Below are 113,279 nucleotides of genomic sequence, written 5' to 3'. Positions count from 1 at the left end.
GCTCGACACAGTCCGCTGCAGCTCAGAGGTCCTGAGCTCAAACGATCCTCCAGCCTCAGCCTCCCGGGAGCTTGGATTACAGGCGCGCGCCACCGCACCCGGCGAGAGAGGTCTGCGTCATAGAGGGTTTGGGCTTTGACTGACGTGACGTCATCAGAGAGCACGCTCCGGTGGCATTTAGTGACGAAACAAACCTGCAGCTGCAGTGTGGACTCACAAGACATTTTACAGGACACACACCGGCTCTTGGCACAGGACATCCAGGCGGTCACCTAGAGCGCCACATGCTGGAGGGGCACCGCGAATTAAAAAATTAAAAAATTATGTCTTTCCCATCCTTTTAATAATTTATTTTAATGGACCAATGTGGTCTTTTCAGTGCCCAGCTCAAGCACCTCTGAGGGTTTGTTGCACCTCTCCATCACTTGTTGTGTTGCTCATGTGAATATTCATTTGTATTATTTGTGTGTAAACCAATAAAACAAAAACAAATGATAATGCATCAAATATGAAGATATTAATGTTTAACATCTACTCCAGACATGTTTGAACACATATTTTGTGTCTTATATGATCTTTTTTGTGCACTGGTTGTGTTGTGAAAGTTGCATACTTGACCATGATTGGTCAAAAATAAGTCACAATAAGCAAAACAATATTTGAGCGGATGGACACTTTAATAAACAGGTTGTCTTCCAAATGCCTCGCAGCCACAAGGTCAGGGGTCAAGTGGTCAAATATATTGATTAATCATTTATAAAGCCACAGGTTACAGCTCATCAACACTTTGTAAAGGTGACATATTAGAAAGTGGTAGCATCATGTTGTATCTGTTGCAGGTGACAGAGTGGTGGCTCTTTGAGAAGTGTCCAGTCCTCCAGCGGCTGAGGTCACCGTGATCGTACAGGTGAGTTGCTTTTATTATTGTACCTGTACAGTATGTAATGAGTTTGAACAATCACTGCACACATGTACCAGGAAGCTGTTTGGCCAGCATCAGCATTATTATCAGCAGCCGTAGAGCAGGTTGATCCTCATGATGTCCCAGTAGGACATGCCCTGCCTCTGGCCGATCTGCGCGTTGGCGTTGGGGATGGGGGTGATGGAGTCCCTGCCGTGCTGGATGGAGAAGGCTGTTCTTCCATAGTGCATGATGGAGGAGTAGTCGTAGGGGGTGTTCAGGTTGTTGGTGTTCTGCTTGTAGAAGTTGTAGGCCATGTTGGGGTCGATGTTCTCCCAGTTGATCCTGACGTAGTAGTCGCGGTCGCTCCTGGTCTGTTCGTGCTGGAAGCCCAGAGCGTGGTTGATCTCGTGCTGGATGATGCCGTGGTAGAGGCAGCCCTGCCTGTTGAGAGAGAGCACCTGTCTGCCTCCCGTTCTGCCCAGAGCGGAGAAACATCCGCCTCTGTTCTCCACGCTGATGTAGTCGTACTCGTTCTGACGGGGGACGAAGCGGATGCAGGTACTGCTGTGGAAGGCCTTCATGCCGTTGTCGATCTTCTGCCTCTCCCAGCCGCTGAACTCAGCGCTCATGGTGAAGGGGATCATCACCATGCCGTTGGAAGCTTTCCTCCACTGGCAGCTCTGGGACCAGCACGTCATGGCGTTTCTGGTTGTGGGAGCCAGCAGGTCTCCTTCCAGCAGGAACTCATCGGTGGCGTTGTTGGAGGTCAGAATCCTGGTGGTGATGTCCATGGTGTCTGGGACTTCTTCTTCTTGGCCTCCTTCCTCCTGGAGAGGATGTGCCTGACAGAGGCCGAGCAGGAGCAGCAGCAGCAGGCTGGCAGAGGGAGTCATCTTCAGGGTCGGTCTGGAGGCTGTGGAGCTTCTGTGGAGAGCTGCTGTGGAGAGACTCTGTGAAGCTTGATGTGTGACTCAGTTCGGTCCAGGCTCTTTATACTCTCCTCTACAGGTGTGTCTGCAGGAGGATTATGGGTTGGGGTCCTCACTGCTAGGCCTAAATAAACCTCTGAGGGGAGGACTCCACAGACAAACCTACTTTTTAAACATGGTTTGTTATCTCTGCTCATTAGATGGATGAACACAGCTTCTGTCAAGATAAACACATTACAAGGTCTTCAACCAACAAGACGTCACATCATCTCTGTCAAACTAACCTTAATTCAAACAGAATAATATATATCATTGTCTCTTTGAAAGCTCCTCTTGTAGTTGTTCCATGCCATTTATTTGTGTGTATAATTAAATAGTTGGGATGCAAACTAATACATGAACAGGTAAAAATGTTGTGAACAGATGCGAACACCATCTGAACACTTGCAGTAATATTTGCTTTTTTCCCCACTGATCCGTTACTGGACTGATGAAGTTACAAACTTAGGTTGGAATGTGTGGAATGAAAAAGGTGATCTCTCTGGTTGGACTGTGTTGATTTTGATCATTTGTTTATAAACTGTGCATAATAACACAACATTGTTATAGGAGTGCAATGCAGATCAGTGGCTTGCTTTTCAAACCTGCTGTCTACATTACCCATAATGCAACTTAGCCACTCAATGACATCACTGGAGGTCATTTATCAGATTACATGCAGCTTCCTCTGGAGCCACAAAATGTTTTATACTACTGTTTGCACATATGCAGTAGTACTCCCCAAAACCATTCAACACACTTTAAAGTGTAAAATTGGTGGAGTTACCCTTTAATAGAGTAGAGAGTAATGTAATATTTTTTCTATAGCTTGTTTTGTATCCAGCAGCTGGTTAGCTTAGCTTAGCATAAGGACTGGAATTAGTGGAAAACAGCTAACCTGGCTCTGTCTCAAGGTAGTTCTAGTCAGATAATACAAAATCCACATTTGTTTACAACAAAATACAACATTTCATGCAGTGTTGTATTCATGAACAGGACAGATGGGATTGTTTTGTTGAGGACAGGTTCAGGTCTCAGGGGGATCCCAGGAAGCTGGATTGTCAGCTCATCTGAGGAGGTGGCCAAATCTAGTTGAGCTGGGCCCCTTCAGCCTATTAAGTCCCCCTGTGATCAGCTGTGCTAGTCGAGGCAAAACTCTAGGGGCCACTGGCTCCACGGATGTGGAGAGACGTTAGGTTGGCAAGATGTAAAGAAGCTCGTCCCTGGGTACATCGTGGAGGAGATGTCACCTGTGTCCACAGTTAACTCAACCTCATTTTGACGTATTATAGAGAAAATACCCGCAAAGAGTAGCGACAAGCTGCGAACTTGAGAGAAAATATGCAGTGATGGCACCTAATTTGAAGGCCAGACTTACTGAGACTGACTTTGTTTTCATCACAGCTCACATCTGGACAGCTGACAACAAAAGCACCAGGCTGAGAGGCTGCAGTGTTTGCAGTTTATATAGTAATATAATGAGTAATGTAACTGATTACTTCTGGTACCAGGTAATAAGTAAAGTAATATTATCACTTTTTAATGGAGTAATAAGCAAAAAGTAACTTATTAACCTTAACTTAACCTGCCCAACACTGCTTAATTAATAGTTGATAGATTTTTAATGTTACTCTGTTACTGGTATGTGTTTCTCTTTAGAAGGTGTAGATGGGTACACCAGACAAAGGTAAGTTGATACTTAATGACAAATCTCCTGCAAGTCTTAATCTCACACACCAGTAATCCATTGATGTAATCTCCATCTGTTGTAATATCTGTCTTTACATACGCTGCATCAACCTGTCTGCAAGAGCCGACAGCGTTGAAGACTGAGAATCTACATCCAGGATTTCCATGATGACGGAGAAGATACGGAGCAGATGAGAAGGATGGAGGACGACAGGACCAGCTGGTGGTGGTCAGCTTTCTTTCAGTGGGCTGAGTAAGTGATCCCCTCACAGCGGCTGTAAAAGTCCCAGCAGTGACATAACGTGTTGATAAGCTACAGCTAACATCATTCATGTGCATTTTATTTAATAGGAACCTTGTTGAATATTATTCTATTAAACAAATTCAACAACAAAACTGTCAATAATGTAAAGATTGTATATTTGTGTCCAAATTGATTCATGAGCTGTGTTTCTGTTTCAGGGCATGACCACTCTGTGTTTATGGTGTTCCTGCAGCAGCTGAGAGACAACGTTTACCATCCAATCATAGCAGGAAGATCCAGCAGACCACTGGGCCACTCTCAGCCTCCTACTCTCAGCCAACACATCTTTGCATCAATGATCAGAAATGAAGACATTTGAGGAAGAAACAGACAGTTCAGGCTGAATAAAAAAAAGTGTAAAAGATTAAGATCAGTATGATAATGTTTGACATCTTAAATCAAATAAAGACAGACAAGTGTAACTTCAATCTGTGGGATTTTAAATCATTTGGTAAATGCACACTAAATATAATACTTTATATAATATACATATTTGTAAATACTTAAAATTGCTAACAGGCGCTACTTTATATACTTTTTTGCCTCCAACAGGTTTTCTTTTAGCGCTGTTTTGGGAAAAACAGGAACAGTTAAAGGGTAACTCCACCAATTTTCCACATTGGGCAGTACTACTGCATATACGAAAAAATAGTAGTATAAACATGCATAAAGCTTTTTGTGGCTCCGGAAGAAGCTGCAAACGGAGTGCAGGTTTTGATTGCAGCTGTCTGTCAGAATATGATGATGGAGGAGGTGGTTGCAGGCAGAGGGTGTAGCAGTCGCTCAGGACCTGACAGTGGCAGGAGGGATCCCTCTCCCAGGACGGACAGACATGCAACAGATGTGGCATGTACAGAACAGAACGATTAAATCAGTTTACACATTGCATTGACAGAATATCTGAAACAAATAAATAAATAAAAAAATTAAGGCCCGAACATTATTGGAAAAAGGCAACTAGTCATGATCTGCTAGATTAAACTTCTTTTACTGCAAAGCTTAGTGGACTCCCTTTGTTTACAGCAGTCTTTTGCTTGTTATCTTCTACTTACCTGCAGAGACTGGTCTAATTACATCACTGTCATTCAGCCTCACAGTCCTGACTGTAAAGTTTGCTGACCTGACTGCAGACCAACTTATCTTAACAATTCTGCAGTCACACTGTTCTGACTACCTGACAGGCATCTTCAGAGTGAAAACACAGTTGTTTATGTTGCTTGCTTCCCAGCTTTCTCTCGTATATATCAATATGTGTTTGAAACATCAGAATTAAATCATAAAGACAGCTGCAGATGTTTCTCTTCTCTTCACAGAACACAGTGCATGATGGGAAACACTCCACATTTCCCCTGATGGGAAGAAGTTTGATCTGAAGTTTTCTTTGTTTAAATGTAACTAGATGATTTTATTTGATGTATTAAATGATGACCATGTTAATAAAAACAGCTTCTCTCATATTAATGGATTTATTTACAGGTTGTTCACATTATAAACAGAACATCAGGTAAAGGCAGTGCATTGTAACAATGTTCATCAGAAGGCAAAGATTAAGATAAAATAAATAAAGACATCACTTCCTGTGTGTCCTGTAACATCATACAACACATGAGAACAAGTAAACTCTTAACGGTCTCATTAAGTTGTTGATCAAACTGTTTCCTCTGATCCTGCTGAGCCGTAACTTAACGTACATCCTCCACTGGACTCAGACTGACAGTGAATAAATAAACAACCAACAAACAACACAACTACCACTGCTGCTGTCAGCCCCAGTCCACAGTAGAGGCCGATCCTTCCTCGACTTGCTGTCTTCAGTCTCTCAGGTGTGTCTGTGTTCAGCCTCTCAGGTTCGGGCCGATCCCTCGCTGCTGTAAAGAGACCAAACAACAGAACAGCTGAAGTTGTGACATATTTCTCAGATACTGTGAGAATAAAGTGCTCAATACTTTTCTTCAGGTTCTTATTGATCCAAAAAAGCTGCTGAATTGAACCTGTTAATAAAGTTCTACTGACTTTTACTCAACCAACTTACCACAGACGTTGAGCCGACATTCACTGGAGTTCACACCATGGTTTGTCCTCACATAACACAGGTACCAGCCTGAGTCCTCAGTCCTGAGTCTGGACACATGAAGTCTAAGTCGTCCGTCTCTGAGAATGTCTTTGTCCCACTGGACTCGTCCTGCAAACTGTTGATCCCGAGACTCTGGGACCTCAACACCTTCACGTAGTTCAAACAGGACTGGGGCTGTGTGATCAGTTATCAGCTGACAGAAGATAAAAATGGAGTTGGGGGAAGTGTCAGTTGTGGTTGTGAACATCCATTCCAGTGTGATGTCGTGGTTCTCCTCTGCCTGATAGGAGGTCTGTGTCACATTCACTACAAATGTTGCTGTTGAGGAGACAGAGAGGGAAAGTGAGGAGCAGACACACTGACAACTTTAACATGGCAGCCTTTAAACTCCATCTACACGTTTCTGTGGACAGTTCAGTGACGTCTCAGAGCTGCAGAGGCTCATCAACATCAACTGTTTGCTCACATGTGGGCTACTTTAACTGAGTCATTGAATCACAGTGTGTTACGACCCCAGAGGTCATATATGTTGTCTCTCTGCCTAAATAACCCTGTTGAGTGTGTGTGTGTGTGTGTGTGTGTGAGAGAGTGTGTGTGAGATTGGTTGCAGGTGTGTGTGATTGTAGGTTGCCCAGGTGAGCTGATTGGTTCCTGCCTGGAAGCCAAGGGTTTAAGGTCCGGCTCCTCTCTCAACCAGACTACCAGCATGTTTGATTGTGGACAAACTATGTTTGTTAATAAAACCTTTAAAAATGCTTTGCTGCTGGTGGTGCTTGGGTGATGGGAAGAGGGGAGTCTCACTTTCATGTTGCGCCAGGGTTTCCCCTAGGCCCTGGTCGTAACACAGTGTAACAAAGTGAAACTGTAAACTAACCACAGACACAGTTGAGGCTGATGAGCAGCAGGATCCTGCAGATCATCTTCTCCCTGTGAGAGGAGACAGAGGTGAAGAGTCATGTGATCACAGGTCAGTCCTCACATGTACCACAACAAACATCTACAGTCTGTCTTCAGTCTTTATAATACTCCTTTGTCTTTATTATCCTGCTGAATGCACACAAAGACTTCCTGACTGGACACAGTCTTGATGCTAACGCTAAGCTGTTATATTGTACTTGTATGTTAACATCAGTAATGTTTGGAGACACAGCACTAAAATAATGCTTTATACAGTTTTTACCATTATAACATTAGAACAATTAACAAGAAGGCACAAGTATTTAAGAATCTGTTGCAGACAGCGTTTCACAAAGTGTTTTTCTGACGCAACAAGTCTTAAAACTGATCAAGTGCAACAAAAACTGAGAAATGATTATCTTCATAAGAAATGCATCCTTCTCCTGGATTATACTCATTCACCAACTTCATTATTACACATGAATATAACATTCAGATGTCAAAAGTAAGTTCAAACAAAGCACAGACACAAACACATCATAACACACAAAATAGTTCAATTCATAAACGATATGAGAGCAAACACAGCTTTACTACATCGATGAGAGCTGCCAGATAACTTTGAGCTGCAGCGAGGAGAAATATTAAACCAGCGACTATGACAACTCCACAGTTAATGACTCAGAGAACCGTTTTAACTTTGTTCCAATCGTGTGATGTCAATGTTGTAACACTGATACATTAGAAATACAAACAGTGAGCAAACAACTGCAGCTAAACACAAACAAGCTGATGTTTGTGTTAATGTAGATGAAGGTGGAGGTAAATATCAACACTGACTCTGCTAAGTTTCATCAATAAAATCTGGTCACACACAAGATTTATACAAGTGGAAATGATGTTTCTGGTAAAATGTCCCTCATACAGCTGACTGACCAATCTGACAACTAACAAGATTACTTACACAGAGAAGCTGCTGACATCTCCGCTGGTTTGAGATCAAGGTTGTAAAGACCGAACAGAGTAAAGTCATCTGTGTTACAGAGCGATTTCTCTGTCAGATATACTCGACTCCGACTCACGAAGCAAGTAAATCTGCCCTTTATTCGCGACTAGGAGAACAGCAATTGTTACCGCTCACATTTCCACTCATATTCTTAGTTAGTCAGTCAGTCACCCACCCACATAAATGTAACCTACAGTGTGCTTATCGAAAATGGTATTCTAATGAGTTGTGTATTTTCTTCGAAATGTATTTTCCCTAGTCCCGCCCACGTTCTGGTTCAAAGTTTCCTGCACAGCTTCAGAGTGAAACCACAGTTGTTAATGTTGTTTGCTTCCCAGCTTTCTCTCGTATATATCAATATGTGTTTGAAGCATCAGAATTAAATCATAAAGACAGCTGCAGATGTTTCTCTTCTCTCCACAGAACACAGTGCATGATGGGAAACACTGAACTTTTCCCCTGATGGAAAGAAGTTTGATCTGAAGTTGATCGTTTAAATGTAACTAGATGGTTTTATTTGACCTATTACATGATGAGCATGTTAATACTGACTCTACAGCAGCTGCAGTGTGTGAGCTGTGGGACGTTAACATCAGTAATGTTTGGAGACACAGCACTAAAATAATGCTTTATACAGTTTTTACCATTATAACATTAAAACAATTAACAAGAAGGCACAAGTATTTAAGAATCTGCTGCAGACAGCGTTTCACAAAGTGTTTGAAGTTTCTTCTGACGCAACAAGTCTTAAAACTGATCAAGTGCAACAAAAACTGAGAAATGATTATCTTCATAAGAAATGCATCCTTCTCCTGGATTAGACTCATTCACCAACTTCATTAGTACACATGTGTGGTGACTATTCAATAAAAAACAAACTTGTCACCTGATGGTGGTTTGGGATGGTTCTTAACTCGATTCCAGAGTGAATAAAAAAGAAAGGTTGCAAAGTTGATCTCTTTGGGTGAGGTTCCCGTTTATTTCAACAAAAAAGATAAGTTTGACAAAACAAAAGGTTTTCTATTTCTTCTCTGGCTGTCGTGTAAAAACTGTGTCTTTCCCACCACCACTCACCTCAAACTAATCAACTCTCCTGATCTTAAGCAGCTGGGGCCGCTGCTGAGGTGAAAGAAAGCAACTGAAACAATACTGCACCCTTGTGGAAAAGTAAATACCTACACAACATAAAAATGGCTCCTACACACCGGCCCCATGATTGTGTTGGTGTGCACTACAATTATATAAACATATTTCAAAAGGAGCCAAAAATCTTCTTCTTCTTTCAGAAGTCAATGTCCATAAATCAAATCTTCTTTCTTTCAGAAGTCAATCCATATTTCAGTCTTTAATAATAATCTTTATGTCTCCAATAGCATGCAGAGCTTGGTGACAGGCCTCTCCAGAAAGCCTGTCTTGGTCTTCAGCTGAACTGACCGGACAACGCCTCTCCTGTCTGGAAAGGTTTTGGTCACCTTACCCATTAGCCATGAACTTCTTCTTCTTGCAACTTCCATGATAACAACAACGTCGTCCACAGAAAAATTCCTTCGTGGCTTTGTCCACTTTTGTCTTTCTTGGAGCAGTGGAAGGTACTCCCTTACCCACCGCTTCCAAAATAAATCCGACAGGTACTGTACCTGTCTCCATCTTCGTTTGATGTATATATCACTATCAAAAAGTCCAGGAGGAAGAATGGGTTTGGCCCTCAACAGAAGAATGTGGTTGGGTGTAAGTGTTTCCAGGTCATTAGGGTCATCGGATAGTTTGGTTATTGGGCGATTGTTGAGAATGGCTTCAATTTCACAAAGAATAGTGCAAAAGCTCTCATCATCCATGGTTTGCTGTTTGACAATGGAATACAGCACCTTTCTTATGAGGCGAATGATCCGCTCCCATGTTCCACCGTAGTGAGATCCAGCAGGAGGGTTGAAGGTCCAAGCTATTCCTCTTTTTGCCAAAGCACTTTGAATTTTGTTGTGATCCAGGGCTTTAAGAGCTTCCCTTAGCTCTCTTTCAGCTCCAACAAAATTGGTGCCGTTGTCTGACCTGAGGTTGGAGACTTGCCCACGTCGACACATGAACTGTCGGATGGCATTTATGCATGAATCTGTTAGTGAGTGGGCTGCTTCAAGGTGTACTGCCCGACTGGTCATGCATGTGAAGATTACGCCATACCTTTTGACCATGCTACGACCTCTTTTGATGTCAATAGGGCCAAAATAATCCACGCCTGCATTAGTAAATGGTGGCAAGTCTGGCAGGAGTCTTTCAGCTGGAAGGTCAGACATTTTCTGTTCTCCAACTCTCCCTTGAAGACGACGACAGGTAACACAATCAGCAATGATTTTTCTGCGGGCTGAGTTTGCATTTGTTATCCAGTAGGTTTTTCGAAGTGTAGATATCATACGATTACGTCCAGCGTGACCCACTTGCTTGTGAATATGTTGTAAGATAAGTTTGGATGTGTGTTGATCTTTAGACAGAATTATTGGATGTTTTACGGTTTCAGGCATGGATGCTTTTCTCAGGCGGCCTCCTACTCTCAACAGCCCATCTTGGAGTATGGGATCCAACCTGTAGATGTCACTGTTGGTTGGCACAGATGATGCTCCCTTCTCCAAGAGAGAGATTTCCCTGTGAAATCTTTGCTGTTGGCAGAGGCGTGCAATTTCCAGTTCTGCATTATGTAAGTCATCCCGTGTCAATGGTTGAACATTTATCTTTGCTTTGTGTTGCCGATGGCCTTTATTGCATGTTTTACCTTTTTTCCTTAGCTGTTGAAGCAGGTCTTTAAACTTCAAAAACCAGGCGACTGAAGTTTTGAGTTTTTCCCAGTCTGAAAAATAGGTCAGAAGCTTGTTCATAGTATTGGATGCATCATCAACAACACAAGCATTAACCGTGAGGTCTTGTTTAACCTCGGGGTCATCCAAGCTGACGGCAGGTTTGTTTACCTCCTGTTTTGGCCAGGTCCTTTCCTCAGTCAGCAGAAATTCTGGTCCTTTGAGCCATCGCTCACATTTCAGAAAATCATCAGCTGAGGCCTCATCAGCGGGGTTCTGCTTAGAGCCTATGTACCTCCACTGGGCCACCTCTGTGGCTTCTCTTATGACAGCGACTCTGTTCGCTACAAATGTGTGGAATCTCATTGTTTCACTTGAAATGTAATTAAGCACAGTCGTGCTATCGGTCCAGAACACTGACTGGTCCAATTCCAGTTGAAGCTCCTTTGTAACCATCTTGTCCAGTCTGACAGCTAATACAGCAGCTGTGAGTTCAAGCCTTGGTATTGTGGTTTGTTTCATGGGAGTGACTCTGGACTTTCCAACCATGAAAGCAATGTTAACTTCATCAGAGATGCCTTTCAATCTCAGATAAGAAACAGCGCCGTATCCACACTCACTAGCATCTGAGAAGTGATGCAGCTGTGCATTGCTTACCTTTCCAAAGTTCTTCGGCTTGATGCACCGTTCCACCTTTAACAGTGACAATTTATGCAGATTTGCCAGCCACTGTGTCCACTTCTGAAGAAAGGTTTGTGGTATTGTGTCATCCCAACCAATTTTTCTTTTGCACAGCTCTTGTAGCATCAGCTTGGGAGGCAGTGTGAACGGTGACAAGAAACCAAGAGGGTCATAGATAGAATTAACCACTGACAAGATTCCACGGCGGGTACATGGACGACTTTCCAGTGCAATCTTGAACATGAACATGTCTGATTCCGCACACCAGTGCAATCCAAGAGCTCTTTCAACAGGTAAGTTGTCCTTATCCAAATTGAGCTCTTTGGTTGCTTTGGAACGATTTTCTTCAGGGATGCTTGCAATAACTGCTCGACTGTTGCTCATCCACTTTGAGAGCCGAAAGCCTCCTTTGGCACATGCAGCAGTGAGATCTTGTACCATTTGCAAAGCTTCCTCTTCTGAGGACACAGACTTTAGACAATCGTCCACCTAAAAGTTTTGCTTGATGGTCTGTAAACACTTCGTCGCTGTAGTGAGCCGTGTTGTCATCAGCAACTCTCTTTAATGCATAATTGGCGCAGCTCGGCGAAGATGTTGCCCCAAAAATATGCACCTTCATTCTGAAGTCCACCAAAGGTTGCGTCACATCTCCATTATTCCACCACAAAAACCGAAGAAAATGTTTCTGAGACACTTGGATTTGGTGAAACATAGCTTGAACGTCGGTCATGATGGCAACTGCTTCTTGCCTAAATCTCAGAAGAACGCCAAAAAGGGAATTTGTGAGATCAGGACCTTGTAACAGCTGGCTGTTCAAAGATGTGCCTTTGAAACTTGCTCCACAGTCGAATACAACTCTCAATGTTTTCTTTTTGGGATGATACACACCATGATGTGGTATGTACCAGATTTTACCTTCAGTTCCATTCAGTTGCTGTTGAGGCACCTGCTCCGCATAGCCATTTTTAATGACATCATTAAGGAAGTGCACATACTCCTGATGATACTCCTTGTTCATCTGAAACTTTCTTTTCAAACTCATGATACGTTGTTCAGCAATGCACCGATTGTTTGGCATTATGACATCATCAACTTTAAAGGGTAAGTCAACACAATAATGGTTGTTTTCAAGACGAATTGTTTTTTCCATAATGTGGAGAATCCTCATATCTTCTCTTGACATTAAAATGTCATCACATGACCTTTCATTAAAGTCCTGGTTGTACTGTGTGATTAACAACTGTTCCACTTTATCAATGGAGATCCTATTGACAGTGACAGTAGGGCAGCCATTCTTCCCTGTATCACTTCCACTTCCTCTAAGTGGGCCGTTCACCACCCACCCCAATAGGGTTCGAACAGCATAGGGTCCATCATTACAGCTGTTAATGATTTCCCACGGTTCCAAAAGCTTTGAGGCATTTGTGCCAATCAACAAATCCACTCCAACTTCAAGCTCGGGAACTTTAATCTTTTGCAGGTAAGGCCATTTTCTCAGATCCTTTTCTGTTACAATATTGTGTCTTGTAACCGGCATGGTTTGCCGAGTGTAAACCTCAGGTAGGTCTAGAAACCTGTTGTCATCATAACCAGCTACTTCCAGTCCAGTCAGAACATGTGTCTTTACAGTATGTGCTTGTCCCATAGTTCGCAGGAAGATGTGGGTTTGGATGCTGTCCATGAGGGACAACAGTGTTGTTTGACTGTTCAAATGTTCTGAATTTAGCTGGATTGTGAAGCATTGTGGGATGTCTGAAGTTACATACATCACATGTTAGATGTTTTTTGCAGCTCTTGCTGATATGACCTGGTTTTAGACAACCAAAACAAACACCACTTTGCCTTAAAAGATCAAGTTTCTCCCGATGCACTTTGTTCTTAAGATGTACACAATCTTCTATTGCGTGATCCTCTTTACATATGCAACATGAAGTAGTCTTGCTTTTTGATAGAGAAAAGGCATGGGAGAGCGGTGTTTCTGCAGACTTTATACCTGCTGAAGTGCTTACAGCTGCTGGATTTTTATTCCTGGGTGAAAATCTTGTGGGAGCTTTTCCTTTAAGTGTAGCAGTTTGTGTGTCTTGTAGGTTACCAAAGACAGGATCAGAGAGAATTTTGATCTGATGTTCCAGAAAGTTGACCAAATCAGAGAACAAAACTCTACTTCCACGTCTCTCCTGTAGGTCACAAACAGCTGCTCTCCACCTCTCTTAATTTGTAGGGCAGTTTCATCACAAGCTGTTTCAGGTTTGATGGTACATTCATTTCTGCCATATATTGTAGACTTTCCATCATGTTACAACATCCTCTCAAAAACAACATGTATGTTTGAAGAGAACCAACATCTTCAGATTTTATTGGTGGCCAACTTAAGGCTTTCTCCATGTAAACTGCTCCAATCTTCATTTCATTGCCAAAGTGTTCCTTTAACAAATACTTGGCTCTGTGATAGCCTTGATCATTTGACATGTGAAAGCAGCTTCTGATCAGTTCTCTAGGCTGCCCCCTAGTGTGCTGTTCTAGGTAGTACAAGCAGTCCTGGAGATTACTGACTTTTCTTTCAATCCCCTGTTCAAATGCCATGATAAAAGATCCGTACTGTAGAGGGTCGCCATCAAATATGGGTATTACTCGAGGTGGCAGAGATGCTGAGTGTTGTTGTTGAACCAGCTGAGCAGTGATTTCTGTTTGTCGCTGCATAATGTTGCCAATGTCCTGTATTTAATTTTCATTTGTGTTCATTTGTGGTGTGGTACAAACATTGCTTGAACTGTGACCTTGTAGTGAATTGAAGACAGTTGTATTGCCTCCTGGTGGTCTTTGTAGGGATTGCATTGGTTGTATTGAAGTGAGGTTTTCCCATGGTTGTGTTTGGGCAGATTTTCTTTCCTTTGGACGTGCATCATGCAAGTGTGAGAGTTGTTGTTGTAATGGTGGCTCTGTCTTTGGACTTTGTTTTGTAGCTTTATTGAAATATGAGTTCATTCCATCGGATGGTGTAGAGCCACTTCCCACCACACTGCTTTCTAGTATGGCTATTTTAGCTGTAGCAGCAGCTAGTTGGGTTTCTATTTCCAGTTGTTCCTTTTGTCTTTTCAATCGTTCCTGTTCTGCATGCAGTTTTTCCTCCTGAGCCTCCAGTGCATGTTTCTTCTCCAGAGCAGCCATGTGTTGGATTAGTGCTGCCTTTTCAGCCTTTGCTCGTAGGCATGCAGAACTTGTGGTGGAAGATTTAGACGAAGATTTAGACTTAGATGAGACCTGTGTTTTTCCAGGGGGGGAAACATTTGAAATACTATCATTGGGTTGAATTTCATCCTCCTGGTCATCATTTGGTTGAATCTCATCTTCCTGAATTACAGACTCTTTGTCACAATGTTTTTGAGCATCCTTCAACCATTTATACACATCACACATGAACTTTTCATTTGCTTTAAGTTTCTGTTCAAACCATGTTTGCTGCCTTTTATATTCTTCTTCAGGCAATGGGATTTCCATGAATGCATCATGAGTTTCAGCAGCAGCATCACACAGCTTATTAAACTCCTTTAAAAGGATTTCAACATTGCTCAAAGAATCAGTTGTTATTTTGACAGATAACAGATTATCGATCTGCAATTTGATTTTAGATGCTTGATTCAAGGTTAACTTCCGGTTCTTTTGTAGGTTTTTGATTAGAAATGAAACACCTTTTGCAGTTAATTTTCTCTCTCTTTTTGCAACATCACTTTTTGCAGCACGCTCCTCAAGTTTTGCAACATCACTTTTTGCAGCACGCTCCTCAAGAATAACATTTTCAACATCAGCATTTTCCTCCATTTCCACACTGTCAATATGTCAACATGTGACGTCAGCAGGACAATAGCAGTCATTCATAGGTGATGATTATTTTCCTCCATTTTCCAATTAACTTTCCATTTCCATTACTTTTTCCATTCATCAACATCCATGACGTCCAGTTCCAAAATCCAATGCATCAATACAGTCCAGTTCCATTAAATCACTCAAACAGGCTCAGTTTCTTCGTTCATGCAGTTTTATTGTCTGCTGTGTCCTTTACCTTTCTCATCTGGCTTTGTCTGATGAAGAGGGGGGGAGGGGTTGCAAGCTCCATGGCCTCCTCCTGATCCAAACAGCAGTCTCTTTCCAACAATGCTTTTTCCTCCATCCAGGGCAAAGCTCTTTACCTGTCCTCCATCCAGGGCAAACAGTTTTTACTTGTGTGGTGACTATTCAATAAAAAAACTAACTTGTCACCTGATGGTGGTTTGGGATGGTTCTTAACTCGATTCCAGAGTGAATAAAAAAGAAAGGTTGCAAAGTTGATCTCTTTGGGTGAGGTTCCCGTTTATTTCAACAAAAAAGATAAGTTTGACAAAACAAAAGGTTTTCTATTTCTTCTCTGGCTGTCGTGTAAAAACTGTGTCTTTCCCACCACCACTCACCTCAAACTAATCAACTCTCCTGATCTTAAGCAGCTGGGGCCGCTGCTGAGGTGAAAGAAAGCAACTGAAACAATACTGCACCCTTGTGGAAAAGTAAATACCTACACAACATAAAAATGGCTCCTACAACATGAATATAACATTCAGATGTTAAAATGTTAAAATGAGTTGAAAAAGTCCCTCAAGACTGAGGATGTTTAAAGAAAAATAACATTTATCAAATATTAAGAAAAAAGAGGGAATTTCACAGGACACACAGGAGTTTGACAGTAAAAATGTTTATTTTAGCATCGTATAAAACAGTCACATTTCATGTTTAAACACAAAGTTAGAAAGTGCTTCACAGAGTCAGAAGTGTTTTGCAGAAGATAAAATATTCAGTTCGGTTTGAGAGATCATTTAAAAACAATACGTACAAAGACAAATACAAACGTGAACAAAAGTTCAAATGTGAAATTTCAGACTTCGTGGTTTTATACCCACAAAATATAGATTTACACAAATGATTGCAGAAATAGGTGAATGATAAGTTTTAAACAGTGTTTAAAGTGTCAATGCTGGTGAACTGCTTGTTATTAATGTTTCAGTTAAGTTGAGTCATAATGCTGTGGATCCTTTTCACATCAATCTGCACTTTGACCTGACAGCTGCAGGACAACATGATGAGACCTGACGTTCACTGACTCCAGTTTCAAGGGGCTGTCTGTTGTCAGACACATTCACATATACAGTATTCATATGAATACATATTCACAGTATGATTACTGTATTAAATATGAAATATATACACACTGACCACTACAGTGTACTCAGAATAATATGCAATAAAGTCAATGTTAGCAGATGAAAGTGCTGGTATGGAGTAAAACTTGTTTCAGTGCAGTTTGAGAAACAAGTTACAGAAACTTGTTAGAAGTTTGAACATCACAGCAAACAAATCATTAAAAACATGTTTGGACCAAAGTTAGACTGATGTTTGTTCTGTTGTGATGTTTGATTATATATAATAAGTGTTAATAGTATTTAATTACTTCAACACTGACAGAAGACCCTGTTAGTTGAGTGTATGTGTGGTGTCAGTGATGGTGTGGCTGATGGTCACTGCTCCTCTCCTCCAGGTGGAGGCGCTGTAGGACAAACAAACAGCTGGTTTGTGGAGGTTTGTGATGGAAACAAGAAGCTAAATGAGCAGTGATGAAGCTGTTGTAACATATACAGACGTTGTTGTTGAGCGTGTGTGTGTGTTGAACAGTAGAAAGAGTGTATAAAGACTGGGTCCCGCTGTGTTTCTCAGGCTGCACTACAGCGTCTATTCACAGGCGCGATCCCACTACTGAGCGGCACGGGGGCTTTGACCTGCTCCGTCTCCGACCTGGGCCGGTGCACCCCTCCTTGGACGACCTGGTGGTCCCGGGCTCCCCCAGGAGCACCATATCGATACCGAACTTAGTGCGGACACCCGATCGACACAGTCCGCTGCAGCTCAGAGGTCCTGAGCTCAAACGATCCTCCAGCCTCAGCCTCCCGGGAGCTTGGATTACAGGCGCGCGCCACCGCACCCGGCGAGAGAGGTCTGCGTCATAGAGGGTTTGGGCTTTGACTGACGTGACGTCATCAGAGAGCACGCTCCGGTGGCATTTAGTGACGAAACAAACCTGCAGCTGCAGTGTGGACTCACAAGACATTTTACAGGACAGACACCGACAATCAGGGGGCACAGGACATCCAGGCGGTCACCTAGAGCGCCACATGCCGGTGGGGCGCTGTAAATTTAAAAAAATTATGTCTTTCCCATCCTTTTAATAATATTTTTTAATGGACTAATGTGGTCTTTGCAGTGGAGAGTGCCCAGCTCAAGCACCTCTGAGGGTTGCACCTCTCCATCACTTGTTGTGTTGCTCATGTGAATATTAATTTGTATTATTTGTGTGTAAACCAATAAAACAAAAAACAAACAAAAATGCATCAAATATGAAGATATTAATGTTTAACATCTACTCCAGACATGTTTGAACACATTTAAGATATTCTGCCTTGAATAATATTTTGTGTCTGATATGATTTTTTTTTTTGTGCACTGGTGGTTTTGTGCAAGTTGCATACTTGACCATAATTGGCCAAAAATAAGTCACAATAAGCAAAACAATATTTGAGCGGATGGACACTTTAATCAACAGGTTGTCTTCCAAATGCCTGGCAGCCACAAGGTCAGGGGTCAAGTCTTCAAATATATTGATTAATCATTTATAAAGCCACAGGTTACAACTCATCAACACTTTGTAAAGGTGACATATTAGAAAGTGGTAGCATCATGTTGTATCTGTTGCAGATGACAGAGTGGTGGCTCTTTGAGAAGTGTCCATTCCTCCAGCGGCTGAGGCCACCGTGATCGTACAGGTGAGTTGCTTTTATTATTGTACCTGTACAGTATGTAATGAGTTTGAACAATCACTGCACACATGTACCAGGAAGCTGTTTGGCCAGCATCAGCATTATTATCAGCAGCCGTAGAGCAGGTTGATCCTCATGATGTCCCAGTAGGACATGCCCTGCCTCTGGCCGATCTGCGCGTTGGCGTTGGGGATGGGGGTGATGGAGTCCCTGCCGTGCTGGATGGAGAAGGCTGTTCTTCCATAGTGCATGATGGAGGAGTAGTCGTAGGGGGTGTTCAGGTTGTTGGTGTTCTGCTTGTAGAAGTTGTAGGCCATGTTGGGGTCGATGTTCTCCCAGTTGATCCTGACGTAGTAGTCGCGGTCGCTCCTGGTCTGTTCGTGCTGGAAGCCCAGAGCGTGGTTGATCTCGTGCTGGATGATGCCGTGGTAGAGGCAGCCCTGCCTGTTGAGAGAGAGCACCTGTCTGCCTCCCGTTCTGCCCAGAGCGGAGAAACATCCGCCTCTGTTCTCCACGCTGATGTAGTCGTACTCGTTCTGACGGGGGACGAAGCGGATGCAGGTACTGCTGTGGAAGGCCTTCATGCCGTTGTCGATCTTCTGCCTCTCCCAGCCGCTGAACTCAGCGCTCATGGTGAAGGGGATCATCACCATGCCGTTGGAAGCTTTCCTCCACTGGCAGCTCTGGGACCAGCACGTCATGGCGTTTCTGGTTGTGGGAGCCAGCAGGTCTCCTTCCAGCAGGAACTCATCGGTGGCGTTGTTGGAGGTCAGAATCCTGGTGGTGATGTCCATGGTGTCTGGGACTTCTTCTTCTTCTTGGCCTCCCTCCTCCTGGAGAGGATGTGCCTGACAGAGGCCGAGCAGGAGCAGCAGCAGCAGGCTGGCAGAGGGAGTCATCTTCAGGGTCGGTCTGGAGGCTGTGGAGCTTCTGTGGAGAGCTGCTGTGGAGAGACTCTGTGAAGCTTGATGTGTGACTCAGTTCGGTCCAGGCTCTTTATACTCTCCTCTACAGGTGTGTCTGCAGGAGGATTATGGGTTGGGGTCCTCACTGCTAGGCCTAAATAAACCTCTGAGGGGAGGACTCCACAGACAAACCTACTTTTTAAACATGGTTTGTTATCTCTGGTCATTAGATGGATGAACACAGCTTCTGTCAAGATTAACACATTACAAGGTCTTCAACCAACAAGACGTCACATCATCTCTGTCAAACTAACCTTAATTCAAACAGAATAATATATATCATTGTCTCTTTGAACGCTCCTCTTGTAGTTGTTCCATGCCATTTATTTGTGTGTATAATTAAACAGTTGGGATGCAAACTAATACATGAACAGGTAAAAATGTTGTGAACAGATACGAACACCATTTTTATAGTAGTGCAATGCAGATCAGTGGTCCGCTTTTCAAACCTGCTGCCTACATTACCCACAATGCATCTTAGCCACTCAATGACATCAATGGAGATCATTTATCAGATTACATGCAGCTTCCTCTGGAGCCACAAAATGTTTCATACTACTGTTTTCACATAATGTAGTAGTACTCCCCAAAACCATTCAACACACTTTAAAGTGTACAACTGGATTGGTGGAGTTAGCCTTTAATAGAGTAGCCAGCAGCTGATAAGCTAAGCTTAGCATAAGGACTGGAATTAGTGGAAGACAGCTAACCTGGCTCTATCTCAAGGTAGTTGTAGTCAGATAATGCAAATCCACATTTGTTTACAACAAAATACAACATTTATTGCAGTGTTGTCCTCGTGAACAGGACAGATTGGATTGTTCTGTTGAGGAAAGGTTCAGGTCTCAGGGGGATCCCAGGAAGCTGGATTGTCAGCTCACCTGTAACAACATATTTGGCTGTGCTGACATGTTGACGATATGTTGGAGACGTCTATGTACTTTTTTTTTTTTTTTTTTTTTTTTACAAAAGTAAGCATGCTAACCAGCTAGCCCCAGTCCCAGTTTGGTGTTCACACTCACCTGAGGCAGCCAAATCTAGTTGACCTGGGCCCCTTCAGCCTATTAAGTCCCCCTGTGATCAGCTGTGCTAGTCAAGGCAAAACTCTAGGGCCACTGGCTCCATTACTAACTGAGCCGTGAGCTAATTAGCTAACTGTAGCAAAGAACAGTCCAGCTGACCAACACAGTCTGGATTTTAGAGCAGAACACGGATGTGGAGAGACGTTATGTGGACAAGATGTAAAGAAGCTCGTCCCTGGGTACATCGTGGAGGAGATGTCACCTGTGTCCACAGGTAACTCAACCTCATTTTGACTTATTATAGAGAAAATGCCCACGAAGAGTAACGACAAACTGCAAACTCAAGAGAAAATATGCGGTGATGGCATCTAACTTGAAGGCCAGACTTACTGAGACTGAATTTGTTTCCATCACAGCTCACATCTGGACAGCTGACAACAAAAGCACCAGGCTGAGAGGCTGCAGTGTTTACACTTCCTGAGTAACCTGCCCAACACTGCTTATTTAATAGTTGATAGATTTTTAATGTTACTCATACTGGTATGTGTTTCTCTTTAGAAGGTGTAGATGGGTACACCAGACAAAGGTAAGTTGATACTTAATGACAAATCTCCTGCAAGTCTTAATCTCACACACTAGTGATTCATTGATTGTTTATTTGACTCACTCTGTTGTAATATCTGTCTTTACATACGCTGCATCAACCTGTCTGCAAGAGCCGACGACGTGGTAGACTGAGAATCTACATCCAGGATTTCCATGATGACGGAGAAGATACGGAGCAGATGAGAAGGATGGAGGACGACAGGACCAGCTGGTGGTGGTCAGCTTTCTTTCAGTGGGCTGAGTAAGTGATCCCCTCACAGTGGCTGTAAAAGTCCCAGCAGTGACATAACGTGTTGATAAGCTACAGCTAACATCATTCATGTGCATTTTATTTAATAGGAACCTTGTTGAATATTATTCTATTAAACAAATTCAACAACAAAACTGTCAATAATGTAAAGATTGTATATTTGTGTCCAAATTGATTCATGAGCTGTGTTTCTGTTTCAGGGCATGACCACTCTGTGTTTATGGTGTTCCTGCAGCAGCTGAGAGACAACGTTTACCATCCAATCATAGCAGGAAGATCCAGCAGACCACTGGGCCACTCTCAGCCTCCTACTCTCAGCCAACACATCTTTGCATCAATGATCAGAAATGAAGACATTTGAGGAAGAAACAGACAGTTCAGGCTGAATAAAAAAAAGTGTAAAAGATTAAGATCAGTATGATAATGTTTGACATCTTAAATCAAATAAAGACAGACAAGTGTAACTTCAATCTGTGGGATTTTAAATCATTTGGTAAATGCACACTAAATATAATACTTTATATAATATACATATTTGTAAATACTTAAAATTGCTAACAGGTGCTACTTTATATACTTTTTTGCCTCCAACAGGTTTTCTTTTAGCGCTCAGTTTTGGGAAAAACAGGAACAGTTAAAGGGTTACTTCACCAATTTTCCACATTGGGCAGTACTACTGCATATACGAAAAAATAGTAGTATAAACATGCATAAAGCTTTTTGTGGCTCCGGAAGAAGCTGCAAACGGAGTGCAGGTTTTGATTGCAGCTGTCTGTCAGAATATGATGATGGAGGAGGTGGTTGCAGGCAGAGGGTGTAGCAGTCGCTCAGGACCTGACAGTGGCAGGAGGGATCCCTCTCCCAGGACGGACAGACATGCAACAGATGTGGCATGTACAGAACAGAACGACTAAATCACAGTTTACAAATTGCATTGACAGAATATCTGAAACAAATAAATAAAAAAAAAACTTTAAGGCCTGAACATTATTGGAAAAAGGTAACTAGTCATGATCTGCTAGATTAAACTTCTTTTACTGCAAAGCTTAGAGGACTCCCTTTGTTTACACCAGTCTTTTGCTTGTTATCTTATACTTACCTGCAGAGACTGGTCTAATTACATCACTGTGTCATTCAGCCTCACAGTCCTGACTGTAAAGTTTGCCTACCTGACTGCCGACCAACTTATCTTAACAATTCTGCAGTCACACTGTTCTGACTACCTGACAGGCAGCTTCAGAGTGAAAACACAGTTGTTTATGTTGTTTGCTTCCCAGCTTTCTCTCGTATATATCGATATGTGTTTGAAGCATCAGAATTAAATCATAAAGACAGCTGCAGATGTTTCTCTTCTCTCCACAGTACACAGTGCATGATGGGAAACACTCCACTTTTCCCCTAATGGAAAGAAGTTTGATCTGAACTTTTCTTTGTTTAAATGTAACTAGATGATTTTATTTGATGTATTAAATGATGACCATGTTAATAAAAACAGCTTCTCTCATATTAATGGATTTATTTACAGTTTGTTCACATTATAAACAGAACATCAGGTAAAGGCAGTGCATTGTAACAATGTTCATCAGAAGGCAAAGATTAAGATAAAATAAATAAAGACATCACTTCCTGTGTGTTCTGTAACATCATACAACACATGAGAACAAGTAAACTTGTACACTAATATGTGACAGAGTCTTATGACTCTTAACGGTCTCATTAAGTTGATGATCAAACTGTTTCCTCTGATCCTGCTGAGCTGTAACTTAACTTAAATCCTCCACTGGACTCCTCAGACTGACAGTGAATAAATAAACAACTAACAAACAACACAACTACCACTGCTGCTGTCAGCCCCAGTCCACAGTAGAGGCCGATCCTGCCTCGACTTGCTGTCTTCAGTCTCTCAGGTGTGTCTGTGTTCAGTCTCTCAGGTGTGTCTGTGTTCAGCCTCTCAGGTTCGGGCCGATCCCTCGCTGCTGTAAAGAGACCAAACAACAGAACAGCTGAAGTTGTGACATATTTCTCAGATACTGTGAGAATAAAGTGCTCAATACTTTTCTTCAGGTTCTTATTGATCCAAAAAAGCTGCTGAATTGAACCTGTTAATAAAGTTCTACTGACTTCTACTCAACCAACTTACCACAGACGTTGAGCCGACATTCACTGGAGTTCACACCATGGTTTGTCCTCACATAACACAGGTACCAGCCTGAGTCCTCAGTCCTGAGTCTGGACACATGAAGTCTAAGTCGTCCGTCTCTGAGATAGTCTTTGTCCCACTGGACTCGTCCTGCAAACTGTTGATCCCGAGACTCTGGGACCTCAACACCTTCACGTAGTTCAAACAGGACTGGGGCTGTGCGATCAGTTATCAGCTGACAGAAGATAAAAATGGAGTTGGGGGAAGTGCCAGTTGTGGTTGTGAACATCCATTCCAGTGTGATGTCGTGGTTCTCCTCTGCCTGATAGGAGGTCTGTGTCACATTCACTACAAATGCTCCTGTTGAGGAGACAGAGAGGGAAAGTGAGGAGCAGACACACCGACAACTTTAACATGGCAGCCTTTAAACTCCATCTACACGTTTCTGTGGACAGTTTAGTGACGTCTCAGAGCTGCAGAGGCTCATCAACATCAACTGTTTGCTCACATGTGGGCTACTTTAACTGATTCACTGAATCACAGTGTAATAAAGTGAAACTGTAAACTTACCACAGACACAGTCGAGGCTGATGAGCAGCAGGATCCTGTAGATCATCTTCTCCCTGTGAGAGGAGACAGAGGTGAAGAGTCATGTGATCACAGTTCAGTCCTCACATGTACCACAACAAACATACTTTTGTATCTTTACAATACTCCTTTGTCTTTATTATCCTGCTCATTACACACAAAGCCTTCCTGACACAGTCTCGATGTTAACGCTAAGCTGTTATATTGTACTTGTACGTTAACATCAGTAGTGTTTGGAGACACAGCACTAAAATAATGCTTTATACAGTTTTTACCATCATAATTAACAAGAAGGCACAAGTTTTTAAGCATCTGTTGCAGACAGCGTTTCACAAAGTGTTTTAAGTTTCTTCTGACGCAACAAGTCTTAAAACTGATCAAGTGCAACAAAAACTGAGAAATGATTATCTTCATAAGAAATGCATCCTTCTCCTGGATTAGACTCATTCACCAACTTCATTATTACACATGAATATAACATTCAGATGTCAAAAGTAAGTTCAAACAAAGCACCGACACAAACACATCATAACACACAAAATAGTTCAATTCAAAACGATCTGAAGAGCAAACACAGCTTTATTACATCGATGAGAGCTGCCAGATAACTTTGAGCTGCAGCGAGGAGAAATATTAAACCAGCGACTATGACAACTCCACAGTTAATGACTCCAAGAACCGTTTAACTTTGTTCCAATCGTGTAATGTCAATGTTGTAACACTGATACATTAGATATACAAACAGTGTCTCTATATTAAGTCATGAGAAAACAACTGCAGCTAAACACAAACAAGCTGATGTTTGTGTTAATGTAGATGAAGGTGGAGGTAAATATCAACACTGACTCTGTTTAGTTTCATCATTAAAATCCGGTCACACACAAGATTTATACAAGTGGAAATGATGTTTCTGGTAAAATGTCCCTCATACAGCTGACTGACCAATCTGACAACAAACAAGATTACTTACACTGACGAGCTGCTGAAATCTCCGCTGGTTTGAGAACTAGGTTGTAAAGACCGGACAGAGTAAAGTCATCTGTATTAAAGAGCGCTTTATCTGTCAGATATACTCTGCCCAAATCTGAATCACGAGCCAACCGGAGCACCCTTTTTCTCTAATTGCGAGTCACCCATACCAAACTGGCATAGTGGCTCAAGCGCAAGCTCAACCACAACTGTCCCGACTCCACCCCCAATCCGCCCACAAGCCGCACACTTGCTGCGTTTCCGAGCTCCCTTCTGATCGCTCACTACAGCGGTAATACCGATCTGACTATCAGACTGTGTTCTGGTTCAAAGTTTCCCACACAGCTTCAGAGTGAAACCACAGTTGTTAATGTTGTTTGCTTCCCAGCTTTCTCTCGTATATATCGATATGTGTTTGAAGCATCAGAATTAAATCATAAAGACAGCTGCAGATGTTTCTCTTCTCTCCACAGAACACAGTGCATGATGGGAAACACTCCACTTTTCCCCTGATGGAAAGAAGTTTGATCTGAAGTTTTCTTTGTTTAAATGTAACTAGATGGTTTTATTTGACCTATTACATGATGAGCATGTTAATACTGACTCTACAGCAGCTGCAGTGTGTGAGCTGTGGGACGTTAACATCAGTCATGTTTGGAGACACAGCACTAAAATAATGCTTTATACAGTTTTTACCATTATAACATCAGAACAATTAACAAGAAGGCACAAGTATTTAAGAATCTGCTGCAGACAGCGTTTCACAAAGTGTTTGAAGTTTCTTCTCACGCAACAAGTCTTAAAACTGAGAAATGATTATCTTCATAAGAAATGCATCCTTCTCCTGGATTAGACTCATTCACCAACTTCATTATTACAAATGAATATAACATTCAGATGTCAAATGTTAAAATGAGTTGAAAAAGTCCCTCAAGACTGAGGATGTTTAAAGAAAAATAACATTTATCAAATATTAAGAAAAAAGAGGGATTTTCACAAGACACAGGAGTTTGACAGTAAAAATGTTTATTTTAGCATCGTATAAAACAGTCACATTTCATGTTTGAACACAAAGTTAGAAAGTGCTTCACAGAGTCAGAAGTGTTTTGCAGAAGATAAAATTTTCAGTTCGGTTTGAGAGATCATTTAAAAACAATACATACAAAGACAAATACAAACGTGAACAAAAGTTCAAATGTGAAATTTCAGACTTTGTGGTTTTATACCCACAAAATATAGATTTACACAAATGATTGCAAAAACAGGTGAATGATAAGTTTTAAACAGTGTTTAATGTGTTAATGCTGGTGAACTGCTTGTTATCAATGTTTCAGTTAAGTTGAGTCATAATGCTGTGGATCCTTTTCACATCAATCTGCACTTTGACCTGACAGCTGCAGTACAACATGATGAGACCTGACGTTCACTGACTCCAGTTTCAAGGGGCTGTCTGCTGTCAGACACATTCACATATACAAGTATGATCACTGTATTAAATATGAAATATATACAAAGACTGACCACTACAGTGTACTTAGAATAATATGCAATAAAGTCAATGTTAGCAGATAAAAGTGCTGGTATGGAGTAAAGCTTGTTTCAGTGCAGTTTGAGAAACAAGTTACAGAAACTTGTTAGAAGTTTGAACATCACAGCAAACAAATCATTAAAAACATGTTTGGATCAAAGTTAGACTGATGTTTGTTCTGTTCTGATGTCTGATCATATATAATAAATGTTAATATATAAATATAAATATCAAGATATGAACTGTGTATCGCTACAGAGAGCTGGAGCCACGCCCCTTCAGGTTTGAAGAGAGACAAATCATTTTTTGATCCTGTTTGAATTGTGTCATGAATCACACATAAGATGTTTGTCAATGTAAAAGATATTTTTTCAGTCCATAAAATCTCAGTTTGTCATCAAACTAATGAAATATCAGACCGTGAAAATACGTCATTATGAAGACGACACAGCCAACAGTCTCGTTAGTGACGTTGTCTCGTCTTATATTAGACGATGAACTGTATTGATCTCTATCACGATCTCAGTGATGGCACATCTGTCCTGGTGTTGATCTGTGTGATTGACATGAGAGATAAGTAAGTTCAAACAAAGTGTAACACAAACACATCATAACACACAAAATAGTTCAATTCAAAACGATCTGAAGAGCAAACACACCTTTATTACATCGATGAGAGCTGCCAGATAATTTTGAGCTGCGGCGAGGAGAAATATTAGACCAGCGACTATGACAACTCCATAGTTAATGACTCCGAGAACCGTTTATCTTTGTTCCAATCGTGTGACGTCACTTCCTTCTTCGGCCCTCCTGGTGTGTGTTCTGCATCTGCATGAGGACAGAAAACCAGTGTTAGTATCTGATATCAGGAGCATCAACTCATCAGAGTCAAACCACCACATCAAAAACAAAGACCAGTAGTTGAAGGGAGGGCCTAATGCACACTGTTTGGTTGTGGGTGGGAGATGGGGAGACGGTTGTCTCACAGTTCTTATGTTGTTTGCTGTTTTTTTTAACCTGTATTTCTTTCGGAGAGTTTTTCTAAGTTTTGTTTTGGTGTTCTGCACAGACTTGAGTTTCGTATCAGCACGCAAACAATATTTTCTGGTTTTACCGCCCAAGATTTCATACGTCTTTTTGATGAGCCCACTTATACAATATCCCCATGTAGGACGCAGTCTTTATTTATAGTTAGGTAAAGCCATGAAAATGGCTAAAAGTATGAAGATAATTACGTGGAATGTGAATGGTTTGTCAAACCCTGTTAAAAGAAACAAGTGTTTATGTTACCTTAAATCTCAAATTGCAGATGTTGCATTTCTTCAGGAAGTACATTTGATAGATAAGGAGGCTGCTAAACTTAAAGAAATCGGGTTGGTCAGGTGTTTTACAGCTGTTTTTCTAGTCAGAAACGTGGGGTTGCAATATTCATCCGTAAGAAGCTAAACTTTGTATCGTTAAACCAGCACAAGGATGAAGAAGGGAGGTTCATATGTGTGAAGTTAATTTATGCAATATACATGCCCCAAATTTGGAAGATCCTAATTTCTTCTATAACATCAATAAACTTTTAGGTTTATACTGGGGGGAGATTTTAATCAGGTTCAGGATGGCATGCTAGACAGATCTATCTATAGCAAAAGATCTCCAACAGACCGACAGGCAATACAACAATTAGCAGAGGATCTTGGCCTAGTCAGCTGTCATTTAACTATAGTGATATATTGCTAAAGAAGTTTGTAAATTAAAATGATATATTAATGAGATTCATAACAAAAGGTGGAATATGCCCTCTTTAGGGCAAAGGCAAATTTCTATGAGAACAGGGATAAAGCTCATAAATTACTGGCTAGGCTCCTAAAACAACAGGATGTGGATCATATCATTCCAGGTACTCATTAAGGTGTGGGACATCAATCAGACACTCCAAAGGTTTTACTCCAATCTCTATTCTTCGGATACAGAGATAAATACAAGCTAAACAGAGGCATTCTTTTTTAATATTGAACTCCCTCAGCTTTCATCTGACCAGGTGCAGGAGATTGATGCACCGATCACTGAATCAGAGGTTAGGGCTGCCATTCAATCTATGAAAACAGGTAAATCCCCTGGACTTGACGGCTTCCTTATAGAATATTACAGAAATAACATAGATGTGCTAGCACCTGTCTTGACCAAGGTCTACAGTGAAGCAAGTACTTTGGGATGCCTCCCTGACACTTTTAATGATGCTCTCATTTCTTTGATCCTTAAGAAAGGTAAGGAGTCATTGGATCCTGGAAGCTTCAGACCGATTAGCTTAGTGAATGTGGACTGTAGATTGCTTACGAAAGTGTTGTCTATGAGGCTAGAGAAAATCCTATCAATGTTAATCAATTCAGATCAAGTGGGCTTTGTTAAAGGGAGGTCCTCTTCGGATAATCTTAGACGGCTACTTCATTTGACATGGCTAAGTCATAATAAACCAATATACCAATTGCTGCTTCTTGCTTGATGCTGAGGAGGCATTTGATAGGGTTGAGTGGAGCTTTTTATTCAGTGTTCTGGAAAGGTTTGGGTTTGGGAGGGGGTTTCTTGGTTGGATAAAGGTAATCTATGCAAAGCCTCAGGCATCCGTTGTTACAAATGGTCTGATTTCCCCCTTCTTTGGATTGTCTAGAGGCACAAAACAGGGGGATCCACTTTCCCTTCTTCTGTTTATATTATTTCTCGAACCACTAGCGATAACTATAAGAAAGGAAGCAAGAATTAAGTGAATACAGGCCAGTGGGAGAAAAAATGAACATTTTCTATATGCGGATGATATTCTCTGCCTGGTTTCTGATCCAGCATCCTCTACCAAAGCTCTTCTTGATACCATTGAAACATTTTCTCAGATTTCCGGCTATAAAATCAACAGGAATAAACCAGAGGTTATGTCAGTATCTATGTATGCCATTCAGCTATGGTTGGGGGTGGCCAATTTCAGTGGATTCCGTCTGGAATAACGTATTTAGGAGTCAAGTTATGTGCAGATATGGCAGATATAATACATATCAATATGGATCACCTTCTTAGGAAGATAAAGCACAATTTAGAGAAATGGAAGACACTCAATCTAACCCTTTGGGGCAAGATTAACACCATTAAAATGGTTGTTGCAGCACAATTTAACTACCTTTTAATGATGCTACCAATAACAATACCCAGAGACATTTTTAAACAATACAATCAAATTATAAAGAATTATTTATGGATATTTGGATATTTATGGTTATATGGAAAGAGACCGAGGATTAATCTCCATAAACTTCAGAAAGTAAAGGTGGGCTTTCCCTGCCCAATGTGGAGTTGTACAGTATGGCCTTTGAAATGGCTAAACTGGCAAAACACCGGACTAATGACAGTAATAACCACTCAGGATGGACAGGAATAGAACAAGAGCTTACCGCCCCCTTCAGTCCACTTGAGGTTATCACAAAATACTCTTTCTCTGAAAAAGCCTGAGAGAAAAGAAACTAACCCGATTTTACAACATTCAAAGAATGTCTGGACTAAACTTCACAAGTTATTAAAGATTTCACACTATAAGCAAGTTTACTCGTCACCTTAGAATAACCCTGCAGTTAAAGTAGGGAACAAAGTGCTGTTTTGGCTGGCGGGTGGTATAAGAAATACCTTATTAATGATAACGGATTCAAATCTTTTCAAGAACTCAGGACACAGTTTATCCTAAAAGATGGATCATATTTCTGGAGATATCTGCAAAGAAGAAGTAGTTTGGGGAGCTTAATTCAGCAGTTACCTGGGGATGATAATATGGTACAGTCCTACTTTAAATTACCTAAAAATAAACAGTCAGCCTCTACATTTTATAAGATAACTGCAAATCCAATGTATGGCAGTTGTGAGAATCTTAGGCTAATATGGCAGAGGGATTTGAATGTGAACATTGACGAGGACTCGTGGGCAGAGATCATGTTTCCACCTGCACTACAGCAGAGTTCAGCTTACCTGTGGTCTCCAGCACCCATCTCCTCATCATCTTGTTATAATTAGCAGCCAGATCACACCCATAGTTTCCAGAGTCTTCAGTCGTGACTCTGGACACATGAAGTCTTCCCATCTGATGGTGATGTTATCGTCCTCCTCTGCCTGATAGAAGGTCGCAGCCATTTTCACAGCAAACATCCCTGCAGACAAGGGACAGGGCAGCAGGAGACATCATTTGGAGTTACAGCAAACTTTACCTCATTTCAAACTGGAACACTTTTATCAAGGAACTGAGAGATCCTGGAGCCACATGAGTGTTCAGTGTGAACTAACGCAGCGATTTAGATTTTACTGTGTGTCTTCATCGTGTCCACCAGGAGTCCAGTAAGGGATAATGCCTGACGAGCTGTCCATTAACAGGAGGCCAGAACGGACACTTTGAAGGGCATTATCCTGCTTATACCATGGTCACTTGCCAAAGATAAAAATAAGATATTTTATTTATATTTCAGGCATTTTGGGATGACTGAATATTACATTTTTCATAAACAAAACCTCCTGGCAACACCTGAGGATCTGAATAATAGCTGGAACAATCAAACCATCCCGTGAGGTTCTTCTGCCATGGAATCGTTCACTGGAGCTTTTTGAGTAGTTTCATATGTGTCAGTTTATCAGGGGTTAATTGACACCCTGCAGCCAATCAGAATTGAGAATTCACCCAGACCATGGTATAAAAGCACTTAACATTAAACCAGCCAATAGAACTGCAAGAATTAGTTGACTAATCGATCAAGGAATATTATCGGTCAACTGTTAATGTGATTAATTGTGAGTTGCAGGACTACTGACCACAGACAGAGGAGGTCAGAACGACGAGCAGACTGATCAAGATCAGCTTCCTGTCAGAGAGGAGACAGTTTTATTAGAGGAGGAAGATTTGACTTCATCAAACAGGACAGGTTTCAATAATAAAGTAAAGTAAGTAAATAAAACTTATTAACTTATAATGTTTCAGCTCTCGAACTTTATCTCAGTCATAAGTTATCACGACTCTAATAATAATAATAATAATAATAATAATAATAATAATAATAATAACAATAGATCTGCTTGAAGAAAATAAATAATTTCAACTTACAAATAATGCTTCACGACAATAAATACAAAATGTGAATGTAATTAAAAAGGAGAATTAAAACAGATAAATAAATGAGTAAATAACATTTTTTTTAAATAAATAATGACTGTCTACATTTATTGTTAGTTATTTTGGTGTATTTGATGGGGTGTTAATTTATTTATTTATTTATTTTTTATTTTGGCAGTCTTGGTCCTCCATTAATAAACTCAATGTTGTCCTTATGTGCTCGTTGTTATACTGTTCATACTGTTAGCTGCTAGATTTAAAGCACCTGTTAACATTAGAGTACAGTGTCTTGCTTCATATAATCTCAGCGTACATTTATTGCAGTCAGTGGTATGAATGTTAAAATAAACCCCCACCAGTTTGTGTGTTTGTGTTACAGGTGTGTCGTCTGTCAGCTGCTCCCAGGAACCATGAACGCCTCCACAATCGCATGGACAAGAAGTTGAAGACACAGTTTTCCTGCTGAGCAACTTCCTGTCAACATCAGTCTGATTCTGACCTGAAAGGAACAGTTGTTTATTTTAATTTGGTCTTAAGTGTCATATTTATACATATTTCTGCAGGCACTTTAATCAACTTTCCATATGAACACTAAGAAAAACACAAGTGAATCATTGGTTTGTTTCATCTATTCAAACAGTGTTGATAATGTTGATGGTTTTCAGACTGAAGGAGGAAGTGACTGAGTGACAGCTGCACTGTGGACACTCAGTTCATGTTGTCAGCATTTGCATGAGTTTACAGTTACACACAATTCATACTTAATTACCTTTTAAGGCTTGTTATGACCATTTCAACAGAATTATTACACTGAAATAACAATTGTCAAATAAACAACATTTTCTACAGAGTACGAGTTATAATCTGAGCTTTGTGGGGGTCTCTAAAAGTAAACCTCACCCTAACAAACGTTGGGGCGGAGATACACAGGATAATAGACATATAAAAATGAAAGGATATAGTGAATATGTTGGTTTAGTAGTTAAAGGGAGACAGTCATCACGCTACAGACGCGCTTCCTTGTTGTATTGTTCTTGTCCCTGCTGAATGTGCGCAGTATGCTGTCAGTTATTAACTCTGAACTCTGAATATTAAATCCTGGAGGAGGTTTTTTCCCTCTTAAATCAAACTAGTTGAATAAAGAAGCGAATGTAATAACTTGATTCTGATTTGAATCAGTTTTCTGATCTGCGTCGACGGTGAGTCGATGTGCGTCAGTCCCGAAAAAACAAACAGTAGCTAGATGAAACACACAAACACAAAGTAAATCACACAACGTGTTTTTAGTTACTTACATGTTTGTTTGTTTGTTAGAGAGCGAGCTGTCCCACTCTGTGTCACCTGAAGTGTTTAATCCTGAGCTGGACGGAAGAACTGCTTCTCTTTACAGCAACATGTGCACGAGCTCCACTCGTGTTCACGAGGCAGCCGTGTTGTTTGTTTTGGTGAAAGTGAAAGTAAAGCTGGCTCAGCTGTACTGGCTGTTTACAGAGGTAATAACATGTATTTTTAAATTGCATCATATCACAGTGGTATCTACCCGTAGTGCCTACAGTTGTTCCACAGGTTTAATTGGCTTTGCCTCACGTGCAACTTGAAGTTTTTGTAGGTTTTGTAGCATTTTGACATTCTTTGAAATCCAAGTTGATCCTGCCATTAAATGTGTTGATAAGAGTGAATGCAAGATTTATGATATAACAATAAAAAAATACCTCACAGTCACCCCTGTGAATATGATACTAGCTTTTGGGTCATGTGATAATATCTAGATTGTTGCTACAGTAGAACATTTTTTGAGGCTGGAAATACAGCATGAATATTAATCATTCTAGCAGAAGAACCACTGGATGACTTCATAGCATTTCTATGTACCAACCTGATGACTTCTTGTAAAATGAGACACGTGACTGTTTTTATTGACCTACTTACAAACACTGTCTAATCACTTTTCACAGCAGACATTTTGACTGTGATGTATGAGTGTCCCAGTGAACCATGGTGGTGTGACTGACAGTGAGAAATTATTCATCCTATCAGTGAGATTCTTTGTTTAGCTCCAAAATTAGTCTAACAAATAAACTATAATACAACAGAGAATAATCTAGCAAATACATCAAATAAATACAAAGATATAAAATGGAGTAAGAATGAATGTTGGAACAAGCAACAATAAAGACCAGTCAGTAATGATATTCAATGTTGAGTGAAGGTTTCAGAAAAATGAAGCAGTTCAGAATAAATAAAGAGCTGATATTACACACACACACACACACACACACACACACCACCACTAACAACAACAACCTCACAGAAAGGTAGATGTTAGACAAAGACAATAAAAGTATGTGTTTTCTCCTCTCCATCAGCTCCTCCAAGTTCATGGAGTGACTGACAGAAGACCCTGTCAGTTGAGTGTATGTGTGGTGTCAGTGATGGTGTGACTGATGGTCACTGCTCCTCTCCTCCAGGTGGAGGCGCTGTAGGACAAACAAACAGCTGGTTTGTGGAGGTTTGTGATGGAAACAAGAAGCTAAATGAGCAGTGATGAAGCTGTTGTAACATATACAGACGTTGTTGTTGAGCGTTGAACAGTAGAAAGAGTGTATAAAGACTGGGTCCCGCTGTGTTACTCAGGCTGCACTACAGCGTCTATTCACAGGCGCGATCCCACTACTGAGCGGCACGGGGGCTTTGACCTGCTCCGTCTCCGACCTGGGCCGGTGCACCCCTCCTTGGGCGACCTGGTGGTCCCGGGCTCCCCCAGGAGCACCATATCGATACCGAACTTAGTGCGGACACCCGCTCGACACAGTCCGCTGCAGCTCAGAGGTCCTGAGCTCAAACGATCCTCCAGCCTCAGCCTCCCGGGAGCTTGGACTACAGGCGCGCGCCACCGCACCCGGCGAGAGAACTCTGCGTCATAGAGGATTTGGGCTTTGACTGACGTGACGTCATCAGGGAGCACGCTCAGGTGGCATTTAGTGACGAAACAAACCTGCAGCTGCAGTGTGGACTCACAAGACATTTTACAGGACAGACACAGTGACAATCAGGGGGCACAGGACATCCAGGCGGTCACCTAGAGCGCCACATGCTGGAGGGGCGCCGCAAATTAAAAAAATGATGTCTTTCCCATCCTTTTAATAATTTATTTTAATGGACCAATTTGGTCTTTTCAGTGCCCAGCTCAAGCACCTCTGAGGGTTTGTTGCACCTCTCCATCACTTGTTGTGTTGCTCATGTGAATATTCATTTGTATTATTTGTGTGTAAACCAATAAAACAGAAAACAAATGATAATGCATCAAATATGAAGATATTAATGTTTAACATCTACTCCAGACATGTTTGAACACATATAAGATATTCTGCCTTGAATAATATTTTGTGTCTGATATAATTTTTTTGTGTGAACTGGTTGTATTGTGCAAGTTGCATACTTGACCATGATTGGTCAAAAATAAGTCACAATAAGCAAAACAATATTTGAGCGGATGGACACTTTAATAAACAGGTTGTCTTCCAAATGCCTGGCAGCCACAAGGTCAGGGGTCAAGTGGTCAAATATATTGATTAATCATTCATAAAGCCACAGGTTACAACTCATCAACACTTTGTAAAGGTGACATATTAGAAAGTGGTAGCATCATGTTGTATCTGTTGCAGGTGACAGAGTGGTGGCTCTTTGAGAAGTGTCCATTCCTCCAGCGGCTGAGGTCACCGTGATCGTACAGGTGTGTTGCTTTTATTATTGTACCTGTACAGTATGTAATGAGTTTGAACAATCACTGCACACATGTACCAGGAAGCTGTTTGGCCAGCATCAGCATTATTATCAGCAGCCGTAGAGCAGGTTGATCCTCATGATGTCCCAGTAGGACATGCCCTGCCTCTGGCCGATCTGCGCGTTGGCGTTGGGGATGGGGGTGATGGAGTCCCTGCCGTGCTGGATGGAGAAGGCTGTTCTTCCATAGTGCATGATGGAGGAGTAGTCGTAGGGGGTGTTCAGGTTGTTGGTGTTCTGCTTGTAGAAGTTGTAGGCCATGTTGGGGTCGATGTTCTCCCAGTTGATCCTGACGTAGTAGTCGCGGTCGCTCCTGGTCTGTTCGTGCTGGAAGCCCAGAGCGTGGTTGATCTCGTGCTGGATGATGCCGTGGTAGAGGCAGCCCTGCCTGTTGAGAGAGAGCACCTGTCTGCCTCCCGTTCTGCCCAGAGCGGAGAAACATCCGCCTCTGTTCTCCACGCTGATGTAGTCGTACTCGTTCTGACGGGGGACGAAGCGGATGCAGGTACTGCTGTGGAAGGCCTTCATGCCGTTGTCGATCTTCTGCCTCTCCCAGCCGCTGAACTCAGCGCTCATGGTGAAGGGGATCATCACCATGCCGTTGGAAGCTTTCCTCCACTGGCAGCTCTGGGACCAGCACGTCATGGCGTTTCTGGTTGTGGGAGCCAGCAGGTCTCCTTCCAGCAGGAACTCATCGGTGGCGTTGTTGGAGGTCAGAATCCTGGTGGTGATGTCCATGGTGTCTGGGACTTCTTCTCCTTCTTCTTGGCCTCCTTCCTCCTGGAGAGGATGTGCCTGACAGAGGCCGAGCAGGAGCAGCAGCAGCAGGCTGGCAGAGGGAGTCATCTTCAGGGTCGGTCTGGAGGCTGTGGAGCTTCTGTGGAGAGCTGCTGTGGAGAGACTCTGTGAAGCTTGATGTGTGACTCAGTTCAGTCCAGGCTCTTTATACTCTCCTCTACAGGTGTGTCTGCAGGAGGATTATGGGTTGGGGTCCTCACTGCTAGGCCTAAATAAACCTCTGAGGGGAGGACTCCACAGACAAACCTACTTTTTAAACATGGTTTGTTATCACTGGTCAGTAGATGGATGAACACAGCTTCTGTCAAGATAAACACATTACAAGGTCTTCAACCAACAAGACGTCACATCATCTCTGTCAAACTAACCTTAATTCAAACAGAATAATATATATCATTGTCTCTTTGAAAGCTCTAGGTTGGACTGTGTTGATTTTGATCATTTGTTCATAAACTGTCCATAATGACACAACATTGTTATAGGAGTGCAACGCAGATCAGTGGTCTGCTTTTCAAACCTGCCCTCTACATTACCCACAATGCAACTTAGCCACTCGGCGACATCACTGGAGGTCATTTATCAGATTACGTGCAGCTTCCTCTGGAGCCACAAAATGTTTTATACTACTGTCGAAGCGTTATGCCACTTTTTGGAGAGTTCATGTGCTGATACACACCCGAGCACACACACACACACACACACGCGCACACACACACACACACACACACACACACACACACACACACACACACACACACACACACACATATGTATGTATATATATATAGCATATAGCAGGTCGAACAGGTGAATAGGTTAATCATTTGTAAGTGTTTTAACTGTTGTTCAAGTATATCAGAATAAATTATTAAGCATCAGTTTCACATTTGTAATTCACTGTCTTTGAGAGTATTTTACAGTTTACATCACATATTTTTGCACAGTTCTGTACTGGTGTATCATCTATAGTTTGCTTTGTGTCTCACACCTACACTAACTGATGTTGGTTAATTCCTGTGAAGTGAAACTGACAAATAATATCTCTGTGACGCGGCAGCAACATGTCCCAACAATGTCCTGCATGTGCACACATTGTTAGAATCATTCATGAAACACTATGACCTGGTTTTGAAATCATGAATCTATTTAATTGTTTGACATAGAACAAGATTTTAAGGACTCATTATTAACAGGGATGTGTTGATATGCTTTTGTTGAATTTTTTTTTCAAATGTACGGATGTGCAACCATTACAATTTAGATTTTATGCAAAATGACACATAAATAAACACATTTATCTCCTGTTAGTTCTAATTAGCTCAACTATTAAGGCGGATCACTTCAGTTAGTTATTTTTTGCTTGACTGTTTTTGGATTGATTTACTAAGGTCTTTGTCTTTATAGCTGGTTAACCACATCCTCATGTGTCTTTCACAGCTGCTTCTGCAGTTAAAGACACATAGTGATGAGTGTAACTGGAGAGACAGGAAGTTGAGTTGTTGAATTGTGTGATGAGATCTCTGCCTGTTTGATTGAAATTAAAAATACACTATATATATATTACATTACAGAAATGTATTTTTTAGCAGATATAGAGCCTAAATACAAAATGTCCTTCCACCCTCGAGCTCTTCCCTTGATGTTTTGAACTAATACAGTTAGATCCACTGCCTGTCGTTGATATTGTCGATATATTCATGGTGTAAGTATGACAGAGCCAGTGTTATGAAAAGGTACCTAAACGAAGGGAACAGATGCAAATACTAGAGGCTACTCTTCCTAGGTGCACACACACTATGGCCTACTTTGCGTGTGGTTGTCTTCATCTTTGTGTCGTCTTGTCTCTGTTACAGGTTGCTTCAGTCTCAAGGCCATTTTTCAAAAGCAGCAGAGCTTCTTTGATCAGGACCAATGGTGGTTTGTTCAAGGAAGTCACACCAAGCAGCATCTTGGCTTCTTTGTGAGTATCATTTAATGGCTTGAGTTTCTTTGTGTCCTTGCTCTGCTTAACTTTCTCTCTTCACCAAGCAGTCTGAGCTGACAGCACTTCACTCTTTGAATGTGCAGATTAACAACCTCAGCAGGGCAGGTTGCGATCAGGCCTTGTGTTTCCTGTCACACGGCTAAATACTCTCTTAAAGATTTTGATGCACAGGTTTGTAAATCCACTGAAGAAACCCTTTCAAGGGCTGGAGCACATCTCCACCATCGCAGATATTTGGTCTATTTACAACAAAAGCTGAAATGTGTTTATGAAACAGTCTTGTGATTCCTCTGATGATGATAAATAACCTGTAAAAGCAAACAAGACCACATATAAATACATTACCTCATCGTGATCCATCCTGCAATCTTTCACTCACTTCCAAATCATAACTTTCAGATTGATCAGCTTTTGAAAAGACGATGGATAGTGAAAATCTAGCGGGACATGGGGCCATATTTCAATCAATTCGATCAATCAGGCGGAAAAATTATAATTTGTCAGATTCCCTAAATTTAAGTCATTTCTTTCTACCTTGAGTGTGACGTCAGAGGAAAATGGCCGCCGTGGTAATATGGTCTGCTGACATGTGCACCGACCCATGACTCTATAACAACCCGGATACAGAACCTGCACTGACACCACCTTTCATGTGCATAATGTATCTTGGAGACATGTAGCACTCATTTCTGAGGACGTGCACCTCCGACCCTCCAAATGGACGCAAGCATTGCGAGGCAGCCATCACGTGTACGCAAACAGGTTGTTAAAAGCACGTACATCTGTGGCCTAAATGCTAAAATGCTCATGGTGATTCACTTCTAATATTTTTGTGACGTTAAGTCAGACTGTAGATTTATTTAAATATATCAGAATAAATCAGGTGACCAAAACACTTTTTTAATAAGGCCTCCATCAATTTCCTACAGTTTTGTACTGTTTGCTCACAGTATGTACCTACAATAGCTGATGTCGGCATGTTCCTGTGAAGTGAAACTGTCAAATACCATTTCTTCAAAAGTGAAACTAAAGAGACGGCCGGAAGCACTGGTGAAACAGAGGACGCAAGGCAAGGCAGGACCCATTCTGTATGTACAGATGTTCACATACCAAGAAACACAGTGACACACACTCACACACTCACACAAACACACACTTGTGAATTGTGCCATGGGGGAGGTGTCAACAATACTATATAAAGCATTATTGGGTGTCTCATCTCATCATTTTGTTTCATCACCTGTACAGCAGCTCTCCTTCCATACACCCAGCAGGTAAGATCACAAACTTTACTCACTATCAGATGGTTTATACTTTAGACCTTTAAATATTACAAGTGAAAAAGATGCAGATTCAGCTGCAGTTTATTATTTTTCATTTTGATTTAGAACAGCGATGGCAGCAGCAGCTTTGTCCAGAAGCAGAGGAGTGGCTGGTGTCAGACCCACCAAAGGCCTGGTCTCCATCTTCACTCTGCTGTGTCTGGTTTGCCTCTCAAGTTCACTGATTCATAAAGACCTGCTGGTAAATACACTGACGTTGAACCTCTCTGTGTCTAAAACATTGTCATATTTATTTGAAAGTCCTCAGCCATTGTGAGTCATCGCAAAAAACAAATTACTGTGGAAATGTTCTTATTTATTTGTTTTTATCTGAAGTTGTATGTGCTACATCAGCTGTTGACGAGCTGCTGTGATACTTATATGTTATCAAATGTAACTTCATGTTGATTCTCATTCTGGATTTGCAGGAAGAGCTCAAGGAAAAATTTCAGGAAGCACAAAAACAACTGGACATGTTGAAGGTGAGTCAGTAACAGAGTTCATGTTGCTCACATGAATTACATCAGAGTAACTTTGGAGTGTTGGAATACTATGTGACTTTATGTACGGCAGTGCATTAATGGTATGTTTTATTTTTTTTCCATTAGGCAATGTACGAGCCAGAAATGGCCACCACTAAAGATCTCATGGGGCAATCTCTGAGTCTCATGGAGACCCTGGAAGCATTCATGAAGACAGATGGAGAAGAATTTCCTGATGACTCTTCACATCTGGATGGATTTGTGCAGGGCGTCAAGGGCTTCGTAGAGAGAACCAAGAATAAAGTAGATAAGAAGGATGTGGAGATGAGAGCACAAATAGAGGACAACGAACAGAAACTGGAAAGACTTAAGAAATTAATCAAATTCCTTGAGGAGCAACAAGCTGAACCGTAAATCCCATGTCAGTCAGTGCTTCTACCTCTGATATTGCAGCTTTTGTATCTGTTAAGTTTCTCTTTTTTTTATCCTTCAGCTTCATTTGAATGTTTCTATGAACTGGCTTTGAAATCATGTTTGACATAAGGTAGAGTTAGAGATGGACACACTATTGGCAGGGATGTGAGTGATGTTGTACTACTTTTATTGAACACATTTACAAATATACTGATGTGCAACCATTACAGTTATGGAAATGGAAACAATGCTAATACAGGATTAAATAAAATAAACACATTTAACTCCTTTTATTTCTAGTTCAAAATATTAAGGTGGATTACTAAAGAGAATCATGTATTTGTTTTCTTTTGCTGCTTTACTTTTATGGTTTCCTGGAAGAACAGAAACCACAATACAAACTATAATGTTCTACATTTCTACCTATATTACTTAAAAAAAAAAAAAAATCAGGGCTATTGAAAACATATACTGTACAAATCTTGGGAAAAGATGCCTGCACTATTAATAAAGTGCAGGCATTCAGCATATGTGGGTAACCCAAACACATTTATCACGAGGGAACTGTTGCTGTCTTGCGCCTTCTTTCTTTGCAATTGTAAAATACGAAGCCCAGATTTATAACACAAATATTTTCTCTGTAGAAACAATGCCAGGCTGCTTAATTAGCTTCTCTGACTATCTTTACTCATGCTGCTAAATTCACAACATTTAACATTTAATTTACCAAATTAAATCTCAGGGCAGCCAATCAGCCTACAATTACTATTTAAAATATTTTGAAATGACATGTCACAAAAACACTTGTTTTAGAATAATTAACATGTGAAATCAACAACAATCTAACATGCTACTTCTCCCACTGAAATGCTGCTACTTATTGTTATACACTTCCAAATAATAGCTCCATACTGAACTAAACTGACTTTTAATTCAGATATAAAAGAATTACTGACACCCCTTTAGAATACATTGTTTCTAGACTGAGCGATGTTGTAACATTGGGGCGGGTTTCACAGATGAGACAGGAGAACTATCAGAGTAAAGACAGTTGACAGTGTCTCATAACATGCATCACATTCTTATCAACAATCAAAAAACAGTGAGTTGTGCTGTGGACAATTGTGTGCACACTAATTAACCACAATAACATTGAGAAGATTAAAAAGCATTAACATTAAAAGCTGTTTAATGTTTTGTTTTTTTATCTCTGCAAAGTTATCCTTATGGATATACTTCGTAAACTATCCACTAGTTCTAATTTTATCTGAATTTGTACACTTGTATATCTGTGACTTTTTTTTGGTCCATTTTTTCTCTTTCCCATCCTTTTAATGATATTTTTTAATGGACCAATGTGGTCTTTGCAGTGGAGAGTGTCCAGCTCAAGCACCTCTGAGGGTTTGTTGCACCTCTCCATCACTTGTTGTGTTGCTCATGTGAATATTAATTTGTATTATTTGTGTGTAAACCAATAAAACAAAAAAAATGATAACACATCAAATATGAAGATATTAATGTTTAACATCTACTCCAGACATGTTTGAACACATGTAAGATATTCTGCTTTGAATAATATTTTGTGTCTGATATGATTTTACCTTTATAAAAAATCTTAAAATGACATGTACTTCTTCTCCCTCATTAAAAACATATCCTAAATCAATGACTATGCAAATGTTAAGTGATGATAAGTTTAAATACTGGACACAAAATGCCTCTTGCTTCACTATACAGTCCATTCTCTCTCTCTCTCTCTCTCTCTCTCTCTCTCTCAGTGTGCGCTGGTGGTTTTGTGCACGTTACATACTTGACCATGATTGGCTTCCAACAGTTGTGATGTCATGCTTTTATAGGAGGTGAGCCCTTCAGCAGATGAATTCAAAAACGACCTTCTGGGGTCAAACTCAGCACGTACATCACTGCACAGTGAAGCTCAAACTTCAGTAATAAGTCACAATAAGCAAAACAATATTTGAGCGGATGGACACTTTAATAAACAGGTTGTCTTCCAAATGCCTGGCAGCCACAAGGTCAGGGGTCAAGTGGTCAAATATATTGATTAATCATTTATAAAGCCACAGGTTACAACTCATCAACACTTTGTAAAGGTGACATATTAGAAAGTGGTAGCATCATGTTGTATCTGTTGCAGGTGACAGAGTGGTGGCTCTTTGAGAAGTGTCCATTCCTCCAGCGGCTGAGGTCACCGTGATCGTACAGGTGTGTTGCTTTTATTATAGTACCTGTACAGTATGTAATGAGTTTGAACAATCACTGCACACATGTACCAGGAAGCTGTTTGGCCAGCATCAGCATTATCATCAGCAGCCGTAGAGCAGGTTGATCCTCATGATGTCCCAGTAGGACATGCCCTGCCTCTGGCCGATCTGCGCGTTGGCGTTGGGGATGGGGGTGATGGAGTCCCTGCCGTGCTGGATGGAGAAGGCTGTTCTTCCATAGTGCATGATGGAGGAGTAGTCGTAGGGGGTGTTCAGGTTGTTGGTGTTCTGCTTGTAGAAGTTGTAGGCCATGTTGGGGTCGATGTTCTCCCAGTTGATCCTGACGTAGTAGTCGCGGTCGCTCCTGGTCTGTTCGTGCTGGAAGCCCAGAGCGTGGTTGATCTCGTGCTGGATGATGCCGTGGTAGAGGCAGCCCTGCCTGTTGAGAGAGAGCACCTGTCTGCCTCCCGTTCTGCCCAGAGCGGAGAAACATCCGCCTCTGTTCTCCACGCTGATGTAGTCGTACTCGTTCTGACGGGGGACGAAGCGGATGCAGGTACTGCTGTGGAAGGCCTTCATGCCGTTGTCGATCTTCTGCCTCTCCCAGCCGCTGAACTCAGCGCTCATGGTGAAGGGGATCATCACCATGCCATTGGAAGCTTTCCTCCACTGGCAGCTCTGGGACCAGCACGTCATGGCGTTTCTGGTTGTGGGAGCCAGCAGGTCTCCTTCCAGCAGGAACTCATCAGTGGCGTTGTTGGAGGTCAGAATCCTGGTGGTGATGTCCATGGTGTCTGGGACTTCTTCTTCTTCTTGACCTCCTTCCTCCTGGAGAGGATGTGCCTGACAGAGGCCGAGCAGGAGCAGCAGCAGCAGGCTGGCAGAGGGAGTCATCTTCAGGGTCGGTCTGGAGGCTGTGGAGCTTCTGTGGAGAGCTGCTGTGGAGAGACTCTGTGAAGCTTGATGTGTGACTCAGTTCAGTCCAGGCTCTTTATACTCTCCTCTACAGGTGTGTCTGCAGGAGGATTATGGGTTGGGGTCCTCACTGCTAGGCCTAAATAAACCTCTGAGGGGAGGACTCCACAGACAAACCTACTTTTAAACATGGTTTGTTATCTCTGGTCATTAGATGGATGAACACAGCTTCTGTCAAGATAAACACATTACAAGGTCTTCAACCAACAAGACGTCACATCATCTCTGTCAAACTAACCTTAATTCAAACAGAATAATATATATCATTGTCTCTTTGAAAGCTCTAGGTTGGACTGTGTTGATTTTGATCATTTGTTCATAAACTGTCCATAATAACACAACATTGTTATAGGACATCTCCTCAGACTTAATGTCCAGAGAATTTTTAAACCTTTTACACTGCCTCGATTTTAAGCAGCACGTCACGCAGCCGACCCACAGCAGGGGACGCACCTTGGACCTGGTTATATCTTATGGTCTGTCCGTTGGTGCGCCCTCTGTTGTGGACCTGGCTGTGTCTGACCACTTTTGTGTGTTTTTTACAATCACCAGTTTTAATCAGCGGGAGGCCCCTGTGAGAACAGTGAGGAAACGCTACCTAACTTCTGAAGTGGCTGCAAATTTTATCCAGATCTTACAGAGCACTCCTGCCGAAATTCTACCAGCACCCTGCGATTTTATTACTGACAACTTTAACAATAAAATAAAGTCAACACTCGACTCAGTGGCTCCACTTCTTATCAAAACGATTAAAACAAGACCTACACCCCCGTGGAGAATTGAGGAAATTAAAAAACTCAAAAGGGAATGCAGGAGTGCTGAAAGGAGATGGAGAAAATCAAAGTTGACAGTTCACCATGACATACTACGTCAACACCTCAAAATTTACAATAACACAGTCAAACAGGCAAGAATCTCCCACTTCCAAAACCTAATCCATGACCATAAAAACAACCCCAAATTCTTATTCTCCACAATCGATCTTTTAACAAACAAAAATTTTAAAAAATCCTCCAAGACACCAGATAACGCCCTTTGCGAGGATTTTGCAGACCACTTCAGAAGAAAAATCAATGACATCAGATCAAGTCTTTTATCCCAACAGCTTTTAACACCTGGATCATTGCTTTTACCCGAGGAAACACTGGAGAGTTTTGCCCTGGTTGATGCGAGGACACTTGGTCGAGTTTTCACCCAGGTAAAACCCACAACCTGCCTTTTAGATCCCATTCCCACACCGTTTTTTAAAACACTCTATGGATTCTTTGAGGAACAGCTGCTGTATTTGGTGAATTGCTCTCTTCAGACGGGTGTCTTCCCCACCTCCTTTAAAACAGCGGTGGTGAAGCCCCTTCTGAAGAAGAGTGATTTAGACCCCAATGTTTTAAATAACTACCGGCCTGTATCCAACTTAACATTTTTAAGTAAAATTTTAGAAAAACTTGTTTTTAATCAAGTAAACGAATTTTTAAACTCAAAACATATTTTAGAGACTCACCAGTCTGGTTTTAGGATGAACCACAGTACAGAGACAGCACTCTTAAAGATTTTAAATGACATCAGGTATAATTTGGATAACAACAAACTCACCGTCTTGGTACTACTGGATCTAACCGCCGCCTTCGATACAGTAGACCATCACATTTTATTAAATAGACTGAGGAACCTGGTCGGCCTCTCTGGTACTGTTTTTAACTGGTTCACATCCTACCTCACTGATCGAAGTTTCTTTGTAAGTATGGATACATGTTCCTCAGGAACCCATAAGATAAAGTGTGGGGTTCCCCAAGGGTCAATTTTAGGTCCAACTCTTTTTAATCTTTACATGCTGCCCCTTGGGGACGTCATCAGGAGGCACGGCATCAGCTTCCATAGTTACGCTGATGATACGCAACTGTACATCGCCGTGTCGCCTGATGACACAGGGCCAATTGATGTCCTTTTTAACTGTATTTTAGACATTAAGTCATGGATGGCAGCAAACTTCCTACAGCTCAACCAGGACAAAACAGAGGTTTTAGTCATTGGTCCTGAAGGCCAGAGAGAGAAACTTTTACCAAAGTTACAGGATTTTAAACCCTCAAAATCAGTTAAAAATCTCGGCGTGATTTTTGACTCTGAGCTCACTTTTATTCCACACATCAAAAACATAACAAAGATAGGTTTTTACCATCTTAAGAATATAGCCAGAGTCCGCCCGTTTCTCTCTCAGGCCAGCACGGAGGTGCTGATGCATGCTTTTATCTCTTGTCGTTTAGATTATTGTAATGCCCTGCTCTCTGGTCTTCCCAAAAAGAGCATGCATAACTTACAATTATTACAAAACTCAGCTGCACGAGTGCTGACGAGGACCAGAGGGCGGGAGCATATTACACCTGTTTTAAAATCGCTGCATTGGCTCCCTGTGCGCTTCAGGATTGATTTTAAGGTTCTTCTACTAGTTTTTAAGTGTCTTAACGGTCTTGGTCCTTCTTATCTATCTGCATTACTTTTACCCTATCAACCCTCGCGGACCCTGAGGTCCTCTGGTGCCGGCCTTTTAACGATACCACAAGTTAGAACTAGAACACACGGGGAGGCGGCATTCAGTTATTATGGCCCCCGATTGTGGAACAGCCTCCCAGAGAACCTCAGGGCCGCAGAGAATGTTGATGTTTTTAAAAAGAGGCTCAAGACCCATCTTTTTAATCAGGCTTTTAACTAAACTCATTTAACTCTTTCTAAGTTCTTACATTTTTTATTATTATTTATTACTATCCTTATTTATTTATTATTATTTATTTATTTATTTATTTACATATTTATTTATTATTATTATTATTATTATTATTATATTTTTATTTTTAGCTTAGTTTATCCTGTTTTATTACTTTATTGTTTTACTTCAATGTTTTATTTCAATGTTTTAGTCGTTACTTATGGTCTATTTTATACATTCTATTGTTTTATTCCCTCAGTTTTAGCTCCTATACCTTTTATCTTATTTTACTGTTTTAGCCCCTCGATCTTCCAGTGTTTCCTCCTGGGGGCCTACCACACCGGGAGTTGCTTCTGGTCCACCGATGGGGGTGCTGTCCCGTGGATGGCCCTGGCCCGGGTGGCTAGAGAGCTCTACACCTTGGTGTGGAGCCTCCTGTCTGCCTGGGCTCGGGGGGTCTATGTGGTGGCGCCCCTGCAGTCATGGACCATGATTCCTCTCGGTGTGCATGGCCCCCAAAGGTAGCTTCTTCCTCACCTGTGATTTCGGTGCCCAGCCATGTCTCCTTAGCAACAGCTAGTGTATGTGTGTGGGTGTGTGTATGTTTGTGTGTGGGTGTGTATGTCTGTCCATATGTCTGTGTATGTGTGTGAGTGTGAGTGTGTATGTAAATGTGTATCTGTGTGTATGTTTGTGGGGGTGGGAGGTTTGTGGTCTTCATGGTGTTTTGTATTGTTTTGTTCTGTTTTGTTCTGTTTTGTTTTTAACCTCTGTGAGGCACTTTGTGTTACCGTACAGTATGAAAAGTGCCATATAAATAAAGTTGATTGATTGATTGATTGATAGGAGTGCAACGCAGATCAGTGGTCTGCTTTTCAAACCTGCCCTCTTCATTACCCACAATGCAACTTAGCCACTCAATGACATCACTGGAGGTCATTTATCAGATTACGTGCAGCTTCCTCTGGAGCCACAAAATGTTTTATACTACTGTTTTCACATATGCAGTAGTACTCCCCAAAACCATTCAACACACTTGAGATTGACTATGAGATTATTTTGAAAATTGTTAATATGGTTCATAGTTTACCTTGACAAAATGTGATATAGTGCTGCTGTTTCATATGCAAAAAACACAGTATTATTAAAATGAAAACAAGAAAAAACAACCATTCCTCCGCATCAATTTACTAACAGGACCATCCTGTTAGTGTGGTGTTATAATGAGTTTGTCCGTGTTAAACTCTTTATACCAGGAGGACAGGTCTTTAAGAGGGTCTGACCTCCCTAACCCTCTTTCAATGTCACATCCAAATACATATTTCCTGCTGTTCAAATAACAATGTCATGATGAGTATTCGTCACGTTTGAACCTCCTCTCCTCCAGGTGGAGGCGCTGTAGGACAAACAAACAGCTGGTTTGTGGAGGTTTGTGATGGAAACAAGAAGCTAAATGAGCAGTGATGAAGCTGTTGTAACATATACAGACGTTGTTGTTGAGCGTGTGTGTGTGTTGAACAGTAGAAAGAGTGTATAAAGACTGGGTCCCGCTGTGTTACTCAGGCTGCACTACAGCGTCTATTCACAGGCGCGATCCCACTACTGAGCGGCACGGGGGCTTTGACCTGCTCCGTCTCCGACCTGGGCCGGTGCACCCCTCCTTGGACGACCTGGTGGTCCCGGGCTCCCCCAGGAGCACCATATCGATACCGAACTTAGTGCGGACACCCGCTCGACACAGTCCGCTGCAGCTCAGAGGTCCTGAGCTCAAACGATCCTCCAGCCTCAGCCTCCCGGGAGCTTGGATTACAGGCGCGCGCCACCGCACCCGGCGAGAGAGCTGTGCGTCATAGAGGGTTTGGGCTTTGACTGACGTGACTGATCATAATATATCAGCACATGAACTCTCCAAAAAGTGGCATAAAAGTAATTTAATCACTTGAATATAAATGTAGTCCAAGTCTTAGTTTAATTGAAAACATTATAGAAACCGCTTCGACAGCACTACGAGAGTGCATGGAGATTTGAATGACCAACAGATGATATGAGCTGTCTAAAGATTAATGGAGAGGATTAGATAAGTTTACACTTCTTCCCACTCCTTTTCAAACATGTCATTAGAATTGCCTGTTTTCATAATGCCCTACTGTTTTGTTATTTTGTTTATTTATGAAGCATTTCATTGTTTGTTAACAGTTTAATTATTATTAAGTACAGTTTAATTCAATATAACTTTACCATTTAATCATGCTTATTATAAAGTGTAACCATGCATTCATTTTAAGTGGTCTCAGTGAGAAAACCCCAAACTCTCCAGAGATAGAGCCACCCTCAACATGACCTGTGGATAGTTCGAAGGAACAGTTTGACATTTTGGGAAACACTCTCACCTGCTTTTCTTGCCAAGAGTTAAATGAGAAGATTGATATCACTCTCACATCTGTACAGTAAATATCAAACCACATTCAGAGGCCAGTTAGCCTAGCTTAGCACAAAGACTGGATATAGGGGGAAACAGCTAGCCTGGATATGTAAAAAGAGAAAATCCTGCCTCCCAGCAGCTCTAAAGCTCATTTATTAACCTGTTTATGTATGTTTGGTTTCAGATTCAACAAACAAGACAAAATGTTTAAATCTGAGAACTTTGGAAGTGCTGGTAGGCCCATCATGTTACCTTGAGACAGAGCCAGGTTAGCTGGTTTCCACTAATTCCAGTCCTTATGCTAAGCTAAGCTAACCAGCTGCTGGCTATAGCTTCATTTTTAACATACTGGCTTTTGTCAAGAAAACCAATAAGCAAACTTCCCAAAATATTACATTTATCGCTACTCTGTTAAAGGGTAACTCCACCAATTTTACACTTTAAAGTGTGTTGAATGGTTTTGGGGAGTACTACTGCATATGTGAAAACAGTAGTATAAAACATTTTGTGGCTCCAAGGAAGCTGCATGTAATCTGATTAATGACCTCCAGTGATGTCATTGAGTGGCTAAGTTGCAATGTGGGTAATGTAGATGGCAGGTTTGAAAAGCAGACCACTGATCTGCGTTGCACTCCTATAACACTGTTGTGTCATTATGGACAGTTTATGAACAAATGATCAAAATCAACACAGTCCAACCTAGAGCTTTCAAAGAGACAATGATATATATTATTCTGTTTGAATTAAGGTTAGTTTGACAGAGATGATGTGACGTCTTGTTGGTTGAAGACCTTGTAATGTGTTTATCTTGACAGAAGCTGTGTTCATCCATCTAATGACAAGAGATAACAAACCATGTTTAAAAAGTAGGTTTGTCTGTGGAGTCCTCCCCTCAGAGGTTTATTTAGGCCTAGCAGTGAGGACCCCAACCCATAATCCTCCTGCAGACACACCTGTAGAGGAGAGTATAAAGAGCCTGGACTGAACTGAGTCACACATCAAGCTTCACAGAGTCTCTCCACAGCAGCTCTCCACAGAAGCTCCACAGCCTCCAGACCGACCCTGAAGATGACTCCCTCTGCCAGCCTGCTGCTGCTGCTCCTGCTCGGCCTCTGTCAGGCACATCCTCTCCAGGAGGAAGGAGGCCAAGAAGAAGAAGTCCCAGACACCATGGACATCACCACCAGGATTCTGACCTCCAACAATGCCACCGATGAGTTCCTGCTGGAAGGAGACCTGCTGGCTCCTACAACCAGAAACGCCATGACGTGCTGGTCTCAGAGCTGCCAGTGGAGGAAAGCTTCCAACGGCATGGTGATGATCCCCTTCACCATGAGCGCTGAGTTCAGCGGCTGGGAGAGGCAGAAGATCGACAACGGCATGAAGGCCTTCCACAGCAGTACCTGCATCCGCTTCGTCCCCCGTCAGAACGAGTACGACTACATCAGCGTGGAGAACAGAGGCGGATGTTTCTCCGCTCTGGGCAGAACGGGAGGCAGACAGGTGCTCTCTCTCAACAGGCAGGGCTGCCTCTACCACGGCATCATCCAGCACGAGATCAACCACGCTCTGGGCTTCCAGCACGAACAGACCAGGAGCGACCGCGACTACTACGTCAGGATCAACTGGGAGAACATCGACCCCAACATGGCCTACAACTTCTACAAGCAGAACACCAACAACCTGAACACCCCCTACGACTACTCCTCCATCATGCACTATGGAAGAACAGCCTTCTCCATCCAGCACGGCAGGGACTCCATCACCCCCATCCCCAACGCCAACGCGCAGATCGGCCAGAGGCAGGGCATGTCCTACTGGGACATCATGAGGATCAACCTGCTCTACGGCTGCTGATAATAATGCTGATGCTGGCCAAACAGCTTCCTGGTACATGTGTGCAGTGATTGTTCAAACTCATTACATACTGTACAGGTACAATAATAAAAGCAACACACCTGTACGATCACGGTGACCTCAGCCGCTGGAGGAATGGACACTTCTCAAAGAGCCACCACTCTGTCACCTGCAACAGATACAACATGATGCTACCACTTTCTAATATGTCACCTTTACAAAGTGTTGATGAGTTGTAACCTGTGGCTTTATGAATGATTAATCAATATATTTGACCACTTGACCCCTGACCTTGTGGCTGCCAGGCATTTGGAAGACAACCTGTTTATTAAAGTGTCCATCCGCTCAAATATTGTTTTGCTTATTGTGACTTATTACTGAAGTTTGAGCTTCACTGTGCAGTGATGTACGTGCTGAGTTTGACCCCAGAAAGTCGTTTTTGAATTCATCTGCTGAAGGGCTCACCTCCTATAAAAGCATGACATCACAACTGTTGGAAGCCAATCATGGTCAAGTATGTAACGTGCACAAAACCACCAGTGCACACTGAGAGAGAGAGAGAGACAGAGAGAGAGAGAGAGAGAGAGAGAGAGAGAGAGAGAGAATGGACTGTATAGTGAAGCAAGAGGCATTTAGTGTCCAGTATTTAAACTTTTCAAATGATAAACATTTGCATAGTCATTGATTTAGGATATTTTCTTAATGAGGGAGAAGAAGTACATGTCATTTTAAGAATTTTTATAAAGGTAAAATCATATCAGACAAAATATTATTTAAAGCAGAATATCTTACATGTGGTCAAACATGTCTGGAGTAGATGTTTAACATTAATATCTTCATATTTGATGCGATATCATTTGTTTTTGTTTTATTGGTTTACACACAAATAATACAAATTAATATTCACATGAGCAACACAACAAGTGATGGAGAGGTGCAACAAACCCTCAGAGGTGCTTGAGCTGGACACTGAAAAGACCACATTGGTCCATCAAAATAAATTATTAAAAGGATGGGAAAGACATAATTTTTTTTAATTTGCGGCGCCCCTCCAGCATGTGGCGCTCTAGGTGACCGCCTGGATGTCCTGTGCCCCCTGATTGTCACTGTGTCTGTCCTGTAAAATGTTTTGTGAGTCCACACTGCAGCTGCAGGTTTGTTTCGTCACTAAATGCCACCTGAGCGTGCTCCCTGATGAGTTTGGGGTTTGATTCCCTCACTGAGACCACTTAAAATGAATGCATGGTTACACTTTATAATAAGCATGATTAAATGGTAAAGTTATAGTGAATTAAACTGTGCTTAATAATAATTAAACTGTTAACAAACAATGAAATGCTTCATAAATAAACAAAATAACAAAACAGTAGGGCATTATGAAAACAGGCAATTCTAATGACATGTTTGAAAAGGAGTGGGAAGAAGTGTAAACTTATCTAATCCTCTCCATTAATCTTTAGACAGCTCATATCATCTGTTGGTCATTCAAATCTCCCTGCACTCTCGTAGTGCTGTCGAAGCGGTTTCTATAATGTTTTCAATTAAACTAAGACTTGGACTACATTTATATTCAAGTGATTAAATTACTTTTATGCCACTTTTTGGAGAGTTCATGTGCTGATATATTATGATCAGTCACGTCAGTCAAAGCCCAAACCCTCTATGACGCAGAGCTCTCTCGCCGGGTGCGGTGGCGCGCGCCTGTAATCCAAGCTCCCGGGAGGCTGAGGCTGGAGGATCGTTTGAGCTCAGGACCTCTGAGCTGCAGCGGACTGTGTCGAGCGGGTGTCCGCACTAAGTTCGGTATCGATATGGTGCTCCTGGGGGAGCCCGGGACCACCAGGTCGTCCAAGGAGGGGTGCACCGGCCCAGGTCGGAGACGGAGCAGGTCAAAGCCCCCGTGCCGCTCAGTAGTGGGATCGCGCCTGTGAATAGACGCTGTAGTGCAGCCTGAGTAACACAGCGGGACCCAGTCTTTATACACTCTTTCTACTGTTCAACACACACACACGCTCAACAACAACGTCTGTATATGTTACAACAGCTTCATCACTGCTCATTTAGCTTGTTGTTTCCATCACAAACCTCCACAAACCAGCTGTTTGTTTGTCCTACAGCGCCTCCACCTGGAGGAGAGGAGCAGTGACCATCAGTCACACCATCACTGACACCACACATACACTCAACTAACAGGGTCTTCTGTCAGTGTTATAGTGATTAATTAGTATGAATGCTTCTGTAATGTATTAATATTATTAGTGTGAAAGCTGCAGTAATTAGTAAATAATTCAAGTTTCTCTTTTTTTCCAATAATTGACTTTGTAAAAGAAGTAAAAAGCTTTAAGGCGGTCTGTAGACAATGTTCCATTCACATCCTATTTTACACATCGAGGACGTTCAAACATGTGACAAATACTCTTTTAATGTTTTTAATTAATGCTTGTGACAAAATATATGAAATTTTGGACTACATTTCGAGTAATTAAGTGTTTAACAGGTTGTTAACAAGTGTCCCGATATATCATGACAGTGCTACATGAACAACAGGAAACATGTATTTTGATGTGACATTGTCAGGGGGTCAGGGAGGTCAGACCCTCTTAAAGACCTTCCCTTCTGTTATAAACACAGACACTTGTTGGCAGCCAAATGCCAAAAGTCCACAAGTAGATCCAGCTGCAGCCGCAGCAGGAACGTGAAGGATGCAGAACTACCAAATATAGTTTCTCCAGGTTTCATGGGCTGGCTGGGTTAGAGACGAGACCAAAAACTACTTTTTGATGTTCATCAACTCATTAACTTCAGGAAAATTCAGAATGTTCTACATTGAGACTTTTTAAAACAAGTTTTAACATCTAGTGGATGCAGTCTGATGAAGTTTATGATCTTCTGCTTTGTACTGTTTCCTGTTTTTAAGGCACATTTGTGATGAAACGCTTATCATCCATTGGCACTCGGAAAGGAGTAAATCATCAAATTTTAGAGTATTTATCGCGTATTTAGTTAATAGAAGTTAATTTTGTGTAAAAGTGGTGTAACACATTCATGATAAAGAGGCACAGCTTCCCCAGACCAATATGGCAGCCATGTTGAAGCATCACTCCAAAGAACAGCAGCGACACCACAACAAGCACAGCCTATTTCATGTTCAATGACTATGACTATATGAGCTGACAGTTATTATAATAAGATAAAGTTACAAGTGTAAATTCCACATTTTTAGTTAAATACTTGTTTCACATCTCAGCTCACAGTCAGTGGTGAGTGGCTCTGACTCTCTCGTATACTCAACAAGTAAATGGAAGTGATGATTTCAAAAGCTGAACTTTCCAAAGAGAAACTCAACAGGTACAATAGATGCAATGATGATGTTACTGTAAAGCTCTTTGTTTAAAAAGTTTTTGTTACTTGGAGTATCAGAGATAGAGGCACTAATTGACATGGAGATTACAATTCAGCTTGATGCTCCTCAAGAACTTCCACTAATTTCTTTAATTTCTCTAGGAATCCCTCCAGTGGTGGAAAGTCAGGTGATGTCTTCTTTACTGATGCTATCATTGGATCTATCATGCTCATATATTTACTCATGAGCTCTGACAGGGTGGCTCTTTTTGCCTAATGGGGAAAAAACAACCATTTACCTGTACGTCATGTCACCACCTCAGTTTGCTGTGTTGATACATAATGTTGTGTCCAGAGAGTATTCCATCACTAAATTTACTCCCACAAAGGAACATGTTGACCTGACTGACTCACGTTCAAACTGTCCAGTTCTTGTTGTTCTTGAACTGCAACTTATTATATTTAAATATTTAAAGGTCTCGAGGATAAACTATCTTATACTGAGTTTCTTATCTTACCTGCTTGGTGAATGGAAGCAGAGCTTCTGTGCAGAGATGAAGGAAAAATGGATAAATTACATAAAATGCTTTAATACTTCTGGTGTCACCTCCCAAACAGCACAACTCACTGTGTTATTTGATTGTTGGTGAGAATGTGATGCATGTTATGAGACACTGTCAACTGTCTTTACCCTGGTAGTTCTCTTGTTTCATCTGTGAAACCCGCCCCAATATTACAACTTCACTCCGTCTAGAAACAATGTAATCTAAAGGGGTGTCAGTAATTCTTTTATCTGACTTTTGTCAAGAAAACCAATAAGCAAACTTCCCAAAATATTACACTACTCGCTACTCTATTAAAGGGTAACTCCACCAATTTTACACTTTAAAGTGTGTTGAATGGTTTTGGGGGGTACTACTGCATATGTGAAAACAGTAGTATGAAGCCTTTTGTGGCTCCAGAGGAAGCTGCATGTAATCTGATAAATGACCTCCTGTGATGTCACTGAGTGGCTAAGTTGCATTGTGGGTAATGTAGAGGGCAGGTTTGAAAAGCAGACCACTGATCTGCATTGCACTCCTATAACAATGTTGTGTTATTATGCACAGTTTATAAACACATGATCAAAATCAACACAGTCCAACCAGAGAGATCACCTTTTTCATTCCACACATTCCAACCTAAGTTTGTAACTTCATCAGTCCAGTAACGGATCAGTGGGGGAAAAAGCAAATATTACTGCAAGTGTTCAGATGGTGTTCGTATCTGTTCACAACATTTTTACCTGTTCATGTATTAGTTTGCATCCCAACTATTTAATTATACACACTAATAAAGGGCATGGAACAACTACAAGAGGAGCTTTCAAAGAGACAATGATATATATTATTCTGTTTGAATTAAGGTTAGTTTGACAGAGATGATGTGACGTCTTGTTGGTCGAAGACCTTGTAATGTGTTTATCTTGACAGAAGCTGTGTTCATCCATCTACTGACCAGAGATAACAAACCATGTTTAAAAAGTAGGTTTGTCTGTGGAGTCCTCCCCTCAGAGGTTTATTTAGGCCTTGCAGTGAGGACCCCAACCCATAATCCTCCTGCAGACACACCTGTAGAGGAGAGTATAAAGAGCCTGGACTGAACTGAGTCACACATCAAGCTTCACAGAGTCTCTCCACAGCAGCTCTCCACAGAAGCTCCACAGCCTCCAGACCGACCCTGAAGATGACTCCCTCTGCCAGCCTGCTGCTGCTGCTCCTGCTCGGCCTCTGTCAGGCACATCCTCTCCAGGAGGAAGGAGGCCAAGAAGAAGAAGAAGTCCCAGACACCATGGACATCACCACCAGGATTCTGACCTCCAACAACGCCACCGATGAGTTCCTGCTGGAAGGAGACCTGCTGGCTCCCACAACCAGAAACGCCATGACGTGCTGGTCCCAGAGCTGCCAGTGGAGGAAAGCTTCCAACGGCATGGTGATGATCCCCTTCACCATGAGCGCTGAGTTCAGCGGCTGGGAGAGGCAGAAGATCGACAACGGCATGAAGGCCTTCCACAGCAGTACCTGCATCCGCTTCGTCCCCCGTCAGAACGAGTACGACTACATCAGCGTGGAGAACAGAGGCGGATGTTTCTCCGCTCTGGGCAGAACGGGAGGCAGACAGGTGCTCTCTCTCAACAGGCAGGGCTGCCTCTACCACGGCATCATCCAGCACGAGATCAACCACGCTCTGGGCTTCCAGCACGAACAGACCAGGAGCGACCGCGACTACTACGTCAGGATCAACTGGGAGAACATCGACCCCAACATGGCCTACAACTTCTACAAGCAGAACACCAACAACCTGAACACCCCCTACGACTACTCCTCCATCATGCACTATGGAAGAACAGCCTTCTCCATCCAGCACGGCAGGGACTCCATCACCCCCATCCCCAACGCCAACGCGCAGATCGGCCAGAGGCAGGGCATGTCCTACTGGGACATCATGAGGATCAACCTGCTCTACGGCTGCTGATAATAATGCTGATGCTGGCCAAACAGCTTCCTGGTACATGTGTGCAGTGATTGTTCAAACTCATTACATACTGTACAGGTACAATAATAAAAGCAACACACCTGTACGATCACGGTGGCCTCAGCCGCTAGAGGAATGGACGCTTCTCAAAGAGCCACCACTCTGTCATCTGCAACAGATACAACATGATGCTACCACTTTCTAATATGTCACCTTTACAAAGTGTTGATGAGTTGTAACCTGTGGCTTTATAAATGATTAATCAATATATTTGACCACTTGACCCCTGACCTTGTGGCTGCCAGGCATTTGGAAGACAACCTGTTTATTAAAGTGTCCATCCGCTCAAATATTGTTTTGCTTATTGTGACTTATTACTGAAGTTTGAGCTTCACTGTGCAGTGATGTACGTGCTGAGTTTGACCCCAGAAAGTCGTTTTTGAATTCATCTGCTGAAGGGCTCACCTCCTATAAAAGCACGACACCACAACTGTTGGAAGCCAATCATGGTCAAGTATGTAACGTGCACAAACCACCAGTGCACACTGAGAGAGAGAGAGAGAGAGAGAGAGAGAGAGAGAGAGACAGAGAGAGACAGAGAGAGAGAGAGAATAGACTTTACAGTGAAGCAAGAGGCATTTAAGTGTCCAGTATTTAAACTTTTCAAATGATAAACATTTGCATAGTCATTGATTTAGGATCTTTTCTTAATGAGGGAGAAGAAGTACATGTCATTTTAAGATTTTTTATAAAGGTAAAATCATATCAGACACAAAATATTATTCAAAGCAGAATATCTTATGTGTTCAAACATGTCTGGAGTAGATGTTAAACATTAATATCTTCATATTGATGCATTATCATTTGTTTTTTGTTTTATTGGTTTACACACAAATAATGCAAATTAATATTCACATGAGCGACACAACAAGTGATAGAGAGGTGCAACAAACCCTCAGAGGTGCTTGAGCTGGACACTGAAAAGACCACATTGGTCCATCAAAAAAAAATTATTAAAAGGATGGGAAAGACATCAACTTTTAATGTGCGGTGCCCCTCCAGCATGTGGCGCTCTAGGTGACCGCCTGGATGTCCTGTGCCCCCTGATTGTCACTGTGTCTGTCCTGTAAAATGTCTTGTGAGTCCACACTGCAGCTGCAGGTTTGTTTCGTCACTAAATGCCACCTGAGCGTGCTCCCTGATGACGTCACGTCAGTCAAAGCCCAAACCCTCTATGACGCAGAGCTCTCTCGCCGGGTGCGGTGGCGCGCGCCTGTAATCCAAGCTCCCGGGAGGCTGAGGCTGGAGGATCGTTTGAGCTCAGGACCTCTGAGCTGCAGCGGACTGTGTCGATCGGGTGTCCGCACTAAGTTCGGTATCGATATGGTGCTCCTGGGGGAGCCCGGGACCACCAGGTCGTCCAAGGAGGGGTGCACCGGCCCAGGTCGGAGACGGAGCAGGTCAAAGCCCCCGTGCCGCTCAGTAGTGGGATCGCGCCTGTGAATAGACGCTGTAGTGCAGCCTGAGTAACACAGCGGGACCCAGTCTTTATACACTCTTTCTACTGTTCAACACACACACACACGCTCAACAACAACGTCTGTATATGTTACAACAGCTTCATCACTGCTCATTTAGCTTCTTGTTTCCATCACAAACCTCCACAAACCAGCTGTTTGTTTGTCCTACAGCGCCTCCACCTGGAGGAGAGGAGCAGTGACCATCAGTCACACCATCACTGTGACACCACACATACACTCAACTAACAGGGTCTTCTGTCAGTGTTATAGTGATTAATTAGTATGAATGCTTCTGTAATGTATTAATATTATTAGTGTGAAAGCTGCAGTAATTAGTAAATAATTCAATTTTCTCTTTTTTCCAATAATTGACTTTGTAAAAGAAGTAAAAAGGTTTAAGGCGGTCTGTAGACAATGTTCCATTCACATCCTATTTTACACATCGAGGACGTTCAAACATGTGACAAATACTCTTTTAATGTTTTTAATTAATGCTTGTGACAAAATATATGAAATTTTGGACTACATTTCGAGTAATTAAGTGTTTAACAGGTTGTTAACAAGTGTCCTGATATATCATGACAGTGCTATATGAACAACAGGAAACATGTATTTGGATGTGACATTGTCAGGGGGTCAGGGAGGTCAGACCCTCTTAAAGACCTTCCCTTCTGTTATAAACACAGACACTTGTTGGCAGCCAAATGCCAAAAGTCCACAAGTAGATCCAGCTGCAGCCGCAGCAGGAACGTGAAGGATGCAGAACTACCAATTATAGTTTCTGCAGGTTTCATGGGCTGGCTGGGTTAGAGACGAGACCAAAAACTACTTTTTGATGATCATCAACTCATTAACTTCAGGAAAATTCAGAATGTTCTACATTGAGACTTTTTAAAACAAGTTTTAACATCTAGTGGATGCAGTCTGATGAAGTTTATGATCTTCTGCTTTGTACTGTTTCCTGTTTTTAAGGCACATTTGTGATGAAACGCTTATCATCCATTGGCACTCGGAAAGGAGTAAATCATCAAATTTTAGAGTATTTATCGCGTGTTTAGTTAATAGAAGTTAATTTTGTGTAAAAGTGGTGTAACACATTCATGATAAAGAGGCACAACTTCCCCAGACCAATATGGCAGCCATGTTGAAGCATCACTCCAAAGAACAGCAGCGACACCACAACAAGCACAGCCTATTTCATGTTCAATGACTATGACTATATGAGCTGACAGTTATTATAACAAGATAAAGTTACAAGTGTAAATTCCACATTTTTAGTTAAATACTTGTTTCACATCTCAGCTCGCAGTCAGTGGTGAGTGGCTCTGACTCTCTCGTATACTCAACAAGTAAATGGAAGTGATGATTTCAAAAGCTGAACTTTCCAAAGAGAAACTCAACAGGTACAATAGATGCAATGATGATGTTACTGTAAAGCTCTTTGTTTAAAAAGTTTTTGTTACTTTGAGTATCAGAGATAGAGGCACTAATTGACATGGAGATTACAATTCAGCTTGATGCTCCTCAAGGACTTCCACTAATTTCTTTAATTTCTCTAGGAATCCCTCCAGTGGTGGAAAGTCAGGTGATGTCTTCTTTACTGATGCTATCATTGGATCTATCATGCTCATATATTTACTCATGAGCTCTGACAGGGTGGCTCTTTTTGCCTAATGGGAAAAAAACAACCATTTACGTCATGTCACCACCTCAGTTTGCTGTGTTGTTACATAATGTTGTGTCCAGAGGGTATTCCATCACTAAATTTACTCCCACAAAGGAACATGTTGACCTGACTGACTCACGTTCAAACTGTCCAGTTCTTGTTGTTCTTAAACTGCAACTTATTATATTTAAATATTTAAAGGTCTCGAGGATAAACTATCTTATACTGAGTTTCTTATCTTACCTGCTTGGTGAATGGAAGCAGAGCTTCTGTGCAGAGATGAAGGAAAAATGGATAAATTACATAAAATGCTTTAATACTTCTGGTGTCACCTCCCAAACAGCACAACTCATTGTGTTATTTGATTGTTGATGAGAATGTGATGCATGTTATGAGACACTGTCAACTGTCTTTACCCTGGTAGTTCTCTTGTTTCATCTGTGAAACCCGCCCCAATATTACAACTTCACTCCGTCTAGAAACAATGTAATCTAAAGGGGTGTCAGTAATTCTTTTATCTGACTTTTGTCAAGAAAACCAATAAGCAAACTTCCCAAAATATTACACTACTCGCTACTCTATTAAAGGGTAACTCCACCAATTTTACACTTTAAAGTGTGTTGAATGGTTTTGGGGGGTACTACTGCATATGTGAAAATAGTAGTATGAAGCCTTTTGTGGCTCCAGAGGAAGCTGCATGTAATCTGATAAATGACCTCCTGTGATGTCACTGAGTGGCTAAATTGCATTGTGGGTAATGTAGAGGGCAGGTTTGAAAAGCAGACCACTGATCTGCATTGCACTCCTATAACAATGTTGTGTTATTATGCACAGTTTATAAACAAATGATCAAAATCAACACAGTCCAACCAGAGAGATCACCTTTTTCATTCCACACATTCCAACCTAAGTTTGTAACTTCATCAGTCCAGTAACGGATCAGTGGGGGAAAAAGCAAATATTACTGCAAGTGTTCAGATGGTGTTCGTATCTGTTCACAACATTTTTACCTGTTCATGTATTAGTTTGCATCCCAACTATTTAATTATACACACTAATAAATGGCATGGAACAACTACAAGAGGAGCGTTCAAAGAGACAATGATATATATTATTCTGTTTGAATTAAGGTTAGTTTGACAGAGATGATGTGACGTCTTGTTGGTTGAAGACCTTGTAATGTGTTTATCTTGACAGAAGCTGTGTTCATCCATCTAATGAGCAGAGATAACAAACCATGTTTAAAAAGTAGGTTTGTCTGTGGAGTCCTCCCCTCAGAGGTTTATTTAGGCCTTGCAGTGAGGACCCCAACCCATAATCCTCCTGCAGACACACCTGTAGAGGAGAGTATAAAGAGCCTGGACTGAACTGAGTCACACATCAAGTTTCACAGAGTCTCTCCACAGCAGCTCTCCACAGAAGCTCCACAGCCTCCAGACCGACCCTGAAGATGACTCCCTCTGCCAGCCTGCTGCTGCTGCTCCTGCTCGGCCTCTGTCAGGCACATCCTCTCCAGGAGGAAGGAAGCGGAGAAGAAGAAGAAGTCCCAGACACCATGGACATCACCACCAGGATTCTGACCTCCAACAATGCCACCGATGAGTTCCTGCTGGAAGGAGACCTGCTGGCTCCCACAACCAGAAACGCCATGACGTGCTGGTCCCAGAGCTGCCAGTGGAGGAAAGCTTCCAACGGCATGGTGATGATCCCCTTCACCATGAGCGCTGAGTTCAGCGGCTGGGAGAGGCAGAAGATTGACAACGGCATGAAGGCCTTCCACAGCAGTACCTGCATCCGCTTCGTCCCCCGTCAGAACGAGTACGACTACATCAGCGTGGAGAACAGAGGCGGATGTTTCTCCGCTCTGGGCAGAACGGGAGGCAGACAGGTGCTCTCTCTCAACAGGCAGGGCTGCCTCTACCACGGCATCATCCAGCACGAGATCAACCACGCTCTGGGCTTCCAGCACGAACAGACCAGGAGCGACCGCGACTACTACGTCAGGATCAACTGGGAGAACATCGACCCCAACATGGCCTACAACTTCTACAAGCAGAACACCAACAACCTGAACACCCCCTACGACTACTCCTCCATCATGCACTATGGAAGAACAGCCTTCTCCATCCAGCACGGCAGGGACTCCATCACCCCCATCCCCAACGCCAACGCGCAGATCGGCCAGAGGCAGGGCATGTCCTACTGGGACATCATGAGGATCAACCTGCTCTACGGCTGCTGATAATAATGCTGATGCTGGCCAAACAGCTTCCTGGTACATGTGTGCAGTGATTGTTCAAACTCATTACATACTGTACAGGTACAATAATAAAAGCAACACACCTGTACGATCACGGTGACCTCAGCCGCTGGAGGAATGGACACTTCTCAAAGAGCCACCACTCTGTCACCTGCAACAGATACAACATGATGCTACCACTTTCTAATATGTCACCTTTACAAAGTGTTGATGAGTTGTAACCTGTGGCTTTATAAATGATTAATCAATATATTTGACCACTTGACCCCTGACCTTGTGGCTTCGAGGCATTTGGAAGACAACCTGTTTATTAAAGTGTCCATCCGCTCAAATATTGTTTTGCTTATTGTGACTTATTACTGAAGTTTGAGCTTCACTGTGCAGTGATGTATGTGCTGAGTTTGACCCCAGAAGGTCGTTTTTGAATTCATCTGCTGAAGGGCTCACCTCCTATAAAAGCATGACACCACAACTGTTGGAAGCCAATCATGGTCAAGTATGTAACGTGCACAAAACCACCAGTGCACACTGAGAGAGAGAGAGAGAGAGAGAGAGAGAGAGAGAGAGAGAGAGAGAGAGAGAGAGAGAATGGACTGTATAGTGAAGCAAGAGGCATTTTGTGTCCAGTATTTAAACTTTTCAAATGATAAACATTTGCATAGTCATTGATTTAGGATATTTTCTTAATGAGGGAGAAGAAGTACATGTCATTTTAAGATTTTTTATAAAGGTAAAATCATATCAGACACAAAATATTATTCAAGGCAGAATATCTTATGTGTTCAAACATGTCTGGAGTAGATGTTAAACATTAATATCTTCATACTTGATGCGTTATCATTTGCTTTTTGTTTTATTGGTTTACACACAAATAATACAAATTAATATTCACATGAGCAACACAACAAGTGATGGAGAGGTGCAACAAACCCTCAGAGGTGCTTGAGCTGGACACTCTCCACTGAAAAGACCAAATTGGTCCATCAAAATAAATTATTAAAAGGATGGGAAAGACATAATTTTTTTTAATTTGCGGCGCCCCTCCAGCATGTGGCGCTCTAGGTGACCGCCTGGATGTCCTGTGCCCCCTGATTGTCACTGTGTCTGTCCTGTAAAATGTCTTGTGAGTCCACACTGCAGCTTCAGGTTTGTTTCGTCACTAAATGCCACCTGAGCGTGCTCCCTGATGACGTCACGTCAGTCAAAGCCCAAACCCTCTATGACGCAGAGCTCTCTCGCCGGGTGCGGTGGCGCGCGCCTGTAATCCAAGCTCCCGGGAGGCTGAGGCTGGAGGATCGTTTGAGCTCAGGACCTCTGAGCTGCAGCGGACTGTGTCGATCGGGTGTCCGCACTAAGTTCGGTATCGATATGGTGCTCCTGGGGGAGCCCGGGACCACCAGGTCGTCCAAGGAGGGGTGCACCGGCCCAGGTCGGAGACGGAGCAGGTCAAAGCCCCCGTGCCGCTCAGTAGTGGGATCGCGCCTGTGAATAGACGCTGTAGTGCAGCCTGAGTAACACAGCGGGACCCAGTCTTTATACACTCTTTCTACTGTTCAACACACACACACACGCTCAACAACAACGTCTGTATATGTTACAACAGCTTCATCACTGCTCATTTAGCTTCTTGTTTCCATCACAAACCTCCACAAACCAGCTGTTTGTTTGTCCTACAGCGCCTCCACCTGGAGGAGAGGAGCAGTGACCATCAGCCACGCCATCACTGTGACACTACACGTCCGGTTACACTTTAAGTTCAGTTTCTGTGTGCACACAGAGAGACGGGCCTGGTGCACGTGTTCATCTCCTCACGTTCCATCGTCTCCGTAATGGCGCACGAGACAAAAACGTTGTTGTTTTTTGGCATTTTAAAAAAAAAAAAAGGCCCAATCGCCATCTTTTCCCCTAAATTTTCGACATTAAATATCTATAAATGATAACCCTCAGACAGTAATAACAGCATTTAAAAATCAGTACACAACAATGAACACATTCCTCACCTGTCGCGTGACTTTCAGCACATTCTTATCATCTAAACATAATTTTATATGGAGAAAATGTCCAGTATCACCCAAAACTGACTTTTCCTGAAAAGCTAGCTAAAATGCTATCAATATCCTATCTGTAAATTAAACAAATGGTTCAACAAACCCACTTCTACACGTTTAAGAAGATGAATAAATACATTTGGTGTGATAATTAAAGATGTCCTACCTGCAGAGACTCTGGACAGCAGGTGCCTCACCACAGGGGGTCCACCAGAAACCACTTCTCCAGCAGTTAAAGGTGGTTCACACTCTGCTGTAGTTGTCCTCTAGCAAAGTAATTTGAAAGGTTTCTTAGAAAAAAAGGTAATTTTTCAGGTAATCAGGTGATGTAAATCTGAAAAATGATATTCTTGTAGCAAAACCAATGTTGTTCAAGAAATGTCCAAATAAAACAGACCTGCTGTCACGATGTGGCCGTGGCAGTCAGGGTTTCTGTGTTGATGTGTGTTCAATGACTGGACACCATCTCAGGCTTGTGCTTTTCCCTCTGTGTGCAAATCCTCAGTGTCTCTCTGCTCGTCTCACAGCTTCATCTGTCAACCTGGAATCCATCCTCGTTGCCACCAGACCACGCCATCCTGCCTACCCTCCACGCTTCCAGCATCTTAGTATGTTTGTTTGAATAAATCACCTTTGGACTGATCTCTGTCTCCAGTCTCTGCATTTTCCATAGAGAAAACACTGTTACAGGCAAGAAATACTCCCCAAAAAGTGTGTAAAACACACCCCCCCAAAATTGCTGCTGGCACATTATGTGGGCCCACAATGCCACCTTCATATTTCTGACTGCCCCCTTATATATGTCTGCCTAAAACAGGTCCTGGTACTGACATAAATTTTATTCAAATCCAACCACAACTAGAGTTAAATAACAGCAGTGACAGCAACTTTACTAACTGAGGTATGGAGAGAGGAGCTGACAATGTTGAAGTGGCTCCATCATTAACATCTGTTGTAAGAGATACAAGAAGGTAAAGGATGGTAAGTGACTAGTCTTTGAACAGTGTGTCTGTGTATCTGTTCCCTTGATATGTTCGAGGGAGAGGCCAGCAGAAAGGCTTCATTGCCCTCTTGTGAAGAGAAGATATGACATCACTCTACCTTCCAACAGGCCTCCAGTGAATCTCAACATGAATAGCGTACGTGAGGATGTCTGAGAGGCACATGACAAGGTAGGAAAGAGAAGGAACATGTGCATCTCGAGAGAAGTCAGAAGTTTACCCCACAAGTTGAAACTTGATGCCACGTTTCACAACTGTGGCAGATGTTGGGGACGGAAAGAGAGTCAGAGAGCTCTACAGGTGGACCCTGAGAGGGAGGGAGCTGACGGCCAGGTTAGTCACAGAAAAGGAATTTATTTACATCAGTTTAACACCTTAAGAGATTGTTTTTCATACGAGGTCAAGTTACACGAAGGCTTCTCAAAGGCCTCTTCAGGCTGAACTGATCACACTCCGTTTGGCACATGGCCTAGATGACCCAGTGGCTGATCGGGCTGCCCATGTGCCTCAGCTCATCAAAGAGGTGGTGAGAGGTTGAGAGGTGGTGTTTTCCAGGATGGTTTTAATCTTGTCCATCATCCTCCTCTCCACCATTGACCCCTAGTTGTCCAGTTCCAGTCCAACCACAGAGATGGCTTTCCTCTCTCCCGTGTTGAACCTGCTTGCCTCAGCAGCCCTGATGCCACCACCACAGTACACCACAGAAAAGAACAGCACACTTGCACACACTGAAAGAGGTGTGACTGTGTTTCATGGCAGGTGAGTTGTTGATTAGCGGAGGAGCGATGATGATGAGCCCAGCAGCGGCTCTGCGGAGCCCTGGATCACAATGACATGATGCTGATAGATAATGAACTGGCTCGTCGAGGAACATCCTCTGCAGCATAACACTGTGGACACAGGGAGAGGGATGATCCGGTTATCTTGAAGTTTTAAATCTTGTAGTCATTATCCTACAATAACATATCAATAATAATTATAATCACAGTAATAATCACACTAATTGTACTGTTGGAAATCATATGTAATGTGACCTCTCTGATATTCAAATATCCCCCTGAGTAATTTACTCTGTCACTAGAGGGCACTCTTATCCAAATAAAATTAAACTAAGGAATCATTCAGTCACATGTTGCAGAGATTTGCAAAAGGGTTAGTAATTAATTTCCACAAGAAACACCAGAGTTTACAATTAATTTATTATTATTAACAGCAGCAGACAAGCTTTGGCACTCTGAAGGAATAAATACCATAATTTATCCACACATGTATTAAAGCATACATCAAAATATAAACTCTCTAATGTGTTTGGCACATTTTCTTTTGCAGAAAAACACGATAATTATCACATTCAAATCCTTAAAATGGCCCCTACTCCTCCTTCAGTTAAAATTGTGTAATATATGATAATGCAAATATTAATTTTATTTCAAAAGTTAGTTCACAAGTTACTGCTTGGCACAAGATGTCTCACTGTTAAGTCCACTCAGTGTTTGTGCACTGGTGGCTTCACGTTTTAACATCATACTTATGGATGCTGAAGATTGGACCAGGATTGGCTTCCAAACTCTTTGCGATGTCACAAAGAAAATTTACACTCTCAGCAATGAAATGTGAAAAAAAACCTTCTAGTGTCAAACTCTGCACTTACATCATTCTGCACAGTAAAGCTCAAACATTAACAAGAGGATCAACATGTTTGACTGGGTGGGGACTTTAAATGTCCTACAGTTAACTTTCAACATGTTATGGAACTGTCTCAATTTCACACTGATGCTCCTTTATGACGTACATGAGACTATTAGTGAGATGATCAGCCATTTCTTTATAGTTAGTGTAGTTATTCTGAGTGCCTGTCGTCGAGTCAGGTAGATTGTTGAGGATGAATTAAGAAGTCTGAGGAAAAAGCAGCTCAGTAGTCTGGTGGTACGGCACTAAACCAAAGTTTATCTTGTTTCACCAGCGTCATGTTTCAGTTTTTAATCTTACATAGCAATAAATAGATACATGACCTCATCGACATGCATCCTGCAAACAGCCATGTGTAAAAAAGAAGTATTAAAAAAATAAAAATAAAATAAATTCTTTCACTGACTTTTAAAAAAATATGCACATGCCAGCCAGATCAAGATCTTTAAACACAAAGCTTATCATCATCTGATGATTGTGAGCATGTTAGCGGGCTAATGTTAGCATTTTTCGTTCACATTAGACTCTTTTGTCTTGATAGATTTGTGCATCCCTGGAAATTATTATTTATTGTTGGATAATTAAACCTTTATCCTGGCACGGTATTTCATAATTATTCACTAAATACAAAAAAATTACTATTCCACTATGTACTTCCAAAAAATGATGATTATGTACACAATAATCTTTGAGAAATGACATAAATGACATTTCTCAAAATTCCCTATTTTCAGGATAAAGACAATACAACATATTCCACCATAATTCTTTTATAAAATAAAAAGAGCATAATATAGCAATATGTCATATAGTAGCCTAATTGCTGAAGGCAGCACATTACCCCTCAGTTTGCTCTAACTGTTTGTTAACTGGAACTCTGAGGTTCACTGAGACGAGAAAGTCTCCTTTTGTGGATGCCGTTAACCATCTGCTGTGGACCCATTAGCTCTCTTTGCTTGCCATGGAATGGTGCGTGTGGTTTCAGACAGGTGAATGATTCAGAGGCACATAACCAGCTGTGCCTAGGAGCTCAAAATAATTGTACTTAAGCCTAGATTTAGCTGACGGTTGAGTAATAAAAAGTGAGTTATGTCCACTGAGAATTCAGAAACAGCAACATCATTATTATTTTAGTCTATCTTCCCTCTATTGGGATGATATTTGAATCCTTGACACCCTTAGAATACAAAGCCTTCCTCAGTTATGTCAAGGCTGACTGGATATTATTATGTTTTGGATGACTAAATGACTAAGTGACGAAGTGGACCAGTGGCGACAGTAAAACATCCAATTCAGCATTTTGTTCTGGGTATGGGTGAGCCTGAGATGACTCGGTGTGTCTGAGTTATCCCTCCATATTCCCAGAGAGAGAAGACAGCAGCCGACAAGCTTTGGCACTCTGAGGTCAGCGAGACAGGGCTAAAAATATTTCAAATGGGTTTCCTAATTCATAAACCTCAACCACCTCCATTAGTGTTCCATCTACAGTTCTACAGAGTAAAAGTACAAATGCATACTCAAATTTATACTATAATAAAATGTACATTTTTCCTTATAAATTATTATTTTTGGATCCATATGTTACAGTTAGACGATAAGTTAGTCAGAGAAGTCAGTCTATGTATCCTGGTTGAATGACCGGCCACAGAAGTGAAAATTAAATGACAATTCAATCTGATTAAATCTGCAGTCTATCGTGGAATCTCCCCGCTCGTTAAAGCATTTAAAAAACATTCTGGCTTTTTTGTATTTTAATTCTCGATAGTTGCTCTTCTGTGACCGCTTCAATCAGAACTACAAGAGACATTGTAATCTGTGGTTTCAGTTTCCTGCAGTCTAATCAGTATTACCCAGTCAGTGTTAGAAGTTAATTAATGAATACATTTAATTTCCTGAATTTAATTGAGTGAGTCTTGTATTGTTAAGTAAGTGTTGCTTGCAAACATACATTCCTTTTTATTATTAAGGTATTTTGGTGTATGAGAAACATCAGCAGTCCTGAGCCACATGTCTTCAGAAGGAGGAGTGGGAACCATTAAACCAGCAGAGTTTCCTATCATTACATTTTCACTTTCATTTTAACTTACTGAGAGAGTGTGTAGTGAGAGTTTTCTGAAGTGCTGAAGTGCACCTGGTGGATGACATTCAGGTTGAAAACAAATGAATGTGTTCAGAGATGCCTTTTCATTTGAGGAAAATGGCAGAAATACAGGAGGAGAACAATAGAGAAAAAGAGCAGTGGGTTCAAAACTGTGAGAGGTTGTCCTGTAACACATAATAGATTTTTGTTTTCTTTTTTTTCCGTTGGCCAACACTACAGTATTTTCTTACTGTATTTTCTGATCAGTACACACTTTCAAGGAATAAACATTTCTAACATTTGACATCTTGTGCAGAAAATGTAAATCATTTGCAATAAATTATGATAATCATTATTTTCCCCTGTACAGTATGTAGGATACACTGTCATACGTCCATGAATGGCACCAGGTGGGCATAATGTCCTCACAGTTATAACCAGGACTATCACTCACTGGCTTCCCACGCTTCAAGCACTGTCAAAAGTGTTTGGTCACTGCACTACTTGTGAGTGTTTTTTCTTTTGTGCCTGTATGTTTTGATGTCTTTGAAAATGATCACTGTCATTAAAATGTTATTGTTCAGGTGAGAATTGACCACTATCCTGATTTATGTATGTATGTACATAAGTATGTACTGATTGAGCTGAACAAAAACAACCTTGATAGCTTTAAATACAGGTACCAAGAAAAGGTGGGAGCGCCTGAGCTTACAAAACAAAGGTTTCTTGCAGGTCTGCCATATTTAATTCTGTAAAAAGAATACGTTTGGTTTCTTGAACTCTTTCGGTTGAAGTAATTTTCCACTGAAACGCCACACTGATTCACAAGGGTGATGTTAAGAGCCTCAAAGACAACTCTTGACTACTGTGACAATGCAGTTAACCTTTTTAAGACCTCTTTACCTCAAAGAACCATCATCTCATGAAAAGTCATAAGGGCATTTTGTGTGCTTGGACATATTTGTGATCGGGCGGAGCAACCATGCGTATTAGTGTGTCCCAGTTTGGCAAACACATGGCTGACCGAATAAAGGTGGTGCAACCCAAAGTTTTCACTCAAGTGTTATTTAATCCCGGCGGGAATATTGATCCATTTGATGAGACTTGGGGAATGACTCATCTTGGCGTGGTGCTCTGGTATAAGACGGGTGCCTCCTGTCAGAATACAATATGGGCTGTTCTGTTTGACATATTATGTTAGTTAAACTAGCAGATGTCTCTGCTCTCAATGGATTTCTTATGTTAAATTTGAAGACACAACTGTCCCACTGTTATCCCATCTATCCCACAAGTTAGACTCGATGTTATCATGTTACAGTAAAGGTCAAAATATCAGGGCTTGGTAAGCAGTGACTATTACACCACCAGTGTGCTGTGTAAACTCAGAGAGACAAAGCATCTCATCTCTGATTGGCCTATAGGGTGTCTGCTGTTCTTCTGTTTTTTTTCCTGTTTTTTTTTTCTGGAAATAAAGGCAGGACAACTGATGAGACGTTTCAGGAGCAGAGTTTTAAGTAGGAGAGTGTTTCTGTTGGTGCGGACTTTGACCTTTGTAACTTTCAGTATCTTTTATATTCACAATAACATATAAAACACTGAAGGAAAAACAAAAACGCATAATACATCTCCTTTAAGTCCAGGCTGTGAATGAAATGATGTGATAGCACTCGATGGCATTGTATTTTTCATGATTGTATTCCTCAGACGTCAGCGTGGTGTTTTTTTCTCTGTCTACATTCATTATCATTATGGATTACCTGCACTCTTTTCCCTCCATTACAGGCTTTGTGCCACATTTGCTAGATACCCCCACCCCAAAGCATCACATAATGTACACTTACCACTCTCTGTGTCTGCTGCCAGCAAAAAGCTAAATAATGGTGAACACTTGAGGATTCTTTCCTGTTATGTCCCAGCTGCAGATAAGCCTGTTGTCCGTGACTCATGTTGGAAAGTGTGTGTCAATTATCTTTCTGCCATTGTTCATCCAGCTGGTAATCGGAATGAAGCGTGAAGTGCTTTCTTCCTGCTGGGAGGAATATATATTATAATTGGAAAATATAATATAAGAAGCATTTCACACGTGAGCTTTAGGAACAGGTTACTTCAGGTCAGCCTATTATACAAAGTAGCAAGTGGTTATAAGTGTTGTTAAAAGTTGAAGCATGCAATGCTCTCAACAGTCAGTATGATTGTAATTCAGATTATGGGTTAAATGCTTTGTTTAACGGTGGAAGATATACAAAGCACTGTCATAGACCATATTCACACAGCGGCCATTTTCCTCTCAAATGTCGTTCTGCTGTGTTCCATGTTAACGTGGGGAATCAGACTAATTGTTCCTCGTTGATTTTCAATTATGAAGACAGTGGATAGTTTAATCTGGAGGGACATCAGGCCATATTTCAAGGTAAAACAACATACTTGATAACCTGTTAGCTGCTAATGTTAGCATTCAACCACTTCCTGTCTAACATTACTGTTTGAGAGTGTTACATAATACTACAGGAAAAGCGTAATTTTAAAATATTACTGCACCAACTACAGTTGGTTATCAAATGTGTTGTTTTGCCTTGAAATATGTCACTCCAGACTTTCACTATTCGTTGTCTATTGTCACTAGTTCAGTCTCTGAGTGTGACATCAGAGGAAAATCTATTTAGTCTATAGCAGGCACACAAAATATTGCTAATTGGATAGAAAATAATCGATTATCAGGCAAAAGTAGAACACAGTACAAAGAGTTGTATTTTTTCCATACGGTCCTTCAAAGTCATTTTTCACTAATTATTGTTATTATGCACTCTCCATATAACCAATAGATGATCTGCAGTCATGGCTGACATCACTTTTTTCAGACTTTTTTCAACAGATTTTGAGTGTTATCAGTTCAGAAGTACGCCCACTGTGCTGCTAGTTCAAGCTGTCACATTTGCTTCAGTAAAAAACTAGCCTATACTGTATGAGCACTGCAGAGAATCGCTCAGCAGCCTATTATTTGCAACAGAGTCATCTGATTGTGGTTGTTTCTGTGGCTTTTTCTGTCTTTTAGTAAGTTTATAAAGAAGTAACTGTGTATTCATTTATGTGTGATGACTATTGTGTAAACTGTGTTTTATGGCTAAGTTGATGACAGTGCACTCATTCACTTGTGAGGGGAGCTTTACTGCCACAAGCTGTTGGTTTGTTCAGTCACAATATGATTGGTACATATGCTGAACACTGCACATACCACTGTCCACACAAGATCATTTATTATACTGTCAAACTTGAATATATAAATGAGACATGACAATGCTTTGAGCTAAACGCTCATATCAGCATGCTAAGATGCTAATTGTCCTTGTCTATTATTAAGTGGCTTGTTCAAAGCCAGAGGTACTTGATACTTACTGTATCTGACTCTGAGAGGAGTCGCATTGCACAGTTGAGTCTGGATTACAGACAAAACCTTTTGCCATGTATTAGGAAATGAAAATCATCAGTGACCTATTTTGAAGGAGGGCTACTCTGGATATTTTTAGCATGCAGTCCATTGGGAAAGCCATTTTTCACTACTCTTTACACCTGACTGCCCATCAGAAACTAACAGCCCAGACGGCTAGCAGGTATACCTGCAGTGTACCTGTCCAGTATGTTGTCCTAGTTACACAACCATGGAACAAATGCAATAATGCACAACACATAGAGCTTTAGAGAGCTTTCAGAGGACGCTTCAACTTTGACTACAGGCTTTAAACCTTGTTTTGTCTCGGTCTTTGTCTAAATCTATGTAATTTGTTGTTGTTATGCAGCTAAAGATATTCTAGTAAACTCACTGAATGTTGCTGGTGATGGAGCAGTAAGACTCATGTCTATATTACACTGTTTCATCTTACAGAATATTGTTTACATGTTTTTCCTACTTTTCATGCGTTCCTTTTTATTTGTTAATGTGTAAAATTGGTGGAGTAATCCTTTGAGACTTAAGTCCATTCAGGGGGCCAGATGCTTTGTATCACTACACACACATTAACTCACACCAAATACACGCACACTTTACCGTACATGGCCACAACTCTCAACTAGACACCTTTATCCTCCCTGAACACCCTTCTCCTGTGGGCCCAACTCTTTCTAGCCTGTGGCATGTCTCAGCTGTCTAGCTTCGCAGTGTGTGTTCATCTGATCCGTGGGGGCTCATTTAAAGAGAAGAGGTGGCTAAGACTCTGCTTTGGCAGGCTTACTTATTCGTCTTTGAATTGCCAATTTTTGGGCGGCCTTCCAACCAGGTGGAAATCTCTCTCGTGGAAATCTGGAAGCTGTCTCAACCAGTAAGAAACCTCTCAGACCCCGACCTCCACCACCCTCCTCTGGACACGCTGGCCTGCCAGTTGGATGCCTCATTACCTGGAGGCTGCTACGCATCACCCCACTACATTTGCAAGCACACACATCCTCAAACACATGTCCACATACACACTGCCCTATACAGGTATATCCACTATATTCAGTTATAAGGCTCTACTGTTAAATTTTCCACGAACATCTTCCCAACATAGTCTTTTTGATGTAATTTTCTTTAGGTTTTGTTTGTTTCACATTTTATTTACTCATTCTGTCCTTGTGCGTGTTTTGCATACATTCTGTCATTGTCACGTTCATCCTGACCGGTCATATCTTCAGTGTGATTACACTGCAGTTTAAAGCAAATGTTGTTTGTCAGCTCAGCTTAGTTAAGGTTGACTCTGCCCTAGCCAGTAGAATGAAACATTATGGGGCATGGTTCAGTTCAGTTCAGTCAGTGGACCTGCTTAGTAAGGCCCATCTACTCTGATTGCAACAGTCAAACATGGTAGCTGTTGGAACCACTGTATTTGATCATATATTGAATTTTGCAAAAATAATTATAAAATAAAATCAAATCAAATATATATATTTTTTTATTTGATTTTTGTTCAACAGCTGTGATTGGTAACGGCTCATAAACAATGGGACTACATATTGGAGCTTTGTATAGATACTCACTGAATACATTTTTACGATCTGAGGTAAAATGGGCTTATCACATCCTCATAGGATTAATACTAGACTGCACATACTTTTGTCATTAGACATGAGCTGTGTGCACTAATTTGGCCCCTGCTTCGCATGCATGGCTGTCATTCTCTCTCCGTCCCATCATTCGACACTCATTTGATGAAGTGACTTGGAGGTGGAGCGTGAAGTCCGCTTTAATTAGCTTAGCAGAATTGTCTTCCAGTTGTGCTGTCTTTTACTTTTCTTATTTAATTTAATTTTGCATCAGTAGGCTATTTAAAAAAATGTCAGGCTGGTGGACTTATGGATACACCCTCAACACATCATAGCTACATCCACTTGCTTTAAAAAACAAATGATGTAGGTAGATTTCCAGGCATCTCAAATTTCATTTAAATGGATCCATTTAAATACATGTTTCATCATGTTATGCCCATTAAGGCTCAACATAATATCCATAGGACTTGTATAAGCAGCAGAATTAATTTTTTTATGAGAAACTAATAGGTTAAGCACTCTGTTTGTCTTAGGCTACACAAGCCTGCAGGTGCAGTAATAATATGTGTTGCGTGTGGAAGGGAATGGACTTCAGGAGCATCACAGCAAAGCCATGAACGATAATACAACTTAGCCTCAATACAAGCAGCACAATTACTGTGGATTAACCTGGAAATGAGTCTAATGTCTGTGGAGCTGGGAAGGTCACGGCCTGTTTGGACAGAAGCCCAGAGTCCAACATCTGCATAAACCAACGGCCAGCATCAATCAGCTGCTCCATCACTTTGAACATCCGTGCTGCTGATAAACCACTGCTGTAGATTGAATAGAAGAGAGTGTGAGGAAATAACACAAACAATTAAAACATACCTTTATTTAGCAAATGAATTACCCACCTTTTATATCCAGTTTGTATTGTTTACGTGGAATAACAGATTCCTCTCACATGAAAGACGGCATGTTGTAATTGGATCTCTCATTTGAATTTCTAAAGAGAGTTGATACCCAAGACAGAAACTGGTTTGCATCCCATTTCTTTTTATCTTTGAAATACAGTTTATCAATAATTTATCAGAAGAAAAGCATACCCCTCGTTGATTCTTTTCTGCCGATTCAAATACATATTATTGATTTGATAAATATTGTTTTTGAATGAATACATTTCTCTCTAATTGTACGTCAGGTGAAAATTCCTTCCTTTTAAATGGGTTTTTCCTGTGTTTAGCAAGAAAACATTAAACATGTCAATACTGTTATCAGGTACAGTAAAAGCCGATGATATGTGATAGAGGTCCTTAATGACTTGTTTATGACTACTTTATCTCGTGTTTTGGTGCTCAGGTGCTACTTTCTGTGGATCTGAGGGGATTGAACAGATGCATTTCTCTCTTCTGTTATCACCTGATGCCTTATCATAGTGTTAAAACAATCATCCTGTGACAGATGAGGAGCATGGCGAGAGCTTAGCGGTCCATGTCACAGCCTACTTGGTGTGAATCCAGGTCACAACCTTTCCCACAATGTCATCCTGACTCAGCATCATTTCTGTCTCTCTTCATTTTCTAGAAGAGGAAATATTTCCAAATAAGCATTTCATTCATTTAGTGGATTTAATTTGTTTCATAATTGCAGTTATCCATTGTGATTAACCAACAAACAACTAAGCTTGTGGCTCACATGCGACCTGGGGTTTTAAAATGTGGGTCAGCCATGAATTTGTGATCATACAAACAGCCTGGCTTACATGTGATTTCTATAAACTCTATAAAATAAAATGTTTGCATAACTTTTGCTTCTGCATAATGTCTGCACATTTTGTATTTCTTGCCCCTTTCTTTCCCTCAAGTGCTTTTACGGGAAGAACACAGATGAGTTAGTTTGTCACTTCATATAAAAAGCTCCGATTATGAGAGTGTAATGACGCGGTAAAAATCAGGTCTGCAGGATGTTTTCATTCATACAATAATGTATTGTGCAGCTGAAACATGTGGTGTGCTCTGTGGAAATAGCAGTAGTAGTACTAGTAGTATGATACTAGTAGTATAACCATACATAAAAAATAGTGGAATCTTCTATAATATATAATACCTAATTTATGTTTGTTTAAAGCAACATTATGCAGAAATTCGTATTTTAATGTGATTAGGCACCACCGTTTGTGCAACATAACTGTCTTAAATACAAATCCTAGATTTCACCAAAATCAGTGATAGTTAGTGCTGCATGTGATGTAATGCCGTAGAGTGTTACGCTCTGTGATGCTACCCACTCACCAAAGTTACATAGTGCAGACGCAAGTGATAGTGGGGCGATGAAGCTGAAACAGAGACACCATTCACCCTATCACAAATACCTGTACCATTAACATGATTTTGAAGCTTAAGGTAAAGTAAGTACGTAATGTTGCTTTAAACCACCACCAACTGATTTTTTTGTCCACTTGAGGGCAGCAGAAACATGTTGTAAACACAACACTGACATATTATCAACTTTAAAAGGAATGCCGTGATGTTTTGGGAAATACACTCATTCACGAGAGCTAGATGAGGAGATTGATACCACTCTCATGTGTGTACAGTACATGAGAAGGTATCGCCCAAATTATAAAACAAATGTAATTTTTCATGCATTAAGCAACACAATGAGATTCATACCTACTCAAAAGCTCATACTCTATCATCCAAAGACCTGGGCAAATAGCAGTCAATATTATTTGTGAGGAAAATATGCTTTTATCTATTTATCTTAAAAGACGAATGTGAATGATCAGAAACTGGGTTGTTATTTCCTCTTACATACTTGACTTCGATAGTCTAAATTGTGCTGTAGGAAGTCACTCAGCTGGGGGTGCTGAGCTGGGTCAGTCTATACAATGACGTCGTGATAAATGGTCATGTTTTTTGTATTTTTGTAATTAATCGTTGTGAACAATAATTTACAACAATTTGTGAACGTTTTGCACGAAAGCAGGTGGCAGATTTGAACACAACATATTATAGGCCAAAACAGCCATCAGCTACTGTCAACAACAACAAGGAGATGAAGAGGGAGAGAAATTCCCCAGACTCCCTTTTAAAATCGCTCAATTTTGTGAGTTTTGGAGAGAAGAGAAACTTTGTAAACTTTGTGAAGTGCTGTTTCTGACAAATTATTACTTATTCGGGCCTTCTTGTAAATTCGGCATATGTTATTGCCTCGTTTAAGGTGGACCCACTTAGCACACCTTGTCCCGCATCCAAGACTGTAGGTAAACTTTCCTGAGCAGTATGATGGTCAACACAGAAAGAGTGAACAACACAAGATTGTGTGGAGCTACTTACTGTATATTTAAACTCACAGCAGATGGCAAACAGGAGCTGGATTAGGACCAGATTTTTCTTACGGTCGTTTGTTTGTTCAGGCACTGCTGCTATGTGAGTACAAATAAAAGCTGCTCTGACAAGGGAAACAAGAACATCACGACTAAAGAAACAAAGAAAAGAAAAGAAAAGAAAAGAAGAAAGAATGATCTATGAGATTTCATGTGAATATGATTTTCCCCCTCATTTCTAATTACCATCACATAACCTTGCCAGACATAATTAATGCAGTTAGTAAGAGCAGGTTTGCGTTGGTCTCGATGAAAATGATGGTAATAGGGGCTGCTGTGGGGTCTCATTACATTTACACTGGCAGGATTAAAATTAGAAACTTTGTCGGAGCTCACGGTTCGTTGAACTGACGCTCCTGGGATGCGGAGGAGAAGCCGCGCCCACAGAGCGCCTGACGCACGCAGCGGACAGAGTACAAGACGCGTCTCAAAAACTCCAGAGGGGACACTGAATACAACTGCGAGGCGAGACTAGAGACTCTCCAGACCCGCAGACAGATACTCAGTGTTGTTCTCATCATAAGGAGTCCAGCCGGGATATGGAGCCGCGGCTGGGGACTTCCATAAAGAGGATTTCACTTTGTTTTGTCACCATCTGATGTGGGAAATACATCACTCCACACCTACACGGACATAGAGGTGAGCTTGTTGCACATTTTTTCTTTTAAGCAATGAATTTATGTTTTGTCCTATTGCCATACAAAACACAAAGAGAGAGAGAGCCAATGCAGGCATGCAGTAAAAGTCTTGAGAATAATACATAAACACAATTCATGTGAGTATTTCATGTTCACTCATAAATCCATTCATGTCCAACATGATTGCGATTAACGATATTATCCTGATAATCGTTTAAATATTCCCAATTACTTTCAAATAAAAGCTAAAACTGTACTCAAACATACTGTAATCACTTTCACCTTACATTTCGCCAGGAAGCTTATATTTATGGAATCACACTCACCTTCTTTGGGAAAAACAATCAATCAAAGAATCTTACATAATTAATCATCAATTAAGGATTAAAAACATGGTGGTAACCTCATCTCCCTGTTGTTTTTTAGTCTGTAATCAGTAGTATTTACACACATCCAATTTAACTTGCTTTTGCGGTGATATACCAAGCCTTCAGCCATAGTGACAGCTTTAAGGATTGGAAATAAATCAGGAAGCCAATATGACAGTATGTCAGAGAGCTAGTTTTTTCAAGTCATTCATGTGAAGATATGCACGATTATCCCGATAATGAAAAGTGAGTGTTCTTTCATCACGATAAAACCCTAACCCTTCAATCGTTCCATCCCCACTGTTAACTTTATCTTTACATTCAAAAGGAGCCCCCACCAGGAGTCTCACCACAGAACAGAAACTTGAGCATAATCTGTTTAAAGCATTTCCATCTTGTCATCAGATAAGACAATGCTGTCATTAGCGTGCAGTCACCATGGTTGTTGTCAGGTGTTGCAGTAAATTCATCACTCTGGAGACCTCCTACCATAATGTGCTTTGACTGAAATCATAGTATCTGTCCACATCAGTGAGCATCAGACGTGTCCTCCACAGCAGACTGCTCCGTCTGTCAGTGTCTCATAACTCATTGTTACCTCTTATGCAAATCCATGCAGATTTTGCAAATTTTTCAACAGCTGCATTCATAAGGTTTATGTTTGTTTTTTGCCTTACCCCCCTTTGGCACCACCAGCCTCCATGTAGCTGAACAAAATGCTGACTCCTTTGTGAGGGTCAGAAAATGAACGCCTCCTCCTGCTGTGATCCTCCAGTCAGCATGTATCAACAGAGCTCAGGATTTGACCTCAACGCCAGCTGTGATTGGCCGGCTCCTCACTGTAACTGGACATCAGCGGACGGAGCGCCGCAGCTGCCTACCTTTTCCACAGCGGCCAAAGTCAGAGTCATCATCACCTTCATCCTGTGTGGCATCTCCACGTTCTGCAATTTGGCTGTGCTGTGGACAGCCAATGGCCACAAACGCAAATCCCACGTCCGAGTGCTGATAATCAACCTGACTGCGGCCGATCTCTTGGTGACCTTCATCGTGATGCCCGTGGACGCAGTGTGGAACATCACAGTTCAGTGGCTGGCTGGCGACCTGGCCTGCAGGTTCCTGATGTTCCTCAAGCTACAGGCCATGTACTCGTGTGCCTTTGTCACGGTGGTGATCAGTTTGGACAGACAGTCGGCTATCCTCGACCCTCTGGCCATCAGCATGGCTGGCAGAAGGAACAGGGTTATGCTGATGGTGGCGTGGACCATGAGCACCTTGTTCTCAATCCCTCAGGTAAGGCCGGCTGGCACTGGTTTGACTGGTTCGTCGGGTTCAATAAAACACAGAGAGGGAAGTGCTTCAGAGAGAAGTGCTGGGTTATATGGTGTGAACTGATCTCTCTCTTGTGTGAGGCTTTCCCTCATACAACTAAAACCTCTCTTCCATGATCCATACAGTATTAATGTGAGCAGGCCTTAATATCGGGCAACAGATGATTGGAAATATCCACACACATTGTATCCATCTCACAAAGCTGTTAGTCTGGCAAACTGCAGATGCTAGAGGAAATTCAAATCTGGCTTTACGCTCGCTTGAATTAAATTCTCATACATGATTCATCATTATCTCTAGTCACAGGTCTCTGTGTATTTACATAAAGTGTGGCAATTTATTGAGGCTTTGATGCAAGGAAATCTGCTACGTGATTTAAGGGGGGGCACCGGGTCTCAGTTTTTGGATTAGTGGCTCTATCATTATGCAACACATGGATGGGAATTCTTAATCCTGGCAATATAGATGCTTCACCATAACCATTGAGCAGGGGCGAATATAGAGAAATATTAATAGGGTGACAAGAGGGTTGCATGGAGGCTTTAAGATGTGGCAGAAATGTGGGCAACACTTTATATTAAGGCCCTTATAACAAACTTATATGTCATTATAATGTGCTTATTAGCAATAATAAGACTATAAGTATTACAACAGGGCCATATACATGTTTTTTTGTAGCTCACCCGATTAAGAGCACATCCCATGTACAAAGGCTGAATCCTTACTGCAGTAGCTTGGACCCTAGTAAGAATTGTTCTTACTTGAGATCCGGTAGCTGCAAAAAGGAATATTTAATTGTTAATAACTGCCTGGAAATTCCTGGAAATTTATGGAAAATGATCCTAAAACGTCTATCCCAGTCTAACCCAAAGTTAATTCAAAGCTGTTGTTGAACCATTTAGAGAACACATATGGATTTGGGCTCTTTTGCAAGGTTATAAACACATTTTTTTCCCCAAGTTGTCAGATACTTTGTAAGTGCTTCTGACATTAATCTAGTTCGAACACACTGAATTATTTATTAGTTATTTTTCTCGCCTTTTTTAAAAAATGTAATAATAAGCCTGCAGATGACCTGTGACTGCCCCTATTAGCTGAAAAAAGGCAATGGGACCACATCGTGTAGTCTAACATGGTCCAAGTTCAAATTAGATAACTACTGTATATCACTGAAAATAAATACCTAACACATGTTTTCTGCCTGGCAAAAAAATGACATTTTGTGACATCAAAATACCCCTGCTTGAGAGAAAAGGGAGCAAAACTCACTGTAGTTCTTTATTTCCTTATTTACACTAGTTTTATGCATATAAAATTGTCAAAAATAAGTGCTAAGGTGGAAGAACAGCCTAGTCAAAGATCATAACACATGAAACTATATAAACTTGCATAATTTCCGAGTTTAGGGATCCAAAGATGGATATACATTATATATCGCTGGATTTGAAATCTCACTGGCTAGATGATGCATCAATCATCTAGAGGCTGGTGTTTAATTGGCTCAGGAGCGGGGAAGAAGAAGAGAGACTGGGTCAGTAGTTCACACAATCACCCTTTGGCTGTTGTAGGCTCTAGGTTGCGCATAGAAGATGAGCTTTCAATCAAATGGCTTCCATCTCAGGATCTCTGGCTAAGAGGCATAACGGCGTCTGCTGTGAAATTCGAGCTGTCTTTTTACAGATAAAAACATAAAAAAGCCTGTAATTGCAGATCTTTTTACCATTTCTGCATGGAATACTGTGTTTTGGACCAAATATGTATCACTTAACCCATATACAGGCTATAACAGACCATTAAATTATATACCATATACACATTATAATAAAATATATCACTTATACTTTGTGAAGTGTGCACAGTTGGTGTTGCCAACGATTCAAGATAGTCAGTGTTTATCCAGTGATTATTATCCAGATTGAACGTCAAAAATCCTTTTTTTGAGCTTCATTTCGAAAATGTGGTGAAATTGCAGACTCTGAAGTACGAAGCTTTGAATGAACTGTCAGTGCTGACTAAAGTCGCTTTTGTTTCGGTCTTGGACAGATTTTTGTGCTTTTTGAAGTGGGTGCTGTTGCATGTTGCTCTTGAATGACGTATCTGACAATTGGACATGTTGTGATCAGTTTCAGACAAGTTGGTAGCTGCAGAGACACTCATAACCACATGTGAATTGCTATGGCTAAACAAAACACACCTCAACAAAAAAACCACGTCACTATCTGTCCACAGCAAATCTGTGTTTCTACAAATGGAGGTTGGCAACCCTCTACACACATTCAGCAGTAGTTGTGTGCAGTCGGGACTGGACGAGGCAGCACAGACAGCTGCCAGGGCCAGGAGAGAAGAGAACTGCTCCCTGCTGCAGGGACAGCTAAGGCAGCTTGTCTGTTATCAACCCTGTGTCCTCTTATTACTTTTGGAGTGGGGAGCGCCATCTCCTCTATATTTCCTTTGAATATCTTGACAACTGTTCGTCAAGTTGACACTTGGCAGGTGCACAGCTTGTAATGTTAGAAGAAAAAAAAGGCCTTGGATGAGGACTAATGTGTTTGGTGAGTGTATCACTATCCCCGGTAATGTGTTCAGGTGGAGCTGGTAAAGTGTAAACTGCCTCTTTTATGTTTTACGTAACCCCAACAACATAATATAGCATGACATGCTCCATGGCCTTGGTAGATACTGTTGCTAACCTATGATTGGACACTTGCTGTCCCGCGTCATGGTTCAGTAAACTGTTAGTAGTCCTGACCTTTACACCTTTACTTTTTTCTACATGCATCATCTCATTACCATTAAACATTAGCAGTAGTAAATTATATGACCAACATGAATGTAACTCCCAGGGATATCTTCTGTCAATAAAATGCCATCCTAATGCTATTTTATTATTTATTATTTTTGTTTTTAATTCCACAGATGTTCATTTTCCATAATGTGACCATCACCTATCCAGCGAACTTCACTCAGTGCACCACTAGGGGGAGCTTTGTCACTCACTGGCAGGAAACAGCATACAACATGTTCACGTTCTCCTGCCTCTTCCTCCTGCCGCTGGTTATAATGATTATCTGCTACACCAGGATCTTCATCCAGATCTCCAAACGGATGACAAAAAAGAACTGTAAGTTAACCGCTGAGCCAGGTTTTTGGTTGGTCAGAACATACAGCAGATGTGTGGATCAGAAAATGACAATCAATTTAGTGCATGTTGTAAAGGTCCCATTTTGTAGAAAGTGAGATGTATTTCTTTGTCTTTGTCTTTTTGGTAATAAAGCAAGTCTAGGTGTTACAGAAATACTAAATGGTATCCACCGAGCATTCATGGAACCTGTTTTCAGAAACTGTGCCTACAAATGAGCCATCGGGACTTCTGTGAGCTTGTAATGTCACAACTGTACAGTCCCCGACCTCAGCCATGCCCCCAGAATGGGCCTGGTAGCAAAAACACCAGCAGAGCTGATTTGGAAACCCAGCAGATGATGCCTTTTCAGAGACAGCCACTAAAACAGGGTGTTCAGATAGATGGTGAATAGCGGTGCTGCAGGAATTGACAGTATGCAAAATACTGTCATGTGAACATTTTCTGGTAGACAACCTTAAAAACAAGCACAAACCTGAAAATGAGCATAATATGGGACCTTTAAAACAAACAAAAGGTAAAAAACTGTTAAGTAATTACTTTTCATGCTCATGTCCTTCTTTCCTCAGTGTCCTCAAATGAGCTACATCTCCGTTGCTCAAAGAACAACATCCCCAAAGCCAGAATGAGAACTCTGAAAATGAGCATCGTCATAGTGATCTGCTTCATAGTCTGCTGGACTCCGTACTACCTGTTGGGTTTGTGGTACTGGTTCTTCCCAGACGACCTGGAGGGTAAAGTCTCTCACTCCCTCACGCACATCCTGTTCATCTTTGGACTTTTCAACGCCTGCTTGGATCCCATCATCTACGGCCTGTTCACCATACGCTTCCGCAAGGGGCTGAGGAGCTGCTACCACAAAGCCGCTGTGACGTCGGACCTGGAAACTAACAACACAGTGATAACAGAGAAATGTACTGTCACTGCTTTGCCCTCTAAAAGAGGGATGACCACTGGTGAAAAGGACAACAACTGTGGACAGGCTGAGCCAAAATCCTCTGACAGCAGGTGTATGACTGTGTTCAGTCGAGGAGAAGGAGGACAGACTTTCCATTTCAATGCTGAGAGCACAATATGATGAGAAAACAGAGTAGAAACTGGACGTTAATGCAGTTAACTGGTTGAACCATCTTACCTTGTTCGGTGTTATCTGTATACGGGACATGTTTATTTCACAATCACACCAAATGTGCATGCATTGAAGAAAAAAATATGAAAACAGAATATATTCATCACCTAGCTGTGTACGTGTGTAGTGCTTGAGGCTGTTCGTCTTACTTAAGGGTTATATAACATCGTTCTGAACACAGTAAACATGTTTGGAGCTGTTTAATGGTTTCCGTGTTGTGTAACTGGCTCCCAAGTCCAACATATACAACATACATTAACCAGGGTCTGGAAAAAGCTTCAGGACTAAATGAAAAGTGGATTGTCAGGTTACACAACAGTACTGCCCACATCGCCTTCAGGTCCATTAGAAAGACTCAAATGACTGTTACTATCTTTTCCTTTATTTGCAGCTAAACGGCGAAACAAACCGTATTCCCTGAGGAAAGACTGAAGAACCACATGTCCATCATGTCTTTCAGAAAGCAATCATGTATGAAATGCACTTGTGGTAAAAAGATAAAAACAGAATAGTGAAGAGAATTCAGTATCAGCGCACAAACAACATCATGAAATTATCAGTGTCATGCTACGGATGCAAAAGATATAATAAATACCCAGATTAAATCTAATCCAGTGTCACTGCAACTTTTTATTATGTGATTTGTTACTTGTTCTAGTTGGAAAAGGACAGGTGTTATCAAAAGCATTAAAGGAGTATTTGTAAGATATGGTGAGATATTTTTCTGAACTGCTGCCCGAAGTTCGAAGTTTGCCAGTTAGGGGTCGAGAGGCGAGCTGCCTCAGTCTGACTGGACCCTGAGCCAAAGACCAAGAGAGAGATTCATTGATACTGTAGCGGAACCACTATGTCCAAAAGACAGAAACCATCCGGCGCCCAGGGAAGGAAAAGAAGGAAAGAAGAGGAAGAAAAACCTAAAAAAAAGAAAGAGGTACAGTAACGTCAATGTGATGAAGTGAGTGAAATGAATAGTTTAATGATCGTAGTTACCGTTGTTGGAGCAGAGTGTGAACTTGCTAGCTTACTTCAGACGATAGTAGCATTGTTTAATAATCAGTAAATACCTGAATCGACGTAAGTTAATGTTACTCCCATCTTAAATTCATCAGGGACATTTGGAAAGTTAATGTTAGACCTGTTCAGGTGTTATTTTAACCTGCTGGCTGTGTTTTCCTGCTTGTATGTCCGTTAAAATGCTATTAGTTTTCCAACCCCTTTATAAGTAATGGGGTAGTTGTAAGCCTTTGGTTTATTGTGTCACAGTTTATGTTTGTTAAAGTTTACATCAGTGTTAAAGTGCAGTTAAAGAGTATTACTGTTAATACTCCATACCTTAGCTTTGCCATATCATTCATAGGCTATATATATTAATTTCTCTGCACTTTACTGCTTTTTGCACTCTGGTTAGACTGAATTGCATTTCAATGACGATAAAGTTGAATGAATCTCATCGTATTTTCATTATTACTCTATAGCACACACCAAGCATCTGTTTTATCAAAATGTAACATCCAGTGGTCACATATACTTCTCTTCTTTCTTCAGATGCACTTTTAAAATATTTCACCACCACCCACAGTGACACAGCATCAGGCGCTCCTGTCCTCTACCTCAGCACAGGAGAGCGACACAGCATCAGGACTAAAGGCTGCACCAATAGACCCTGCTGACTGCCCATCTCTTCTGACGAAGTTAGTTAGTTCACAGAGGACCATTTCAAATTAAAAACAGTTACACATTTCCCAAAAACAAAGATGTGAGAAAGTGTCAACATGACTTTTTTAACACAGTCTTAGTCAGTGGGGAAAAAATCAAAAGAAGCTGGCTGATGTACTCAAAAAAGAAAGATAGCTTGCACTGCTTCTGCTGCAAAAATGTTTCTTTAAAAGAATACAGACTTAATAAGGAAGGACTAAAGGACTGGAAAAATGCAAGCCACTTGCTGAAGGTTCATGATAATAGCCAGGAGCACAGTACCGGCATGGCAACATGGAGGGGCTGACAGTAGATAAGCAAGAGATGGCACTCGCTGAGGCTGAGAGAAACAGGTGGCGTGATGTTCTCTCTGGATTGGTGGCAATAATTCAGTCCTTAGCTGAAAGAAACATGGCTTTAAGGGGGTCCACAGATACATATAAGCATCAACCATATTGTTGGAAAACAGCTGTCATATGATGACATTATAGATGACTTTGCATCAAGAAAGTCAAGAAGAGTAAGGCTGTAAAGTGAGTTTGTTGAGCAGTTGTTGAGGCCTTTAATACAATCAACATGCTGACAGCGCTCTCTGTTGGAATCATTGTAAATAGCGGTAAATCAAGAGGTCTGATTTTTCTTTGTAATACTGTGTGCAATAGTAAGTGTGTGTTGTTATGTCTGCACTGGTTTCATTATTTATTATTTTGTGCAATACCTTATTTATATTGTATTTTCAATTAATTTTATGTCACTTGTTTCCATGTTCACTGGTTTCTTTCTTCAGTTTTTATTTGGTGTGATATTTTTTAATTAAAAGAAATAAAGACTTGAATAAATACATGCAGTTTCTGTGTGAGTGTATGAACATTGATTGTGAAATTGACTGCGATGCAAGGGGGCGCCAGCTAAAATCTTGCCTATGGCACCAAATTGGTCAGGACCGGCACTGACAACAGCCCATGAGTGATCGTATAGACAACTGACCCACTCTTTCTTCTTTCTCCTCTCTTCTGAAACACTTACATACCAGTCTCTGCATGATCGATGAGTCATGTAGCCAATGAGATCTCAAATCCAGTAATGCATAGTTTATATCAGTTTTTAAAGCCATAAACTTGGAAATTGTGCAGGTTTATGTAGTTGTATGTGTTTTGTTCTTTCTATAGGCTGTTTTTTCCACCTAAGCATTTGTTTTTGACTATTTGTATTCATAAAGTTAGTGTAAATAATGAAATAAAGGACAATAATGAGTTTGTGTTACTAATTATTTTTCCCAGCTAACAGGGGCAATTACAGGCTTAGTATTGCATTAAAACATTTAGGCAAGTAAATAATTCAATGTGTTCAAACTCTTATAGTCTAATCTCAGAAGCACTGGGATAAGCTTTTTAGGATCATTTTACATATATTTCCAGGAATAAGAACCGATTAAAACATAAAAAAAATTAACAAACATTATCAACAGAATGTAAAGAAACAACAGTGTTGAGAATATATCAAGGATTTGATGCTTGTGTCTCAGTTTGCTCCTTTGGATAGGACAAAAAAATCCAACTGATGTCTCCAGCTAGCATCAGGTGGCTCAGGCAGCTTAATCTCATAAAATTCAGTTAAAAGAGCTCTGAATAGACACACTGGAGATGAAATGCTGTGACTATACAAGAGATCAAAGCATGTTATACTACTCCTACTCCACAAAATGGATGATTCAAAAGCACAAAGAGGACACAACCTTTACACTGAGTGTGCTGCTAAAAATCAAGACGAGAGAATAATGTTTTGGTCAGGCTTATGATTAGCTTAATGCAAAAAAAAAACCCCAACCCCTTAAAGGTTTGAGAACTTAGCTTTTTGTTGTGTTTTCATAAAGGGTGAATTAACATTATGTCAAAATTGTCCGTCTCTTCTCTTTACTGCTCTCTGGTGACAGGAAACAAAACGGTGACCATACTTTGGTGTTCTGACTCACCTCTGGGAATCACTGACTGGGTGATGATCTCATGCCATCAGTGGCAAAGAAACCTCTGCACAGAGACCCTTTTTGTATAACTCAATGGATAGAGAGCCAGAAGAACAGAGCCAGGGATTAGGGATAGGTAAAGCATCCATCAAATGGATATTATAGCAAAAGATCACAGTACAGCTTACTGTTGGAGATATGTAAGGGATAATGCCCGACGAGGAGCATTATCCCTGTGCGTCACATGGTTCTGGCATCCATTAATTTCTGATAATGGACACCTCAAAGGGCATTATCCCACTTATACCATGGCCACTCTCCAAAAGAACTGCATTAAGACATTTAACGTATATTTTTATGATTTTTTGAACAAAATATAACGTCTTTCACAAACAGTAACTAAGTTGGCAACACCTGAACGTATGACTAATAGCTGGAACAATCATTACAATGGAAACATTGTGCACTACTCCAATAAACCGGACGGACATTAGATATGTCTTAACAACTAGATAAATTGGTCCATTCAGCTTAATGAACCCTACGGCTCAGCTTTAAACCAAAAAGCTATCTAAAGCTTCTTGTTGCAGCCTGTGTGTTAAGAACCACCCTGTGGTGTTCAGAGGATGGTGCACTGAAGGACTACATTCTGTGTTGTAAATAAGTTAGGCTATTCAGATTATTTTAACTGAATTTGTTTCAAACTTCAAGGTGTCTATATATCATATATCGTAAGTTAATTGACACCCTCCAGTCAAACAGAATCGAGTATTCAACAGTTAGCATAAAGCATTGCACTGTATCAGTAGTAGGGTGTGCGAGCTGCAGTCGTTAGCCATGACAAATATAGTTCGTTTTAGTAAAATATAGTTAGTATGTGACTTACTGGATAAAAGAGTAAAGATATCTGCTTTGTTTGAAACTGACTAACTTGTTTATTTAAACGTGCTACAAGGAACTTTAACTGGTTATGAAACATCCTCAGGTAAATGCTGATGCCTTGATATGATCTCCATAAGCAAATGACACCATCAGCAAGAATATTGGCCATTTCTGAACAGTTATTACAGTTCTTTTTGATGCCTGTCACTAGGTCGGATTCAGACTTATCTGTGTCGGACAAAATAAAAACTATTTTTAATTTTGGAGTGAGGATGACTCCAGCGGTGTCACAGCCTGGTGAGAGAAGCTGCCCTGCATACAGATCTAAAACAGAGCTTACAAAGTCTCGCCCTCGCCATGTTGCAGTTATTAATCTTACATATTACTATGCACCTGGCAAACAGCTGTTTTAATTGAAAAAAAGAAAGTATAAAAATGCGCTGTGTCTTTCGCTTTCAAAACAAATGCACAATGCCAGATCAAGATCTTTAGAAGTTACAGAGTCGGGGCTCACACCACTTTTGTCCACAGAGGCCGCCAGAATCAACAAATAATGAAAGTTCTTTGTAGCTGCTTTAAATAGTTTAATACTTTGGGAAATGCATCTGTTAACTTTCTTGACTAGAGTTATCTGAGAAAGCGTAAATCCCATGTGCATTGGATATGAAATTAAAGCCAATAGCCAGTTACCTTAAAAAAAAGAAAATAAATGAGGCTAAAAGCATATTTCAATCTCACACACTATAATCATATTATATCCATTTTGTTTCATCCTTACAATAGAGAGATATAGAAATTACAATGTTTCACTTAAGATGAGGCAGTTAGTGTAACTAAACAAATTGAAATCTAGTATGGAGTGGTGTGGTTATTTTACATTGTTGTTAGTGTACAGATTGAATAATTGTTGAGCTTTACGGATGCTAACAACAGGCTGTTAAGATCTTCTCAAGTGTATTTTCCAAAAACTACTCCTTTTACTTAATTTAGCATTCATAATAATAAATAATAGTCATTACATACAGTAGTATAAGCAGCGGCAATGTCATTAAGCCAAAAGACATTATATATCTTAATCCCATTATGGTATAGTAGAGTTGAACCCTCTGTATGAAGACCTCTTTTTGTGCGTGTCTAATTGGATTTGTAAGCTCAGAACATTTGATCACTGATGTTTTCATCGTGCAACTCATGCCTTCTGAATCGTCTGGAGACCCTGAAGCTACTATAGTTTGTTGTTCTGTTACCAGAAAGTCATCACATCTGGTCAAGGGCAATGATGCTCCTCTGGCCTGACAAACCAAATGACTGAACATTCATCGGCATAATGAAATAACAAAACCTCACACACACAAACTGTTGTTTCAAAGCTGCGGTTGGTAGTATTGTAGAAACCAGCAAGAGCAAGTTAAAAATTGAAAGTAACCAACCGAAATAAATCCCACCTGCTCCTTCCAGAGCCACTTAAACACATGGATGCACACTGCCTGCCCTGTAGCTCTTGCTCACCAGCAGGGAGATGTGTTAGTGGCTAGTTTGATCCATTCAACAAGCTTTTTTAGTGTAATAAATACACAAATAAACAACTCTGTTAAAATGCCACAATCATATAAACACCAGCAAAATAGCCATCGTGAATGTACCTCAGTCTGAAAAAAGGCGACCTGGTGCAACAGTTACTCTTAACTGCTGTGGATGTGTGTTTTGTGCTAACTGGGTTAGCTTGGCTCAAGGGCTGTGTGCTTTGTGCTACTAGGTTAACAGCTGAATGATAGTCTTGTCATTGCTGCTGTGACTCTCTTCTTTGGCTCAGGGGCTGTGTGCTTTGTGCTGCTCGGTTAGCATCTGAATGCCAGTCTGTCATTGCCGCTGCGCCGTAGTAGTTCTTTGGCTCTGGGGCTGTATGCAACGTGCTAATGAGTTAGCAAGATGCTGTACGACAGGTTTAAAGACTTTGTACTGTGAGCGCAGCACATTATTGTCATAGCTAACCATAACGAACTAACTCATGTGTCACTCACACGTAGGAAAACACCTTAACATAACAAAGAACATGGCTACTGTTAGTACTCAACACTATCAAGCTAGTATGTTAGTATTGGGAAACTTTGGCTTCACTTTCTTGCAACTCTTGTGCCACTAGCTCGCTAATAGCTTGAGCAATACACCCATTGAGCCCTGTGGAAGACTCCGGTCATATGCAATGATGGCAGAGTACAAACGGGTGAGTGCATAGGGAGACAGGAAGCTAGCCTGTCCAATGTTTTCATACTGAAATGAGACGATTGGAAGGGCTTATCAGAGGCCTTCAACAGCCACAGTTACTGGATTTTATTTTCTTTAAATGTCAGAGCATTTGATTTATTGATTGCTGTCAGGATTTTACAGGATTTTCGACAAATACAGCAAAAAAATGCTTCTAGAATAACTTACCAAGCCTAGCTTTAATCTAATCAGTCACCTGTCGGGATCCGTGTTCATGATGCTGGAGCTGTGTTCAGTAAAATCCTATTTTCAGCCAAGACACAAAGAGAAGTGTGTGTTTGATGATTGTTTATTGTTGCAGTAGAACAAGTTATTGCTCACATTGTTTTGGACTTGCCCCATTTAATTTTCTCATCTCTTCCCGGCTGGAGAAGGCCAACTCATTCACTGCTCACTGACGCTTCATAGGCCTGTCCGTTCCTATTATGTCTCCTCAACTAAGAGGGGAAAGCATCATCTGACGAGCGCTTCATCACACAGGCCTCCTTTCAACATTTATTCCGATGGTATACCTCTCACAAAACAGATGTGTGTACCTGCAGCTTGCTACAGGGCAGCTGCTGAAACCAGGAAACGTACATGTTTTGCTTCATTGAAGCCGCCAAATCAATGCACTGATCAACATGAAATCCACACAGATGTACTGGATATGTACAGTACAGCCACGTGAGCACAGTTCAGTGTATTTGACTGGTGCTTTCCTTTCATAATTAATTTAAAATCATGCTGCTTTCAACTGTGCTGGTCTGGGTCTTTCAGCCTCAGGTGAAATCATCACAGCACATTCACTTTTCTCACATTATGTCAGCAGGGTCACGTGATGTTTGAGATATTGAGCCTATTATTAGCCCTACAGAAGCTTAGCTGTTGTTATCCTAAATCATTTTTTTTTTAACTTGGTTAGCGACTGTGACTTTGTCTCTCCACATGGATACAAATCTTGTCTGTCACTGCTAGTTGGTGGTCCAGTTGTACACAAAGTACAATAGGAGCACCTGTAGGTGTAACACAATACAGTGATGACTTGAATTCTCTTATTCTTATTCAGGCAGGCCAATTGTTGAAAGCATTTTACGCTGACTGTCCAGTCTGTCAAGCTGAAGGATATGTGTTCTTTGTGCAGTAGCACTCTGAGGCCAGTGGGGTTACTGTACATTCTTTACTTGGATTTTATGTTAGTTTTTATATGGTCCTTTGACTCCATTTTGGACAAGAAAACATCACCTTAAATTACCTGTCAGTAGCTTTAAATTCAGAGGAAGGAGTCAACAAAAATCTTTTCTGACTTGTGCCAGTACCCTGTTTCCCCCAAAGCAGAAAAATCTCACTTTGAAACCAAAACCTTTTGCTTTTTAAAGGTCAGTTTCAGATAATGGCATATTTGAGGTTTGATGCTTGCTGCAAAACAACCAATTTACCCCCACAGACTAATGCAATTTTCTCTGTCAATAATTGGTGCTGATAAAGTGCAGAGATAGCTGATAGTCATTAAGGTCACAGTATAAGCCCAGGCCTCCTTTTCCTGATGCAGGGAGCTATACTCATTGGTAACTGGTTTTGTCATGTCAAAGTGGCATTTAACACATCTGTTGTGACCTTTTATAATATGTCAATGCGATCGTGAAACTGGACCGCACTTCTGCTGTTCTGCTGCAGAGTCAACATGGAGACTGTCAAAGTAGAGTCAGACTACAGTTAGATATTATATAAATCTTACTTTTAAATGTTATACTAAAATTGATATCGGCAGTGTTTCAAAATTTGCATTCAGAAGAGTTGCATTTTATTTTGGAAGCAACGCATCATCATTTTATTTCTGAGCTGTGATTTCTTGCAGCTCCTCCTCACACATATACAGGGAGATGTGGTCCTTCAAGTATTTCTCAGGTGTGTTCTCCAGGATCTGCCTTATGGTTTGAACACTTCTGTTCTATAGACATCCCTTTTAGTCCAAAAACTACTAAAAACACTTTAAAAAAACTTTATTGTTGCACTGGGTGATATTTTCCTAGTTTATGAACATGGAGACTGGTTTATTTTGAGTTGATCACAAGGTTCAAGGTGACTTATGTGTCATTCTAAAACACAGGGTTGCATAACAAAATTACCGTTTGTAACTCCTTCATGCTTCACAAACTGAGTTTTTTTATATATACATAAACATGTAGAATATAAACAGCAGCAACAAGATGGTGATGATAATAGGGTCAACGTCTTCATTTTATGGTCGACATCTGGGAAACACTGTTTATCCACTTTTGAGTCCACCTCTCCTCATCTAGCTGTGGTCCTGTGCCCTGTCGCCTCGGAAACTCGGTCCGCCTGTCTGTGCTGTGCAACATCTTGGTCCAGGATGAATCCCATTTGTGCATTTAATTTTCCTGCGACCAGACATTAGCCAGGAGCAGCCAAAAATCGAAGCTAGATTGGCATAGCACTTATCCTGGATCTCTCCCCCTCTCCTCCCTGGGGCGTTCCAGCCGGTCAGGCAGGATGGTTAAAAGGTGCTGTGGGCAGTGATCATCTCAAAGTCCACTGCTTTTAATTCAGAACCCACGCTTTCTTCTCCAAAGCTGATGAAGTTATTTCTGCCATAGGTACTTTGTGTTTTAGCGACGAAGCTGAAAAAAACAGCAGTTATAAAACAGAAATGTAGCTAGATTTAAAGGCGCTACCTGCTGCTACATCTGCAGGGGCTGCTGTTGCCATCAAACCAGTTAAAAGGGTTTTATACATATTCGTGATTGATCACTGTTATAGGAAGACAGCTATGAAGGTCAAATACACTGCAATGAAACATCCATCTTAACTAGACGTTTAGTCTGAGACTCAGAATAACACAATTCTTCCAAATGGTTTGCTTCAGGAATTCAAAATGAAAAGAATGCAGTGACTGTGACTACGTAATATCCCAATCTCTCCTCTGCAGAACAGAAGAAATGTTTTCCATAATCCTTCAACTCGAAAAAACAAAAAGTAATCATTGCACCTGATTAAGCTATGTGTGGCAAGGTGAAGAGGGCCCGGGCAGGGATTGAACCCACACCTCCTGGGTAAGAGTCATGCGCGCTTGCCAGTCAGCCAAAGGGACATCCCTTTGGCCAAGTAGCCAGGGCACATGATCAATTGGAGGCATAGTGACCAGAACCTCAACTGTCACATATGCATTGTTATCTGACTGATGGGAAATGCTGGGGTCCCCGTCCTGAGAATTTTGTCGAGTGATTGCAGAATATCACAAGTGCTTTGGATTTATTTACTGTCATGTCTATCTTCTGTGACGCGTTCAAGCTTGTTCTGTAGGGACAATGTTGGATAGATTTTGTGCAGAAGCAAGAAAGGAGGATGTACTCTAAGAACATCCTCATCACATCTCATCTGTGGATTACTCATTTCATGGTAAATCAGGAAGGCTGTGTTCCCCCCTCCCCCCTCCTGCTGACTGGGGACATGATTTTAATGTAAAACATTGTATTTTACTTCACTCTGCCACTTTACCCATTCAAAATTTAACAACCTAGCTTACTAAAATAAGAACTGCTATGTTAGTGCAGTGAGTTTTTTTACAATTGCAATACACGCAAAAAAAAAAAAAAAAAAAAGGCTACAGTATTTGGACACACAGGATAAACTGCGCTTGGTTTCTCCCTGCTTGAGGGTTTAGTACATGCAGCCCAATTAAGAGCTTTAACTGGTTGGTGAAAATTAAAATACAAAGTCAAATGTAAAACAAAAAATAGCATGTTATATGAGAGGGAATTAATAACCTCTCAGTATCTAAACAGCTTTAACATAATAATAACCCTGGCGTTAAGTCCCATTAAATATGGAATAGAATCACTGAATGCTTTTACTTAAATAAATAGCTGAAATGTGAATAATTAGGATCTTGAGAACACATTCGCTCAACATTCGAAGATCATTGGATCATTAATGGCCTTGCAGCTAACTATACACCCATTGCCAGAAAAACAAGTTTGAGTTTTCAGGAGCTTCAAGAGAAAGTCTTTAATTCCTGTCTGACGTTTTGTCAATAAAGCTGATTCAGAGAGAAGACAAAGTCGTAGCAATGACAGTACACAATGCTTGAAACACAGATGTTTATGCAAAGAAGCTACAAATTGTAAGATATGGTTGCGTCGCACACATCTTAACCTGCCGCACAGAGCTGCCCAAAGTGAGGCCCAGTGGCCAAACTGATCCTGCCATAAGGTTCAGTTTGACCTACCAGATGTTTTTTGTGATGGAAAATGCTCTTTAATAAATCTGTACAGTCCTGAATTATGCATTATTTTTCATAAGCATGGCGTCACATACTCAGTAACTGACCAAATGTGAAATCTGGTCACTATTCCCCCTTCTGTTCCTGAGTTGTGGCTTCGAACAATGGCTAGAAAAGTGTTTTTGCAGATCATCATGATGTCACAGTGAAGCTGACCTTTGAACTTTAAAATAATCATCTTCGTCATCACTTCCTAATTTTTTCCTCTTGGACATATGTTTGAAATTTTGTCATGAAGTGTATGAATTTTAAAGTTATGGCCAAAAACATTTTGTCTGACCTTTGACCTTTGATATACAGACTGGGGATGTATGGACGGACAAACAGACATATGGAAAACCTGACAACATAATGTGCTTGGCAATCTCTCATTTAAAAAAACAAAGTAATAAATGCTTCTCCTTATTTTGATTAACCGCATTTGGTGGGCCAGCTTGTACATCACTGCCTCCTACTGGACTGGATGAGGAACAGTAGGTTGGCAGTAAGAGAAAAAATAATTTTTTGTTAATGTTAATGTTTTTGTTAATGTTAATGTTAATCTGAAGGAATTTAAATATAAAAATCCTTTTAAAATCTTTATTGATATGTATTTAACTTATGTGTGAAGAATGCAGGACAAAAATGGTACACAGCATAAGAACCTATGATGAGGACATTTCACTGCCTTTTCTGTCTAAATTTGTGTCTGTGTAAAATTTTGCAGTACCCTGAATAATGGTCAAAATGCAATAAAAAATCTCATGTCCACATCAGGACACAGTGCAACACTTTTATACATATATAAAACTCTTGCCTGTACAATTGCGTAATAAATAAATGGTTTGTAAGCATTTCATTGTTCGCTACAGCAAAATAACTGCTAAGTTTAATTACCAATTATTGATGATGGTTATAATAAAGCGTTACCGTGATTCACTGTGATAATCAAACATACAAAATATTTAATGTCAGCTACTTTTTTGTAACAGAAGTATATAAGTCACTCAGTGGATTACCAGATTGGTTTTTTTTTATGATCTGTATTATGATCTTATTTATTCATGATTTATTCATTTAATGCTATATATCCCATTTAAGAATTTAAATAAAAAAGATGTAATATGTTTATATTTTTTAATTCAAATTGCTCCTCATTAGTTGTTACCTTGGCAACACAGTACTTAATGACATAGATGCCGGTTTGTATTAGCACCCTACCTCCTTTCAGTCCAGACTTTCAGTAATTAATATATTGCCCTGTATCAAATGTATCAGCTGGCTGACACCTTCAGCTCCCCCTGTAGGCTACTGGAAGAAGTTATTCCGTTATTAGCACTTTCTGGAACAAGAAAAAGAGGTAAAGCTTCTGCCTTGCAAAAGCATAAATCAGCAGGAGGCATTAATCTCCCTGATTTTGAATGGTACTCATGGTGTTCTGCCCTGCGTCCACTTACTATTTGGACAAAGCCACAGTCACCCCATAACATTTAATATATCCACATAACCTAACACATTTGATATATATTCTACTATACCCCATAAGACAGTGAGAAATGGCTTTGGACCAATTATTGTATATATATTCACTGTGTGGCATTAAAGGTGCTATTATATAATCTGTTATATATAAAAAAATAATAAAATACAGACATAAACACCCCGAAATGTATCAACTTGAGATGGCCATTTAGTTTCAGATGGAGAACCAAAGCCCCAATTATTCAAATACACATTTGTTATGCTGCTGCCATTTACACAGTCTGTAGAATTGTGGTTTAAATGTTAATTCTGATGCTCCTGAATAGAGTTATTGTTAACACTTTTAATAAAACCTTGAAAAAACCTTTTGAAAATGAACCACTTAAATCTTTACAGTGTTGTGTGGGCTACTACTCCTCATAATGCATTCAGAGACTCAAAGAGTTAGAGAACATGTAGAAAAGAGACATGAAAAGGAGGTGATGGTTTTTCAAGTGAGAGAAAAGGAGGAAGAAGCAGCAGGAGGCCTTGCCTCAATCGAAGGAACACACCAATTTCTCTCTCAGGGCTAAATCAAATTGAGGGCTGTAATAAAAATATACTCATGTTGCTGATGCAATTTCCTTGAGGCGGTTTTCAAACCCTTGTTCTGAATACCCACCCTATATTCCCCAAACAAGATGGGCTCCTTCACCATGATGAATGCGTGTGCCGTCATGCAGATGGATGCAGGAGGGCAGTGTGCTAGTGCTGTGTCCATTACACGGCTCTGTAGCAAGTTATCCAGCTGTATGTAGGGAATGTGCATTTTCCAATCAATTAAGCTTAACTGGAATGAATGTTTAAGTTATTAAATATTATTGAATGATTACACACACACACACACAAACACACACACACACACACAGTAAGCATAGTAAGATAAATTTAGATAAACTTGCATGCACACAGACACATACTGCACATGTGATGAGTGATGGCAAATACAACGTCAGCACAGACTAAGAAACACACACAGTAAAGCTGAATGTTACATATTTTATGAAACAACTATGTAATATGCGTTTGATTATATGTGATACTGCATACACGCAGGTTCTTACTGGATCTCACTCAGCCCTTTTGGTGCGACAGATCCAGAATGTGTCCCGTAACACGTTCTCTGCTGTCTTCCTGGTAGAGATGCTTTTTTTTTTTTTATTGAATTTCCAAACACATAAGTGACAGTTCTAAGACAGCAAGTATCAAGTTTCTCATTATTATTACAAAACTCAAATACAGACAAACAATGAACAAGATACTTGTATATATTGCATATTGCTGGTGTCAATCGGTCCAAAGACCTGGAAGCTATTGAAAAAATCGGCCAACGTTTTCATGAAAAATGGCGACTTTTCTTTAAATGAGTCTCCTGAAGATAGACAACATCCCCTCCTAAGTGTTGAAGATGATGGAGTACTTTACTACGCTTAATCGAATGATTAAGACCCCTACAATTGCAATTTATACATCTTAAAGTGAAACTCTCGCCAAAATGCAACCTAGGCCTTTTTTGTGAATGTGTTTGAGTCAAACCTTCATGTAAAAGCATAATTACGACGAAAAAGCCACTTTTAAGATTCACCGTAGTCTTGTTTCTGGGTCAGACTCATTACCAATGGTGTGCAGGGGCAACTTTACGGTAGCATCAAAATTGCTAAGAAGACTCGACACAAGATGAAACTTTGCTCGTAGCATCACCAGGGTCTCTACACATGAACACGAGCATTGAGAACATCGTTTGTGTACACAAAGTTTACTAAAAAGAAGGTTCTTGAACAACTCACGTTAGGTGTAGCTTGCTCTGCTCGTCGCCATCCTGCCAGACGAGATGCTTCGACCCCCGATCCCCGACACAAGATGGAGCTTTCTCCTCCATGTTACGCCGCACTCGGCATTGCTGCATTGTTGCTTTCGCACCAGGTCCTTGCTCTCTGATTGCTGTTTGGGAAGGAGAGCTAATGCCGGTCGTCCTGGAACATCGTGGACGGTTCTTTGGTGATAATGTCTACAGTCCACATCGTTGTCTCTCTGGCCAATGCATGTGACAATAACATGCTGAGCATCCGCTGAGGTACATCCGTTTTTTGTGTGTGTAGGTTTTTGTCTTCTGTTCATTTGCTGTTTGAGTATAAGCATTTCTCCTTATTTAAGTCAGTTTGTGTCTGTGCTGGATCTGACAGGATGTTTATGTTTGTGTGTTCCAGGGTGATCAGGCGAGCCCCGAAACTGAAGCTGGCTGTGGAAGCACTGATTGCCTCAGTTCAACCCATCAGGAACATCATTCTCATTCGCTGTGCCTTCCTGTTTTTCGTTGGCATCCTTGGGGTGCAGGTAACACACACACACAAATACACACAGATAACATTACCTGTGGCCAGTTTATAGTCAATCCCTCCTTGGCCAGTAAACACCTCAGTTGAGGATGGACCCCTTTAATCCTTAGCATTAATAGTGTAATAACCTCCCAGCTTTGATGCAGTTGAGATGATTTCAGGACACATTTCACACTACAGACTCTGTCTCTCTCTGTCTTTGTCTCACACAAACACTGTTCAAAGGGAAGTTCTACTACTGTGTGGGTGAGGACTTAAGAAACATCACCAACAAGTCTGACTGTCTGCCAGCCAACTACAGCTCGGTATTAAAAAAAAAAAAAAAAGTACAGCTTTGACAAGATGCCTCAGGTTTGGACCAACAACACAGGAAGAGAAGGAGATGGATGTACAGTAGGGTGGAAGAGGAAATATCAGCATGCATGCCAGCGCAACCTTCACACAAAAAATTAACTAGGAATTGAATAGGTTCATCATGCTATTGCAAATAATTTATTCAAAAAGCGCAATTTAAATGTAAGTGATTTTTATTGATTGACTGTTTGTGGATGTTCTGTATTTCTTTTGGAGACACACATACTCGTTTGGCTCAGTATCTTTGTATGTTACCTAGTATGCCATCTCAAAGACTGCTATAGGATTGCAGCAAAATCTGTTGTTGAACAGTGAGTGCAGAAGCTACTTTTTCCCAGATTTCTTTGTTTGAGAACAATCTTTTAATTCAAAAAGGAGCCATTTGTAAGATGTGGCCTGAATTTTAGTTTAAAACATTCAAAACAGATATACAAGTGGCAAGAGCATAACAATAAACACAAACTGTCAAGAAAGTAAATATTTTACACCTAGATTCCTTTCTAAAAAATAAATACAACCGTACACCATCTCAACTAAGGTTTTCTCTTTTACTAAACTACGACAAGCTTAAATGCCTTCTTAAGCCATCGTAAAACACACTTCATTCAAACTCATAAACAGGACCCAAATGCAGACAGCAGGCAGATTCCACACAGAAAGCGAGCTTTAATGGAAGCTGACGACTAGTCCAAATAATCCAACAGTCATGGAACCAGAGTCTGATGTCGGCTGGGCCGCCGACCAAGGAACAGGAACGGTAGTAGACCAGAATTGCTGCTGGCAGCTAGCCAGCCAGTGGCTGATAGAGGAGCTGGAGAGAGGCTATCACGCTGGTGGCTAGCAGATGCAGGAGCTGGCTGGAGGCTGAAGCTTGGGCTGAGAGCTGGGAGCCCGGGACTGAGGGTTGGCAGACTCCATGCTAAGCCCAGTGTGGGAGCTCAGACACTGGAGAGTAGTGGGCTGAGAATCAGTCAGATTAGGGTTAGGGTCAGGGATTGTTTGAAAATTTTATAGCCCAATCAGACTAAAAATTCTGCAGCCACGGCTTGGATGACACCTCCCTGCGTGCCATATTGAGGGCTTCCTCTCTATATTCCTTGGCTGGGGCCCTTCTCCAATAACCTTGGATGAGGGTATAAGCAGATCATATAGTTCCTTTTTAAAAAAGGCATCTGCTGGGTCCATGACTGGTTGGTCCACACTGTCACATATGCAAAAACAGGACCCAAATGTAGATACAGGAGCAGGCAGATTCCACACAAAAAGCAAGCTTGAATGGAAGCTGATAACTAGTCAAAGAAACAAAACAAAAAGTGCAAAGTACAAATATGAAAAAAATACGAGGAACAAAAAAAAAGAATGAACTGAACAGATGGACCAACAAAGAGTGAGGGAAACCTAATGAGGGGATGAGGTGCAGGTACAGTGAGGCACAGAAAACACAGGAAAGAGAAATGAATGGAAAAACACTAGAAACAGGAAAGGGAGTGATAGGCTGGAAAGGCTAGAAAACACTGGAAGGAGGGAAAGGCTAATGAGGGAGATGCAGTGCAAGTGTGGAGGGAAAATCAGGCTGGCCAGGACCACAAGAAAAGAGAAGGGAAGACAGAACACCGGAGAAGGCAAAAGACAACACAAAACCTGACAACACATAAAACACACACACAATGAACCAAAATGACAGGACCCTGACAATAAACTAAATAAACTCACCAACACAGTCTTTGTCTTTCCACAATAACAACTGGTTGGATCGAAATAAATCTAAAATTAACTGAGTAAGATGTAGAAATATTGCGGTTCTACACAATGTCTTTGCTCGTTCTCGATTCTCTCTCCCTCCTCTGCTGCTTCATGCCTCTCGTGTCCCCGCCTGATTTGTCTTCTTGTCCCAGGAGTCATAGTCCTGGTCAGAGCCGCTGTAAATCACCTCCATACTCTATCCCAACTTCAAACTGGCATCTGTTGGTCTCAGAGGCTGTGTTCAGTCCCAGTCTGGTGTCCAGCCATGACTGAGCCCCACTGTCCTTGGTGACTCCCCCGTCATCTGAGGTTGCTGTGCGGGCAGACTCGTTCAGGTAATAGGGCCACTTAGCTCCACGACTACCTGAGCTACTTGCTAACGGTAGGTAGTAGCAAGTCCTGTATAGTGAGCAGCAGTAAGCAGTTGTGCTGCCCCCTGTGGTTTTGGAGCTACCTTCGAATTCTGGCCCTTTCAGGGGTCATCTGTTTGGCAAGCTCGGTCAGTCACGCTACCAGCAGAACACACACATACACATAGCCTTACTGCAAAGGATCATGGTCCTAGAGCTGATCCCATATTTGCCCACTGTCCAAATTGTTACCAAGGAAAGGACAAAACCCTTTAGCTAAAACTCAAGGGGCAGTCTACCTCAGAATATCCCAGCCAACCACAGGCATAATTTAGTCAACATCATTTGAGCCAATCCTTTTATAAACTATAGTGGACTACAACATAATGAATACTATCAACTAAAAATGTCATTAGTTGTCAGTATGAAGCACCTGCTGGATCTAAAGCTGATGAACTGCGCCCTTGATTCCTACTGATTCAACAGATCTTATTGTTTGAAAACAACACGTCCACGGTGCAGACACATCTAATGTGTGTGTCTGTGTTGTGTGCCTCGGTGTTCATCAGAATACACTGAACATCACCCGTGTGTTGGTTTAAATAGCCACACCAACTTCAGGCACTTTGTGTTGGCCCTGCTGACGCTCCGCCAAGTGTCAAATTAAATAACATCAATGTACTTATATAGCCTAAAATCACATCACATTCCCTCAAGGGGCTTTACAATCTGTACAGTGAATGACACCCTCTGTCCTCTCTGATGACGTGTGTGGTTGTTTTAAAATGTGAGGTGTATTTTCACGAGTTGTAGTTTTTATTAATAATTATACAGCATGAGGTCAGTGGATGAATCTGGTCAGCAACAGAAGTCCCCACTTCTCCATTAAAGACATAGTTCTATTTAAGTTTAAGGTTTTAGTCATACTTGAATGTTGAATTAGTATTTATTAGGTTTTGAATAGAGGAAACAGCCCCTTATGAACCACTTTTTTAAAAATGTAACGTAGCAACCCTCAGGCCAAGCCCCAACTCACAATCTTTACCAGACGGCTAAATCAGTAACAGGCAGAAAGACTGTGCGATGGGAGGGAAGATGATTAAAGCAAAGTCATAATAAGAGATTGATATTAAAATACCAATGTAACAGAAGAATATTTTAACATTGCAGACAAAAGTAACCAACTAACTTGTGTCTCCCCCTGGAGGAGGAAGACGATCAGGAGGCTGAGCGGGCCGGGCCCTGCAGTCTCTTGGGGAGAGCAGCGGACACAGCTCTGGCGACGGTGATGCAGAGGGACCCTCGTTAGTTTCAACTTGATGATGAAATGTTTTAGGATAGTTAGTTATGGTTAGTGTTAGTTAGTGGGTGGTTAATTCAGTTTTTAGATAATTATCTATGCGATAGTGACTGTGTAAATACATATGTATGTAGTTGTATATTCTTCTTTAAATGGCAGTGACTTTTCCAGTGATTTCCACTTCATTCATTGTTAAAAGTATTATTTTCTTGTTTTAGATTATAATTTTATGAATTCTATTATTAATACTTTAATATAATATTTAATATTTAGAATTGTTTAATATAAACTATCTCTGCATGTTGAGATGACTTTTTCAGTGATTTGAACAAACCTGTTTCAGACATATGTAATTCACATTATTTTGTTGCTTTAAGCAGTGATCTAACCTCTCTTTTATGCAGTATAACAGGGGAACCATGTGGTATAGTTGAAGTGTGGACCAAGAGATGAACGATGTGACACAAAGAGTTTTCAGACACCTCTGGAAAGTGCCTTAGCCATTATGTAAGAAAGCCGATACTGTAGGTGGTACACAGAAAAAAAAAAAAACCACGTTAAGAATTTTTTTTTTTCAAGAAGTCATTTCTTTTAATACAGAATTTTAAAACATAAATATCTAAATGATGAAGTTTACAACTGAGGTTCATTTCCTGTAATGGCCTGGGGGTGTTGCTGGAATACATCTATCAGCCTCTTTTAAAGAATGTGAATGGTTGATCATTGGCGACAGCAGGTTGTGTTCATCATTTTTTTTGCAGTTTTTCACGTAAAACAGACAAAGCTGAACTGTGTAAAGTACCCAGAATGATTTCAATAAGCGAGAGTGGGATTTTAGTTTGTCTTGTGAAGTCTCATGTACCTTAATATTCAGAGCCTTTGCACCATTTGTTACAGTGGCAGGAAATTATCCAACTTTTGTTCCATTGACTCATAACTGATAAATGAAAATAAAGGGAAAGAACCAAGTAAACATGGGTGAAATTATAGTATAGATGATACATTTATAAATGATATGCACAGATTGTATATTAAAACACTGTGGTATTTAAGGTTGCATGGCTCATTTCTGCATGTTGCAGCCACTCATGAACAGAACAGAGAGTCTCAGTTTTTCAACTGTATTTCATTGATTTCATGGTAAACACAACATAAGGTTTTATCACAGGTTACATTTGGCCAATCATGATCTGCCAGTCAAACCAAAGGTTGGTTACCATAGTTAATCTAAAAGGGTTCGACACAATTGTGTTGTTCCTCAGTTACACCAAAGTGACACACTCACTACATATCCATCCATATAGTAGAGATAACTTAACAGATTCACGTCCACACAGGTCAGAAGGTTTGTGTCTTCTGTAATAGCCAGAAATGTGGGTGTTGGTTTACCACAGAGGGGCTCTGGACAGCACGCCCTTCCAGCTGTGAGAATCTGCCACCTGCAGCGGAGGAGAGGAAGGATTAAGTCCATCACTTCACACCTGGCATTAACGGCTGCTCAGTGACCACATTTGATCGGATCTCACTTCCTCACTCTACATGCAAACTAACACGTACATCACTGGGACAAACAGACACAAGGACTTTTTTACACAAACAAAAAAAAATTTACAATAGTAAACAAGACCCAAATAGTTAAGAATGTGTTGTACACAGCGTTTCACAACGTTGTTAAAGTTTATTCTAACTCAACAAATCAGAAAATTCAGCTATTCTTTAAGGGAGTCTGGGATTTTCTCCAAGGGTGACAAGGTTGCTTATATTGGTTACAGTTTACTGTATTTGTACGTGTTTACCATCCATAACATGTCTTCTTTCATAGATTTAGTGTAAATGGTGAAGTCAGTTGTTCAAACAGCTGCTAAATGGTGGCAGGTTGGACAGACTTCAGACACAGAAGCAGACAGGCTTGTACGGCGATGCTGCGACAAACTGACACGTTTTAAAAAGGAAATAAACAACTTGATGTTTTGCATTTAATAACATCAAACTGAAAGATCACAACATGCAGTAAAAAGCATTAAGAGTGCAGAAACAAAGCAGAGACCTGGAGTATTCGTGAAAACATACAGTAACTTGAGAGTGTTCTTGAGACCGCGGCATCTGAACTAAACCTTCTGTTAATTAGATTAAAAATCCAAATTTCCATTTACAGACCTCAGCTTTATAAGTAAAATCTTAAGCAAGGCCGCAGCGTGGGAGGGTATGCTTGTTAGTCAAAGCCCAATGAACCACAGTAACATTACAAAGACAAGAGCCAAACAAAATGCCTTGAACTTTGAAGTAACTTAAATCGAAATCATGCATCCATCTAAGATAATCTGAGTAGAATGTGGGTGTATTGATCAGAATGACTCACCTGCATCCTCTTATGAAGAAACCTCAACTTCTGGTTGAGACATTCAATTTCCTGAGACAACACAGAAAGGCCATGGTCAGTTTCACAAAATAAATAAAATAACATTTATCACAAGCAAGTTGCCATGGTCACACTCACAAGCACGTCTGTGTTGTGGTTAGCATTGTGTTCACTGTTATAGAAGGCCCAGAGGAAAGGTTACATACCTGGCTTAGTTTTTCATTGCGCCTGAGTTTGATCTGAGGCAGGAGCTCCTCCAGTCTCTGAATCTGTAATAAAACACACAGTCTAAATTCATTTCTGGCAGGTGGTGAGACATTAAAAGTGAACTGAAAAGAAAACAGGCAAACCTGAGCCTGCGCTGGCCAAATAAACGGTGCACCATTAATCCGTTAATTAAATACTGTAAAATCTGACAAAGTGACTAATAGTAGACTAATTTGAAGCTGTTAAAACGTTTTAGCAAATTTCATAGTCTGCTTTACTTGGTTATTCTGAGGTAATTGGTTTCCTGACTTTTTGAAGGTAAAGTCAGCTTTTAAAATTTACTGAGAAGAAGAGTCTAGAAAAGCTCCTCCTTATTGCATCTCATTGTTTTCAGCTGTGTTTTTCTGTTTTCAATCATCTCCTCATTGACACATTGAAACATGCTAAATTCCTAATTTAAAGCACTTATTTCCCAGGTTTAAGATAATTACTAGATTTCCTCCTTCAAAATGTTTACTTTTATACACATGCAACAGTGCTGTATTAGTACCATAACTGGTACTATCTTACCCTCCTGTCAATAGTCTGTAGCCTGGTCTTCATGCTCTTGTTCATCACAGTCATGGGGATGGTTCTGGGCTTAGGACGAACTGAGAACAACAAAAAAAACTGAACTGAGCACAGACATCAGGACTTTGCCTTTTCTTCAGGATGAATTAGTGTTTCACTTAAGTGACATGTAAGCAGGTAAGGGAGAACTATTACATTTACTCACTTTAAAAACTCTGCGTGGAAACAAGTATGACATAACAATATGATAATACCTACTGTTACACCTCTCCCTTACAGTAACCATACTGTTAATAACCTCCAGGGTTGCAAACTGGAAGCAGAAAGTCAGTAAACTGACCCTTTAAAGACTATGATGTGTTTGAAGGACAAAAAGAACTGTAAGCAGTGTGCAGACCCTAAACACAATAATAAATCCATCACACATGTCGTCCTATACTGGCTGAATGAGACACACCTATTTCTATTGGATTTTAGTGGAATTTGTATTTTTCATGAATATTTTAAAGAAAAGTCAATATTTTTCATGAAAACATCGGACGATTTATTCAATAGCTCCCAGGTCATTTGAGCCATTGACTCAAAATCAATGCCGACATGTCTTGTTATACTGGTAGAATGAGACACAGCAGTTTTTATTGATTTTAGTGGAATTTCTATTTTTCATGAATATTTTAATTAAAAATCACCATTTTTAGCGAATACGCCGCACGATTTTTTCAATAGCTCCCAGGTCATTTGAGCCATCCACTCGAAATCAATGGCCAAATGTCTTGTTATACTGCTAGAATGAGACACAGCAGTTTTTATTGGATTTTAGTGGAATTTCTTTTTTTCATGGATATTTTTTTTAAAAGTCACAATTTTTCATAAAAACATCGGACGATTTATTCAATAGCTTCCAGGCCATTTGACCGATTGACTCGAAATCGATCACAAATGTTGTCCCATACTGGTTGAACGAGACACACCTGTTTCTATCGGATTTTAGTGGAATTTGTAGTTTTCATGAATATTTTAAGTAAGAGAACAAAAGCTGAGTCAGCTCTTACCATGTTGAAAGGTCTTGGCGACCTCAAGCACATAAGGCCTGTGGTGAAAAAAACAGTTGATACTGTATAAACGGTGCTTTATTAATGTGATAATGTGGTGGATGGATGTATTGAAATACAGAATATAATGTGTCCTCACATGTGCTTGCTGTTAGCAGGGATCAAGCTGTTCAGAGGGATCAGACAGCCACGGTGGTTCCTAATCTGTAAACAGACCAAAGCAGAGATGATCCAACTCACTGTGTTTTTCAGAGTTCTGACCCAGTATTGATTTTTTCAGCTACAACAAAAAGTTATTTTTCCTTTTCTTTAACAATATTCTGTGGACCCAGGCATGTCCTGGTTCATTGTACCTTTAATATGGCATCAGGAGAGTTCAGGCCAAAGGTAGAGGTGATGATCTGAAAAGAGACACAATATCAAAAGATGTAATACTGAATACCATCGCTGGAAAGACCACTCTGTTCATACCCTGATAATGTATTTGTATTTGTTTGCATCCCAACGATTCAATAATACACACAAATAAATGGCATGGAACAACTACAAGAGGAGCTTTCAAAGAGACAATGATATATATTATCCTGTTTGAATTAAGGTTAGTTTGACAGAGATGATGTGACGTCTTGTTGGTTGAAGACCTTGTAATGTGTTTATCTTGACAGAAGCTGTGTTCATCCATCTAATGACCAGAGATACCAAACCATGTTTAAAAAGTAGGTTTGTCTGTGGAGTCCTCCCCTCAGAGGTTTATTTAGGCCTAGCAGTGAGGACCCCAACCCATAATCCTCCTGCAGACACACCTGTAGAGGAGAGTATAAAGAGCCTGGACTGAACTGAGTCACACATCAAGCTTCACAGAGTCTCTCCACAGCAGCTCTCCACAGAAGCTCCACAGCCTCCAGACCGACCCTGAAGATGACTCCCTCTGCCAGCCTGCTGCTGCTGCTCCTGCTCGGCCTCTGTCAGGCACATCCTCTCCAGGAGGAAGGAAGCGGAGAAGAAGAAGAAGTCCCAGACACCATGGACATCACCACCAGGATTCTGACCTCCAACAACGCCACAGATGAGTTCCTGCTGGAAGGAGACCTGCTGGCTCCCACAACCAGAAACGCCATGACGTGCTGGTCCCAGAGCTGCCAGTGGAGGAAAGCTTCCAACGGCATGGTGATGATCCCCTTCACCATGAGCGCTGAGTTCAGCGGCTGGGAGAGGCAGAAGATCGACAACGGCATGAAGGCCTTCCACAGCAGTACCTGCATCCGCTTCGTCCCCCGTCAGAACGAGTACGACTACATCAGCGTGGAGAACAGAGGCGGATGTTTCTCCGCTCTGGGCAGAACGGGAGGCAGACAGGTGCTCTCTCTCAACAGGCAGGGCTGCCTCTACCACGGCATCATCCAGCACGAGATCAACCACGCTCTGGGCTTCCAGCACGAACAGACCAGGAGCGACCGCGACTACTACGTCAGGATCAACTGGGAGAACATCGACCCCAACATGGCCTACAACTTCTACAAGCAGAACACCAACAACCTGAACACCCCCTACGACTACTCCTCCATCATGCACTATGGAAGAACAGCCTTCTCCATCCAGCACGGCAGGGACTCCATCACCCCCATCCCCAACGCCAACGCGCAGATCGGCCAGAGGCAGGGCATGTCCTACTGGGACATCATGAGGATCAACCTGCTCTACGGCTGCTGATAATAATGCTGACACTTTTTAAAGCTGCTATAACCTGTGACATCAATACTAAAGGTTGTTGTTTCTTTCACCATGTTAGTTCAAATGTTCAGAATGAATACCACAATGATCTGTAATAAAGGTAATGCAAAATGACTGATTGCTATCTTGTTATTTTTTTCTATTGTTGTGATAGATTGATAGATAGATAGATAGATAGATAGATAGATAGATAGATAGATAGAAGCAACACACCTGTACGATCACGGTGACCTCAGCCGCTGGAGGAATGGACACTTCTCGAAGAGCCACCACTCTGTCATCTGCAACAGATACAACATGATGCTACCACTTTCTAATATGTCACCTTTACAAAGTGTTGATGAGTTGTAACCTGTGGCTTTATGAATGATTAATCAATATATATTTTAATTCTTTATGATGTGCAAAAAACCCTCAGAGGTGCTTGAGCTGGGAACTCTCCACTGCAAAGACCACATTAGTCCATTAAAAAAGAAAAAGAGAAACATAAAATTATTAAAAGGATGGGAAACAAAGTAAAATAAAATTACAATTAGCGGATGGTTTACATAACCATAAGGATACCCATAAGGGCCCATAAGGATAACTTTGCAGAGATAAAAACAAACATTTAACAGCTTTCTTAAATTGTGCAGGTCAACTTGACATGGTTATAATAAAAGGGTAAACATTTTTGTTAACATTTGCCTGCTGATGACTGGGTACGTTCTTTTCATTGCTTTTTAGAAAACAGGAAACTTACAGCCCTTTATTAATTACTTTAGTTAAATTTATATCTGCAGACTCGAGTATGTAAATTATTTATGAAGTATCAGAAGTAAGTCAATAAAAGCCATGCAGGAACACTTTTTACATGACAGTCGTCTCATATTCAGATGAAACATGCTCTTTGGACGACTATAAATCTGAGCTGTGAAGGCTGTAACACTCAGCAGTCACATACAGCTGCTCTCCTCTTTGACCGTTCACGGATACAAGCTTGAGCAGCTACACCTGAAGTAAAAAAAAAAAAGAAAAGAAAAAACTGACAGAGATAAAGTGTGTTTTTTGGATTTGCACGATAATATCTGAGAAGAAGCTGAGCGCATAATCTCCATGTAGTGTTGAATGGGTTGAAGAGGCTGGCTGCCATGGACACAGACGCGCACACAAAGTCAGTGCACATCACTGACTGTAAAACCAAACCAAAGATCGTAAAGTCGAGAAAAACTCACAAAAAAATATACGAACCGTTTTTGTCAAACCGTCTCAGAGCGATCCAGGCCTTTGAGACGCGTGGAGGTTTGTCAAAACTGACGTTAGGCATTTTAATGTGACAGCAGCGGCGATCAGACCAGACACCAGAGCACCTGCCACATCCGGTCAGGGACTTTCACAGTAAAAGTATAAGGAAATCTACAGCTTTACTCCAACGTTTCCGCACACAGTACAGCAGATACAAATACTGCACTAAATAATGTGCAGCGGAGCAAAATCACATTTACTCATCTAGTCTCCACATTTGAGGTACTTTAATTCACTTGAGTATTTCTGTTCCGTTCTACTGGCTTACAGTGCAGAAATAGAAATATTTAAAGGTGCAATGTGTAAGAATTTCAGTTTAAAACATTCAAAAAATAACTACATCTACAACAGAATGTGAAAAGAAATCACTTTTTTCCATTCATTTCAAAGACGTATATGTCTCATGTTGCTGGGATATTTTTTAAGTTAGCATGCTAACCAGCTAGCCCCTGGCCACTTTATACCTCAAGAGCGGACAGTAGTAAATGACACCAACACTGCCCCAGTGCTCCGAGCTTCCAGTCTTGCAGACTCAGCTAATACATCCCCTAGCTGCATGGTTAAGGGAACTTACTAGCTAACAGCAGCTACGGTTAGCAGCAGTTAGCTGTTACTCTGGTGATATGCTGCCCCTTATTTGTTTGGAGTACACATTCGTACATATTACTCCTTTGCTATTATAGGCAAATTATACAATTTATTGATTTTTTTTAATTAAGATTTCATTCATTCATTTTGTCACACAGGGAACAAAGTGGTACAAAGCGAAATAGATTCTCAAAAAGTACAAAATATGTATGATAATGTTGCTAAAATGCCTTTTTGCAGCTGCTAGCTAATATCTATGTAATGCACTCAGAATTATGTTGCCTTCCAGAAACCATAGGTCTACCTTCTTGTTTGATCAATTGGAATAAACAGTATAGTACATCCACAAGTCACAACTGTCCATTTATTTACCAATACATGAGCCTAATCAGGGTTTCATATACAGACAATGAAGTATGAACTGAGGAGTAATGGTTTCATGATTTTGATCCTCTCACTCTGATCTTACCTGTGATCTCCTGTAGCCACTGGACATTTAGTATTTGAATTGCTGATGGTCACAGATATCTTTAAGTTTGCTGTTAATTGGAATCCTCATATGACATAGTTATTAAGTATTTCTTGTAAAGATATGTATACTTGCATGATGACTCTTTTCTCCACACATGAAAATGGTGACTTGGGTTATTTATAATATGACTGATGATTCAAAGCTTACGCCCAACAACATACTGTATGTAAAGCATTTGAAAAAAGAGCACTGAATATAAACATACAAATAAACCTGCAAAGTGACACAAAATGCCTCAACATTAGAGATACAGATGCCTTGCAATTATATGACAACATATGGCACTTTGCTGGTTGGATGACTTCCTTATTCAACATACTAATCCATATTGTTTGAGTGCTTTCAGAGCGGATGGTTTGTTTGGTATTTTAAGTGTAATAAATGGCAAGACAGGGCTTAACGTACTTGCTTTTGAAATGAAAGTGTCTCTGTGTGTGTGTTGTTGTGTCAGGTATGTACAGTATGTAAGTTGATGAGGCAGGAGCTACATACAGCATGGCTGCCGGTGAGTCCTGCTCCTTGTATTTTCCTTATCAGCGTTTCATTTCTGTCTGTGGATGAAAGGGCTGTGTTGGATCAAAGGAAGCTTTGAGGAAACCTCAGTAAGGAGATTCCACACGTTGCTAACACAAAATGTCAACCTTGAAAACACAAGGAAGGGTGAAGGAGGGAAATTGGTTCTCCACGGCTGGTTTTTTGTCCCCGTCAGATGTGGTGATGTGGACATTTACTGTAGATAGAGGTCAGTACGATAAAGGTCAGGGGAGATGTCTGGAATTCTGGACAGAGAACGTGAATGTTTAAAGGATAAGTTCAGTCAAAAAATGAAAATTCAGTCATCATCCACTCACCCTCATGCTGATGAAAAGTCAGGTGAAGTTTTGTCGTTCATAAACATTTATAGAGCTTCAAGGCAAAACAGCTTTTCTCTACAATAATTAAAGAAGAGGGGGACTTGTTTTAAATCATAAAAAACAAAATAAAATAAAATAACTGAAAGAAAACACAAGATGTCTCTGTACAGCTCAGCCCAAATTGATTTGAAAAGACGTTACTCACATCCTTTTTAAGGCTGAAATCTTCATGGTAGCTGCTAAGCTAAGAGTGTTAACGCACACCTCGTCTGTGAGTGCGCAAGCTTGACTACGTTTTGAAGGTGTAAATAACGTCTTTTCAAATAATTATGTGCTGTATGGATTTTTACATTTTAAAACAAGTCCCCATCTACTTCAGTTGTTTAAGAGCATGCTGCAACACTGTTCTGCTGTCAAGCTCCAGAAATGTTTTGTGGACTTAACTTCACCCGACTGTCGGTATGACGGTGATAAGATGTTGACAGAATTTTCATTTGTGGCTGAACTTATCCTTCAACGCAGTCCCAACTGACAACTTTGTTTTAAAAGATTTCCTTGAGAAAGGTGTCAACCTGCTCAGAAACATCGCATTTTGGGCAACAAGCTGTCCAAAAAAGGCCTCATGTGTTCAACATTCATGCCTCCAGAGAGAGTTTACAGAGTGACATCTGGTTGCTGCTCAGTAAAACCAGTCCACTGTCCCTGTGAAGACACTGTACGTTACATAATACTGCAATATGATATAGTACGGTATATGCTGAGGGATGAGAGGGATGAGTTTCTCATTTCCTTGCCCAGTCTCTCAGGGGAGTTGAATCTGTGACCTCCTGTCATCCCTCGTCCAGGATATGAACACGACAAGATGAAACTTTAATGATTTCAGAGGAGGAACTGTGCCAAGCAGCAGGAAACAGTGGGATTCTAGACGCGGGAGAAAGAGAACAGTCAGATCAATGCAGGTACTGTGCATGAATGACAAATACAGTGCAGAGATTTGAAGGTTGTTGGAGTAGAGATTGTCTTTACCATTAGGATATGCTACAGTAATTATTAGGTGCTTTGCTGCCATCTAGTGGTACGATACTTACAGTACAACACTCACAAAAAGGCTAGAATACATGAATAGAGTAGAATAACCCTTTATGTCATAATAGCCTCAAGGCTAAATACAATAGGCCGTTTTCACAGAAGACATAACTTGTTGTTACATTAACAATGACTCTGCTCTATTAAAATGTTCCAGTAAGTCAGTGACAGCGTGATGTTCATCTCATTATTCAGTCTATATCTGTGCTTTTCCTATTGTGACATACAATGTCTTGTGTAAGAAAGGCCTTTTGTATTTAACACTGACACTAACATATGGCATAAATGTATTCAAGCCTTCTTGTTACGGATGAATGGATGGTTGGAATCCCTACTAACTTTAATGTCAGTGACCTCTAGGGGGCACCACACAACACTATCAACTGTAAATGAACACATCTTTATATTTAAGGCTCTTGGCTTAACAGATACAACAGAGACAAGTAAAAGCACTAATGCCACACTGTAAATATAATCCATTACAAGTAGAAGTCCTGTATTGAAAATGTTACTACAATTATAGTATGTAATCAAAATCAGGGAAGTGCACTTGTGAAAAGAAAAAAGGGACTGTGACTGTTATACTATAATATCTTATATCATTAGATTATTATTATTTGTGCATTAATGTGAAGGAAAAAAATCAGGATTTACTGTAACTAATGATTGTTTTGATTATGGATTAATCTGCTGATTATTTCCTCTCTTAATCGATAGATTGTTTTGTTTCACAGCTCCCCAGAGCTTAAAGAGAAACCTTCACAATGTCTGCTTTTTACAAACAATCCTCCAAACCTTATTAGAACGATTGAAAGGAAAAGCAGCACGTCTTTAGATGCTGGAGCCACGAAATGTGGAAATAAAAAAATGCAAAAAATTATTTCAGTGATCCACAGAATGTTCTGTCAATCGACTAATTGATTTATTGATTGCGAGTGAAAA

At 41.0% G+C, this 113,279-nt stretch overlaps 11 protein-coding genes and 1 long non-coding RNA gene across 12 annotated transcripts; 6 read left to right on the top strand and 6 right to left on the bottom strand.

Annotated features, from left to right (window-relative positions):
- Window positions 1-678: 678 nt before the first annotated feature.
- LOC311270668 (high choriolytic enzyme 1-like) lies at window positions 679-1,847 on the bottom strand. Its single transcript, XM_084375720.1, has one exon. The coding sequence runs from the start codon at window positions 1,795-1,797 to the stop codon at window positions 1,009-1,011; it is 789 nt and encodes a 262-aa protein (XP_084231846.1). The 5' UTR covers window positions 1,798-1,847; the 3' UTR covers window positions 679-1,008.
- A 16,063-nt stretch (window positions 1,848-17,910) lies between these two features.
- LOC311254447 (high choriolytic enzyme 1-like) lies at window positions 17,911-19,091 on the bottom strand. Its single transcript, XM_084348216.1, has one exon. The coding sequence runs from the start codon at window positions 19,039-19,041 to the stop codon at window positions 18,250-18,252; it is 792 nt and encodes a 263-aa protein (XP_084204342.1). The 5' UTR covers window positions 19,042-19,091; the 3' UTR covers window positions 17,911-18,249.
- A 7,439-nt stretch (window positions 19,092-26,530) lies between these two features.
- Window positions 26,531-32,704, bottom strand: LOC311254380. The gene is made up of 6 exons (XR_014622243.1): window positions 32,628-32,704; window positions 31,689-31,831; window positions 31,035-31,084; window positions 30,204-30,382; window positions 26,870-27,038; window positions 26,531-26,763 (listed from the first exon to the last, which is right to left on the bottom strand). It is a non-coding gene; the product is annotated as an uncharacterized lncRNA (long non-coding RNA).
- Window positions 32,705-34,834: 2,130 nt separating this feature from the next.
- Window positions 34,835-36,014, bottom strand: LOC311254570 (high choriolytic enzyme 1-like). The gene has a single exon (XM_084348413.1). The coding sequence runs from the start codon at window positions 35,959-35,961 to the stop codon at window positions 35,167-35,169; it is 795 nt and encodes a 264-aa protein (XP_084204539.1). The 5' UTR covers window positions 35,962-36,014; the 3' UTR covers window positions 34,835-35,166.
- Window positions 36,015-39,140: 3,126 nt separating this feature from the next.
- Window positions 39,141-40,406, top strand: LOC311254647 (uncharacterized protein). The gene is made up of 4 exons (XM_084348523.1): window positions 39,141-39,171; window positions 39,286-39,421; window positions 39,648-39,701; window positions 39,828-40,406. The coding sequence occupies exons 2-4, from the start codon at window positions 39,293-39,295 to the stop codon at window positions 40,113-40,115; spliced, it is 471 nt and encodes a 156-aa protein (XP_084204649.1). The 5' UTR covers window positions 39,141-39,171; window positions 39,286-39,292; the 3' UTR covers window positions 40,116-40,406.
- A 1,687-nt stretch (window positions 40,407-42,093) lies between these two features.
- LOC311254606 (high choriolytic enzyme 1-like) lies at window positions 42,094-43,282 on the bottom strand. The gene has a single exon (XM_084348477.1). It carries the CDS (start codon window positions 43,229-43,231, stop codon window positions 42,440-42,442), a length of 792 nt encoding a protein of 263 aa, XP_084204603.1. The 5' UTR covers window positions 43,232-43,282; the 3' UTR covers window positions 42,094-42,439.
- A 6,167-nt stretch (window positions 43,283-49,449) lies between these two features.
- Window positions 49,450-50,631, top strand: LOC311254625 (high choriolytic enzyme 1-like). The gene has a single exon (XM_084348499.1). The coding sequence runs from the start codon at window positions 49,501-49,503 to the stop codon at window positions 50,287-50,289; it is 789 nt and encodes a 262-aa protein (XP_084204625.1). The 5' UTR covers window positions 49,450-49,500; the 3' UTR covers window positions 50,290-50,631.
- Window positions 50,632-55,302: 4,671 nt separating this feature from the next.
- On the top strand, window positions 55,303-56,492 carry LOC311254577 (high choriolytic enzyme 1-like). Its single transcript, XM_084348425.1, has one exon. It carries the CDS (start codon window positions 55,357-55,359, stop codon window positions 56,146-56,148), a length of 792 nt encoding a protein of 263 aa, XP_084204551.1. The 5' UTR covers window positions 55,303-55,356; the 3' UTR covers window positions 56,149-56,492.
- A 4,241-nt stretch (window positions 56,493-60,733) lies between these two features.
- LOC311254598 (high choriolytic enzyme 1-like) lies at window positions 60,734-61,922 on the top strand. The gene has a single exon (XM_084348464.1). It carries the CDS (start codon window positions 60,785-60,787, stop codon window positions 61,574-61,576), a length of 792 nt encoding a protein of 263 aa, XP_084204590.1. The 5' UTR covers window positions 60,734-60,784; the 3' UTR covers window positions 61,577-61,922.
- A 15,456-nt stretch (window positions 61,923-77,378) lies between these two features.
- Window positions 77,379-83,353, top strand: LOC311267833 (putative gonadotropin-releasing hormone II receptor; the record flags this gene model as incomplete). Its single annotated transcript, XM_084371075.1, has 4 exons — window positions 77,379-77,437; window positions 78,501-79,097; window positions 82,053-82,257; window positions 82,845-83,353. Exons 2-4 carry the CDS (start codon window positions 78,549-78,551, stop codon window positions 83,351-83,353), a joined length of 1,263 nt encoding a protein of 420 aa, XP_084227201.1. The 5' UTR covers window positions 77,379-77,437; window positions 78,501-78,548.
- Window positions 83,354-103,179: 19,826 nt separating this feature from the next.
- On the bottom strand, window positions 103,180-109,504 carry LOC311254638 (uncharacterized protein). Its single transcript, XM_084348510.1, has 9 exons — window positions 109,224-109,504; window positions 108,207-108,274; window positions 106,616-106,663; window positions 106,402-106,466; window positions 106,263-106,300; window positions 105,211-105,290; window positions 104,640-104,702; window positions 104,434-104,484; window positions 103,180-103,513 (listed from the first exon to the last, which is right to left on the bottom strand). The coding sequence occupies exons 1-9, from the start codon at window positions 109,297-109,299 to the stop codon at window positions 103,460-103,462; spliced, it is 543 nt and encodes a 180-aa protein (XP_084204636.1). The 5' UTR covers window positions 109,300-109,504; the 3' UTR covers window positions 103,180-103,459.
- LOC311254583 (high choriolytic enzyme 1-like) lies at window positions 107,127-108,107 on the top strand. The gene has a single exon (XM_084348438.1). The coding sequence runs from the start codon at window positions 107,181-107,183 to the stop codon at window positions 107,970-107,972; it is 792 nt and encodes a 263-aa protein (XP_084204564.1). The 5' UTR covers window positions 107,127-107,180; the 3' UTR covers window positions 107,973-108,107.
- Window positions 109,505-113,279: the final 3,775 nt, after the last annotated feature.

This window comes from Pagrus pagrus, assembly GCF_965226575.1.
Source record: "Pagrus pagrus genome assembly, chromosome: 1".
Lineage (NCBI taxonomy): Eukaryota > Metazoa > Chordata > Actinopteri > Spariformes > Sparidae > Pagrus > Pagrus pagrus.
This window is presented reverse-complemented; position numbering and strand designations above follow the sequence as displayed.

Bases quoted from the DNA above. Each gene is read 5' to 3' on its own strand.
- LOC311270668 (XM_084375720.1), bottom strand. From the start codon at position 1,797: ATGACTCCCTCTGCCAGCCTGCTGCTGCTGCTCCTGCTCGGCCTCTGT.
- LOC311254447 (XM_084348216.1), bottom strand. From the start codon at position 19,041: ATGACTCCCTCTGCCAGCCTGCTGCTGCTGCTCCTGCTCGGCCTCTGT.
- LOC311254570 (XM_084348413.1), bottom strand. From the start codon at position 35,961: ATGACTCCCTCTGCCAGCCTGCTGCTGCTGCTCCTGCTCGGCCTCTGT.
- LOC311254647 (XM_084348523.1), top strand. From the start codon at position 39,293: ATGGCAGCAGCAGCTTTGTCCAGAAGCAGAGGAGTGGCTGGTGTCAGA. The intron at 39,422-39,647 runs GTAAATACACTG...CTGGATTTGCAG, and splicing joins TGATTCATAAAGACCTGCTG to GAAGAGCTCAAGGAAAAATT. The intron at 39,702-39,827 runs GTGAGTCAGTAA...TTTTTCCATTAG, and splicing joins AACAACTGGACATGTTGAAG to GCAATGTACGAGCCAGAAAT.
- LOC311254606 (XM_084348477.1), bottom strand. From the start codon at position 43,231: ATGACTCCCTCTGCCAGCCTGCTGCTGCTGCTCCTGCTCGGCCTCTGT.
- LOC311254625 (XM_084348499.1), top strand. From the start codon at position 49,501: ATGACTCCCTCTGCCAGCCTGCTGCTGCTGCTCCTGCTCGGCCTCTGT.
- LOC311254577 (XM_084348425.1), top strand. From the start codon at position 55,357: ATGACTCCCTCTGCCAGCCTGCTGCTGCTGCTCCTGCTCGGCCTCTGT.
- LOC311254598 (XM_084348464.1), top strand. From the start codon at position 60,785: ATGACTCCCTCTGCCAGCCTGCTGCTGCTGCTCCTGCTCGGCCTCTGT.
- LOC311254583 (XM_084348438.1), top strand. From the start codon at position 107,181: ATGACTCCCTCTGCCAGCCTGCTGCTGCTGCTCCTGCTCGGCCTCTGT.
- LOC311254638 (XM_084348510.1), bottom strand. From the start codon at position 109,299: ATGCCTAACGTCAGTTTTGACAAACCTCCACGCGTCTCAAAGGCCTGG. The intron at 104,703-105,210 runs GTAAGATAGTAC...GTTTTATTACAG, and splicing joins TACAGACTATTGACAGGAGG to ATTCAGAGACTGGAGGAGCT. The intron at 104,485-104,639 runs GTATGTAACCTT...GTGTTGTCTCAG, and splicing joins GCAATGAAAAACTAAGCCAG to GAAATTGAATGTCTCAACCA.